Source organism: Equus caballus, chromosome 15 (genome assembly GCF_041296265.1).
Source record: "Equus caballus isolate H_3958 breed thoroughbred chromosome 15, TB-T2T, whole genome shotgun sequence".
Classification (NCBI taxonomy): Eukaryota; Metazoa; Chordata; class Mammalia; order Perissodactyla; family Equidae; genus Equus; species Equus caballus.
In genome coordinates, this window is record NC_091698.1 from 53,054,373 (window position 1) to 53,179,673 (window position 125,301).

The 125,301-nt window shown below is 43.5% G+C and overlaps 3 long non-coding RNA genes across 4 annotated transcripts; 1 reads left to right on the forward strand and 2 right to left on the reverse strand.

The window, feature by feature from the left end:
• Positions 1 to 14,845: 14,845 nt before the first annotated feature.
• Positions 14,846 to 84,125, reverse strand: LOC138917676 (uncharacterized). 2 transcript variants are annotated; one of them, XR_011426021.1, is made up of 4 exons: positions 83,882 to 84,029; positions 75,383 to 75,584; positions 56,603 to 56,693; positions 14,846 to 17,847 (listed from the first exon to the last, which is right to left on the reverse strand). It is a non-coding gene; the product is annotated as an uncharacterized lncRNA (long non-coding RNA). The 2 variants fall into 2 exon arrangements; XR_011426020.1 differs by lacking the exon at positions 75,383 to 75,584 and having other exon boundaries at positions 83,882 to 84,125.
• On the forward strand, positions 15,166 to 18,736 carry LOC138917677 (uncharacterized). Its single transcript, XR_011426022.1, has 2 exons — positions 15,166 to 15,348; positions 15,896 to 18,736. It is a non-coding gene; the product is annotated as an uncharacterized lncRNA (long non-coding RNA).
• Positions 41,945 to 46,101, reverse strand: LOC138917678 (uncharacterized). Its single transcript, XR_011426023.1, has 3 exons — positions 45,971 to 46,101; positions 42,174 to 42,238; positions 41,945 to 42,077 (listed from the first exon to the last, which is right to left on the reverse strand). It is a non-coding gene; the product is annotated as an uncharacterized lncRNA (long non-coding RNA).
• Positions 84,126 to 125,301: the final 41,176 nt, after the last annotated feature.

Sequence of the window (125,301 nt, forward strand, 5' to 3'; positions counted from 1 at the left end):
AGTTCTTTAGAAATTTGGGTATGTTGGGGAACAGAGGCGGGGCTCTAGCTGGGTGATACGAGAAAGGGGAATTTTTCATGTTTATTTCTATGCAAGAGAGAATGATTCAGGAGAAAGGGAAAGTTATCAGGGCAGCAGAAAGGAGAAAGAGGGGATACCCCAAGGAGTGAAGTCCTTGGGAAGATGGGGGGATCGTCCCACAGGAGGGAGGAACTGGCATTCGGTCAGACCAAAGATGTCTAACAGTTCATGTGCGAAGGAAGGAAGTTGCAGTTTATTCAACTTGGCTGTGGGAGGAAATATTTCTTGGTTCTTTCCCCCCGGGTGCTTTGTGTTCATGGGGTGGGCCTGGGAGAAATCACCTATATGGCAAGATTCCTGGCAGTAGAACAGAAGTGGTTCAGAATCCCCTGCCATGAGCAAATCAGAATTTCAAAAGACGTATTTAGAAGTACTGCGTTCTCTCAGAAACGTGAGGGGGAAGCGTGGGCTGTCTACCACAAACTGGGCCACGCTTATTCAAATACAGAAATCTGAGCTCTCTTTAATCCATAAGATGAAAACAAATATTTCCAGACAGCAGCAAGACTACAAAGCAACACTCCATCAGGGTGGCCTCAAAATCATAGAGTTTTAGAGAGAGTACAGCAAGTGTCGCAAACAGTCAAGAAAGCCAAGGCAACACCCCTCCGCTCTTTGTCTAAGTTTATGAAATAATGATCTAGTCTTTACCCCACTCACTAGCGGAAGGACCCCCAGTAACCCTTGAGAAAGCAAGGGCCGATTATTTGTGAAAAGGTCCTTGGACTTTTTTGTTCAAGGAATTGGACAAAATTCCTTGGATTATTTGTGTAAAGTGTCCCTTGGACGCGGCACCTGAGAGTTACCGTATTTTATCTCTGGAAATGGACTATCAGTGGTGAAATCAGTCTGCCGGGGAAAAGATATTTGAGTTTTTAAAAGCTTATATTTCTTCTCAAAAATTGAGCAAGAGATTTGCAAGGAGACAAAAAAATACACAGAGAAATACATCATTTTACTCGATTCTTGAGGGCTCATCGTGAACTCGGAGGAAATGTGCGTTGCACAAAAGAAGGAAGAGAGGGGCCTCCCTGGGTCTCAGGAAAGCAGGGGAAGCGCTTGGGATCTTGCTTCATCTAGTAACCTCCCTTCAGAAGCAACCGGCAGCTTCCCTTTCCCTCACGTGGCTTTTCTTCAGCGTTTAATCCGTGTCGTAATTTCACAGGCTATTTTTCCAGAGCTCTCTCGACATTTCCTGTTCTGTGAACACGGGCTACCACCCTCTGCCCCTCCTGCCCAGCAGAGGATTCTTACTCTTAAATTTGCCCCCACAGCAATCATCACTTTCCTGAACACATTAATTAGCACTTGTTGAACTGAGGGAAAAAATGTGTCTGCTCTAGGCTAGGTAAGCAATGACATGCTGCCCTGGGGTGGAACCGCAAGCTCTGTTGGGTTTTCTTTACCTTATAGTCTCCGTGTCCTCCTAAATTCACATAGACAGAGGACCCAGAGAAAGCAGTGGGGCCCAGTCTGCTCTCCTTGTCCACTTTGCTCAGGACATACTGTGGCACCTAGGAGTTCACACACCACTCGAGTTTTGAACAAAGCTTCCAGGGCCCAGTAAAGGGTAGGAATGAGCGGAGAAGTCTGGGAGGGGCCCCTCGGCTGAAAACCAGAAGAAGTTGAGAGTTTGCCAGCAAGCCCTACAGGGTGACTCAATGGGAAACAACTTCACAGAGAAGGTGATGAGTAGGGATGTGGCCAAGAGAGGCGTGAGGAGAAGACGCCTTTGACACAGTATAAAGTAAATGTGGTATGGTGGTTCCGTCAGCATTTCCCCCAGTTTGTGTCAAGATCTCTCCCAGCCCAGCTCCTGCTTACTGTCCAGCGCTGAGCCCTGTGGGACCCTGGCTCCTAAGGAGGCTCCTCTGTCCTACTCTCCCGGTGATCTCCTCAACCATAACCAAGAGAGAAAAGAAACTGATTGTCTTTAGAGCAACTGATACCTTGAGGGCACATGGTGACCACAAAAACAAAGAGTCGTGTTTGTGGTTTGGAACGTCACTCCGATTGTGGGGACGCGTGTAATCCTGAGTACGCAGAAGTTTGCTTGTGGTTGAATGTGGGACACATTACAAACTCCGTCATGTGTTTCTAGGAAACACTGATACCCTTTCCTTTGAGGATTATTATTAGATCAAAGATGTCACAGGACGAAAACCTCAACCATGCTGATGGCCTCAGACCCAGTCCCCATTGCCTTGGCTCTGGGATAGCCCATAGCACCGACACTAGACACTATGTCAGTCCACAAGAGAGGCCCCGATGCCCCTGCCTGTGGGCTCTGGTGGCACCTGAGCATGACACTGGCTCCAAGTTGCCAGTGTCAACTACATGCAAAATATGACAACTCTGCTCAGCACTCTGCACCAGCTAGAGGGTCTCATCCAGAAAGAGTTGAGTGGGTCCCAATCTAACCCATAAAACCCACTTTAATACTATTTTTAAAGAAGCCCCAATTGCCAAGAAAAGTTATTGCCTATTTGTATGTGGGGATGGGAAGAGTGTGGAACAAAGGTGGGAGACAGGCTTCTCAATGTTCACATTTTTATATCTTTTTGAATTTTGAACCATGTGAGCATATTACACACATTTTTTTTAAAGTAAAAATTAAAAAACAAGAAACTTTATCTCAGAAAGTTTCTTCTAGCCAAGAATTTCTAAACCGTATTTCTTAAAGTTACCTGGTGTACAGAATTTGCAACCATGGGTTCTGTATCAGGGATGTGCTATGTGCCCTGGGCCTTTGACTCAGGGTGACCCCTCCCCAAAACCCAGGGACTCCCACATATCAAGCAAGAAGGAAAACTGTGGATCCCCATAAGCATTTTTTTAATAATTATTTTTTTCCAGAACATTAAAGTCATTGAAAAAAGTATTGAAAGCTTGCTAAGTAGGTGTATTAAAACTCACATTATTTAAAGTTTAAATGTTTGATTTATACACAAATAGAATTTACTATCATTTTAGCTCTTCTTAAGTTAATTAAAAATTATTTAAGATTGTCACTTGGTCAAGAGAAATTGTCAAACATGGCATTGTCAATTAAAAATGAGATAAGCAAAGAAGTAGACTTGGAAAATATGGTTGATGAATTTGCTTCCACTAAAGCCAGGTGCACACATTTTTCCTTTTGTCTCAGCTTCCCATATGGCTCGGCCCAGCACTGATCTTTATTTAAAATTTCGATATGCTGTTCATTATGGATTTTTTGCATTAATTTTGACTTTTTAAAAATATGGCATTAAAATATAATTTTTCTTGATTGCTGAATTTTTTTGTGTTCCCTTAAATGTTGCACTGCAGCTAAGCACCTCACTATAGTCCTGGCCCTGTTAACCGCAGTAGCCCAAAGCTGACCTTTGCCCTACAGATTGCTTCCTGGATCACTGTGGTCAGACTTGTATCTTCATTCAAATCCTACCTAAACTTCAACAGTCCTCTCAGCGCAGTGACTGAGGAGCCACTTTCCCTCGGGAAACTCGTTTCTGCATTGCATCCTCCTTACTCAAAGCCGTAAACCCTGGAAGCAGCTCCTGTCATTCTCTATTTTTCGTGTGTAAAGCTCTTCAGAGAATACCAGCAGTTGTCCCTCAGCCTTTGGCTAGATGGAGTGTACAAATGTAATTCTCTTAATCTCTTGCAAGGCCCTACTCATTCATAAAATGCACTCGGCCTGGTCCAGCGTGCTGGTGGAGCCACATCCTGATGGAGCAGGTAACGGGAAGAAAGAGGGACACCAACAATGCAAGAACAGCTGACACCCAACTCCTTCCAAGCCCCTCGGACTGTCCCCCTTCCTCCTCCAGATGCTTCTGTGGGAGAAGGGGCATCACAGTAACTCCTTCCCATTTCCCCAGCTGATGCTCTCCCCACCGCCAGGTGCTCACAGCTGGGAAAGAGGAGCGGGCAGTCATCTCCTTTGTAAAGAGCCGCAGAAGGAATAGAACTTCCCACACACTGACTCCTGAGACTTTCAGTGCCCTGGACTCCAGCACACAGTTCCAACCCCTTTGCTGACTTAGCAGGTTGGGGAGAGGAAGTGACTTTGATCTAGCAATTTAAGCTCTCCTTGCCTCGGTTTTCCCATAAGGAGAACATTGACTCCCTCGTGCAGGCAGGGGACAGACTCAGTGACCTCTCACAGTCTCCTCCAACCACAGGATTCCACTGGGCTATTATTAGAATCGTCTGGACAGAGCTGCCCTGTGACACGAGGCTTCTGGGCATGCAGAACCAAATGAAAATGTTTACGAGTGCTCTGGCGCACCAAACCATCTCTGACTGTCTTTCTGTCAACTTTACTAGGGCTGTTTCTCTGAGCATTTCCTTCCGGTTAATGTTTATGCTTATTTTCCTCAGTCTGTTCATTTCTTTAGCTTTTCTCTCATGTTTTCCATCTTAACTAGGTTCCACTTACAAGAAGGCAGGGAAGTCTCATTCCTGCGGGCACCCACCCCCATGCCCGGGAGGGGGAGTGAGCAGGGGAGAGCGCGGACTTCGCCATCAGGCAGATCTGGTTGGATCTTAGCTCTGTTCTTTGCTAGCTGAATGGGCAACTGGACAAATTGCCTAACCGGTCTTTGGGCCCCAGATTCCGCTTCACAGAATATTGTGAAGATTATACGCGTGTGTTTAACATCGAGCAAAGAGTAAAAAGATATTAGCTGTGGAGTGCATAAATGAGCTTTTGGGTGATAAAAAAAATAGCCACCCAAGAAATGAGTGTGTTCCTGTTGCACATATTCAAATAACACAGAAGTATATAGAATAGAAAATGGAAGAGCCGTTTCACTGACTGCCCCAGCGCCCTCCCCTCCTCAGCGTTAATAAGAGTTCTTTCTTGGTCTCTCTTCATTTTTGGGGAAGGAGTTAACTATCTGATATGTGAGTATATTCTTATTGGAAAGATCCAAACGTTCAGAAGCATACCACCTCCCCAAATTGGAAGAAGTTCCTCGTCATCACCTTTTTCACTCTTACTCCTGCCTCTGGAGGTGACCACTCTTGATAGAAATTCTTCTCATCTCTATTCTATTAATTTGCATATATAATATATATACACACACATACATACACATATGCATTTATACATATTTTTTAAAATGCCTCTTTTAAAACATATTTTTATATTGCAGAATTAAACTATATTTGTTATTCTGAAACTGTTTTTCTCACTTACCATATGTTTTAGACATCTTTCCAGGCCAGTGCACATAAAGCCATCAAATTATTTTTAATGGCAATATAGTATTCCATAATAGTGTATGTATTCCAACTTACTTATTTCCTATTGGTAGACATTTAGGGTCTTTTAAATTTTTCACTATCATATAAATAAATACTTTTAACCTCTGCAGGCCGAAGACCAAGAAACGGCTTTGCCATCATACATGTTGGCAGCTGTCCCCAGTGCAGCCTGGAGACCATCACCCTGCTGTGCTGTCAGGGAAGCACTTTTGTGGGTCTGAGCGAGGACCCATGTGAGCCCTGAGGTCACTCAGATCCTTGCACCACCACACCGAAAGCCATGCTGCTGGCTGTCATCAAAGTCCAGTTCCTTGAAGGCCACATGAAAGGGCTGGAACCCAGACAATCAAAGTGCTCTACAACCAGAAAATAGAAAGAGGGAAGATGCCTCAAGGAGGGTGGCCTCCAACTGGGTTTGCTTCCTTGAGAGACTGGCCCAGGAACTGTAAGTCATAGACAATTTGTACTTCTCAAGTATTCGAAGATTTTAAATGTGACGAAATGTAGATTTTAAGTGTGAGTCCAGGTGCACACACTACAAATCCCAAAAAGGAACATCGCTTGAGTGAAATGCTGACATTGACAGCAGATGGTAGAGCTGTGTGATCAGCCTGTGTCTGCACACTGTGGGTCCTCCAGAAAGATGTGCTGAATGAATGGAGCTAGAAGTGGAGGACGATGAGACAGTGAGAAGGCCTGAGTAGAACAAAGATGGTCTGGCCGAGGGCATTATGGGTTCAGACAGGCTCTGACAGATCAGCATTTTCCCTCACATCAACTCCCTCCCCTGGAGAGCCCTGGGATCAGGCTCTGACATGAGGGCAGGAGTTGTCCTCAGAGTGACGTAGGCATTCTCCACACGCAAGGAGATGGCAAGAGCTGCTGGACACAGGAGAGGTAGCCCAGGCGACCACAGTCATGTGGAAATGTCACGTGCTGTAAACATATCAAGAAAGCCATAAGGATGCCCCAGGAAGTTCCAGGAAACCAGAAGGAAGATGATACACTTGAAAGGTGTAACTGAAGAGACTTTAAGGAAGGGATTACTTCTAGAGGTGGGCAGAGTTAAAAGAACCACAAAGGAGGAGGCACCTGGGAGTAGCAAGGGTGGGAAGCCATTATCACCTGTAAGCCTAAAGGAGGTGAGGGGAGAAAATGGTTTTACTGGAGCCCAATCAGAGCCTCAGAAGAAGGGCAGCCTCATGAGAACTATGGCCACAGAGCACCCCAGCCACTACCCCGACCTCAGTCAATCAGGAGGAGGGCGGGGAATAAATATCCAGATCGTCCCCTCCTCCCATCCTCTGATCCCCTGCAGACTGCAGTGAATCCCAATGGCCACACGCACTGGAAACAGAAGAGGTCACAAAAGGGTGGAGGATGGACCTGGGGCTGGGTGGTGCGGGAGGCAAACAAAAAAGATTCAACATGCCCACTAACATGGGGTTTCAGAGGAAGGAATGAATAGGAGCAGCCGGAGCTCAGGTGGGATCTGGCTGAGTTATCCCAAGTGAGTCCCTGAATCTCCTGGCTACACTGCCAGCTCCATGATGCCCACTGGTTTGCACGGACTGGCCTTGGGAAAGGAGCCAAACAAATCTCCAGGATACAAGCCCTCAAACTGTTTGCAGGGATGGTAGACCACTTCCAATTCCATCTAGAATGTGAGAAAGTTCAGGTCACCCAAGAAAGCCCTGCATTAATGTCCCTGGCACTTTCCTACCAGGGGGTGAGGGTGAGTTTGTGAAGTACCAAGGAATGAGGAACACAGTTGCAAAGAAACTAAAACCTCTGAACACAAGCTTGGCCTTGACCTTTTGAGGTCATTACTCGGACCACTGCAAATGTCAGAGAAGGAGTATTTTGGGCACTGGGGATAGAAGGAGGCCTTGCTTCTCCTCGGGAACAAAGGTTTGCCAAGCAGAAAGATGGAGCACACCACCAACTCCAGGAAGACATATTTTTCTCAGGGGAATGGCGAGCAAAATTTGTCTATAATCCATAGCAGAGAATGGAATGATTAAGTATCCTAAAAATTTGTTATTGGCCAGTAGACCAGTGGATCTTGACCCATGTTCTGTGATGTCCATTCATAGGTTTGTCACCAAATTTTGATTCATGTGTACAATTTATTTGTGCTAAAACTCAGGATGCACATTACTAGAGTGCTATTTGGTAAATAAAACATTTTTTCAAGGAAATTTTCTAATCTCATGTCGAGTTGAGTGCAATTCATTGTAAGTAAGAGGTATAAGGTATGATATAACAGCAACCTAGAATCAAACAAAATTTGTGGATTTACTAAAATGTGGGAGAACAACCCAGGCTAGAATAACATAGTGGTTCAAGGCTCAGGCTCTGGAGTCGGGCTCCCTGCGTTCAAATCCTGGCTCTTCCTAGTTATGGGATCAGAGGTAAATTTCCTCATGTTCAAAATAGGGGTAATACTACCCACCCCATAGATTGTCAGGAAGACTGTAATATTTTTAACGTGCTTAGAACTTTGCTGGCACAGAAACATTAGCATTATCCCTAGATTGTACTATTCACTCAGGAAATATATACTGAGTATCTACTGTGTTTCAGGCATTGTCTAGGCACCGGGGGATAAGTGGTATGAAAAAAAGACACCACTTCCCTCATAGACAAGGGGAGAAAACATTAGCTAATAATTACACAAACAGATACAAAATTGAAATTGCCATGAGTGGCAGTACTTGCAGCCAACAAGAGCTGGTAATGACTGCTGGGGGGTTGGCCTTCTTGAGGAAGTGACCTTACGTGCTATCTGATGCATTCGCCTGGCAAAGTTTCACTGGGTAAAGATGGGAGGACTAAGACCAAACATGTTTCTTATTATAAAGTACAATATCACAGGCAGGTAAAGGCTAGGGGCAGAGACATCCTTGACAGGGTTTTAGATTCTGTGGAAAAGGTGGCAGATGGCCTGGACAAAGATTGTAGTGGAAACAGAATAAATGGGACACAGCATTTTCCCTTCTTGGAAGGACCTCTGAAAGGAGAAGGCCTATGTACCCCACTGCCTGGCATGGGCCACATCCCTAGAAATGTAGGTAAGACCAGGGCGAACCCATCAACAACATCTTCTCAGCACCCCTGGGTTCCGAGCAGGCATCAGAGGAAATGCAAAGAGAAGTGTGTGTTCTTCTTTGGATTAAGTCTGTTTTCCCTCTTGGAGCATTCCCCAGGAGCAGGTGTGCTCTTCATGGTGCTGTGGGCAGCAGGTGTGAGGCTGCTGATGCCGTGTTGGACGGCCCCACCTCCTCCAGCCCTGAGTGGCTGTGAGATAAAAGCCTCTAAACCAAGAGTGGAGCCTGTATCACAGCTGATTCATTTCGTGTGCTTCCAGGTCCCAGCTAAACCTACGCAGAACGGGGTGTGGCAGACAGGAGACAGCTTTCAGGTTAGAGGTAAACAGGGCCAGAATCAATGAGGAAATTGATAACGGGGGCGGGGGGCTGGGTATAGCAATTCCACCCCATCCCGTCGCCAGATGAAGATCCGCTCTGAGAGGGAGACATGGGGCGTCATATAACTGCATGTAAACCAGTTAGCAGAGTGTCTGGCATTTAATAGATGCTACTTATTATTTTCTCCTATGCATATAACTGAATAATTTCACCTCATTTAAGATCTTCGGTAAATGCTTTTGGTGTTAATGTTTGGGGGACACATCTTACCTAGTGGCTGGTTCTTTCTTGGCCCTGAAGCCCACAGCGATGCTGGGGTCTCTTTGCCTTAGAAAAACGTCAGTCAGAGGCCCCTGAATACCATCATTCTCTCACACACGGTCTGGCCTGTGCCTTGGGGTAATCATTTCCTTTCTCTCTCCTCTCTCCTGGGCTCTCAGGGCTGAGGGAACTCGGAGAACCGTCGGACTATGAACAACCAGCCCAAGGGGGCATTGCCACTTCCTGGAGGGGGCTCCTGCCAGGGCTCCCCCAGCTCTTTGCAAGCCCCCCCCCACCCCCCCGCAATGCTCACCCAGGAAAACCATCCCACCCTGGGGCTACACTAGCCTCAGGTGGAAAAAAATTTCAAGAGTCTAAGGTTAGCAGATGAAATAATAATAAGAATCTACCATATACTGAATGTTACTGTGCCTCAGTTCAGTTCAAACACCACATCTTACAGGAGCCCTCTGAGGTGGGTACTGTTATAAGCCCCACTTCACTAATAAAGAAACTGAGGCTCAAAGAGGTTAAGTACCTGGTAAGTGACTAGAGTGGGAATCTGACATAAGCAGTCAGACTCCAGAGCTCATGCTGTCAACATCTTTATCCTGCCTTCCCAAGAGACCACTGAGGCCCTTTGGTTCTTCCCAGCTCTCCGCCTTTTCCTGCTCCTAAGCAGCTGAGTGCACCTTGGTAGCTGGGGACTGCAGGGTATCAAACAGGAGATTGCATACCTCTCACCTCCTACCGTGCCTGGTGCTTAGTAGGCACTCAACACACGCAAGACTCTCCCACCCCCTTTGCTTCTCAGCACCAGGGCTTCACTCTGGGGGACAGTTAAGATGCCACCTTTCACCCATGTCTTCTTTGACTGAACTTGTGGCTGTTGATTGGAGGTGGGTAAAGAAGTACCCACCTATCCATTCATCTAGCAATACTGATAGAGCACGTACCCCCTGCCAGGCTCAGTGCCAGGCTGGAAGTAAAGACACGAACCAGACCCCTCTCTTCTTGGAGCTGACAATCTGATCAGGGGTGTGAGACAAGCAAATGGCTCATTTCCACAGAGGATGATGAAGGTCGGTACCTGGGTTGGGCAGGGTGGTGCACAGGAGGAGCAGAGTGGTCCAAGAAGGCTTCCTAGAGACAGTGCCTGAGCTGTACTCTGGTGGAAAAGTGAGAAAGAGCAGGACATTCCAGGTAGAGAGAGCAGCATATGGAAACACGCAGTGATGAAATAAACTAGAATAAACAGGAAGCTATGAAAAAAAAGAAGAACAATGAACGGCTCGACCACTGCTTCTCAACAAGGGTGATTTTGTCCCCCAGGGGACATTTGTTAACATCTGGAAACATTTTTTTTTGCTTACCACAACTGTACATGTGTGTGTGCCCACTACTGGCATCTAAGGGGTGGAGGCCAGGGATGTTGCTAAATATCTTACAATGCACGGGACAGCCCTCCACAATGAAGAATTGTATCTGGCCCGAGATGTCAGCAGTGCCAGGGTTGAGAAACCCTGGACTAGATCAAGAAATATAAAAACATACTGCAGTACTTTGATAATCGAAAACTTCGTAGTACTAGCACATGAATAGATGGAGACTAATGGAACAGCTTAGGAAGAATATAAATACATTTAGTATATGATAAAGGCAGCATACCAGATCTAGTGACTATTCCATAAGTGGTGTTGAGATTCCTGAGTAGCCAGCCAGAAAAAAATTAAGCTGGAGCCATACTTCACACCAGATACCAGAATAAACTCCAAATGGATTAAACATTTAAATGTAAACAATAAAACCACAAAAGCACCAAGAAAAAACATGAGAGAATTCTTTTATAAATCCTAGAGTGGGAAAATTCTTCCTAACTATGACTCAAAACCCACAAGCTATAAAATAACAATAGATAAATTCACCTAATAAAGTGAAAAAAAAAAAACCTGTTTAAAGATTGTGCATGCCAAGCAAACAAGCAAACCTGTATAAGCAAAGTCAAGACCAAACGAAAACCTGGAAAGAATATATACATCTCAGCAGACTAAGGGCTAATCTCCTTGAATTATAAAGATATACACACAAATCTCTAAAGAAACGATCAATAAAAATATGAGCAAAGGATATGAAAAGACAACTCACAGGAACAAAAGAAATACAAATGGCTGCTAAACACATGAAAAGGTGTTCAACCTCCCCCATGATAAGAAAAATACAAGTGAAAGTGCGTAGATGGCTTTTGGGGCCAACTCAGTGGCATAGTGGTTAAGTTCACGCACTCTGCTTCAGCAGCCCAGGGGTTGCAGGTTCAAATCCCAGATACGGACCTACACACTGCTCATCAAGCCATGCTGTGGCAGCATCCCATATATAAAATGGAGGAAGATTGGCACAGATATTAACTCAAGGCCAATCTTCCTCACCAAGAAAAAAAAAGTGCTGAGATGGCTTTTCTTTTTTTAACCTATTAGACTGGCAAAAACCCAAGTTTGAAAAATGCCTGGTTGGCTGTGAGGACACAGACATTCCCATACATCGCTGGTGGGTATGTCAACTAGTACAGCCCCTATAATGGCAATTTAGCAATACTGATGCAAATAAACACATGGATCTGCTGACCCAGCAATTCCACTTCTCAGAGCCTACCCCACAGAGAGGTACATTTGCATGCAGAGGAAGCGGCATATGCATTCAGTTATAAATTACAGCAAAAGATTAGAAACCATTTAAATGCTCATTAATAGAGAACTGGTTAAATAAATTAGGGGTCAGCAATCTCTGCCTCTTTTTGTAAGGCTTGCAGCTAAGAATAGTTTTAACATGTTTAAGTGGTTAAAAAAAATCAAAAGAAGAATCCTATTTCACGACACATGAACACTATATAAAATTCTAACGTCAGCGTCCGTGAGTAAGGTTGCATTGGAACACGGCCACGCTCCTCTGTCAACACAGGGTCCAGGGCTTACGCCCTATACGTGAGAGTCGAGTAGTTTCCACAGACACCGGATGGCCCACAAAACCTAAAATATTTACCACCTGGGCCCTTACAGAAAGTTTGCTGGATTAGAGTATGTCCACGCAATTGAATACCACTGAGCTACAAAAAGCTCTTCATGAACTGCTGCGGAAGGGTTTCTAGTGTATTATTATCAAATTTTTTTTTTTTTAAAGATTTTATTATTTTCTTTTTCTCCCCAAAGCCCCCTGGTACATAGTTGTATATTCTTCGTTGTGGGTTCTTCTAGTTGTGGCATGTGGGACGCTGCCTCAGCGTGGTCTGATGAGCAGTGCCATGTCCGCGCCCAGGATTCGAACCAGCGAAACACTGGGCCGCCTGCAGTGGAGCGCGCGAACTCAACCACTCGGCCACGGGGCCAGCCCCTATTACCAAATTTTTAAAAAGCACATGTAGAAAGCACGAATGGCATGTTATCATTTGAGTAAAAAAGGGAGGATATAGTTGTGAAAAAAGAAAAAGAAAGTGTGAATTGTGTGAGATCATTTGCGTCAAAAAAGGGAGAAACACGCATAAAAATTATCCAGAAGGAAATACAAGAAATTAGTAAACAGTGGTCGAGGGAGTAGGATATTGTGTGTGTGTGTGTGTGTGTGTGTGTGTATAAACGTGTTATCTACTCAAAAAAGTAAATTAAAAATCATTTTAGGCACCGGCCCCATGGCCAAGTGGTTAGGTTCGCGCACTCCATTTCGGCGGCCCAGGGTTTCGCTGGTTCGGATCCTGGGCATGGACATGGCACTGCTCATCAAGCCATGCTGAGGCGGCATCCCACATGCCACAACTAGAAGGACCCACAACTAAAAATATGCAACTATGTAGTGGGGGGCTTTGGAGAGAAGAAGAAGAAGAGAAGAAGATTGGTAACAGATGTTAGCTCAGGTGCCAATCTTTAAAAAGAAAAAATCATTAAAAAAAAATTGTGCTGGGTTAGAACGTGGATTTCAGCTGCTGCAAGGCACTGGGCCTCGCTGGAACAGTGCTGTGAGCGGGGCTTGAGGAGTGACAAGCTTAGGGAAGCCCGTGGGGCCTGATCAGAAAAGGCCTGTCTGAGGGGCCAGGGAGTTCGCACAGCCACCTATCAACAAGATCAACCTGTGCTTTAAAAAATGAAATTCTGAAAAGCAGGAAAGAGTGGATGGAAGAGGCCTGGGCGGGTAGGGAGAGAAGGGGTGGACCGGAGGGTGGGGATCACTAGCTGCCTCTAGGGGAGGACCTGGAGGCTGAGGACCAGGGATGGAATGGGGGCTTAACTTTTTACTCTAAATCTTCCTGTTGGATTTTTGCATGTGCATTCATTTCCTATAAAAATAGCTTTGTTTATTTTTGAAAGAAAAGCCCTTTAGGCCAGGTATGAGAGGGCCTGCACTGCGGGGCCGTGGCAGTGGTGGTGGCTGGGGAGGAAGAGGGAAAGTCAGGAGCAGAGCTGCCAGGACTCACTGGAAGTGTGGGGATGGGCCTGGAACTGCACCCACACCTCTGAGGACCTGGGGAGCAGAGCCTTGTGCGGAGGGGGGCTGGAGGGTGGAAAGTTTGCCTGCTCCCAGGTGACTTTTCTGACTTCCTAGGCCACCACATAAGTATCCTGTAGTAAGTAAACCATCATCCAGGCACTCTGGGCCTTTGATTCCACTTTGACCCCAGCAGGCCATCTACAGCCTGGCTACCACGGCAAGCCCCCTCTTATGCAGATGATAAGGTCCAGCCAAGGCTACCCGGAATACCAACCTAGTCCCTTCCTCCTCCCTCCTCCCAGCCTTACCAACCCCTTCCCTTCTCATTGCTCCAAAGGAAGCTCTGCCCAACCAAGCTTGGGAACTGGGTTTCTAGACCCCTGCTAGGACTTCTCTGAGTCATTAATCTTCTTTTTATTTATATATGTCAGACTTGCCCCAATGACACTGCACCATAAGTTCTTTGGAGGCAAAGACTTCCAGGTCATTGTGACCTCACAGAAGCATACCATTTCTTTCCTACATTGTAGGTGCCCACGAATGTGCTGAGTGGCTGATTGACACTCCCCCGTTGCCTTCTTAGCAGCACTGCCAACACAGCTGCCCTCTACTCTGCACAGGCCAACCTCCTACCGTGGAAACGCAGGGAGTCAAGCCTCTGCTCAGACCTTCGCCTCCCTTCAGTGCTCCTGCACATTCAGCCCTTCTTTGCCCAGATAGTATTAGCCAAACAGAAGCCCAGTAGCCAAAAGCTGTCTTTAAGCAAGTGTTTTCTTTGGCCTCTTGCACATCAAAGGGAACATAACAGTGACATGATAATAAGCAACAATGATCCTCATTGTTTCAAAGAGACAACATCAGTGCCAGCAGTGCCAGTGAGACCCTGGAGTGTCCGTTGCTTTCTGTGCGAATGGAAAATGCAGGTCAGCTACCTCTTCAGGTATAAAGAGTGCTCATGACGCTTAGAAAACTGGAAATCACTTTATAACTGCCATTGACTGTTATTGTCCCTAAGAGCTTCGAGATCACCACAACACGGCTCCCAATGTGCTCTTGATATATATGAGGGGGTACTCATGGTGCAATGAAATTAAACAGGTATTTAACGGCAACCCCGACCCAGATCCCTGGACAGAAAATAAACCCACTACTCAGCTCCTCAGGGGCACAGAGGATGGGTCTCACCCTGGGATTTGGAGGGCCAGGAATGAAATGGCCTGGGGTCAGGGTCGAAGTCCCCTCAGCTCTGCCCCGGAGGGAAGGGCAGATGCTGGGCAGGTCTCACGAAGGAGCCTCATGGATCTGCCTCTTTTTTTTTTTTCTCCACTTCCTCCTAAGGGAGAAAGTTCTTTTCCTTCCCGCCACTCTGGGCCGAGCGGAAGTTGAAAAGGGCTCCTTGTTCCTAAAGTTTTATATAGCTCAGTAAATGACTGCTGGGTCTCAGCCTCAGGTCTGGAACTGCCTTCGCAGCCACACCTGGACAGTGGCCCATTTAGCAGAAAAGCCAGGGGCGATCTCCTGGGGGAGCTTTGTGCTTGTATTATAAACTGAAATAGCCCCCCAGGTCTCTGGGAAGGAGAGGACCTCGCTGCAGAAACATTTTTCCGGAAAGAGCAGCCGCGTTCAGTTGCCTGAATAACGTGGGGTCCAGCGCCACCTAGTGCCCGCTGTGGTGCTTGGTGTGCGTCCTGAGCTCTGGATGGGGCGTTTCGGAAAGTGGCTGTAACCAGGACAGGGGCTACCATTCTCTGCGTGCAGGGCTGTCCTCATGCCCACGACAAGGGTCTGTGATTTTGGTGGGAGAAGCTGAGGAGCTACAATCCTAATGCGTCACAGATGGAAGTGTTGGGTAAGGAGATGGGGGTGTCTTTCTCTTGAAAAGACGCTGGGGTGACTCACAAGTAATATTTAGAGGCTTAGTCTCAGAAGATTGGCTTGGGTTTGTCTGCTTGAATATTTTTGCTCACACTAAGAAAAAAAAAAACCACTGGTGCTATTTTATGACTTTTTTGCTTTTCAAACTAGTTTCTCGGTGCTCCCCCCCGAGCCTTCATATGGGCTATTTACAAAAAGTCTTTGCAAGCTGTCTCAGCACCAAACCCACTCCTGCTCCTTGCTCTTGTCTTGAGAGACAAGCAGTCTGCTTTCCTCAGCCTCCCACTTCCTGACTGCCTCCAGCCCTCTGCGAATCAAAGCCACCATTTGCTACTTGCTTTCCATTATTCATTTAAACCTCAGAACAGCCCAGCGAGTGGATATTAGTATTCTGATCTTATACATGAGAAAACTGATCCTTGGGGTGGTTTAGTGACTTACCCAAGACCTTTTAGCTAATAAGCAGAGGTGGGATTTGAACCCAAGTTATTGAGCTACAAAACTTTTGTTCATTTCACCAGAGGATTCCTGCACCATGAGGGGGTAACCAGCTATTGCAGAGGCAGCTACAGTATCCAGGAGGTTCTGGAGGAGATGAACACCCTTCTAGCTCAGAGGACACTTCCTGCTCTGGACCAGTGTCTGTGACCCCAAGGCTTGACTGGACCCTTGCAGTAAACACCCTCCTTCCTCACAGCCTCTGCCCGGGGCCCCACCCCAGCACAAATGCTTCCGCAGCCTACACTCCTCCACACTTGGAAACCACCCCAGAGGAATAATGAGAGCAAGGAGCAGGGATTTGGCAAATGTTCAGAATGCCAGGAGAATCATGGATTTGTCTCTGACTCCATGGGCCTTGGCCTCACCCAGTGGAAAACTGGGAAAATTCCCTACTGGCTCCTCCCCACCTCCCCCAACAACCATGCTTCACCAAACAGACGCACCTCCAGAGGAAGGTTAAGTAAGGTCACTCTCTGGATTCCTCTGAAATAAAATTGTTGCTTAAAAATACAGATTCAAAAATAAAGTTTAAATGGGGTAACACACTGCAGTAAGATCCGATCCTGACTTCCACAAATGGGGTAGATGTTCAGGCTGCTGGGGGCTCGTGGGAGGTGGTTCCGGGTAATGCAAGGAGCACAGGATTAAGAGACCTGGACTTAAATCCTCAGTCTGTCACCCCCCAGCTGAGTGACTTTGGGCAAGTCGCTTAATCTCTCTGAGCCTCATTTTCCTCATTTGTAGAATGAAGGCAATTCTTTTCTTACCTATAAGGTTATAGATGAACAAGTGCTTTGTAAAGCCCTGCAGGGCGGGAGGTGCCATGTGAAGGGAGAGCTGGCGCTAGCAGGATTTAGGTTGGAGATTTTTATTACTTTGCCCTTTCCCTACCCACACCCAAAAAGAAGACTGTCTCCTTCTACAAAATGGATCTTAACACAGACACACACACACACAGAATCTCGCAGTCCCTGTGGGCTTATCACTTTTTTAGAGCTAATTGATCTTGGAAAACAGCTTTTCCCATAAAGATCCAGTGGCCAGGGACTGCTGACACCCACTCTTTAGAGGAGGCAGGAAAAGCAGAAGCAGACAGATAGATAGTGGCATCTGTTATTTGCAAGGGGAAGGCCCCGAAATGCTATTTCCTCTGTTGCGGGCTGATAAAGATGGACGTTTGTGGCCAGCACAGGAGCAGAGTCCTCCACAGCAGCCCAGCAGAGCTAATGCATTCAAAGGGAGAGGAATAACAGCCTGATGAGGACTGTTAGGGAGAGGAGTGGTGTGGCATCCTCTCTCCCTGGTGGTGAAGCCAGTTTGAAAACCTCTTGATTTCTCCTCAGGCTCCATTTCTAATTTAAGGTGTCCCCACCCAGCTTGGCAAACTCTGTGCCTCTCCAGGAGAGAGGAAATAGCTTCCTAAGATGGGCGCAGGAAGAACAAAGGCCTCATTAGGATCAATCACTTATTCTGAGCCTACATTCCCAAGAATCTCTATCGATGATCTCGGGTACAAATGAAGTGGTAATTAAGGATATAATGCAAATGATGTTCAGCTTAGTAACTCCCCTTGTAATTGAAATTTACTAAATTAAGTCTGAGATTTTTGAAACTAGGTCTTTAAAAAAATATATCCCCGATTATAATCACCCCCTCTCCTCCTTCCCACCCACCCCTCCTTAATGTAATTAGTTTAAAATAAGATCTGTGGTATGGATGACAGTGTGCTGCCTACGGATATGTTGAAGTAGCGCTTGCTCTCTGAAATGTTGGTCTCCTATAAACAATCCTGGGAAGCGATTGAGGAGAGGGGGCTGGTATTGGCCGGTCTGCTGTTGCATTGTCAACCACAGGATAAGGAAACTGGACACAGGGCTGGTGGCACTGGCGATGCTGGACAGGGAGAGAATTCTCAGCTTCTCTCTTCCGTTCCTTCCCTCCGCACCTTCAGATCTGGTGCGAGCTGAGGACCCTGCAGAGGAAGGAGTGAATGGTTGCTCTATTAGGGTGGGAGAGGAATTGGAATCTTTCTGCGGTCCTGACCTGGTGCCAACATGGGAGGCAGAGGGGTGAGGGGAGATCGGAAACCCATCTCTATTTTCTTAGAGGCCAGGGAGCTTAAGCTCAAACTGAAATAGCCCTGGGACTCCTCTGAGTCCTGTCCTCTGCCACCTGATGTGACCATCATTGGCCTTAACATTTCTCTTGACCTGCCCCAGTGGAGAGCCAAGCACACCAGTCTCAGCCTGCCCAGTGGAAGCCCAGAGGAGCCCTGTGGCTGGAGGTGAGGACCCAGGAGGTGCTCCAGCCTCCCCATCCTCATCCCCAGTTTGGCCCTCATCCAAACCAGAAAGAAGGCTGAAAGTTGTCCTGAGGACCTCTGACATTCCAGAAGAGCAACATTGGCCTGTTTCATTTACGTCTGATGAAAAGACCTGTCTGTCTTTGAAATCACGCTGCAATTTCCTCGAGCAACTGGCAGAATGGCTGTGTGAGATCAAGAGAGAACCTCCTAGGGCTGGCCTCCTCATTCTCTGCCCCTCGCTCGCCCCACCCTCCCGGCCCACAGCTTCTGGAAACTGTTAAGTAAACACAGAAACAGCTGGAGCTAGTTGACCCTCACACAGCAGTCAGAGTCTGCGAGGTGCATCCTAGAACTCCGCAAAACAGCAGCTCTCTGGTGGGTAGCACGGACCTAAAAGAAAATGTTTTCTCCCACTGACCCCCACCCTTTTATTTTTTTATTGAGATATAATTAACATATAACAGCATATTCATTTTAGGTGTACAACATAATCATTCAATATTTGTATATATTGTGAAATGATCACCACAATAAATCTAGTCAACGTGCATCACCACACGTAGTTAGAAATTTTTTTCTTGTGATGAGAACTTTTAAGATCTACTCTTTTGTCAACTTTCAAATATACAGCACGGTATTGTTGACTAGAGTCACCGTGCTGTACATTACGCCCCCAGGGCTTATTTATCTTGTAACTGGAAGTTTATGCCTTTAGACCCGCACCCCTCCCCATTTTGTGTGTGTGCACCTGTTTTCCCTCCATCCGTTCACATCACTGGTGTTTGAGACTTTAGGAAATCCCCAGCTGAACAGCTTCTGATGTCAGAGACAAGAAGCAGAGCTGTTTCTGGAGAGCATAATAGGTGTCTGTTCCATTAGAAAAGCAGATTTAAAGAAAAGACAGACAATAGCAATCTTGTCTCCAGATAAGCCCGTACTTAAAACGCTGCCCTGATCTACTGTGGGTGTATTACTGTTGGATTCCAGTGCCCAGCGTGGGGCCTGGCATGTGGTAGGTGCTTAATAAATATTAGTTGGATGAATAAATAACTCTTGTCCAAAAACTTTGAGGAGCTTCTCAATGGTATGGGGAAAAGGCCCTAATTCTAGAATCTGCTATTTAGGATCCTGCAGTCAGATGCCAGCCTACCCTGCCTGCCTGATCCCCTCGCATGCTCTCTGCGTGCTGACGCCACCAGGCTAGTCATCAGAGTCACCTGGAGGACTCGTTAAAACACAGCCAGCTGGGTCACACCCTGAGAGTTTCTGAGTCAATAGATCTGGGGTGGGGTGGAGAATTTGCCTTTCTAACAAGTTCCTGGATGCAACTGATGCTGCTGGTCAGGGACCACGCTGTGCCCATACCACTCCATGCCCACAAACGCCACCCCTCGCCCTGCATCCCACCAGTTGGTGAAGGTCAAGTCCAAATGCTACCTTGTCAACTAAACTGAACATGCCAGCAAAAACTGCACCTCGACCCTCCCTCACCTCCTCACCACTGCAGCTCCCTGCCTGCCGAGACACTTCTTATTGTATCTGTTCAGCTGTGTCCTTGCAGGTCTAAAGCTCCTGCTTACCTTGACCCACAGCTGCCTGACCTTGCACTCCACTCACCCCCTGAGGCGGGTGGAAACCCCACTCTCCCAGCCTTTCCAGCCTCTCAGTAGAGAGCACCTCCCCGTGGACACGGAACTCTTTCTTCTACTTGGAATTCCCCCAGCATACCATTTTCTCACCTCTCTCTCTCTCTGTAGGAGCTCCTTGAAGGCAAGAGGCAGGTCTTGTGCCTTTCAACACACCCACAAGACCTTATCTGGTAAGCCCTTGTAACTAGAGTGAGCTAAAGACATTCTCCTTGCCTGGTCAGATTCCATTCCTTCCCCTGAGACCTTAATAGAGAGCTTAATAAGGTACCTGATGCTGCACTAGGCCCCGGGGGGTCCAAAGATGAATATACCATGGAAACTGCCCTGGGATCAATGCCTATTTTCTAGTTTATATTCACTGCTCATAATGCCCACTCTGCTGTCCTTCCAGCCACTGGCCTGGGTCGTGACTGACCTACACAGACAGCTAGACGTCCTTCCTCATCTAAACAAGTGAGAGGTTCCTATCACAAAAACACAGTTCCAAGTTCTCGCTTGGCTTGTTGTCTTTGAGACTCAGGAGGGAAATGTGACTTTCGGTGGTAAGCCGCATAATATAACTCCTCCAGGACACATGAGAGGCGCATGAAAGGAGATGTTTTGCAGCCTGTTTAAATGTCAGTGACTAAGACCCAGGGAATGCACTGAGAACATTCTCACTTCTCAGTTGTGGGCACCTGAAAGCGTGTTGCCCTACCCCATCCTCCTGTCATGTGGGCTTACAGTTTCCTGCCCTTGCATCCTGAGGATCTTAAGTTATGGAAACCCAACTCAAACTGCTTAAGCAAAAAGGAAACTTTTTGCTCACCTTTGCGACTTGGCCCACGGCAGCTCATGGAATTGAATAAGGAGCTCCAGGAACCTGGATTTATGGGCCAAAGAGTCACCATTGCCTGATGGTACCCTGTTCCCCTGGGAGCCAGGTGAAGGCAAAGTTTGAGCCTAATGCTCAGACATCTGGGAGACAGAGATTAAGAAGTCAGGTAAAAAGTGGAAATAAAGCCACCCTAGCTTTGGCAGTTACACCCCAGGGAGGAACGAAACCCCCCACCTACGAATGGTATAACAGGGTGGTTATGGGTTCAAATAGCTCGTTGCTTTCCTGGCCATGTACCTCAGGTAGGTTACTTGACTTCTTTAGGGCTCAGTTTCCTCACTCTTACAGAGCGGGGAATGATAGGGATAATTTTTTATAATATGTGTAGAGAGTTTAGTCCCGTGCCTGGCACGTAGCAAACGTTAGCTGATGTATAGCCAAAGATGGCGGGAATGGTCAACACTGGTTCCAGCGGTGACAAGAGCATGCGCAAGTGGGAGGGGAACTGGTAACCGTTGCCTGGAAGGAGGGACACTCAGGGAAGGAGGGCGGAAAGCACCCCCTCCTTGGTGAACTGGGAGCGGGCATTTGGAACCAAGCATCAGTGCGTTTAGGAAGCCCTCACTTCTCCAAGGTAACTGAGAGAAAAAAGGTCCAGAATACCAAATAATAAAATCTGAGTGCCTTTCTTACACTGAAAACTACTGTTTGGTTGCAGGGAAAGAATATCAGGTATTTGTGTTATGCTTTCAAATTCATTCTCTCCTTAGATTCTCAAAAGAACCCCAAGAAGAAAATGATCACGCCCATTTTACAGCTGGTGAAATTGAGACTCATGAGGTGAAGCCATTTGAGTAAGGTCACACTGTTAGGAGTGATAGAATTCAGTTAACACCCAGGGCTCGGTACAGGGTTCAACACCACCTTTCCAAGCAAGTCTTTGTGGAGAAAGTGGAAAAAAATGCAGATGCACATCCGAGTCAACTGGAGAAGCTGTAAAACTTCTGCTTCCTGGGCCCTCCTGAGACCTGCTACATGAGACTCGATCTGTGTGGGAGCCCAGAAAGCTCCCGAAGGGGAGCTGATGCAGTTGGGCTGGCGGGGTGGACTGGTATCTGGAAGCCAGGAGCAGAAACAGTAATGCTCTGTCTGTGGCTACAAGAGGGTTTGGAGGTACATGCCAGCCCCGGGTGAGCCTCAGTCTGCTCTTGCCAGGACAACTGCAATAGCCCACCAGCTCGGGTTACACCCATCAACAATGCTGCTACTCCTCCTCCCCTGCCCAATCCACCCTCCAACTCAACCAGCATGAGCACGTCTCCACATGCTCACAAACACTGCTTAAACCCTCCTGAGCTTTCCCAGACCCTTAGCCTGGCTGACAAGCCCTGCCTGATCCCACTTCATTATGTGCCATTCTCTGTTCCTCAGCCCCACAAGCCTTCCTTCAGTCCCTAGAATGCAGAGATTTCCACCTACCACAGGGCTTTTGCACATGCTGCTCTTGCCATCTGCAATGCCCATGCTTCCCCATCCCACTGCCCCACCCCTTCCTCTAGTTAACGCCATCTCCTTCTTATCTCAGCATTATTTCCTTGGGGATGTCTGCCCAGTCTAGGGCAGAGTCCTTTGTTATATGTCTTCTCAGAACCAGGTTCCTTTCCTGACTGTAATGGTGCATTAAAGGCTGTGGTTATTTTATTTAGGTCTATCTCCTCTCACCACCAGCAGTGGGCTTCTGGAGAGCAGGGACCATGTCTGCCCTGCTAATCAGTGTCTTCTCAGTGCTTGGCACTCAATGATCATGTATAGAATGATGTTGCATGATAAGTGTAATGGGACGTGGAGCCTACTGGCTCCACCTCCTGATTCTCAGGAGGCAGGATGTTTAAAAAAGGCTGATTTGATGAAAGTGTTTTGACGTTAATGCCCCTGTCAAAGTGCAAAGTCACTAGGTTTTATTGCCAAGTAACTGCACAGCTGACGCTCCTGACTTTGTCCTCCTCAAATCCCCACCCTGACCGTGAGGGACTCCCACAGTCTTCTTGATCTCTGTTCTGTTTGAATGTTGATGAGGTGAATTATTTTTATAATCAGAAAAGGCCATAAAGAGAATTCTTAAAGTCTGCCAAAACTGGGTAAGACTCTAAAGCTACATTGGTTCTGTCCCTAAAAATCATAAATTAGAAGGAAGTGTAATGTATCTAATGTGTGTTGGAAGTATGTAAAGAAGCACTAGAACTGTAATTGAAGTTTTTCTGGGCATTCTGAAGTTAAGAAAAAGAGATAATGTTATGGTTCACATGTCCTCATTACCTCTGACACCATAATGTTTTGTTAACTTTAAGGGATGAGCAGAGAATTTGAGAGGTGGACCATTAAGATGCAAGTGAATTCTCAGAGAAGGGGCACCGCTTGCTGTCTGCTGGATGGCCCCTCCTGGGATAAGTACTCCAGGAGCCTGGGTCTACGTGCCAGCTGGTGCCCGCCCTCCTCCCCCACAGCATCGGTCCGTGATTCCAGCCTCACCCCCATCACCACCCTGTGGAAGGGAAGGCCAGCGATGTGTGAGATGATTCGGTTTTGCACAGCATTTGTTACTTTTCTTCTTGTTTTAATTATTTTATTGGGGTCTTATTGGTTTACAACGTTGTGTAAATTTCAGGTGTACATCACTGTGTTTCAGTTTCTCTATAGATTGCATTGTGTTCATCACCAACAATCCAGTTTTTATCTGTCACCATACATATGTGTCTCTTTACGCCTTTCACCCTCTCCCCACCCTCTTCCCCTCTGGTAACCACTAATCGGTTCTCTGTATCTATGTGTTTGTTTATCTTCCACATATGAGTGAAATCATATGGTATTTGTCTTTCTCTGTCTGACTTATTTTGCTTAGCATAATAGCCTCAAGGTCCATTTATTTTGTTGCAAATGGCACAATTTTGTCTGTTTTATGGCTGAGTAGTAATGTATCGTAGATATATTATCTATATCACATCTTCTTTATCCATTCATCTGTTGATGGGCTCTTGGGTTGCTTCCACGTCTTGGCTATTGTGAATAATGCTGTGATGAACATAGGGGTGCATATATCTTTTTTTTTTTTGCTTCTTCTCTCCTAAGCCCCCCAGTACACAGTTATATATTCTAGTTGTGAGTGCCTCTGGTTTTGCTATATGGGACGCTGCCTCAACATGGCCTGATGAGCGGTGTCATGTCCGCACCCAGGATCCGAACCGGCGAAACCCTGGGCCGCTGATGCGGAGCAGGTGACCCCAACCACTGGGCAACAGGACTGGCCCCTATCTTTTTCAATTATTGATTTCATGTTCTTTGGATAAATACCCAGTAGTAGAATAGCTGGGTCATATGGTATTTCTATTTTTTAATTTTTTCAGAAATCTCCATACTGTTTTCCGTGGTGACTGTACCAGTTTGCATTCTCACCAGCAGTGTATGAGGGTTCCCTTTCCTCTACATCCATTACCTCTACATCCTCTCCAACACTTGTTATTTTTTGTCTTGGTAATCTCATTAAGTGTTATCTCATTGTAGTTTTGTTTTGTTTTTTTTTCTTTTTAAAGATTGGCACCTAATATCTGTCACCAATCTTTCTTTTTCTTCTTCTCCCCAAAGTCCCCAGTACATAGTTATATATTCTGGTTGTAGGTCCTTCTAGTTGTGCTATGTGGGACGCTGCCTCAGCATAGCTTGATGAGCAGTGCCATGTCCGTGCCCAGGATCCGAACCAGTGAAACCCTGGGCCGCCGAAGTGGAGCATGTGAACTTAACCACTACCACCTGGCCACAGGTCTGGCCCCTCTGATTGTAGCTTTGATTTGCGTTTCCCTAATACTTACTGATGAACATCTTTTGATGTGCCTGTTGGCCATCTGTATATCTTCTTTGGAAAAAAGGCTAGTCAAATTCTCTGCTCATTTTTTTTTGGTGAGGAAGACTGTCCCTGAGTTAACATCTGTGCCAACCTTCCTCTATTTTATTTGTGGGACAATGCCACAGCATGGCTTGATGAGCAGTGTGTAGGTCTGTGCCCAGGACCCAAATCTGTGAACCCTGGGCCAGCGAAGCAGAGTGCATGAACTTAACCACTACACCACCAGGCCAGCCCCTCTGCCCATTTTTTGATCCGGTTGTTCATTTTTTTGTTGTTGAGTTGTATGAGTTCTGTATATATTTTGGAAATTAACCCTTTATCAGATATATGATTTGCAAATATTTTCTCCCAGTTGGTGGATTGTCTTTTCATTTTGTTGATGGCTTCCTTTGCCTTGCAAAGCTTTTTAGTCTAATGTCGTCCCATTTGTTTACTTTTTCTTTTGTTTCCCTTGCCTGAATAGACATGGTATTTGAAAAGATACTGCTAAGACCGATGTTAAAGAGTATACTGCCTATATTTTCTTCTAGGTGTTTTATGGTTTCAGGTCTTACATTCAAGCCTTTAATCCATTTTGAGTTAATTTTGGTGTATGGTATACGATAATGGTCTCCTTTCATTCTTTTGCACATAACTGTCCAGTTTTCCCAACACCACTTATTGAAGAGACTTCCCTTTCTCTACTGTATGTTCTTGACTCATTTGTTGAAGGTTAGCAGTCCATAGATGTGTGGTTTTATTTCTAGGCTTTCAATTCTGTTCCATTGATCTGTGTGTCTGTTTTTCCTGCCAGTACCATGCTGTTTTGATTTCTATAGCTTTATAGTGTATTTTGAAGTCAGGGAGTGTGATACCTCCAGCTTTGGTTTTTTTCTCAGGATTGCTTTGGCTATTTGAGGCCTTTTGTTGTTCCATATAAATTTTAGGATTCTTTGTTCTATTTCCTTGAAGAATGTCATTGGGATTCTGACTGGGATTGCATTGAATCTGTAGATTGCTTTAGGTAATATGGACATTTTGACTATGTTTATTTTTCCAATCCGTGAGCATGAAATACCTTTCCGTTTCTTTATATCTTTAATTTCTTTCAATGATGTCTTATAGTTTTCAGTGTATAGATCTTTCACCTCCTTGGTTAAATTTATTCCTCGATATTTTATTCTTTTTGTTGTGACTGTAAATGGGATTGTATTCTTGATTTCTCTTTCTGCTAGTTCATTGTTAGTGTACAGAAATGCGACTGATTTTTGTATGTTGATTTTGTATCCTGCAACTTTACTGTATTCATTGATTATTTCTAATAGTTTTTTGGTGGATTCTTTAGGGTTTTCTATATATAGAATCATGTCATCTGCAAACAGGCACAGTTTTACGTCTTCCTTTCCTATTTGGATCCCTTTTATTTCTTTTCCTTGCCTAATAGTCTGGCTAAAACTTCCAGTACTATATCCAACATCCATTTATGATTAAAAAAAAAAAACCTCTCAATAAAACGGGTATAGAAGGAAAGCACCTCAACATAATAAAGGCCATATATGAAAAATACACAGCCAACATTGTACTCAACAGTGAAAAACTGAAAGCTGTTCCTCTGAGAACAGGAACGAGACAAGGATGACCACTCTCACCACTCTTATTCAGCATTGGTCCCTTTTTAAAACCCGAGGAGTTAGTAAGTATTTTTCTTTGGCCACGTCAAAGAATTCGCACATGAATTGAGTGCATTGCAATTTCACTTCCCTGAGACCGTGCCTCCCCTGTCCTTGCCATGACCCAAGATTCTGGCTTCTCACTGGTGAGAATCGCTTTGATTGCTTGGTTGTTAGAAAGAAATATCAGACAGCTGTCGGAGAATCCATGCCTTTGGTTGGGTCTGGAGGCCATGGCAGAGGGCTGCACTGACAGGAGCAGAGCAGATAATGATGGCAAAACAGTCAGGAGATCCAGCCCCATCTCGGTCAGGCGATTTTCTTCTCCTTTAGCGTCAGTGAATCTGACCACATTCAAGTGGTTTTTCTTTCTTTACCTCTGGTAGGCCTGATCCAGTGGGATGCCACCTCCTAACCTGTAATCGAGTTTGGAGTGTTGGAGTGGGAGTGGAGGATGGAAGGAAGAAGTTTTAAGCAAAACAAATTTTTGAAGAGTCAGACAAAACAGTACTTCCTGGATTCAGTGATTGAGTGGACTGGGAGCCTGGCAGGCAGATAAAAGGAAATGTGGCGGGCTGGTATACCCTCTGGTTCTTCTCTGCAAAGCCACTTATAGAAATCTGTAAGAGTTTATGCAAGCACCTAACCAGCCCTTATTCTGAATTGTGTGTATCTGCCACTTGGTGACCATTTTATTGGATGGGTGGGTGGATGGGTGGATGGATGGATGAAAGCTTTACTCGTAGTATTCATCCACTGTGACAGACACTGCCGGTGCCCTGCCCATATCATTTCTGTTTTCACTTCAACACACCAAAGCCTGCTTATTTAACATGCCTGTCACTCTGTTTCTGTGAGCCTTTATCTGGCCAGGGGAGCACATTAGGCCTGGGAGTCAAAAGAGGAGAGTTAATGTCCTGGAAGTAGCCCTCAGTGCATGGTGGATGGGGACTTGGTGGGTACCTAGCCCAGCTTCAGTGCATCTCAGTTGGGGTGACTGAGGTGTATCTACACAATAGGCTTAACCTCAGTTGCCCTCAGTGGTGACTGTTTGATAACACACCCTTTATTGCCTTTCTTTTCTTCTCTTCCTCCTTCTCCATTCCTCTTCCAAAATTTCCTGGGATCACTTTCCAAATGAAGTACTCATCCTTAAATCCTTGTTTTAGAAAATGCTTCCATGGAACGCAAACTAAAACATCCATCTCACTGACTGCTCTGTGTATGTGACTCAATAGTCCCCACGTGTCACTCTTAACCCTCTGTCTGCTTCCTAAAAACAAGAATAATCCAGTTGGAAGAAAAGCAACATTTAACCTACACCTGATCAGGATTGTATTAAACTCTGTCAAAGTGCAAAATCACTAAGTTTTATTGCCAAGTAAGGTGCATGCCACCACTCCGCACCCTCATGCATGTTGGTAACCCCCACCCGGACCAGGAGGGACTCCTACAGTCTTCCATATCTCTGTTTGGTTTGAATTTTTATGTAGTGTATTATTATTTAACCCACACCTAATTGGAATTGTATTAAACTCATTCTTGATTAATTCTCTCTGGAAAAATCTCATCTTATTAAGTATTTAACAGAAGTTCAGTTTCATTACTGGAGCTGATTGGATTCTGTTATTTAATGTATGAAAGGAGGATGAATGTCAGACCTACAAACCCATTTTCCTGGTCAACTTTCTTTGACAATGCAGTTTTCCTAACTCTAAGGAAGTCACATTTGTTAAAAGAACCGTACTTTTAGCTTTTCTCTGATTATTAAGTGTCTCTGTTCTCTACAGATCCTCAGAATATCTGCAATAGTTTCTAGCAACACTTTATAAAGAAGTGTTTCTCTGCCCTAAGTGTGCATTAGATTGCCTGGAGAGCTTTTATTTCAAGGGACCCCTGGATCTCCCTCCAGACCAGTCAAATGGTGGCGATCAGGCAGAAGTAGTTTTAAAGTTCTCCAGGTGATTCTAATGTGCAGCCAGGGGTGAGAACCATTTATTTAAGGGGACAGAGCTATGAAGACCAGCTGCCCCAGTAGTTGCAGTTCTGGGTAAAGCAAGAAGAGCTAAAAGTGTCATTGACAGCAGTCGCAGGTGACACAGCACACATCATAATGCAGTCACTGCATTTTTGGCCTCCTCCGCGCTTCACTGCACTCCTCACTCATGCTTCGCTGCCTGCACTTGAGCCAAGAGGCCTCGGGAAGCCCCTCATCAACCCACACTTAATGAGAAAACATCTACCACGCAATAACCTTTTGTTCCCATAACATAGCAAAGAACTCTCCTCCCCAAGGAGCTTTCAAGTCAGGAATTTTATTTTCTCGTTTGAAAGTTTGGGCAGTTGGGCCTCATGCATTTTCATTTCTCATGCATTTTCATTTTCCTATCTTCTAATCTGGCTAATTTTGCTCTTGGCTGAACCTTCTGGTATTTTCTCAGCCTTGGTGGATGTGACTGCCTTTGTCCCTGGGGTGTAATCCTGGTGAAGGAGTTCCTCATGTTCCCAGAAACAAAGAAATCAAAATGGAACCTTCATGCTGTGACATCAAGTTTATGACTGGCCTCTCTCTTAAGCCTGGCCTTTAACGAGCTTAGGGCCTCAGAGGACTTCTTTCAGCCTGATAATATTCTCTCATAAAACTTTAAGAAACCACAGTGACCATTTGGGACTCCAAGCCAAATGGTAACATAATTTAATTAAATAGATGCATGGACTTTCTAAGATGTTTGTGTATTTTGGTGTATACATGCATTTTTCTGAGGACACAGTCTTAAATTCTCAGATGGATATGTAATTCCACAAAGTTTAAGAATTAGCAGCTTCATGCTTTCTCCCTTCCCTCTGAGTCCAAATATGGATGTTTGACTTGAGGGAATAACGCTGAAACTCTTACACACTCTTGGTCTCCTCCCTCACTTTATTCTCTTCTCTTACCACCCCCACCTTTCACCATCCAGGGGTTCTGGAACGTCACAACATGTAAATTCCTGGTCGAGAGAGAGAGAGAAAGATCTCAGGCCACAGGGCACCCAGAAGCCAAGGATCAAGGAGACCAAGAGATCCAGCTCTCAGGGTCCAATGGTTCTTCAGAATAAGGATCTGGCATGGGTTCTCAGGTGGCCCGTGAGGTCCACAGCAAACACTGTCCAAGACTAAGGTATTGCAGGCTGAGGGCTGGGTTAGTTAGAGAGAATGACCTTCTTTTCTTCTGCAAGCATAACTGATTATTTTCTTCCCATGCATTCTTAAAAAGGAATGAGAAGGTGGTCATCTGTCACTGTCAGCCTTCCCACTGCATCGAAGCAGACACCTAACGAGCTGAGGGAGAGAGAACTGGAATCCCCAGCCTGGCATATGCTCCCTCCCTCACCTTGGGAAGGCCAAGTCTCCTCAGTTCCTCTTCTGTGATGGGGGGATTACTGATGTCTCCCCCTCGGGGAGGTAACACGGGATTCTGTAACTGAGTTCCATAAAGGGGAGGGGGACTGGGACTGTGCATGGGGGTGGGGTAGGGGCCACAGGGAGAGGGAGCTAATATTTGGTGACTGCCTGGGATGTGCCAGGCATGTGTTAGATCCTTTACCCATGCCTGATGAACAACTGCAGGGCACTCTCAAAGGAGGGGCAACTACAGTGCAGAGTCACACAGTAGGGCTGGAAAAAGTCCCCAGCCCCAAGGGACTTACTCTTGGAAGGGGCAGAATAAATCTTTATATTGCCTGTGACAATGACTGTTGAGTGTGCCCCAGTATTCACTTTTCCTTCTACAGCAGCACTGGCCAGTAGAACTTTCTGTGATGATGAAAATTTTCTCTATCTGCACCGTCCAATACAATTGCCATGAGCCACATATGGCTACTGAGCACCTGAAATGTGGCTAAGCCATCTGAAGAACTGAATTTGAAATTCTATTTAATTTTAATTCATTTAAATGTAACCAGCCACACGTGGCTACTGACTGTTGCTATTGAACTGTGTAGCCCCAATTTTTAGCTGGGCACATGGTCACCCTGAAATAAAGACTATGTTTCACAGCTTCTCTTGCAGGCATGTGATTAAGTTTTGGCCAATAGATGTGAGGGACGGGACGTAGGCCGCTTCCAGGTTATGGCCTAAAGGGAAGAGGCATGCCCTCCCTGTCGCCTTCTATGCCTTCTTGCTGGCTTGGGCAGGAATGCAGCCATGCACCATCTGGAACCAGGTGATGAAGCCAACACCTTAGGGATAGCAGAGGAATAAGATAAAAGGAACCTGCATCCCTGAGGTTGACTTCAGGTAGTATTTCCCTAATTCCAGCTCAGACATCTATGTGTGACAGAAACTAAAATTCCATTTCTTTTAAGCCACTGTTCATTTGGATCTCTGGCATTGAACCATACCTACAACCCATCGTAACCAATATACTGCCCTCCTCTCTCTTACAGAGACTGTGGGGAACAAATGTCCTGTTTATGATTTTAATCATGATATTTCAGAGCTTCTGTCAGGTCTTTATGCAGCTTAAAGGCAGACCCCCAGAGTAAGGGGCCTCTACTTAGCAAAGCACCTTGGTGAGCTGGTAGATCTACAAAGGTAGACCTGAGTTTAGTGGGGAATGAGGGATGGAGAGCCGGATGCTGTTCGTAAGAAAGAAAGTGGAATCTGGAGGAGGACTGGCCCCTAGAGAGGTAAGAGGGTCCTGGAGAGGGGAGAAGAAGGGACCTGAGAAAATGGCATCAAGATGGGCCTACCAGATGATACGGCCAGCAGGAAATTTGCCAAGGCCATGATAAATGATGGGCTTTCACAACAATGACGTCTGTTGTTCCTGTGCTATGCTGTGCTGTAATCCCTTCATTGCTCCGAACACTGCTGCACACCATAGCCCCGTGCTGGTGGTGCTTTGGAGAAAATGAAGGAATTAGGGCAGCATCCAGCATGGGACAAAGCAGTGTGCAAAACACAGCAGACCTAGGAGGCAAGACACAAGGTTAGCTCCAGAGTGCAGTGGGAGCAAGAAATCTGAGCAAGAGGTAACTAAGAGATGAATAAGCTCCTAGAGAGCCCCTGAGACATTGTGGGGAGGGACATGCTGTCTTCCATCAGATGTGGGATGAGGGATCCTGCCATTCTGCTTGAAGTTAGAGAAAAGAGTCACCCCAGAAGGCTTATAGGCTGTGATATCCAGGCAGCTGACACTTGGCTTTGCAGTTCCCCATGGCTCCATCTCTCCTCCTGGCCAGCTCCCAAAGACCTGACAGCCAAGCTGGGAAGAGAAACAAATGTTTCCTTCGTGCTTTCCCTGCATTGGCCTGGATTAAAGGAGATCTGCTCCTCTTAAATCTAGAGTACACAATCTAGGAGGAGTGAGAAAATCTGAATTGGTCAGAGGCCAAGTTGGAATGGTGAACCTGGTAGTTGGAGACAGAGGAAGCAGGAGCTTGGGAATTCTGGGTTTGAGATGGGCCAGAGCCCCATATCTCAACTGGCTCCTGAGGCAGAGCATGCAACACTCGCAGAAAGGTGTTTGCTGTTGTTACTGCTAATAGTAACACTGTGCTCAACATCCAAATATACTCTGTTTACACTTGCTCATGTGATGGAATTTTAGGAGCTACACCTGGGGCAACAGAAAGGTGACAGGCGTTTCTATGGTAACTCTACTAAATATGGTCCTATCACATCTTTAATCAGTTAAGGCATAGGCTGAAGGTTGGATGCATTGGGAAAAGAACACATGGGAATAATAATCATTGATGTTTATTGAGTGCCTTCTATGTGCTAGTACTGTGCTAAGCACTCAATATTCTATATATTCTTCACAACAATTCAACGTTGCAACGTTTTTGCATTGTAACAGGTAAGCAAACTGAAGCTAAAGAAGATCAATAATTGGCCTGAAGTCACACAAGTAAGTGGTCTGGCGGGGATTTGAACCCAGGCCAACTGCCATCAGAGTCCGCACACATCACCACTACCACTTTCCGCCTCTTGGCTCTGTGGGTGTTGTACTTGGGCCTTGGGTGCACACAACCCTTCAGAACCATCCAGGGCCCTCCCATGAGCACAAAATCTAGTGCAGAGGACTATAACCTCAGATACGGCGAATATCCTGGGGTGAAACTACACAGCTATTAAAGTGTAGCCTAGAAGTTTTTGTTTTTGTTGGTTACACGTGACTCTTATCAACTTAGTTCCTAGTCACATCATACAAACCATAAAAGCGGAATGTTTCCAAAGCATTTCGGTTGTTTGGCATTTCTAGCAGTTTGGATTCCAGGCAAACGAGAATTTATTGGAAGTCGAACAATAAATGGTCATTTTTCAATTCCAACTTTAACTTTATACTGAAAGTGTAGCTCACTCATTTTGTCATTCATTGTCTGCCAAAATAACAACACACATTCTCTAAATCTTGCATTTAGTGGGAAAACTATTTCATTTAAATATGCATGTATAGTAATTCTATTGAGTATAAACCTTGATGAGGCTCATTTTAAAACATAGCAGGCTATCTGATTGAAGATTGTACATGCAGTAGATTTCTCTACGTCCTCTCTTAAGTTAATAAACACTTAGGGACCTGCTTAACTGCCAGCTTAACTCTTTTATTGCAAACCCTACCCAAGTAAAATATCTAATGATTCTGGAAGGACACAATTTCTGCCATTTTGAGGTAGCATCTCTTATATTAGAATTAAGAATTTGAGGTTTATTTGATACTGACTTTGCATGATCAAAAATACTTTCTGTATTATGACATTCATTCTTAAAGGAGGAGAGCCAGGATGGTCATCTGGTTATATAAAAATCTGTATTTTAAGTACAGAATGCGCTTTCAGTTCTGTATTTTAGTGGATAATGAACCCATATTACCTGCATTGGTAGAACGCAAGAAGAGGGTTTTTAAATTTTCCATTACGTTAGCAGTTACATCAAGTGTTGTAAAGGAGAAGATGGAATTGCACAGCTTGTAAAAAGTACTGAATTTGGTTTTCCTTTTGTCAGGTTTATAGAGTGATTTGAGGGTTTAACCTTGTCCTAAAAGGGCTCACAAAGGAGAAGCATGTAAGTTGCATTGAAAAGGGCCTCAAAAGAGCTTCTCCCTGCAGCATTCAGAACTTGTGTGGCGTCATCAGCTTGTCTCAGTGTCGCTGGTGAAATCTGGATTCTCAGATAAAACAGGAGCCCGAGAGATGACATTTACAAATGTGGGTCTAGCCAGTTTGGAGCAAGACTTCACACATTCACACTGCAGTCCTCACTGCTGGCAGAGACCAAACCGTGCCCGTTTTTAGCACCAAGAGCTGGCGCTTGGCTGTGACCGCCGTGGCTGGAGCCCGCAGAGGAAGACATCAGGGGTTGTACAGTTTGCTCCTAATAACCATGTTCTCTTGACATTGTGAATTTTCACACAAACTTACCCAGAAGGCATAACAAAATGCTCTTTACTTCAGCCAACCACTCCTGGGAGTGAAAAACACAGAGTGATCGTTGGAAAGATCAGAGTTTCCTTTTCCAGAGTTTTTGGAAGGGACTCCAAGTTTCTTCCCACCCAGGGAAAAACTACTATAACACTTAGGGGGAAAGAGTAAAATTTGTTTGTTTTAAATGTGAGTCATGACAAACCTAGGGATTAGAAACTTAGAAAGAGGGAAATTTACCTGAGCAAGGAGAGTAGCCAAAAAACTCAGAGCAATATTGGGGAAAAATATCTTGGTGCTCCAAGACTTTGCAGATTTGGGGGTGTGTGGTGCTGCTGAGCGATGCCCCACACCCAGCTTCCCCCCACCACTGGGCTACACGATGCCACAAACGCTCCCATCAGTGTCCTTCTAGGTGAAGGCACGGCTCCACAAAGCAGAATAAAATGTTACCCAGAAAAAGGGGTACGTTAACCCAACACTACTGATTTTCAAACTTTCAGAGACCCTCAGGAAGAGACTAAGGATGGGTAAGTTTGGAATGTGGGAACTGGATGGAGAAGGGAAAGAGGATCAAGAAATGAGTTCAGAGTACGAGATGAGGCAGGGCTGAGCATGAACAGGCCCTGGTAGCCACGGGAGCTGGGGCCCTAGTTTTGGGAAAAGGAGGTGGAACAGAAGCACAAGAATCCCTGACCGCATAGCCATTAAGTTCTCATCCACAATGACATGGGCACACATATTTTTTTAACCGATTTTTCATAAACTGTTAGGCAACACTTGTCTTCATCAGTCACAAAGCCTGCAAACCTAGCTGCACCACGCAGTGGCATGACTCTCTTCGTCATGTCTACACAGCTCTGGTTTCAGTGGCTCTGCCAATCACAGCCCTTTCTGGATTGTTTGGTTTCCAAGTGCTCTGGACACAGGAGCAGCGTGGGTGCCTGAAATCCACGAGGCAGAGACCTCATCACAACCACCAGCCCTAACCTGCTCTCAAGAACTTTTTCACCAGACAGAGCTGCCCATGAAGGCTATATAAGCAGGTAGCATTTTCTCCCTCCGGCCCTACTCTGCCACCTCCTGCCCTCTAAGAGGGGCGGGAGGTGAGAGGAAAAAGGTCAGCAAGCCTGAATTATCCTTAACCTGGACAATAAGCCCTGGAATCATCAAGAACCATTGGGGTTCCCCCAGATATTTGTTCAGCATCCTCCCCTAGTGCTCTGCTTTGCAGACCCATCACTCAAGACACCTTGAGTCATGGATAATTTACCAGCTCTTTTACCAGTTGCATTACTTCACAGTGCTAGAAGCTTCCAGTTGGCCTATAGCCCTCCAAAGCTAAAAACAAGCCTATTTTCTACCCTGTTTAACTTTCAGGATCTAGCCAGCACGTTAATATACCTGAACCCCAAAGGGCATCCTTAAAATAGGGGAGCTCCAGATAGTAGGACACCTGGACCTGTTTCTCATCTAAATTAAAAATGTCCGAGTCTATTTTTTCCCCTCTTTCTGGGAAGTTGACCTAAACAAGTAAGGATGTGCTATAAATGACTTTCAAGACTCAACTTGTAGATTCTAATTATAATTAAGACAAATAATAATATTACTCTGTATTTTCTCTGCGCCTTTCTTCCAAAGTGCTCCAAGCGCTCTCAGCTGCGTGAGGGCAGGTATTACACGTTCCTTTCAGTCTGCTTGCAGCTTCTAATTACCTCTCTTTTGATTCTGGTTCTAAAGTCATCTTCCTTCCCAGAGCCTGGGGTACAAGGGTACCTCACCTGGGCCCACTTTCCTGGGTATCTGGCCTACCCTCCACCCGTGTCATCTGATGGAGGAGCATTTCACCTTGGGGGCCCTGGTGGCTGGGCTTGACCCTTAGGTATTTTCAGAGGAGCTTCCGGCTCTGCCCTGTCCTTTCCCACCAAGGGCCAAAAGCTGGGAGCCTCTCCACCAGCACCCTCACTCTCCAGACTTCCTGGTGCCAGGGAGTGAGCCAGGCTTCCTGCCTCTGCCCAGGGAAGGGCCCCTCCTCTGAACGCACTCAGCTCCCAAGCCTGCCCCTGGTGGACTCTCCGCCCTGCCCTCGTCCCAGCTCCAGGACAGGGACAGGCTTGGGCTTGCTTATGTCCCCACGTTGTGCCAAGGAGACTGGGGGCAGGTATCACATGGCAGCTTTGTTTCGTCTTCCAGGAGCCCTTTAAACTTGCACCGTGGGCTCTTCCTCCAGCCCTGGAAGGAAACCCAGGCAGACCCTCTGTCTTTTTTAGTCCCTCTTAGCTAAAAAAGAGTCCCATGGTCATTGAAGTCACAAAATACAGTCTCAGTCCAGAAATTAAAATGTAATAATATCCTATGTAACAATGTTTTGTGTAATAATAAAATCTCTGAACTGGATTTGAAGTTGAGGCCTCTCCTGGCTCCCAGCTCAGGCCAATCATAGGAGGGAGGGCAGCTGTGATTGGCTTTCTCTTCTTCCCCACTTCTCCTCCCTTAAACTGCTGACTGACAGCCCCTCCTCCCCAACACCCCCTGCCCCCCACTCCCACACACACACACCCACACCCACGCCCACACACACACAGCTGGAGGAGAAGGGAGAACTGGAGAAGGGAGCAGGAAAGTTCCAGGGTGGGCCTTCTCAGGGGCGGCTGGTCTCACACTTCAGTCTTCTTCGGAGACCCCCCTCAGCATCCCTGGGTTCTCTCACCTGTGGGCCCAGGACAAAGGTTAAAGTGTCTAGATGCCAGTGGCTGCTTGTTCTTCCTTGGTCACTGGAAATTCAGTGACATCTCACAGCTGAGGTCCCTTTACCCCACAGCTAACTCATTGGGGCAGCATCCAAGTCCCCACACTTGTTCTCTCAACATACATAGTTCACTTCCTGCATCCTTGGTTCTACACCCACTAACCCAGCCCTCTCTCCTCGCTCCACCATCAAGGCCATTAGCCAGTCCATTTAGGTTTTCCAGGCTGGTCCAATCCACTGCCTCCCAAACTGAAGGTGACACACATTAAGTTCTCCTTAAGCCCCTCTATTGTGAAGGGAAGGAGATTTATCCTCCTTTGCAAGGATGTTGGGGTCCCTCAGCATACCATCAGCTTTCTCCAAAAATCCTTACTGCAAATCTTGCCTCTCGACTCTATTTTTAATTTGGATGTTGAGAGGGGGTTAAGAATAATCAAACTGATTTTTTTCTACCTCTCTGGAACTCACTATTGAACATTCTTGCCTCTTTGGATTTAAGCCAAATCTGGTAGGAGAGGAAAGCACAAGCAGAAATCCTACCTGGCCTCACTTTGGGACTTTGACATCCCATGCTCCCAAGATGCCTGACTGTTAGAGCACAGATTGCCCCCTATTTCCAAGTTGGGGCTTTTATGAACCCACAGTGTTAAATCTCTGAAGGAAAACGAAGTCAGGGTTTGTGTGGGTTTCCCTGTGAAAATCAGCATAGCCAGAACTTCCTGGCCTCCACCAACATTTGCTTAGGCTTTCCAACAAGGGCAAGAGAGCCATGGTATTTGAGTTCACATTATGAATGCATCTTCTGGTGCCTGGTACCCACCAAATCCAATCCACTTTTCTAATTAAGACAGCTCTGGTACATCTTGGACTACCTACTCCTTCTATTAGTATCATCCAGATGTCTAAAAGAATAGTTTGGAGAAGCATCTATATATTTTGAAAAATGATGATCAAAGACACTGTCCAGTATATTCTCTAATGTCCCTTCCTTATAAATGTAACTGTATGATAAAACACCTACTAAAGTTCAGTACCACAAAATACTTCTATCCATATTCCAATTTGTATGCTTCCTTTCATTTGCCAATGAGAACTAAACAACTTGATATATTTCTTATTTTGCTTTGCCTACCAGGAAGCTCAGCACTAAATCGAATGTTCCACTGTAGTAACTAATTCATCCCAGAAAGCTGGTGTGTCTATCTCATTCCACTTTTATTTGGCTTCCATTATTTCTTTCTCACTTTAAAATTTTTGTTATATTTTTAGATATATTGAACATTGTAAACCACCTCATTCTTTTTTTTAGTCATAGGATATAAATCCTAAATAAATATGAACAAAATTCACATTTATTAATTCCTTCGAACATATTCATTGATCACCCCCTACATGCCTGGCATTTTGCTAGGCACTGAGAGAAACAATGGCGACCAAGCAGAACTTCCGTCCCCTCATAGAGCTCACAGGGCACCAGATTTGCATGTAGCAGGAGGAGGACTAAAATCTCAGGGCACAGGGCAGGAGCCTGAGAAGGAAAGTCAGGGGACAGTGGAGTTGTAGAATCCAAGGGAAATGAGTGTTTCCAAAGAGAGGATAATTCCTGCTAAAAGGAGACCAAGCAAGACAAGAACTGAGATGTGCCCACTCAGTAACAAGAAGGTCAGTAGCTACTCTGCTCAGAGCAACTTCGCTGGAATATTGGATGGGGGATAAAGAAGTAGGGACAGCACATGCAGACAACTCCTTCAAGAAGTTTGGCTGTGGCAGAGAGAGATAGGGTGGCTGCTGGAGGAAGATGTGATGGCTGTGTTGAGAGTGGACTCAGCCTCATCTGGGAAGACCATTTTGGTAACTTCAAAGGATTATTTGAATTTCTATTGAGTAATAAGTCTTCTTATGCTTTGGATCAATACTAATTTCCCAGAAAACGGGGTCCCAGAAGACCCAGACTTTCAGGTCAAGGAGACAAGGAAGGGTGCAAGTACATGAACCTCTCGCTGGTTGGCTGTCGTCTCTTCTCTTAAATATCACTGTGGCTGTGGCTGCTATCTTCCCTGAGCACCAGGATCCCAGGAGCACCTTAGGACTCTATTCTTGACTACGACGTCTGGCATGCTTGGCTGCCAGTCCACGGCTGGCCTCCATCCCAGCTTGACTTAAGAACACCACAGCTTTCCAAAATCTGCGTGATCAATTCTTCCACACAGCAGAGGAAGGGGGATGCCAACAAGCCTGTGAGCAGGGGAAATACATGCACATTCCACTTTTTCAGCCCTGGGTTCAAGTCTCACCTGGCTCTCTGTTGGTTGCTTTCCTTATTTACCCTGCGCTTGCTTGATTCACCTTAAGGATGGCTCTAATGACATGACAGCAATCTGCATCGTGGTTTTAATGTTGTGAGCCTAAGAAAGGAGGCAAATATCTTCGAGGCAGACAGAGGGCCCACGTGAAACTTTTCCAAATTTACTTTCTTGGTTGGGAAATAAAAGTGGTAAGTTTCTCCAAAATCACAGTGTCTCAGAGTACAATGACATGTTATTCCATCTCCCCTTCCTTCTCTATCATGCACTTAACTTGTATGTCACATAAACATTCAATCAATTCTCTCCTATTTTATAATGAAATCTTTACAATTACTTGCATTTCTTTATTTGGCTTGGTAGTCAGGAGGCTCCTGTTTGGGTTTTATTTTCAGATACAGCAAACTTCTTGAATTTTTCAGCTGGCATATTCATTTATTCACTTTCTTTGACTCTGTTTTTTAAAATTTTACTCATATTTTATCTGCTTCCTGCATATGAAATTTTTGGAAGCCACTTCATATCTTCTTTGAAAATGAGGTAGAGAATAAATAAAATTCAAAAAAAAATTATGCATCCCTCTGTTTTATGAGTTCATTCTGCTTTCAGCTTACTCTCATTTCTGGTATAGGAGGGATCCTTAACTTGTTTTCAAAGATAAACTTGCTATTTCACTGAAGACCTCAGGTAAGAGGTATGTGTGTGTGTGTGTGTGTCTGTGTAACAAGACATGTTGTAGCACAGTGGTTGAGACTGTGAGCTTTGACGACAGACTGCCTTGGTTCAAATCCCAAATCCACCACTTACCAGCTGGGTGACTTTAAGCAAGTTCCTTAATTCTGAGCACTTCCGTTTTAATTATGAGAGTAATAATATTTACCTCATCATGTGACAGTGAGGATGAAAGGCTCACAATGAAACGAAATAAAATACATTAATACATGTGAAGTGCTTACAACAGACGTGCAATTGATGTTCATGGTTATTGCTGGTGTGGGGCCGGCAGGGAGGTGATGCTGAAAATCAAGTCTCTCTCTAGGGGTGGAGAGGAGGTGGCACCACTGGCTGCCCTCTCTTCTCTTGGGACGTTAGCCAAACTGCAGAGAAGAACGAGAGGGCTGGGCGGTGGTGACTGGCTCTGCTCAGTGGGCCTCAGTTTCCCTGTGGAGACCCTTGCTCTGCACAGTCTCATCCCAATTTCCCTGCTTTACTGGTTGGACCGAAACACTCCAGAGGGAGCTGTGTCTATTCCTCAGTCTCTCAAACTTTTAATTCCGATGGCTTTGTTTTTTCATTCTTAGACTATCAATTTGGTTCTTTGTTATTATTAGTCAGTCAGGGAGTCAGTTTAATTTTTATAAAATTATATGTGCTCATTGTGAAAAGAGACAAATGGTCCTATAAGGGAATCCTCTGTTCTCCTCCCCAGAGAAGTCACTTTCTGCTCTTTTAACTGATTATTTGGGATTTATGGCTCTATCTCTAAAGAACGTATTCGTATTGTTGTTTTTGTCTGTTTATTAGTCTGTTTTGGTGGTTGGCAGTATATTGCAACCCCACTATGGAAAAGAAGTGTTTAGCTCTCATTCACTGCCCTGCCCCACCAGTCCCCCGTCCTCCCCTGTATTTCATCCTTCTAGGAGTTCTAGTCTAACCTGATTAGATCAGCATTCAGTGTTTAGACTGTCATGTTCACATGAACACCTTGGATTGCTGGGCCATGTAATGTGCTAAGAATACTTTCCTTTCCTGTAACAGTTTTTGTTTTCCATGGAATCTATAATTGTTTTCCTCAATTTCTTAGTTTTCTATGAACGTATCACTCATTTAATCCCAACCTTCTAACAGTTGTTTAAACCTCCTTGCAGCCTGTCGAGATACATCAGGTATCCCATCAACCTGGTCTTTTTCGTATTAATTCAGAGAGATTCTTCACGCATTCAAAATACAAGTCCTTTGCTAGTTACGTTTGCTTCAAATATCTTCTCTCATTTTGTATTTTGTTTTTCACTCTTTTAGTGACATGTCATGATGAACAAAAGTTTTGCATTTTTATGTATTCAAATTATGAATATTTTCTCTTTATTTTTGCACATTTTGCTATTTATTTATGAAATTTTTCCTTACTCAATGGTCATAAGAACTTTCTACATTTTTAATAAAACGTTGAAGTTTGGTGTTTTAACACTTAAATATTTAATCTACTTAGAGTTGATTTCTCTGTATGATATGAGGTAGGAACTCAATTTTTAATTTTTTTTTTTTTAATTTTCTTTTTGATCTGGTTGACCAGTTGTCCCAGGTCCATTTTTGATTACCATATTCCTTTCTTTACTGCTCTGTTATGAAGCAAGTTTTTTTCATACCGTGAGTTGATTTCCAGGCTCTCTGCCATCCACTGGAACGGTCTCTTCATCTCTCTCCCCGTCAGTTCTCCCCTCCCCTCTGTCTAATTGCTGGGGTTTCACAGTAAGTTCTTGGTATCTGGTGGGGCAGGTCCCCATCCTCCTCCTTCTGCTTCTCCCTCTTCAGGATTCTCTCTCCTCTTTCTGGCCCTTTGCCCTTCCATAGACATTTTATGAGCAGCTGGGATTTTTCTGCAGAATATCCACAAAATTTTCCCACTGAAATTTTGATTGAGACTACAGATAAACTTGGGGAAAATTGATCTTCATGCTGTTGGGTCTTCTTATCCTCAAACATGATTTATTTTTTACTTAGGGGCCTTTTTAACTATCTCTCAATGAACTCGTATTTTTATATCAAGGTTGAGACAAGTTTTTAATATTAGTATCACAGCTTGGGTCTCACGTTCTGTAGACAACATGAGTTTAGATCTCACCACGTGCACAGTACAGCTCCTATTCACCTCTGACGTTGAGTTCTCGCTTTGCTTCTGCAACTTGGCAATTTTCCTTTCTTGACTTCATGCTTAGTTATATATTAAAAACATTTTGATTATATTTTATCCAGAAGTTCTTAAGTGTTCGGAGTGAGTGAAAGGCTTCTACTTGTGTGTTTATCATCTTTAACCAATGTCCTCCCTAACTCTCATAGAACGTCTATCCCATTTTCACAAATGTGCCAGAGCTTTGGAAAGACTGTGCTAGAGAAGGCGTTATGGCTTTTATCGTTGACCATGTCTGTCCGGGTTCGTTCCCATCCTTCTTCTCCTTTCGGGTTTCCATACTCATTTGGATTGTTAACAAGGGCACATCTACTCCTTCAACACTCTGATGACTCTTAAGAAGCGTTTAATAATAGTAGAAATAAACCTATTAAGAGCTGAATGCTGAGTTTGTGTACATTTTATTAGCCATTTCCTTCATGGATGGAAACATTCAGAAACATCTGTAGTGAGAGCCAATAGTAGAACTTTTCTGGATTGTAGATCCCAGGTCTTCATCCCCTCCTCTCTTTTCCCTTCTTGAAGTAAACAAAAATGCCCATTAGGCCCAGAGGCCATCAGACAAATGCCTATCATGCTGACCTTGCTTGAATCCTTTTAGAAAAACTGCATACCGTTAGAAATAATTGTAGAGCTGTGATCCCAGCCAGCAACTACAACGTCGGTTTTCAGCAAGCTCCTGCTGAGTAAGAAAACAGAAGTTTTAACCACATTGGTGAGAAGGTCAGATGTTTTACATATAGACCACAGAGTTGTGTTGCTGGCTGCCTTCTGCAGAAAAATCCCAGGCAAACATATTTTCTTTCTGAAAAGGATAAACTCATACAGATCCACTCTCTCTCCCCAGTACACAGGGCAGTCAAGTGAAATAACTCATCAGTGAGTTAGGAAAGTCTTCTAACAACAAGGGTAAGTGGAGAATATTTCACAGAGAACAGCAGTGAAGTTAAGCACTGTGCTGTCTTGAAGGGATCACGAAACCAATATACTAAAACAAAGATTTAGAAGACAGAGCCCTGTTTCTCAATGGACCTGAGCTAATTTCTGCTTATGGACTTAGATCTTTATTTGGTGTCAGATTGAATGAGATTCTGAGAGTGTTCGTGACTCTCAAAATAAACATATGACAAAAGAATCCTAAGTTCCTGTGGTAAGATGACTTAGCTTGTTCAAAAATAATAATGATAACGGAGTAAAAAGGTGTATTAAAAGGGAAATGGCACCATTGGAGGGAGATTACTTGGTGTCCGGAGGAGTAGAGGCTGAAGAAGCCCTGTCTGGTCCCCTCCTCCCTTCCAGGAAAAGAAGACAGTCCCTGATCCCGAGAAGAGAAGGATGCTTTGGGCTCCAGGAGTCTCAGGGGCTCTCAAGTAGTAGAGACCCTGCTTCTTTGCAGTCACCCAGAAAGATGCCTCAGTCTCTGAGAGAAATAGCTGGTGGTGAACAGGAGCACTGAGGAGGCGGGGGACCTGAGTGCTAGGAACTGGGGCTTCCATCTGCTGCCAACACTGGGACCTGACAGGAATGGACACAACAGCACAGCGCCTGCGAGTGCCTGGGCAATGAGCACATCAGCGAGTGGCCAGCGTGGGCTGAAAGCCAGAGAGCCTCCTGGAAAGTTCTGCTCTGTGGAAGCCTCCTCAGACCTTCTCATGACTTGAGGGGAGTATTCCAGCTCCAATAATGAATAAGATGTAGAAAGTAGAGGCTCAGGGTAAGATGTAATTTGACTTAAAAAGTAATTGGATAATTTTTGTACCCAAATGTGTTTACAAAAATACAGCTGCCATAAAAGCCACTTTTTTTTTCCCCCTTAGCACTTATATGCTAGGCATGGAGCTAAGTATTTACATACTTAATTCTTCCAAAAATAATTTCAATGTATGTATTACTATCACTTTAGACGTACCTTTGGGGGAGAGCAGTGTCTGATACCCCATATCCTAAAAAGCCAAATATTTAAGCTGTTGAAAATAAGGCAGTGTGTGCAGTTTGTTATGTAAGTAACATAACATATGTAACATAAGTCATGTTTCTAATTGTTCATTGAGTGTGCAAAAATTGCAAGCTTTCCATTAAGATAAAACATAAAAGTGAGGAAAAACAACGACTACTCTCCTAGGAGAGGCTGAGAGAGAGCCAGCAGATTCTGGGTTTTGGAATGACTGACGGGCTCAAAAGAGTGTCTAGAACCATGGACAGAGGGCTGATCAGGCAGGGGCTGCCCCTGCAACAAAATAAAACACTTCAGTCATGCAACTCCTAGGATTATCCCCATTTTACAGATGAAGGAAATGAGTTGCAGAGAGATTAAGCAGCTGTCTAAGGTCACACTGCTGATAATGAAAGAGACAGGAAGTGAACTCAAGTTCATCTGATTTCAAAGTCCGTGGAATGTTATGGTTGAAAGCAATCCTTCCCCTCCCCTACTTCCCCATGATGTTTGGACAACTTTTCTTAAGATCTGACCACCTTCTTTAAGATTATTCATTCTGTGTCAGGAAAAAGAACTTCATCTTGGCCCCCTGCGATGACATTCCAGATTTGAAGCACGAGAAACAATCTTAGAAACTGTGCTGATAAGCCTAGAGTTCTCATTCTTTCTTTCTGTGGTCCCTTTTAAGCCTAGTGCACTGGAAGGAAGGTGGTGTTGGAGGCACACAGAGCTGCAATGTCTTCAGCTTACTGCTCGCAAAATGCAGTTTCAGAGCCGCTTACCGCCCGCCCCCCCCCCCCCCCCGAAACCAGCCAGACGTCCTCCCACCCACCCACCATGTGCTGGCCGTGTGCAGTTAAGCTGCCTGTCCCTAGCACCTCTGCGGGGTGGCAACAGCTCCGTCCTATCAGCAGTCAGCTGCAGAAACCCCACCGCTCATTAGCACCCCTGCATCTCGAGCTAGAAATAGCCCTGGAGTTTCCATGTACCATGAAGAGCAGAATAGGGGTGGATGTGGGTAATTTTTTTTTTAAAAGCTATTTGGTGCTAAATTGTTTTTCTGTTAGGCTGTGTACATGAGTTCTTTCCAGTGTCGGTAGAGCCTATCCATATTCGGGGAAAGGAAGCTTTATACTGCCAGCCAGTACAGAGAGCTGGGCAGGCAGGCTAGCAGCCCCATCGTCTGCCATCCCATCCCCCTTCAGCTTCAGGGAAGCTAGGGGGCTCTTTTCCTCCTGCTGACAGCTTTGGTCTCAAATGTCCTCTTACAAATCTCACCTGCTATTACTAGTAGACAGCCCTTATCACTCTGAGAACTGAATGTGCTGGAGGTGGGTAAAGGGGTGTGGGTAGGTGGGGGGCAACCAGTGGTTCACAGAGTGAGGCCATCAGGGTGGACACCACTCCACCTCACTGCTTTCTGATGGAATGCTAAATGCAGTTTCCTTCTGCACCCTCCTCATTTCTTTGTCAGTCTTCCTAAGAGCCTGAGGACTCCTTAGAGCCATCTCTGCTCCATAGGACACCTTTGACACAGTCTCTTACCAGGGTTCATTGCCAGGGAGAAGAGCCTGGCTAGATTTCAGCTCCTGCCTAAGCCCTTGGCTGGGTGCCCTTGTGCAGGGCACAACCTGCACAGCTATACAAGGAATCCCTTGTCCTCTCTGCCCACCTCATCCTGCCAGTGTAGAGATGGTCATTCCTCACATCCACTTCTGCATTCCACAATCAATTTCCTCAGATGAATAATGAATCAGCTGCATTTTATGCACTCTCTCTCCTGAGCAGTTTTAATTGGAGAGCTACCAGGAAAGGAAGGGTCCCTAGACATGGAGGATCTACATTACAGGGCGGGTTCTTGGTTACCAGGTTCTGTTAGCTCAGGCACTTGTCACAGAGCCTGCAATTTTCAAACACTGTGGAACATTAATCACCTAGTTTTCAAAATGTATTATTGCCTGATTCTCCTATAAAGATCTCCTTTTCTGCGGTAGGATATAATAAGGGTTAAATAAAAACAGGAGAAAGACAATTCTAAGTTTTGAATAGACTGAAAGCCCTCTATTCATCAGTTGTTCACCAAATACGTGTTAAGTGCCCACGGAGTGCCAGAACCCTGCCAGGTGCAAGGATACAAGAGTGAACAAAAAAATTCCTGCCCTTTTAAAATTGACATAGTGGGGAAGAGAGAGATTAAACAAAGAATTCCACAACTACATATAATTACAAGCTGCAAAAGCTCTATAAGTGAACAGTCCTCGCTGCCCTGGAGGAAAGAGAGTACATCTTTTTTGTCTTGGTATCTCCAATGTCTATTACTTAGTAGGTGCTAAATAAGTATTTGTAGAATCAATGGGTGGATGGATGACTGCATGAAAGAAAGAATGATTGCATAGCATAAGAATCATCTAAAGGCACATTATTAATAAGAGGCTGTGAGAAGTGAGAGTCATTATTCCTGGGTAATTTTCTCACCTTGGTTATGAAACTTTCATTGTGACCTCAGATTATCAAATCGCTCTGCAAGAGAGTAAATTGGAGTGGTACACAGAACCCCAGGCATGCAGCATCTCCTCACCACGACTTGTTTGCTGCTTTCTGAAATTCGTGGACTAAATGTACATTTCTGAAAATCAAGTAATTTAAATAGTCCTTCCGTAAGGAGGGGCAAAACTTGCTGCAGGCACTGTGTGATTTCTACCACATTTAGTCTTCACAGACTTCTTTAGATTTTCCTCTTATGACTTATGACTTATGTCATAAGAGGAAAATGACTTATGTCATTGAGGTCATCTCTGAAGCTTTGATTTCCTACTTGTCTTTGTTGAAGACTCTTTGGTCATAAGACATGAAATACACTTAGAGGAACTAAAAACAATTGGAATTGTAAGGAAAGAGGGAGATCTCATAGGAGTCAGTTTAGAAAGTAGAGGTAGTGTTTCTCTCTCTCTGAAACCATGATGCCTCTCATCTCCTCTTTGCTCTGCTTGTCTTCTCCATTTTCTCTGCAGGCTGACTGTCTCTGCAAGCCTTTTGTTAGGATTACGTTGAATCCTTAGATCAAGTTTGAAAGAACTGACATTGACAATATTGGGTCTTCCTATCCATGAACATGGAATACCTCTCCATTTATTTAGTTCTTCTTTGATTTTGTTCATCAGAGTTTTGTATATAGATCTTGTACATATTTTGTTAGATTTATGCTTAAGTATTTCTTTTTTTAGGGGTCCCAGTGTAAATGGTATTATGTTTTTAATCTCAAATTCTACTTGTTCATTGTTGGTATATAGGAAAACAATCAAGTTTTGTATATTAATCTTGTATCCTGCAACTTTGCTGTAATTGCTTGTTAGTTCCAAGAGCTTTTGGTTGATTCTTTTGGATTTTCTACATAGATGGTCATGTCGTCTGTGAACAAAGACAGTTTTATATCTTCCTTCCCAATCCGTATACCTTTTACTTCCTTTTCTTGCCTTATTGCATTTTCAAGGACTTCCAGTACGATGTTGAAAGGGAGTAGTGAGAGGAGACATCCTTGCCTTGTTCTGACCTTGGAAGGAAAGCTTCAAGTTTCTCACCATTAAGCATGATGTTAGCTGTAGGTTTTTTGTAGATAGTCTTTATCAAGTTGAGGAAATCACAGCTTTTTTTTGGACACATCACTTTTTTCTGCCTTTAACTACAGTTATTCTTGTTAGCATCTTCCCTCCCTTGGCTTAGGCTGTTCTCATTGGGTCTAACGCAAAGGCTGATTCCCATCTATTCTTGGTGCTCAAGGACACACCTACCTTCTTTGGGAACACAACCCATAAGTCAAAAGCTCTGGTGTTGCTGAATCATGGAGTCTTTGGGGACAGCCCCTTCTTCTCTGTGGTTAGTCACCTCCTCCTAGAACACTTTATTGTGAATGAGGGTCCAAAGGAAAGGTCTGTTGTTGTTGTTGTTCCCTAGTAGCTGGAGGAGATGGGGCTGGCCTCCAAAAGCTAAGGTGGAAGGAAACATTCCAACTGCTAAGGATGTGGGGGGCAACTGAACAGTATAGAGGAGTCCCTCCCAGACCTCCAACCCCTGTGGACAGTATATGGATTAGAAGATGCACAACGTGAATCTAAAATAAAGGACTGTTTTGAACATTCTTCTGGATGTAGAGCCTGTGCCTGGTCAGCTAAAATAAACCATAGTACCCATCACTTTCCATAACAGTCACTAGATTTGCCCCATTTTTGTAGAAAAGAGGCAAAAGGCCCCAGGAAAACAGGTAGGAAGAAGGAAGAAAAAAATTCTATTTCACTACACACACAACCAGGGCAAACAACCTGCTCTGTTGTGCAAAGTGCAGCCCATCAGAGCCAATTACCAAGCAGCTACCATGCCAGGGTGGATGGCTGCTGTGTGCTGAACCTTGACCAGGGAGTGGGGGCCATATAAGTTATAGAATGCCTAAAGCCATCTCACACCCACCTCTCCTTCTGCTACAGCCACCCAGGCTTTTAGTTCCCTCCCACAGCCCAGCCTTTGCACATGACATCCCTTCCTCCCCCATTTTCCTCTCCTCTTCACTTAGATGACTCCCACTGCTCTCTTAGATCTTAGCTTAAATATCGCTCCTCAGGCAAGTCTTCCCTCTGATGGACATCATGGCACTGTGCCCTCTCCTCCCCAGCACACAACACTGTAGTGATTTCGCATTTGTTTGATCACTGTTTCTCACACCAGAATGTTAAGTTCCCCAGGTGCAGGGACTATGTCTGTTTTGGTTCATTTGGCAGCCCCCGGCCAGCACAGTGCCTGGCACCTCTGAGGCCCACAGTAAATATTTGCAGAAGGTCTACATACTTGACCTGGAGGTTGGGAGGCTAAGCAGGTGGCCGGTATTCGGGGGTGGGGGAGAACTCAAACTGAAGGGAGTGTTAGAGTCAACATTCAAGTCAGGTATTGGAGAACGTGGAGCAAGGTCAGAACCCAGGGAAGAGGGGCCAACATTTAGTAAAACATGGAGGGGCCCCAAGGCAGCTCCGGGTAGGCAAAGAACAAATGCAAGGGGTTAAACAGTGACAGTGATGGAAGTGGGGAATATGAGGCTGAGCAGGCAAGTGTGAGGGGTCAGCAACCAGAGTCTGCTGCCCAGGGCAGGTTTCTACATGCATGGGTGGGCAAGCCACATTTAATGGGCAAAGGTTAAAGAACAGGTAGAATGTGATTAAGAGACAGTCTGGAGCAGTGGTTTGTAATCCTGACTGTACATTTGAATCACTGGGGGTATTTTTTTTTAATATAAACGTCCCAAGTCCCATATCCAGAAATTCTGACTTTTGTTTTTACCCTAAGGGGGAAAAGAATCTATTGAAGGTTTTAAGGAGGGATGTGTGTGTGTGTGTGTGTATTTGTGTGTGTGTGTGTGTATTTGTGTGTGTGGTGATGCTAATTTTTTTTTTTTTTTTTTAGAAGTGAACATTGATTTTTTTTTGATGCTAATTTGGATAACAGATTGGGGATAACAGTTAGGAGGGTATTAGGCATGTAACTCAAGAATTGGTATTTTGCAAAAGCATCCTATGTATTTAAAATATGCAGTAGGGATGGGAGCTGCTGTTCTAAAACAATAGTCTTTAACCTTGGCTGCACATTACATTCATCTGGGAAGCTTTAAAAGCTATTGATGCCTGGACCTCGCTCCCAGGAGTTCTGGTTTAATTGGTTGAGAGTTGCCTGTGCATGGGGATTTTTCGAGACTTCTCCAGATGTTTCTAATATGCAGCCAGGGCTGAGAACCACTGCTTTAGAGACTTGCCACTCTAGGTGGGTCTGAGGATCAGCAGTATAGACATCATCTGGGAACTTGTCAGAAATGCAGACTCTCATCCCAGACCTGTTGAATCAGAATCTACATTTTAGGGAGATTCCCTGGATGATTCTTGTATACATTAAAGTTTGAGAAGCACTGGTCTAGAGCAGCGATTCTCAAAATGTGTTCCCAGCAGCATCACTTGAGAACTTGTCAGAAATGCAAATTCAAGGGCCACGAATGAGAAACTCTGAGGGATGGGTTTCAGGATTCTGTTTTAGCAGCCCATCTGGGTGATTCTGGTGCATGCTGAGGTTTCAGAACCGTAATCCTAGAGGGATAAAGCAATAATTTCAGATTGAGAATCTAGTAGGGGATCTGGCCAGCTGAGTATTTCAGAGGTTTGGGGGTTAAATCACTTCCCTAACCTCTGTGTGTAACTTTGGATTCCAATCCAAAAGACTGAGATGAATAACAGTTTCTCCTCTGTGAGACCCACCTTCCTCCCCTCTTGGGATGCATCCAGTCTGGGCAGTGGCCTGACATTTTTCTCACGGTCTCTCTGATCTCCCACTCAGGATCTCAGCCAGGGGCTACAGTGACTCCTGCCCAAACCCGACTTCCTGATGAGTTTCATATGAAATGAAGAGAAGACGGGGCAGAGGGAGTGGGGGTAACAGCACAGCTGTGGAGACTCAAAGGCACAACCCAAGAAGAACTAAGGAAGAAAACACTATCTGTTCACAGCAGGTGGGTCTTCTCTTTGTGGCTCAAAAGCACAGAGCGAGACCTGGGGAAATGAGGGAGGCCATGCAGTTGAATTAAGGAAGGAGCACTCTCCCCACAGATGCATTTCTCTGGCTGCTCCCCTCTGTGTAACAATGTGCAGCCACTGGTGTGACCTGCCCCAACATATCCAACTCTTTTCTCCTCCATCTTGTGACTTAGCCCGGCTTTGGGCAGACAGCAAGCTGAGGCAAGAGTGTAGATTTTGGCAATGGAAAGAGGGGCTAACATCTCACATGAACAAGACTGAGGGTGGGCTTTCCCTCTGCCCTCTGTTTTTATAGATTTGCAAGCAGTGTTCAGAAGGATCTGTGAATGTGTTTCAGGGACAGGCTAGGGGGCTGAGGCTCCACTCGGGTGTTTTATATGGTACAGGAAGAAGTTTTGTATTCTTCTCATCCCCCTCCCCTGGTAGGAATGGCGAGTCCTTTGGTGAGGCAGAGTAAAGACATAGTTCCTTAGTTAGCATAATGATGGTGTCATATTAACGGGGGTCATAAGTTTCTGTGATGGGATAATTGAGATATTATTTTGAGGTTTGTTTTTGCATTATCTTTTCCTCCCTCATCCCAAGGGTAGCTGGGCCCTTCGAGGTTTTTTCTGCCAGAAAAATTGTCCAACACCTGGAAATAGGCAAGAGAGAGTAGTACTAAGTGTTATTTTAGTGGAGTGCTGGACTTGACTTTCTATGTACTAAGGCTATTTTACAACTCTATAGGGGCGAGGCTAATTTATAGATTTTTGTTGGGTAGAAATGCAAATAATTTCTGTCTAGCAGAACAGATAACCCCAAAGTTATGATTTATGGCCCTGTTGGACATTAACCAATTTTCCATCTATCTTAGCGATCTACTAAGTTGTGCATATGTATGAGATCCTCAAATGCTCCTTGGACCAGTTTTAATGTCTTACCAGTTCCCTCATAAATTGGAGTGGAATACAATCTTTGACATGTCTTCATTTTGTATTAACATGAGAGTCAGACTTTTTAACTTTTGGAAAATTTGACAGTCCTTCAAAAGTGGTTTCTATTACAAACAACCTAGCTGGCTTTTGTTTTTCAAAAGCTTGAACTTCTTGACGTGTTTATACTAACTGGGGAGGAAAAGAAGGCAGAAACATGAAGACAGAGTTGGGGAGATTCCCCAAGGCTGGGAAGGTGACAGGCCCACACGTCCTAAAGGTTACGTTGACTCCTGGTCTGCTGTCTTACAGAGTGCTGGGAGAGTAGCAGGATTTCCAGAGGGAAACGCTGAACAGGGCACCAAAAGGCTGGCTCCTAAGCATGGCATGGCATTCCCAGCCTCCACAAGGATCCAAGTAGAGAGCAGCAGCTCTGACTAAATCACTGGATAGAAGGGGACACGTGAGTTTAGACAATGGCCACTTGAAAAGGGACCAGTGTGAGCAAAAGACCTAAGGGTATTTTGAGATCTTCACACCATCCTGGAGGTATTAGGATCTCCAGTAATGACTGCACTTAAATTTTGCACCAGCTCAGTGGGCTGGAGACTTAAGATCAGATGTAAATAAGGAAAATTTAATGTGGCATTTCTCAGGTACCCTGGGTAGTGGAATAAGATTCCTGCCTGCTACGTTAGCAGGAGAAAACTTTGTCTTACTGATGTTCAGATGTTCTGCTTGGAGGCGTCTGAAAGACCCAAGCACCCTCCCACAAAGGAGAGAACAGAGCAGCTAGTAGGGAGGTGTCCCTGGTTCACAGGGGCACCCGATCAGCCTGTTCAAATCCATCACCAATGCTTGAAAAACAGCTCTCACCTCCCTGGGGGACAGCAACTTGTTTGCCGAAAAGTAGGATCAACTCAACCTGTGATCAAAGCAATCACTGCAGGGTGATTTGAGCGAATGCTGGGTAGGATCCTCTGGCCAAAAACACCAACCTGACCACCTGACCTTCCTCACTCACAGCTTCTTTCTTTCAAACCTTCAGATTTGCAGATTTCAATACACATATCCCTGGGAAACGATGAACCCAGCTGTTTCTATTTAGGGTTCCTCAGGTGTGTTCAATGAAAATACCTAGGTCAGAATCACCTGGGGAACTTGATAGAAATGTGTATTCCTGCACCCTGCCCCAGACCTATTGGATGAGATCCTCTGGGAATGAGAAAGGGGGAAGGGCATCTGTATGTTTAACAAGTGTCCCAGGTGAGCCTGATAGCCTCTGAGTTCTCAGAACCTCTGGGGCGGGGCCTGGGAAGGGCAACAATTTGACAACAGTATGTGGGGCAGGGGTCACTCTCCTGGGGGGTCAAACCACAAGGGAATGGCCTCTCATGACTATGTGACTCCCATAGGGTATGAAGGGCTTGTGTGTATGAGCTTATATGTATTTTTCAGGGGAGTGAGATCTTAACCCCCACCGGGGTTTGCTATTCAGAGCACCGTCAGAGCAACAGCAGCCTCAGCATCACGCTGGAGCTTTTAGAAATGCTGACTCTCAGGCCCCGCCCTGGATCTGTGGACTCGGAATTTGCATTTTAACACAATCCCCTAGTCATTCTCTTGCACATGAAGGCTGGAAAAGCACTGGTCTAGGGGAGGTTGGGCGAGGACACTGGATGGTTATTTTTGTGTCTTGTAGCAGATGCCCTCTCCGGGACTCTTGATCATGCTTAGATCCAGGAGCCCCAGTCTGCTCCTCTGCATGGTTCTGTGGCTCAGCCAGCCGGGGACTGCCCCTTTGCTTCAGGCTCCCCACCACTAAGGTGAGGTCATCACGGGGGCTTCAGAGGCCCCTCAGCTGCAGCATTCCCTGGCTCTCCTCCCCTGGTAGCTGGGAGTTGTGCCCATCTGTTCCTGTGGAAGGCGGCTGCAGGGGGAGTCACCCTGGAGGGGCACAACTGAGAGGCGGTAAGAGAATTGAGTTAAATTGCACCCCCACCCTTTGGCTGCAGACTATGTAGGCGAGAGAAACAAAGGGGAAGTGGAGGCGGCGTCTCTCAGCCCTTTCCCTGAAGGCTCCCACTGAGTTTGCTCCTTCTGAAGTCGGTCCTGGCTGCCCTCCCGATGCTCAGCGCTCACCCACACCGGCCTTCCTCTTCAACAACGCCTGCCAGAAGACTCATTACTCTGCTTCTAATATGTGACTGGCCAGGGGCCAGGATCTGGCTACCAACTGACTGATTAACCGCTTAGCCAGAGCGACGGCTTCCCCGTCCACAAGCAGCAGCTAGCAGCTCCTCTCTGCCCCGTGGGTTGCAAAGGAGCCTCCTGGCCCGTCTTGATCTGGGCATGGCTAGGGGCTGCTCTGGCTGTGGGCTTCAAAGTCTTCTTGGCTCCATTCTCTGAGTGTCACCACTTTCCTACTTGTTCTTTCCCTTCCTCTTCTTTCTCTATTCATCTTCAATTCCTTCTATTGTTATTTCTCCCCATCCCACCCGTCAATCCATTGTTCACATCTATACATAGACACACTTCATATCACACAGCTCTAAAATATCCTCTTTAACCCCGTGTTCTCTTCTAGCTATTGCTCTAGTTTTCTCTCTCTCATCAATAAAACTTCTTGGAACAATTGTCTTCACATATTATTTTCCATTCCTATCTTCCATTTGTTTTTTTACGTACTACAACTTGCCTTCTATCCACACTGCTCCACCCAAACTGCCCTTAGAAAGGACCCCATGCCCGCCATGTTGTTAATCCAATACTCATTTCAGTCTTTATGTACTTGACTTCTCAGCAGAATTTGATAGAGACACCTTCTCGGTCCTGAAACGGTCTCATCGCTTGTCTCCTGTGGCATCCCAGACTTTCTTTTCTCCCTAGCTCCTTCTTGGCTGCTTTTGTCAGCTTCCCCTCTTCTATTTGACCCATAAATGTGGCAATTTATCTGCACTCAGCTCTGACCCTCTTTTCGTTTCTCCCTGCCTTCTCTTCCTAAAATTTAGAGCCCAAATGATATCATTATAGAGAAATGAAGTTGCTTTTTCAAGAAAATCTCTGTAGGGACTGAGATTCATCCCTAAAGAAAAAGCAAACATAAATCTTAATTTCAAACTGTGATAACTGCTTTGAAGGAAAAATTTAAATAGAGAGTCTAATGGAGAGCCTAATTCACACTGATTTTTACTGGGGGAGGGGAAGGGTAGGCCTCTCTTAGGAAGTGACATTTAAGCTGAGACCTGAAGGATGACGAGGAGTTGGGCAGGTGCAGGGTCGAGAGGAGAAGCAAAAGTAAACAAAACAGAACAAAACAAAAAGCAGCAAAGCCTAAGGCTGATGACATCCACATGTCCCCTCCAACCCAGATCTCTGTGCTCTGGACTGTTTATCCCTTCTGGACGTTTCCATTTGGCTGTCTCTCAGGTATCTCAAACTTATTATATCCACAGCAGAAGTTTGGATTTCTCTACATGTACTTGTTTTCTCCCCACACTTGCCCCCTTCAGTAAATGGCTTCATTTTCCACTCAGTGCTCAAACAGAAACCCAAGAGTTCTTATTGACTCCTTCCTTTCCCTCACTCCCTAATCCACTCCAATGGAAAAATCTGTTAACGCGACCACTAAAATACATCGAGAATCCATCCACTCATTCTACTGCCACAAATCTAGTTTGAGCCGCCATCTTCTCTCGCCTGGAAGACAATAGCCTCTCAACTGCTCTCCTAGCCTCCGCGCAGGCCACCCCCACCATCCATTCTCTATGCAGCAACCAACATGATCTTTAAAAAATGAGAGCTGCTTAAAATCCTTCAACAGCTTCCCAGGTCACTTAAAACACAAATTCTCTGACATGTTCTATACAGCCCCGAGTGATCTGACTCTTGCCCATCTTTCCAACCTAACCTTGGGCTACCTTCCCCTCACTCACTGCGTTCCACCCTCATGACCATCTTTCAGTTCCCTGAAGCCATCCACCCTTGTATGCTGCTTGTCACAATTCAGGTGACTAAAACTTTTTTATTCTCTAAACCATTGAGTTTCAATACTACAGAGTGGTGGAAACGTATCTCAGCCAACTTAGAGTTTCCTTCCTTCTCTTGTGTTGTCTGACTTCCTAGACATTTAAGTTGTACCAGGTCATTGGGTTGGTGAAGACCCATTGGTCTTGAGTCACCTGTCCACTAGGGTATCCACTGAGACATCCTTTGTTCACCTAATTGTAGGCCATGGAGACATGTAGGTCACCCCTGAGAGGAGTTCCTAGTGTCTTTGCCCCTTCGTGAGTGGTAGAGGCTTTCCTTATGGCTTTCATGTCTCATTTGGAAGCTAGAACTCTGCCTGGCTGTGTAAGAACTGTTTCTCAAGACTCACTGCATGGCCATTCCCCAGCTAGGGTCTCCCACCGGATCTTCAGGACTGACAACATCTCTGGCCTCTTCATGTCCCTTCCACCTCTCCTTCTACAGGCCTGGGGTATCTTTTTCTAGTCCAGAGAAGACACTGCTCTCCTGAAACCCCACATCTCCGAAATATTTTGGCTTTAAATGGAGTCCTCTTCAGTCCCCTGAGGGCTTTTGTACTTTTGGAAACCAAAACCAGAAAGACTCATTTCTTTCTGTTACATCCACCTTAATGCAATGGGCACTGAGTACCAAGCAGCCTGGCTTGAGAGATGGGCAAAGGGGGGAAATAACAGGAAAATAAAACATTAGTAAAACTTCAGGAATGTTATCCCACCCGTTTCTCCAATGCCCACCTCTCCCACTGTATTAATTAGGGTTCTCCAGAGATACAGCACCAATAGGAAAGAGATTTTAAGGAGTTGGCTCATGCAATTGTGGGGGCTAGCAAGTCCAAAATATGCATGGCAGCCTGAAGACCCAGGAAAGAGTTGATGGTGTAATCTTGAGTCTAAGGACAGGATTCCTTCCTTCTCAGGGGATCTCAGTCTCTCTTAAGACCTACAGCTGATTGGATGAGCAGGGAGAGGGAGGGATTGGCATTTGCTTTGCGGGGCCCTGAAGCACATGCTTATTCTGCTTTGTGGGTGATCCTACAGTGCCTTTCCTCCAGGTGGTGTGGAGGTAACGGAAAACCCATTGGCCCCCAGCCCACCTGACTGTGGCAGCCATTGTAGCTGGAATCCCCAGGAGGCCAGTCAGTCAGTTGCCGTGTCCTGACCATGCTCCTGAACAGTTCAGATACCCAGTTTCAGAGGGATACAGTCTGCATCTTCTAGCTATGTCCTTGGAGCTACAGCTGTATATGTGTAGCTCACATCCTAAGATCCCTTCTATGTAAAGTGGAGTATTACTTGTACAGCAGTCAATATATAGTCAAGAGATTAATGGGTCGATCAAGTGGGAACTGGAGACGAGCACTTTAACAATCTCTGGAAGCAAAAATGGGAATTGAAGAAGTAGTTAATAAGAGCAAAATCAATAGCAACTGGGATCCATTTACAATCACATGACTCTCTTCAAGGTCCACTTGGCTTTGAGCACTTTACCTTAAACCCTAAGAGGCAACGCTAATTCTCTTTATGTTACAGGTCATGTAACCAAATAACAAGAATCAGGCAATTCTGGTTTCAGATTTCACTCAGAGTTTCCCCTACTCTGCTTACCTGATAGTGAAAAGTACAGACAGGACTAGTTGAACACCGTGTTGTCTGGAACACAAGCCAGTATGGTAGGAATGGAAAAGTCGTAAGTATCCTGTGTTTGTAAGGAAACAGAAGGTCAGGTCAGATGATTAGCAGCTTTGTTACTCCTCCTCCGAGGACCTGAGTTGAACCATTTTTTTAAACTAATTTTGCATTTCTGAATGTTCCAGGGATTGGAAAGAATTGAACTAGACAGATTTTAAACATTCACAGTTGACGGATCATCATGGTTTCATCTTTGACCATTTAGGGGCAGCAGGCACATTTGTGCTCTGTCCCCTAAAAACTAAGCAAGTCATTTTTCCCCTGCCACTTCCCCCCTAAGAATTCTAAAGACTAAATCTAGGTTCCAAGAAATAGTATAGATCTGATACTGAGAACTGATATTTATTTTCTGAGTATAGGTACATACTGAACGATTGAATTGTCCAATTTTTAAGGTGAATGTCTTGTACAATCAAAAGAACATTTGAATCATCAGTAGTACATTCTAGTTTATAAGAACAACAATAAAAAATAACAAAAGACATAAAATAGCTGCCAATTTATTGGCTAAGATGATTATAAAAATAGTCTAGAAAATAAAATATGACCAAAACTATATGATTTATATAATGGCAATCTTTTTACATGTTTAAGTGATGAGGCAATGGCTGATAAATTAATTAGATCGTTAATATAGAATGGGGATTTTAATTTGTTTCCCTAATTTTTCAGCAAGCAGATTAATTCCTATTTGTTGTCTTTATAGTCACAAATGGAGAGTGTATGATGATGTATCGCAGCACCTATCGTCTGGCTCTGCTGTTAATAATGAGTATGATTAATTCTTTAAAATCATTCTTTTTGGAAGTTCTAGTGTTGGAAAGAATGGTTTTCTGTCTCAAACCCACTCAACAAGGGTTCATAAGGAAAGTTAGAGGACTGTGGGGCAATATTTGTAATAACACACACTAGCTTGGTGGTGACATCCACAAGGGTCCCCATAATCTGTAGGCAATAAAAGAAATATAGAACTGGGCAATAGTCTACTATCAGAGCATATCTTAAAATAGTTTATTTTGGACATAAATGGCTTTCCCTACCTTCCTGCATCAACACATGAAAAATTTGAGCAAAAAACTTTTTTTATGCCAAGTTGAGTTTTTAAAAAACATCCATTAAATTCCTAATTGTTAGAATAGTACTGGCCCCAATTAAAATGTAAGATCCATAGTTTTCAGTTTTCGTCCACTTAGGGAAAAAATGGATAATGAAAACCAATCTCAAAGGAAAAAAGAAAAACAATAAGAAATCCCCATCAAAATGGAGCCAAGTCATCTGGGATTGGGTTGGGCTCCTTTTGGGTGGGCAGCTTTCCCAAATGCTGTCTTTCCATCGCCTTTTGCACTCCACACTCTGGTAGGGGCTGGAAAGCAAGGGAAAGTGGGGATTCCACCCACAAGTGAACCACTGGAAGAATCTGTAGCACCAAGTGTAGAAAAAGGAAATACATTCACACTGAGAAAACTACAAGGTGAGCTACTACTGCTGATCTTCTACCAACACAGCTGAAGTCTTATTACCGAAGGTCTTTCTGTTTCTTTCTTTTTTTCTTTCTTTTTTTTGTGAGGAAGATTGGCCCTGAGCTAACATCTGTTGCCAATCTTCCTTGTTTTGCTTGAGGAAGACTGGCTCTGAGCTAACATCTCTGCCAATCCTCCTCTCTTTTGTATGTGGGACGCCACCACAGCGTGGCTTGATGAGTGGTATGTAGGTCCACACCCAGGATCTGAACCCACAAATCCCGGGGCGCCAATGTGGAGCACATGATCTTCACCACCACACCACCAGGCTGGCCCCCAAAGCTCTTTCTTAAAAAAAAAAATTACGAAATAATGAGGTACAAGGAACACCAACCAGATGCCAAATTCATTTAGCCAGTAAATCTAAGATTGGTAAAAAGCCTGCTGTTCTCTTCTGTATTTTCCCTGCCTTAATAGATGAGTCACTCAAATTCACACTGGGCCCAACCACAGAGGAGGCAATCAGTGGCTAAAAGTGACTAAGCACTTTAGGAAATTAGTACTCTGGTTTCTCAAATGGTGGGTCTGATTATATTTTCACATCTTGGGACCCGCCTCACTGTGGCACTGCCCCATCCGAAATCTCCCCCAGAGCTGGTGAGGGACAGACACGAGAGCCTCCCCGGCTTGAGAAGGACTTTGAGAGCCTAATTGTCTATGGAGATGAATGGTTACAGTCACTGGGCCCTCGAAACTGGAATGTAGCTTATGAAGCAGAGCATTATTATTCCCAAACCCGCATTCTGCAGAGGAAGTGGAACTTCTCCAACTGGTTGGTGAGCCTCTCAGTTGTTTACCTTGGGGCTGCATTTCCAAGGATAGCTTATTTCCTAGGCCTCACCAGCCACAGGAAAAGAAATCGAGGATCCAAGTTACAAAGGGGTGTTTGATTTGGGACACCACCTGGTGTCCCAGGATGTCAACATTTACCAGAGCTCAGAGAGGCTGCTTGGTCTGAGCTTTCTGGCCCTCTGAAAGCACAGGCCTGCTAGGTTCAGACGAACCAGAGACCAGTCGCAACCAGGCCAGTTGGGAAGGGTCCAGGGGTGATCCTCAAACCCTTTTTGGGACCCTGAGCCCAACCCTTTCCACTCAGGGCAAATTCTCCATCTCATAAAGGAGTTTGAGGGAAGTCTTTTCTTTTTTCTTCTCCTTTACACCAGAGTCCTATCCCGAAGTCCAGGACGTGGAGAAATGTCTTCCTTCTCCTTCAGATCCTTTTTGGAGCAAAATCCTGGCAGTCCCTTGGGTGTCCCAGGTCCCTGAACCCGGTAGGCAGTTTGGTTCTGGCTGCTGCCCTCACTGTAAACAGATATTTAGGTACCCTTTGTGTGACAATACTGGCAGTTAAATACAGTCGTCTTATTCAAATAGGAAATTTACATTTTTTGCATTCTTTAGCCAGAGCTAAAGAGGATGCTACAGAAGCAACAGTGCAGGTTAGGAATTTGTGGAATGTGAACGTTCTTCATACTTTTCCCACTGCTGGAAACTGAGTTGTTATGGATAACAGAATGTTACCTTCTCCGTCTTCTCCATCCTCAGGTGTGACAAGGCCCACCTTCCAGAGCCTGCCCTGGAAGGTAGTTCACTCTTCACCTGGTGACAGCTCTGAAAGGACTAGGGCGTGGCATGGTGCTTACAGGATCAGCCTCTGGCATTAGAACAGACCCACTTTCAAATCTCCAGGCCACTCAGCCATTTAAAGGATAGGGCTTGAGGAGGACTGATCAAGGGGAAAAAAGGAGAACCAGGAAGGCCTGGTGTCCAGAGAGGTAAGAAAAGAGATAGGGTCTGTTGCAAAGTGAACAGGTAAGACAGGTAAGTAGACAGGGTCGGGAAGGAATGGACTGTTTCCAGGAGCTTGGCTGCGAGGGAGAGGGACAGTGGCAGGCAGGCTGGGGAGAGAGTTTGTTATTTTAAGAAGGAAAGATATGACCATGTTTCTGGCCTGCAAGGGAAGGTCCAGAATTGGGGAGAAGAAGAAAAAAGGAGAGAGCAAAAGCCCAAGAGAGATTGGATCCAGAGCCCCAGGGCTGTCTCTGGGTGGGAGAGAAAATAGAGGAGAGGGCTGGAAGGTGAGGGCAGCTGCAGGGGAGCCTGAAGTTCTGAGGGGCGTCATTGAGGGAGTTCATGAAATAGAAGCTTTAGGGACTGAGTGTCTGTGTCCCCCAAAAATTCACATGTTGAAGCCCTAGTCCCCCATGTAATGACAGCTGGAGGTGAGCCTCTGGGAGGTAATTAGGTTTAGGTGAATTTATGGGGGTGGAGCCTCCATGATGAGATTCATGTCATTACAAGAAGAAGAGACCAGAGCTTTTTCTCATTCTGCCACATGAGAATACAGCAAGAAGGCAGCCCTCTGCAAACGAGAAAGACGGCACTCGTGAGACAATGAGTATGGAAGCACCTTGATCATGGACTTCCCAGCCTCCAGAACTGTGAAAAATAAATGTCTGTTGTTTAAACCACCCATAAGTCCATGGTATTTTGTTAAATCAGCCCAAACTGACCGAAACAGAAGCCTTGGTCATCTCCTGAGAGAAGGGTGGCCATGGTTGGGGAGGGGCCAGGGGTACAGTGGTTTAAGGTTTAAGATGGTAGCTGGAAGAAATGGGAGGAAATGATGCTGATCGGGCCTGTGAAAGGGGGCCTGTGCTGAGAACCCAGCTGAAGTTGGAGGACACGGGTTGTCAAATCCAAAACACAAGAGTGTGAATTCCAGTGCCTCCCTCATGAGCCCTCACACAGGAAGAAAGAAGGAAAATGGTTGGGGTGATCCATAGAAATGGGTTTGTGGGACTGACACAGCAAAAGGAAGGGGACAGAGAGGTTGAGGTTGCCGGCAAGAGAGTGACGGAAGAGATATATCCTAGGATCCAGCCATGATGTCAGTGATGGGTTAGGAGAAAAGAGTGGAGGTGGACTGGGAGAAAGCGAGTGATGGAGCTGGAAGAATAAGGGATGGGTAGATAGACAGATAGAGGTAGAATAGGTCTGAGTTGCTAAAGTGGAGTAGGGTTGAAGTTTTTTATAAGATGTTGTCAAATAATGCTGCTAGAAGGTTAATCTTTTTCTGGAAGAAAGTAGAGGTACTCATACCACTTAGAAGGCTAATGTAATGGTCCAGATCAGGATGCATGCTGCGGTCTCCCTCCTGTATCCATGGCAATCACCGTTAATGGACAACCACATTCTTTCCTGATAAACTCACAATGCTTTTCAACATAGGGCTCCAGTAGTCACTACCAATTAATTGGAATTGGCCCGTGAGATGGAAATTGCTTTCCCTTCTAGTCCAGATAAAATGTAGTATGCTTGGGCTAGGTTTTTAGCAGCAGGAATGAAGTGACAGCAACATGTAGGAGACCCTTCTTTAAGGAGAAGAGGACATCTCACAGCCCAGCCTCATTGGTTCACAGACCCTGAGAGAGCCAAGAATGGCTGTAGAGATGACCCCAGAACTCAGAATTGCTCTGGGGACACCCATAAGGCCAGTTTGTACTGGAGCCCTAGAGCTCACCTGCACGGTCCCTGGTTGTCCCCGTTGGAAATGCCAGGTTGGTTAGCCTTGGCTGGCTTCCAGAGGTGGAGAACGGGCAAGCCACAGATCTCGTGAGTAAACGATCCTCCACATCAGGATAGATGGATGTTTCTGGCCCTGGCTTAGTAGGAGCTTTATGCATGACGCAATTAATTGCCTTTAGCCACTCAGGGTCATAACATCCTAAAAGCTAGCCCCAGCTTGAGGCTACAGGAAAACAGAAGCAGCTTTGGGCTCATCTCTGAGAAACACCTTTCACTTTATCTAATCCTTTTTTCCTTTGGATGAGCCATTTCAGCTGGCAGGAAGCCTCATTTCCTTCCTCTTTGCTGGAACTCCTTGATTTTAGGCCTTTGTTTTCTTCAGCTGTTGCAAAAATGATCTCTGATTGCACAATATGGGTAATACAATGACGCTGACTGGGATATTGAATCCCATTAAGCCTGGCAGTGGTAATAGATCAGATATTCTAGTAAAGCGTCAGCGAGGGGCCGCCCCATGGCTGAGTGGTTAGGTTCATGTGGTCTGCCTTGGCAGCCCGGGGTTCGTCAGTTGGGATCCTGGGCAGAGACCTACACACCACTTGTCAGGCCATGTTGTGGCAGCATCCCACACAGAGGAACTAGAATGACTTATAACTAGAATATACAACTATGTATTGGGGCCTTGGGGAGAAAAAGAGAAAAAAAAAAGAAGAAGATTGGCAACAGATTTTAGCTCAGGGCCAATCTTCCTCACCAAAAAAAAAGCGTACCTTTAAAAAAAAAATCAGCAATATTAACCCCTGACTCATCACTGCAACTTCCTTTAGACTGTTATTAATATTAAAAAGAATAAGTCATCTATATGCCATCCTGGTCTCCACCTGTTTGGGACTTTTTTTGTGGTTACATAATGAAATGGCTTCAATGTGAAGCCCTCTGGGACCGGTTTCTGCTGTTTATCTCTTTGTGTTTGTTTCCTGTAGGCACTTACCAGAAGAACCAAGAACTGGAGATAGAGAAAAACCTCTGTGAGTCCAATGACCCAAAAGGGACTAGTTTTAACCAAAACATACAGATCTATGAAACCAAAGGCGTATTGAAAGAGTTAACAAAGGAAAGCACAACACTTGAGATTGTGTGTGTGTATATGTGTTTGTGTGTGTGAAATGTGCAACACCAGGGCAGAAGGAGAGAGGGTGAGAGAGCAAAATGGCCTTGCATGGGCAGGTGGAGGTATGACTTGAAATACCTGTGACCAGACGTGCATCTGGCAGGTTCGAAGCCTGAGAGTGACACATGCCACTCGTTACCCATCGCCCTGGCATTGCTTCAAGGCTGAGCGGTGTTAGCATCCAGCCTCCCACAGTTTTTTCCTGTCCTCTCCTAACCTAATTAGTAAAAGATGAAGTTCTGAGTACATGGCAGAATCTTTTCAGATACAGTCTCTTTTGGCTAGGACCAAAAATATACCAGCGTCCCTGTCCTTTCAGATAGCAGTAGGAATCCAGCCGGTAATTGATTTAAAAACAGGTCAACATTCAAGATACATGCAAAAGTTCCTAAAGCTGTAGGCCACATTCCACATGGGGCTTTAATGGCTACCAGCAAGGTTCCTGTCCTGCTCCCTCCCAGCTTAGCCAAAGGGTCTTTCCTTAGCTCATAGGCATTAATTGAGCACCTATTGATGAATAGGAAGGATATTCGGAATAAGGCAAGCTGACCTCAGTAAGTGTACAGACCTTAGTTTACAGACTGGTTAGGAAGGCAACATAAAGACACTTTGGACAGTAGGCGCCTGCTATATGTATGGACCGAATGTTTGTGTTCCCCCAAAATTCGTGTGTTGAACCCTAATCCTCAATGTGATGGTATTTAGAGGTGAGGCCTTTGGGAGGTGATTAGCTCTTGAGGGTGGAGCCCTCACGAATGGGACTAGCACCCTTATAACAGAGACCCCAGAGAGCTCCCTTGCCCTTTATGCCGTGTGAGGACACAGTGAGAAGACAGCTGTCTAGGAAGCGGGCTCTCACCAGACACTAGTTCACACCTCTGTCTTTGACTTCCCAGCCTCCAGAACTGTGAGAAATAAATTTCTGTTGTTTATAAGCCACCCAGTCTACGGTATTCTGTTACAGCAGCCTGAATGGACTAAGATTGCACCTCTGTGAATCTCTCCATAAGCACCAAAAAGCATGCCAGATGTGCTAGAAGGAAATCTGTGAGGTCCAGAGGAAGAAGAAAGATTTTTCTGAGGAGATGAGCTATGAACTGATTCTAAAAGCAAAGCAATGAATTGTTTTAGGTTTTAAAATAGCTTTGGAATTTTAATTATAGAACTAATAACTGTTCATTTTAGAAAATGCCAGTTAGAAAATAAAAATTTAACCTCCCAACTATCCTACCACCAAGAAGTAACCGCTGGGCATCACCCTGCACCCCAGGCCCCATCTTCCCCACCCCTCTCCTCCCTCTCTACCCGTCTGGTCTGACCTGCCTCATACCTATGAAGAGTTCTCATTAGATTTCATTTCACAAAATGTTGCTACTGCTAAAGCAAGGTTAAAAACCACTGCTAAACACCTGGCCCAGGTAAATCTCCCTGAATCCTGCTTTCCTAGAATTACTCTCCTGCTGGTCAGCCTCCAATGACAACCTCCTTAGCTTGGCCATTTGGGTACTTCTGCTTCTGACCACAATCCATCTTTGCACCCAGTTTCCCATGACCCCCACTACAAAACCCTGTTTCTAGAGTACGATGTGCACGCTCCTACTCCCAATCTTTTGTTCATATCTTTTCACCACATTGTAGACCCAGCTTCTCAAATATCTCCGTTCAAACTCTGTAACCTGAGTTTCTTCAGCTTTATTGGCCTGTGAATAGGAGCAATAGCAGCTCCTTACATCGCTCCATCCGAGTGAGGCAAGACCTCTGGAGCGCCTCAAAGTCACGCCCAGAAATTTCACCCTAGGCAGTGTTTGATGTGTACTCACGACACACCACAAACATGTGGCCCCACCATGTTCTTCCTTTCCTGCTCTGGCCATCCTTACGCCCCATGTTCATGCTTCCAATTGAGACCGACACTCCTGCCATGCCCTCCATGAATACCATAATGTCTTTTCTCCTGATCACCCCAAAGCACCACCCTCAAGCTGCCCGCACTGCGGCCCCTGGAGTTCCCAAGGCACAGATGCTAGACCAGCCTCCATCCCCTGGACTCCGGGGGACACTATTCACAGCCTTGTGACTCAGATCCTTCCTGAAAGCAGCTCCTTGGGCATCTTCCCTCTTTCCACAGGCTCAGACCAGAGTCCTTCCCAGTCTCCTGTCCCTGACCCCCGCAGAGTCAGCCTTGACAATTTATTCATGCAAGTGGACATCTGAGAGCTATTTGCCCAGCCGGCTTATCAGATGTACTTGGAAATATTTTAGCCTTGCTAGCATAAAAAACTTAGGTTCAAACCAGGAATCCGACCACGTTCCCTTTAAGACCCCAGACTCGGTGCCAACCTTCATAAAATCTTCTCTATCTCAGGCTAAATAAACTCACAGTCTTCTGTAGCAGTCATGGTCGTATTAATTTGGTAGTTAATCGTATATTTCTTTGTGACAACTCTTCTGTTCTTTCCTCAAATTGGTGCTAAAGTTTTTATGGTGCTAGAAAAAATACATTTTAAAGGAATATCTTTCTAGTTCTGAGGATATTGAGCAAAGAAAGATAGTTCTCTTCCCCATCAGTCCTTGTGAACACAGGCATAGCTTGAATAATCAAAAAGTATCAGCATTTCCTATTTATGTCTTGCCTCGTCATTGGTGTAAGGACCATGATCTTCGTGGCTTTGTATTTGTAACCATGTCTGGTATTCAGTAGGCACTCAAATGCCAACTGGTTCTCTCATTTTAGGGAGGTTTAGGGTCATTATTTTTACCTTAAGATCGCAGAGGTCGGGGAAAAAAGGCCAAGGTAAACCGGGACAGAAGAAATTATACAAAACAAAAATTTCCAGAAAGAATAACCATGGCAGAAAATTTACCTTAGCATTTTGGTGAGAGGATAAAAGATTCCTAATTTCCCATTTTGTGGGCATTGCTTTAAATGCACACATTGAGTATCTCATTCACTCATTCCACAAGCACGTGGTGAGCCCCCACTGTGTATCAGGCTTCTAACAAGACAAACATCTCTGCCCTCCAGAAACTTCCAGTTTGGTGTAGAGAGGCAGAGACTAAACTCGATCATTTCAGACTATGCTAAGTACCATGAAGGAAATAAACAGAATGGGGAGTAAGGGTGCAGCTCCTTTGGATTAAGCAGTCAAGGAAGCCTTTCTGAGAAGGTGATATTTGGGCTAAAATGGATGGCTGACAAGACATTAGTCACACACAGAATCAGGAAAAGAATTTTCCTAGGGCTTCGACATGCAGTCCCACAGGCTGAGCACTGCACCTGAACTTCGTTCACATGGATAGTAAGAGTGTCCTCCTAGAATTGTGTAGTGCAAGACAGAGGGTCCTCAACTCACGATGTTTTGACTTACAGCTTTTTGACTTTATGATGGTGTGAAAGCAATATGCAGTTAGTAGAAACCATACTTTGAATTCTGAATTTTGATCTTTTCCTGGGCTAGTGATATGCAGTACTACATGTACTCTCTCGTGATGCTGGGCAGTGGCCGCGAGCCGCAGCTCCCAGTCAGCCACGATGATCGTTAAGAGTAACAACTAATACACTTACGACCATTCTTTACACATAAAGCTATTCTGTTTTTTACTTTCAGTACACTATTCAATGAATTACTTAGATATTCAGTACTTTATTATGAAATAGGCTTTGTGTTAGATGATTTTGCCCAACTGTAGGCTAATATAAGTGTTCTGAGTGTGCTTAAGGTAGGCTAGGCTAAGCTATGGTCGTCAAAACATTAGTTGTATTAAATGCATTTTTGACTTGCAAAATTTTCAACAATGGATTTATCCGGATGTAACTCCATCGTACGTTGAGGAAGATCTGTAGTTCACGGTGTTCCAGGCATGTGTAAGTCAGTCTACTTGTATGATTAATTTATTTTGCTCAAGTAGATTTGCACATCTATCGACATGCACTTAGTCCATCTGGATACAATGGCAATCATATTAACCGTGTGGTGATTCAGACAGGTCATGAAAATGACCCTCAGGAAATTGCAGGCTGGAGTTGATTATTCAGCTTATGACTATATGTTCTCCACTTCTGGAGACACAGGTGATGAACCTAGAAATTGACATACTTTTTAAGTGGGAAAAGCTTGAGATTATTTTCTGAACCAATCCATTGCCTACTCCTATAGTCATAAGGCCAGGAAAAGGAAATATGAGTAATTACTCTCCAGATTATAGCTGGTTTTCATGATGAGAAATCCTCCCTCTTCAGGAATGATCAAATGTGGGGTTTCAAAAATAGCCTTTATAATTACAGACTATACTATTAAAGGCATGCCACTCGATTAACCATTTCACTCCATGGCATGGTGATATCCCATAATGACATGTTAATGGATTCCATGCTTAATAAAAAACAAAAGGGACTATTAGACTGCTAGTGAAATAAACACTCTAACTCTTTGCTGGCCGCAGATCCCTTGTTAAACTAGCCTCAAAAGCAAAGGCATAGAGAATCTTTAAAATACCAAACTGGTTTAAAGGATTTTACAGAGGGTGTTCAAAGGTAGCTTTCCCATCAGTTTAGAATTGAGGCAATGGAGGCTTAAGTAGAGATCATGTGTTGACCTCAGATCATTCCAGAAGTGAGACATCCAGAAACTGACCCCATGTTCCCTCAATCTCTCAGCTGATTCTACTTCCTCTCTGATATGTGCTCTTTAGTGTCTGAATCTGTCCAAGTCAGTTCTGAAAAGGAAGTTCCAGTCACTCCTCCCCACAAATGCTGGCGGGTAGAACCCAACAGTCATTCAAGGGGCAGGGGAGCTGGCGAGAACATAGGGCAGGATAGGGCAGAAGTAGTGCTCCTGGGGAGGTGCTGAGAATAGAAAGTCATGCCCAACCAGGGAAAGGAAAAATGCAGGCCAGTTTTGGCAGGTGGGATTATTCAAGGGCTCCCAATTGTGGGAAGCAGGATGGAGGTGTCCACTGACCAGCACCAGGTAGAGCAGAGTTATTCTGGGATACCCGATTCAAAACAGGTTGAAAGATGCATCAGGGCTCAAGACCTACACAATGAGGGTTGAAGGACTGTAGGTTCCACCTAGAGAGTGTTTGCAAACTTTGCTCTGCATATGGATCACCTGGAATCTGGGTGAAAATGCAGATTCTGATTCAGTAGGTCTGGGCTTCTGCATTTCTAATGAGCTCTCAAGTGATGCCAATGCTGCTGGTTCATGCACCACACCTCAAATAGCAACCAGCTACAGAGAGGTACAGGGCAAGTTCCCTCCCCCTTTCTTCCCTAACCATCATGGGCCCAAGAAAATGGGGAAGCCTGGTACTCTGGAAACTAGACAATTACGCCACTGCTGCGCAATAACACTGCTGACAGGATGCAGCAGCCCATCTGCTGGGAGCAGTCAGAGCCATCTCATTAATTCCAGGGCAGGGGCTGAGCAACCAGCTGCTGGAAGAGGCTCAGAGCAGAAAGAGCCTGAATCAATAGGGATAAGAAAATTATCCAATTAAAAACAAAGATACATCATATTTGGTGAATCAAAGCGAGAGGCTTAAATCTCCATCCCTTTTTAGCAGTTCAATAAAAGGCTCTCTCGTCTCTGACTGTGGTCAGTGCTTTGACTGAGTGAGGTCCCTCTGCAGAGTGGAAGGTGGAATATATCGAACAAACACTGACGCAGGCCAGAGGAAGGGGTTGATGGGTTACTGCTCTCTCACACTAGCCTTCTAGAAAAATGCAAAGGGAAGATTCCCTCCAGGGCTACTTTCCTGGGCTCTAAATTGGGTGCTGTGATGGTTAGTTTAATGTGTCAACTTGGCTAGACTATAGCACCCATTGGTTCAATTAAACACTAGTCTAGGTGTTGCTGTGAAGGCGTTTTGTAGATGTGGTTTACAGCTCCAATCAGTTAACTCTAAGTAAAGGAGATTATTCTTGATAATCTGGGCGGGCCTCATCCAATCACTTGACAGGCTGTAAGAGCAAACCTGAGGTTTCTCTGAAGAAGTAGAAATTCCGCTTGTTAAATGTAGCTTCAGCTCCTGCCACAGCTTCCAGTCTGCCACCGCCCTACAGATTTCAGGCTTGCCAGTCTCCACAATCATGTAAGCCAAGTCCTTGAAATAAATCTTGATATATGTACAGTTGATCCTCATTATTCACAGATTCCACATTTGTGAATTTGCCTGCTTGCTAAAATTTATTTGTAACCCCCAAGTCAATACTTGAGGAGCTTCTGCCATCATTCATGGGCACATGCAGAGGGGTGAAAAATTTGAGTCACCTAACGTGTACATTTCCAGCTGAAGTTTAATGAGGCGACTCCCTGCCTTCTTGTTCAGCTCTCAAACTGTAAACAAATAGACCTTTTCACGGTCTACTTAGTGCCACAATTTTCATATTTTTGTGCTTTTCGTTGGTGATTATGCTGTTTAAAGTGGCCCCTAAGCATAGTGCTCAAGTGCTGTCTAGTGTTCCTAACACCAGAAGGCTGTGACGTGGCTTACAAGAATATACTCATGTTAGATAACCTTCATTCAGGCATGAGTTAAAGTGCTGTTGGCCGTCAGTTCAATGATAATGAATCAGCAATGTGAATAAGGTCTTTAAACAGAAACACACATAAAACAAGATTGTATCTTGATCCATTGATGAAAATGTGACCAGAGGCTCACAGGAACCTAACCCTGAATTTCCCCTAGGAGCCATTGCTCAGTATTTGCTAATTCAGTGTTTGTGGCAACTGTATAGAACATAACCCCCATGAATAGCAAGAACCAACTCTGTTTGTGTGTGTGTGTGTGTGTGTGTGTGTGTGTGTGTGTGTGTGTGTATGCATGTGTGTACCTCACTGGATCTGCTTCTGGAGGCACCCTGGCTGTTGCAGGTGCAGTACAACGCTTTCTTCTAGAGCTGGCTATACACAGCACAGATGATGAGAGTCTTCTGTCCTTTCTGCATTCTGATCCCTGACAATATTCTGCAGAAGGAGGGAAGAGGTCCACGTACAAACCATCTAGTGAATGTTAACACAGTCATGCACTGCATAACGACATTTCAGTCAAAGGCGGACCGCATATGCGATGGTGGTCCCATGAGATTATAATGGAGCTGAAAAATTCCTGTCACCTAGTCATGGTGTAGCCATCATAAAATCATAGCACAACGCATTACTCACATGTTTGTGGGGATGCTGGTGTAAATAAACCTACTGCGCTGCCAGTCGTATAAAAGTACAGCACATACCATTATGTACAGTACATCATACTTGATAATGATGATAAACAACTATGTTACTCATTTATGTATTTACTATACTTTTATTATTATTTTAGAGTGCACTCTTTCTACTTAGTAAAAAAAATTTACTGTAAAGCAGTATGCCATGTTACATCAGCAGCAGCCTCATACATCTCGTGTTTACTGTGTCTCTTGATTGCATCATTTTCTCTTGTGCTTGATTTAACCTCATGCTGTTTTGTTCATCCTGGCCCCTAAGTGTACAAAATCCAATGCTAATGTTGCCAGTAAGAGGCCAGGTCGAGTGAATGACCTGGAAACAAAATTAAAAGTGATTAAGGACTATGAAGGTGGAAAATCAGTGATGATTATTGCTCGCCAGTCAGGCATGTCCCATTCCACCATAGCTATGATCTTGAAGAATAAGAACAAAGTGATGGAAACTGTTAAAGGATGTGTTTAATTGAAGGCGATGAGACTAACAAAAATTCGAAAAAGTCCTATATCAGACATGGAGAAGCTTCTAATGACCTGGATTGAAGACTAGACCCAGAAGTGTATCTCTCACAGAAAATCAAAAAGTTTATTTATGATGTTGAAAGAAAAGTCTAGACCCGACTACAATGCTGAATTTACTGCTAGCTCTGGGTGGTTTCAAGAATTCAAGAATTGTTATCCATTTCACAACATGAAAGTGAATGATAAGTCTGTGAGTGCTGATGTGAAGGCAGCTGAAGAATTTTTGGAAATTCTAGATAAGCTCATTGTGGAGGAAAATTACTTACCAGAGCAAATATTCAACATGGGTGAAATCTCCCTAATCTGAAAATGGATGCCTGAAAGGACTTCCATCCATAAGGAGGCCAAGTCAATGCCAGGTTTCAAGGCTTTTAAGGACAGGATAACAGTCTTGCTTGGGGGCAGTGTTGTAGGCTGCAAATCTGGCACAGTGAGAAACTTAGGGCCTTCAATCATATCAATAAGCACACACTGCCAGTGTGCTACAGGAGCAATAAGAAGTCATGAATGACACAGATTCTCTTCCAAGATGCCCTCCTAAATTGCCATGCCAGCAAAATGGAGAAATACTGTTTAGAGAATAACATACCTTTCAAGATTTTGCTTCTTGTTGATAATGCTCCCAGACATCACCTTTCATTAGTGATCTTCATCCCAATATCAAAGGTGTGTTTCTCCCTTCAAACACCACCTCTTTAATCCAACCAATGGATCAAGGAGTTATAGCAGCTTTTGAGGCCTACCACCTGCGGAGGACCTTTGCCCAAACTATTGCTGCAACTGAGGAAGATACTGAGAAGACACTGATGCAGTTCTGGAAAGAATACATCTATGACTGCATCAAGAACCTTGCATGTGCTTGGAGTGATGTCACCAAGGAGTGTATGAACGGCGTCTGGAAGAAGATGCTCAAGAGGTTTGTCAGTGGCTTCACAGGATTTGCCAAAGATGAGGAGGTTGCAAAAATCAACGAGGCTGTGGTTGAGACGGCGGACAGCTTTACCCCGGGTGTGATGAGGATGCTACTGAGGAGCTCCTACAAGTCGTTCCTGAGCAAGTGACTAACGAGGAGTTGTTGGAACTGGAACAGGATGCACAGCTGGAGAAGAGGCAAGAGAAAAAGAAACTGCAGGAGAAGAAAAAGAAGAACCTCCAAGAAAATTCACAGTGAAGGGGTTAGCAGAAGCTTTTGCAGATGTCAACAAGCTCCTTAAAAAGTTTGAAAACACGGACCCCAACCCCAAAAGGTTTTCATTAATAGAGAGGAATTTCATAGTGCACTGCCTGCTTACAAGCAAATCTATGGTAAAAAAAAAAAAAAAAAAAAAAAAAGAAACAAACCAAGCAAACCACCACAGACATATTTCTGAAAAGAGTCACACCTCCTCAAGAAGAGCCCCAGGCAGGTCCTTCAGGAAGTATTCCAGAAGAAGGCATCATAATCATAGGCGATGACAGCTCCAGGCGTGTAATTATCACTGAAGACTTTCCAGTGGGACAAGATGTGGAGGTGGAAGACCGTGATATTAATGATCCTGACCCTGTGTAGGCCTAGGCTGACGTGTGTATTTATGTCTTAGTTTTTAACAAAAAAGCTTAAATAGTTAAAAAAAAAAATTTAAGTAGAAAAAAGCTTAAAGAATAAGGATAGAAATAAAGAAAATGTTTGTACAGCTGTACAGTGCATGTTTTAAGCTGTTATTACAAAAGAGTCAAAAAGTTAAAAAAGATTAGAAAGTTTATAAAGTAAAAAAGATACAGTAAGCTAATGTTAATTTATTATTGAAGAAAGAAATATTTTTTAATAAATTTAGTGTGGGCCAAGTGTATGGTGTTTATGAAGTCTGCAGTAGGGTACGGTACTGTCCCAGGCCTGCACATTCACTCACCACTCACTCACTGACTCACCCAGAGCAACTTCCAGTCCTGCAAGCTCCATTCGTGGCAGGTACTCTACACACATGTACCATTTTTAATCTTTTATACCGTATTCTTCTGTAGCTTTTCTATATTTAGATACATTTAGATATACAAATATTTACCATTGTGTTACAGTTGCCTACAGTAGTCAGTACAATAACGTGCTGTGCACGTTGTAGCCTTGGAGCAGTAGGCTATATCATAGGGCCTAGGTGTGAAGTAGGCTGTACCATCTAGGTTTGTGTAAGTACATTCTCTGATGTTCACACAACGACGAAATCGCCTAACAAAGCGTTTCTCAGAATGTATCCCTGTCGTTAAGCAACACATAACTGGAGTCCCTTTTTAAAAGCAAAGTTTTTCTCTTACTAATTCATACTTAGGGACACAAAATAAACACAGACCCTATAATCTGAATGTTACTCCGTCTCCCTGATACAGAGAGAAGTAGGCTAGACTAGGTAATAGCTGGAAAGCATTTCAGCATTTTTAATGTAATTTGTCTGATGAGCCCCAAAATTACTTTTCCAATGTAAACCAATCAAGTATATTCCAATTTGAGTGTCTTTACCAAAAATAAACTTCTTTATGAATGTATAAAAAGATAATTAGACTGTCTCCAAGGCATTGGGCTTATTCCCAAAGGTGGAAAGAAGCCAGCATGTCTCACAGTAAAATGCAGGCACCAAGGCAAGGACTCCACTGCCCTAGAGGCCAGTTTTATCCTTCTCAGAGGCTGTGGTTGTGAGTCTAGTTGCCTGGTCCACAGCTGCAGACTCCATTCCTAATTCTAAATTTGTCATCTTCCATCTTGCACTGTCTGTCACAGGAGGGACTGACAAAGAGGAGCAATGTCTTAGATCAAATCCCGCCATGCTCCTGGCCAAGCTCACGCCCTGTGTAGGGTGCGTCAGCAACGCCAGCTCTGTGGGTATCCTGCACTTCCCCCTACGTGCCCACTGACACCTGAATGAGCCTTGAAAAGACTTACAAATAATTCTTTTTTTACGTCAAGAAGGTGTCACAGCTAAGATTAAGCAACATGCATCAGCCATCATTGATCCTGAAATAAAATGCTGTCTGGACAAAAAAGGAAAAAGCTTCTTTCATGCACAGCTTCCAGGAAATCAGAAAACCATTTAGTTCTCAGACCAGCCACAATGTAACTCAAGCGTCAAAAAGCATTCAACGTAAACAGAGGAAGGAGAGTGTAATACATTTGAAATCTATTTGTATTCAAAGGGTTTCCTTTTTAATGTTTAGCAACTTCCTTGACATGAACAAGATTCTAAGCCGTTAAATGGTAGACTGGGAGCTGCCTTGTTCTGTGGCTATTAAATTCTTATACTAAATAAGAATGATATACGAAATAAAATTAAAATGAGTGAAAAAAAGGGGTACCCTCCTCCACTAAATAAGTTGTAGAAATATATGTAGTAAACAAATTGATTGAGTCAACAAACTCAGAAAAAAAAAATGTCTAAATGTCTAAACAGGACTAAGTCCTATGAAGTTTGGCTTACAACGTCCACCTCTCCCCGTGGCTCTTTGTCCCACATCTTCACACGCTGCTCGTCACCTCCCCTTCCCCCACACCAGGGGTCAAGTGTTCCCTTCTCCTGCTCTCAGCTGGTCATTCCCTTTGAAAGATTCAATTAAGTCAGGGATTGGAAGCTGTATCCCACAGGCCAAATGCAGCCCACCTCCTGTTTTGTAAATGAAATTTTATAGAAACCTAGCCATGCTCATTCCTTATGTACCATCTATGGCTGCCTTCATCCTACAATGGCAGAGTTGAGTAGTTGCAACAGAGACCTTATGGCCCACAAAATCTAAAATATTTACTATCTGATCCTTTACAGAAAAAGTCTGCTGACCCCTGACTGAAGTCTTTCACACTAAGGTATAATAGTTTTAATATGTTACTCTTCTAGGAATTACTTGGATTTTAATAGGAAGTAACCTCTTAATCTAAAGGAATTAATGGCTAATAATAGTATTTCAGTCATCAGCAATGGGATGCTCAGGAGATATTTGGGGATGGAAGGATTTTTTTAAATTCAATTACTACCTATTCCACCCACCCATCAACCCAGTTGTGGGTCCACATATCGAGGATCTTAATAGGAGGATGCAATGGTATGGAGAAAGACTTGAAAGAGAGGTTCTTCTGAAAGCAGTTTGGGAGTGCTGCCGATGGCATTGTGGAGTGGGAGACACATAACCCAAGAGATTATAATTTGTCTCAGTCTGCCTCAAATGTTTATTCTTATCATCCGTAAACTAACAAAAACATTTTGAGGTCCATTTAAAGAGAGTCAGATTTCTGACATCAGTTGTCCCCTAGTCTTTTGACTTTTACTTTTCACGAGTATCCAACTTCACAAAAATAAATCTTGTTTATGGCACAGAGAAGATTTTCTCTCTGAAGTTCCCATGAGCAGTGTTATTTATCTGTAAGGAAGTTTCCTACAATAAAACAGCAACAGAGAGCTCATGGTGCAGCCTTGCTTCCAGAACACGGGGGCATAATTCTCACGGGTGTTATAAAGCAGACTCAGCAAGCCTTTGAAGTGGCCACCCTACAAAATGGAAACAAGAACATCTGGTTTCCCCGATGTGAATCAGAGGCTAAACGTGCATGGGGAGCAATGATCACTCCTAACATTTCAATTTGTTCAGGATACTACATCTCAAAATGGTCTCCAGAATTCTCTTGTTTAATTCTCAGGACAATCCCTTGACGTGAAAATTGTCAACCTCTTTTTACAGGTAAGGAAATGAAGGATCTGGAGGGTTAAATGACTCACCCTAGATCAAACAACTATTGGAGGTGGAGTAGGATGGAAAATTCAAGTCTTCAGAGTCCTCTCAGAGTCGAAGGTTTATTGTCAGAGCCCACGCTGGAGGGAACCTGGGCCTTCCTCAAGAGCAGTTAGACAAGCACATTCACGGAACTCTTGAAGGTCAAGGTTTTGCCACTGATCAGATACCAGAGTGGTAGGCAGCAACCTAAAGAGGAATAGACTCTGTTCAGATGTACCCATGAGCTATCCATGTTGACCAGGAAGCCACTGCACACGGCTCCTTGACCCGCCTGGGATGGTGGTCACATGCTACTGGCACTTTAAGAGGACTTTGTGCAAACTAGAAAAATGCAGACCAATTACACAAAGATGTTCCTTCCTTCAGCTGACCCAGCCCTGGGCCAGGGCTCAGCTCAGTAAGCTGAGCAGGTCAGATCCACCCCCCGCTCAAGCCCTCCACCCAGAGAAGGCACCGCTATATAGCTACAGCAGGTACAACCAATCCTATGCCCAAGCAGTTCAGAGACCTCCCTTCACCAGGAGGGGACATTTCTCAAAAGAAAGAAAAACTTATTGAGAAGAACTGAATCCATAAGGGACAATAAACATTACACAGTTTACCAAGAAGGTAATAGGCACAGCCTAAACTCAGTAAGGTTTAGGTAGCGATGATAGTCTTTCTGAGCTGGAGCACCGCATCTGTTCATGGTCTACGTCATCTCCCTTTTGCCTGGTTCTCCCTCCTAGCTAAGCCCCTCTCTATATGCCACTCAAGCCCATTTCCCCCACTAATTCAGATTCTGCCACATTTAACAGGAACATGCTTAAATCAGAGGGAACAGACAGCTAGCAGAAGGGTGGAATTATTCTTTTTGAGTGAGTGGGTGGCCATCCCATTCAGCATGTCTCTCTCTCAGTCCATGACAGGAGATCCTGCTGGGATGGGACACCTCCTCCAAGCCTACACATTTCCAAGAGGCCAACTGCCATCAGAGCATGCTGAGTCTCTTCCCATTCCTCCTCTAAATGTTCTGGGAGGCCACACCATGCCCTGGCCACTGGGCAAAGTCCAGCTGAGCTCATTAATCATATTACAGTCACCTTTCCTGCTCAGAGATCAAAGGTGGCAAAAGCTCGCAATCCTCTTTTGAGTTGTGTTTTCTTAGGATCTGAAGGAAGAGTGGATCCAAGAGCACAACGACAGCTCCAGCCAACCTTGGGAGAGACCATTAAGGTCAACTCAAGGTGCAGCTACCAAGAAAGCAGGAGGAGAGTGAGCTGGGAGCACAGCTAATCCCAGCCACTCCTTCATGTCCCACAACCAAGAAGCATCGAGAGCAAGACTGTAAGGCAGGGGTAGAAATGGGCCCGCAGACTAAAATGTTCAATTTACACTAAACACATTCAATTTAAAGCTGCCCTCTCTTGCATTTACACAGCATGCCAAAGGGGGTGCTGAAATCATTTCCAGTCTTGTTCTGATAGTCACTACCACCACAGTCCACATAAAAATTGTTGAGCAAGTTGTTTCAACAACTTCTTATCACCTTTTCTACACCCTTCCCTTTAAAACTCCATATTCAGATTTGGATTTTAATCATTTTCTTATAGAGTTTGGGGTTCAGTTACCATTTTCATAACAGATATGGTGCTTGTAGCGTCCCTGGGTCCCTTACCAACAACTTTTGTCAAATAATGAGGTGTCTAGAGAACTTTGACATTCTACCACGTTTTCAGGAGTATATCCTACCCCAGGTTAGCCTATACCTTTGTGATATTTACCTGCATCAGTTCAGCCAAAATTCTAAGGATAAAATATAGCCAAAGTATATTTTCTGATGGCATGAGAGTCTGTTAAAACAATTTACAAGAGGGTTATTGTTTTTGAAAATGATTACCAAAAACAACCTTCTGATATTATCTATAAACAGAGTCAAGTCACCACTGGAAGAGTAAGTTCCACTCCCTTCCCTATGGTAAATGATGTCAGCTGTCATAATAATTGTACTGAGACTATAGGATGGATGAGTCAGTAATGTCAAATAATCCAGCAGCATACTATGAATTGAAGACTATATTAGAAAACAACCATTCCTAGAAAATTACTGACTGGCATAGAGTCAAAATGCATAATAGACAATTTTGGCAAGTTTGCTGCTTTATAAACAACCAAAGATAAACTGGAATTTATTGAGTGCTGTTACACATCACAAAATCCTAGGTAGGAAAAATAGACCAGCATGTGGTTCTGGAAAATACTGACACTAAGAGGGTTTCTTAGTTCAGGCTGCTATCACAAAGTACATAGACTGGGATGCTTATAAACAACAGGGATTTGTTTCTCACAGTTCTGAAGGCTGGAAGTCAGAGATCGGGGTGCTAGCATGGCCAGGTCCTAGTGAGGGTCCTCTTCTGGGTTGCAGCTGTCAACTTTCGCACGTATCCTTCCATGGTGGTGAGCAGAGAGAGGAAGCAAGCTTTCTCGTGACTCATAAAGACACTAATCCCATTCGTGAGTGCTCCATCCACATGACCTCGTCTAACCCTAATTACCTCCCGAAGGCCCCACCTCCTAATACATCACACTGGTGGGGGAGGGGTAGAGTTTCCAAATATGAATTATGGGAGGACATAAGCATTCAGTCCACAAGAGGAGGACATGCGGGAATATTAAAATACAGTAAGGAGGGTCTGATCTCTTCACCGTTAGCACACTGCTGGACAAAGAATGGGTACTCATAAAATGGCTGCTAAGGTAAACCAAGTTATTCTTTTCTGTCAGTGGTGTGGTTATACATCTACAAATTGAGGAATTTTTATGATTTAGAGGCAGATCATATTTTGCTGGCAATTTCCTTCAAAATATGCTAATAAGTATTCTTAGCCCATAGGCTCCTTCCAGAAGAATAGGTTTATACCACCAAAAGCCACCAATGGTACAAAATCACTTAATTTTACTATCACCAAGAAGAGGCTCTTAATTTCCCACAGCAGAAATACTAAGGAAAAAATTCTTTCAAGGCACTTTTCGGTATAGGGAGAATTTCAAGAAATAGTCAATCAGGGTAAAGGCAGGGGCAAGCCATGCCCCAGGACTGACCCTAGACTCACTTCCTGGAATTCACACAGTTCACAGACTTTCTCTCCTGCATAGACACCTGCAGGACAGCCACTTGCATGTGAGGCCTGCCAGGTTCCAGGAAAGGCTCGTGGCTCTGCCCCCATGGCCAGGAGTCCAATGCTGACAGGTCAGTGTACAAAAGCTGTGAGCAAACAACCAGGGCTCTGCTTTTGCTTTCAAGCTGCCTGGGGAAAATGCTGACGTCTCGCAACCTCTCTTCCTGTCTCTGTCTTCCTGTTGATCTGTGTGTGCTTTGATAACCTCCTCACTTATGACTCATTTCACTTCATCCCAAAAGAAGAATGGAAAGAAATGACGAATTCAGACTACCTGTTAGTACCCATTCAGGTGAACCCCTCTTGATTAAGGCGGCCCAGAATGACAACCCCAGATTAAAAAGATGATGAATAAATGATGAGGTGATTATTCACACTACAAAACAGTTTTAGAACAAAGAAGGATAAAGCTGGAAAGCAGTGTTAGAGATCTTTTGTTGCACTCGCCCTCTAAATTATAGAGGAGAAAACTGAGCTCACAGAGGGAAATGACCTTCTCATTCCTAACTCATACTTTTTAGAAAGGAAAGTTTTGGTTGCTTTTTTTTTAAAGATTGGCACCTGAGCTAACATCCGTTGCCAATCTTTTCTTCTCCTTCTCCTTCTCCTTCTCCTTCTCCTTCTCCTTCTCCTTCTCCTTCTCCTTCTCCTTCTCCTTCTCCTTCTCCTTCTCCTTCTCCTTCTCCTTCTCCTTCTCCTTCTCCTTCTCCTTCTCCTTCTCCTTCTCCTTCTCCTTCTCCTTCTCCTTCTCCTTCTCCTTCTCCTTCTCCTTCTCCTTCTCCTTCTCCTTCTCCTTCTCCTTCTCCTTCTCCTTCTCCTTCTCCTTCTCCTTCTCCTTCTCCTTCTCCTTCTCCTTCTCCTTCTCCTTCTCCTTCTCCTTCTCCTTCTCCTTCTCCTTCTCCTTCTCCTTCTCCTTCTCCTTCTCCTTCTCCTTCTCCTTCTCCTTCTCCTTCTCCTTCTCCTTCTCCTTCTCCTTCTCCTTCTCCTTCTCCTTCTCCTTCTCCTTCTCCTTCTCCTTCTCCTTCTCCTTCTCCTTCTCCTTCTCCTTCTCCTTCTCCTTCTCCTTCTCCTTCTCCTTCTCCTTCTCCTTCTCCTTCTCCTTCTCCTTCTCCTTCTCCTTCTCCTTCTCCTTCTCCTTCTCCTTCTCCTTCTCCTTCTCCTTCTCCTTCTCCTTCTCCTTCTCCTTCTCCTTCTCCTTCTCCTTCTCCTTCTCCTTCTCCTTCTCCTTCTTTTCCCCAAAGCCCCCCAGCAAACAGTTGTATATTCTAGTTGTAGGTCCTTCTGGTTGTGCTATGCGGGATGCCTCCTCAACATGGCCTGATGAGCAGTGTCATGTCTGTGCCCAGGATCCGTACCCCAGAAATCCTGGGCTGCTGAAGCAGAGTGTGCAAGCCTAACCACTCAGCCACAAGGCCGGCCCCCAGAAAGGAAAGTTTGGCCACGGGAATTTTCATTTTTTAGAGCAATCAAAATATGATTTTATTTAAAAATACAGTCATGCATTGCTTAAGAACAGGGAAATGTTCTGAAAAATGCACTGTTAGGTGATGTCATCATTGTGAGAACATCATAGACTGTACGTACACAAACCTAGAAGGTGTAGCCTACTACACACCCAGCCTATATGGTACTAATCTCATGGGACCACCATCATATATGTGGTCTGTCATTGAGTGAAACCACATTATGCAGCGCAGGACTGTATTTAACTTATACACACATTCCTGGGAAAATGCTATATTGAAGGACAATGGCTCATGAAATGGAGTATGAATTTATGTGGTACTACAGATATAGAGTATGTAGTTCTAAACCCTAGAATAATGGATCCTATTCCATATCCAAATCAGTTTTAGTGCTTCCTATTAACAACTTGTGTTTGGAATACATGCATATTACGAACAGAACCGCCCAGATGGTCAATTAATAAACAATCTTGGATTCTATGTTGACATAAATATATTTTTAAAACTTGACAGGATACAAATTATTAACAAAGTCAAGGTTACCTCATTTGCTCTTGAAAACCTTTGTGGTCACTCTCTCAGCTGCCTTCTTAATACTCTCCAGCATCATTTCCACAACTTGCCCCTGTGATTTTTCAGGTAGCAGCTGTGTGAGCAACTAGTCCTGTGCACGTGAACACACACGTGCACGTGCGCACACATGTACGCACACACATGCACACACACATGATGCTCCCAAGAACAAAAGCTGGCACAGAACATTAACTCAATTCAATAGAAAATGCCTTCTTTCTTTCTTTTTTTAAAATCTTGGTGCAGGCACCCTTGTTAGGGACATACTGTCAGTCTGGGCTTTTGTCCTAGCTGGCTCCTGATTTTTTAATGTATGCTGAAAATGCCACTCCTCCAAACACACTCGGTGGAGGCCACTTTGGATTGCTGCCACCTGCCCTCACTGTATTAAGAAGCATGGATCCATTACTATTATGGAGCCTGAAGTGGAGCCAAGAAGAAACCTCAAAGGGCCCTCTCCCCAGACATATGTGAGTAGAATAGAAATGAGATACAAATGATAGCACGAAGCCTCCGGTGCTCTGCAGGGGAAGCAAGGGGCTGTGTTGTAGGCCAGGAAGAAGTTCTGGTTCTCGGGAGAGAAATGAAATTAAAGCATGTTATCCTTTGCATATGAAGTTTCTTCAGACCCATCATCAACAGAGTGGGGTTTTTTCTGTTTATTTCCCCAATGTGGGAATTGGAATTCCTTAAAGCAAAGGCAGAGATTCAAGGCTGGCCAGGGCTGAGTTGAGAGAAGTGTCCATGATTTTCTAAGTACCCAGGATCCACATCCTGCTAATCATATAACAGAGGAAGCAATTGAGTATACTCATTTATACTAAAGTGTTAGAGACTTGATCTGTTACTTCTCCCAGAGGTGTCTGCACTCAAGAGGTAGTTGCTTTCCAGAACAAACAATATTTAACCTAAAGGAAAATACAGAATTAATGGTAAAATTTCAGTCACCAGAGCTATTATATCACCCTACCCAGGAAACCATCTATTAATACAAGGGTGGATCTAAATATATCTGTCTGATGACGTGACAGGAAAAAAGGGGAGTGTCATACATAGCAAACCTAGAAAAGTAAGTCATGACTTCTGCTATTTTTTCCTCCTCCTCCCCTTACCAATCATTCTAGCCCTCATAATTGTTCCTGCAACTTCGTGCTTCCAATTCCATTGCCCCTGTGTCTAAACCAGTTCTGAAGATTCAGCAAAGCATGTCACGTGTTTTATTGGGAAAGATAAACTCAGTGCTGAGTTCAGTGCAAAATGAAATTAGAGGTCAAAAACAATGCCACAAAGGGGCCCGCCCGTGGTGTAGTGGTTAAGTTTGTGTGCTCCGCTTCAGTGGCTTGGGGTTTGCAGGTTCGGATCCCTGGTGTGGACCTAGCACTGCTTGTCAAGTCACACCGTGGCAGCATCCCACATAAAATAGAAGAAGACTGACACAGATGTTAGCTGAGCAACAATCTTCCTCAAACAAAAAGAGGAAGATTGGCAACAGATGTTAGCTCAAGGCCAATCTTCCTCACCAAAAAAAAAAGCCCCATAAAAAACAACAAATGCCACAGAATAGAATAAAATGGCAAAAATTCAGGTGGAAATCTTAGGTCACGCAAGACCTAGTGCAAATAGCACACAAAGCCGCAGGAAGCACTAATGTTTTAATGGGAAAGGACACTTAAGCTAATGATGCTTGATTGTTTTTTGCTTTTATTATGAGAGCAAGAAGAGAAAAAAATCCATTTGGTTGTGTCAGGGTCAGAGAAGTTACCATATATTTGCTGACCAACCACATCTCAGTGTCTCTCTGTCATTGCTTCAAACTCGTGCATTATCACCTTTTCCTGCACTCTCCCGCTCCAGCAAGACACGATCAAGTGACTGTACTTCAGTGTGGAACCAGGAGTGGGAGGAGCGGTCCGCCCCAGGGGCAGGCCGTCCAGCAGTGCAGGCCTGGAGACGACTTGAAAAACAATAATAAAACCAACTAAAAAGCCAGTCTGCTTTCTATTATCACCATGGCAAGCAATTCTAAACAATGTCAGTAATAAATCAACCCCAAAAAAGTCTTTTGTTGGTCTAGGTTCGAAGATATTGCTGCAATTGCTATTGAGTTTTAATGGTATAAGTGTAAGTTTCAATTGAGTACATTTTTTACTGCTTCTCCTTTAGTAAACATATGCTACATGGAAGTTGATTCTGTGAATAAACTCCGTGCTTTTATTTTGAGAGTAAGTGCATAACTAAGCTTGCTTTGGGCACAAGTCTCCAACCTCTCTTGTACGATATAGTCAACAATTGATTGTTTAAACAATTGATTCAAAATAAACAATGATAGCACAGTGATTGTTAAGACAAACAGAACTTGAGTTACTTCAATTATGTCATTCTGCGTGACCACTTTGAGTTCTTTATTGTGTTTAAATTTTCTGGGGTTTATTGTGAAACGGGATTTTTATGCATCTCTGCCAAATGAATCCTTATGTCTAAGATTTTTCCTACTTATTTAATCTATTGCTTCATGTGAAAGAAGCCTTTCAAAGGTAAAATTAATAGAAAGTGTTCTTGGATCAAAGATAGATCAATACTTCATGAATATAGGAAGAAAAACAAGTTTGACAAAGTCATTGACAAATTTGCAGAAGTTAATCGCAAAAACAGAAACTGTAAGATTGCTGTTCATTACTGTGAAAGACCAACACGTAGGTCTAAGTTTTCATCTCTTCCTTCAAAAACTACCTTAATGAAATTAAAAGTATTAGTCCATAACTCTTCCTTTTTTGGATTATAATATTTATTTTTAATTTCTCTAATTGATATGATACAAAGTGTCATGAAAGTACATTTCTTTTCTGGCTATTATTACTCTTGGTTTCATTGTGTGATTATTACTAAAAATGATTTTGTCATCTAGGAAAGAGGTGTTAGAAATGATCCACTCCGGGTTTCGAATATTAGCCTTAGCACCCTAATATGTTACCTGTTCTGTTTGGGAGCTCCCTGACTCTCTCCCTCCCATACAGCCTCATCCCCCACCTCCCACTCCCTCTTATCCCACCACCCCACCCATCACTGCTAATAGGACCTATTAGTCAAGTGTTAGAGAAAGATAGATATGATGCACTTGAAATAATTCATCCCTCCTCCCAGGTTCTTCTTCTGTCTTTCTCCCACTTTCTCTTGTAGAAAAAGGAGTTAAGTTACAAAATTAGAAGGGCTAAAACTCATTCCTCCACTCTCTCTTGCCATTTGTCAAGAGTAAAGATGAGCAGAGGCTTGACCCTCCAGGACCTACCTTGCCACCTGTGTGAGGCTGGGGAGGAGGTGGGAGAGAGGAGGATTCAGCAAGCACAAGCCCTACTGGACTCTTGGACTCCTGTGTCAAGCCATCTCCAGCCGGGAGCACTCAGTGGCTTTCCTTTCTGGAGGGAGTCTGATGATCTAAGTCCTAGTGCCCTCCCAATACCACAAGAACACTTAGTCCTAAGATGCAGCATGAATCAGCACTGCCTGGAACCCACATCCCTTCCGCCCTCCACACTCAGGCCCCAGCATCACCCTTAGTCCCACAGAGAGACGGGAGTTTACATGCAAGTCCCCACACACACACCCCTCCCCATCTGGGCAGCCTGATGCCCCTAACTCTGAATAATCAATAATCAACTTCAGTTCTAGGAAGGTTCCTAAGTCTTTCAACAGTGATTCATTATGTTATTAAGTGTTACATTTCCTTCATGTTGGTGACGGGGAAAAGTTATGATATTTATTTTTCGTTTTTACTTATGGAATATAACGAATTCCACTGATGACCTATTTCTGAAATCCACCAATCAAAAGAACTTAGAGAGTTCACCATAGTAACAGCTCAGTGTTGGTTGCTCAACTGAGAACCACACAGCACAGGAGGCCTGGGCCAATCGTGGGGCAGAGTAATGCTACCATCTCATAGCAACCAAGAGATCTGCATGGCAACATCAGTTGCTATATAAAAGAAAAATTAGAAACAATATTGTGCTAGGGAGAAATAAAGGTATTAACTGTTAAGTCATAGTTGAGTCACAGTTGTGAGGACCTATCCTAAAATATCCACCCAAACAGTTCAGAGGATACCTGTCAGATCCAGTAGTCCATGTGCCAGGAACCCTTCACCCACGGCCAACTGGGACCACCTGAGAGCGAAAGAGAGGCGACCATCCACAAAACAGGCTGCTTCCGAAGAGGAAGGGAAAGAGTCCTTGAATACTAGGAACTATGAGGCCGATTTGGAAAGTAAATTACACATAAATCATCACATTTAATCCCATGAGGGAGGCAAGGCACATATTATCGTTATCACTGAATTTTCCATCTCCCCCTGACCCCAAATCTGTTCCTCCCCCAGCTTTCTCATCTCCGTTAATGCAACACAATTCTTTCAGTTGCTCAGACCAAAAACCTCAGAGGCTTCCTTGACTAATTTCTTTCTCTCATACTCCGTCCGATCCACCAGCAAACACGTTCTTTCTGCTTTCAAGATACATCCAGAATCCTACCACCTCCACAGCCACACCCTAGTCCAGACCAACCACCATCTCTCACCTGGAGGCAATAGCTTCCTAATCTGTGTCTCTCCTTCCTGCCCTTGCCCACCTACAGTCTATTCTCAACACAGCAGCCAAAGCGACCCTTCCAAAACCCAAGTCCTTGGCTCACAACCTTTCGGTGACTTCCCATCCTCTCTCACAGTAAAAACCCAAGTCCTCACCATGGCCTACAAGACTGCACACAACTTAACTCCTTCTTATTCCCCTCTGACCCCATCTGCTGCTATTGTCTGCTTTCCTCACCTGCTCCAGCCACTCTGGCTCCTCTCTATTCTTCTAGTACATCAGGTTCCCTCCTACCTCAGGGCCTTTGCACTAGCTATTTCCTCTGTTTGGAACATCCTCCCCTCAGATACCCTCAGGGCTCACTTTCTTCAAGTGTTTGCTAAAATGTCACCTGATCAGTGAATCTTTCTCTAACATATTTTAAAACTGGATTCTTTGTACCCACTCCCTTTAGCCACAGCCCCTAACCCACTTCTGTGGCATATGGGCTACCTAGAACAATGCCGGGCACTTACAAAGTATTCAATAAATATCTGATTATGAATAAAGGAAGCACTATTTTACAGATAAAGTACTTGGGCTCAAGAAGCTAAATGATTTACTCAGACACTCACAGCCAGAACATATTAGAGCCCAGAACTGAACACAGATTTGCCAATGACTCCCCAAGCTGTGTTCTGTCCACTCTACCATATTTGCGTTTCCTTTTCCAGATCTACTATCCCTTCTAATAAGTGCTGGGAACTCACCAATTCCCTGGGAAAGGAAGAGGGACCACGGACTAATGGGGCATCTGTGGATGTGGCCACAGCAGGGGTGGAGAGTGGGGGTGAGCTGGCCCAGAGCCTGAGTGATGCCCGAGGGACGCTCCTAGGTGAGTCAGGAAGTGTGGCTGAGACCATGTCAGCTAGACTCTGCTGATGACGCCCCACTCGTGGTGACCTTGCCCACCCCTTCCAGGCTCCTTTTCTTGGGCATAGAACGTTCAGCAGTCCTTTCCTTTTGTTCACTCAGGTCAAAAACAAGGATTTAAGTGAAATTTTTAGTCTGCAAAGTGTTTCATCAATTCTTGCTAGTTTGCTCTCAAAGACTCTCAGAGCTGTATGAAGTGTACATTGCATGACTAGTCGAAAAAAATTTTTAATCCAGTCACCAAATATGTTTTTTGTCTACACAATAGTTTTGCATTTTGGTTTTTGGGTTTTTTTTTTTTTTAAACAGAAGCCACCTAGACTTATGGTATTATATCAAATAGTGTTTTTCAATTAAAACTGTACTGAAAATTGGTAGTGGTAGCCCATATTTTCTACCCTGATTCTGAGAGTGAATGGTAAGGGGTGGAGGAGGAGATGGGTGGGGAGCGGGGAGAGACCACCCAGAAGCAGAGCAGGGAGAGGAATAAACTCAGGCAGGAGCCTCTTGCTTCCATGGCCTGTATCAGTGATTAGGAAATGCTGGTGTAGACACAGACACCATCAACAACCTTCTTGGGTACTTGCTGAAGAAAAAAACAGTCATCACCCTTCTACCAAGAAACTAGAAACATCAAAGACAAAATCAAGAATAATAGTAGCTACCCCTTTATCGAGCATCAGCAGTGTGGCAGGCATTTTGCTCACTACTTTCATACAGTTTGACATTGAAGGCTCTCAACAGCCCTGGGTAGGAGGAATTACCTCCTCATTTCACAGAGTAAACTCGGAGAAATTAAATGACTTGCCCAAGGTCATGCAGCTAGAAAGTGAGGGAGCTGACCCATTCTCCTCCAAAGTCTTTGTTCTTAACTGTTACATAACAGCTCCTCTCTTCAATAAGATTAATTTATGTGATATAAATAAACATGGAAGAAACAGAAAACCTGGAGGTGACATAAGGAAATATTAAGGAAAAAACCCTCACTGAAATTATCTGCCCATTCCAAGGAGCTATGCTCTCCCAAGGAGAGCCAGGCAGGTGTGCCAAGGCTCTGCAAAGGCTGGGCCCACAGTCCTGCTTCTCATCTCTAAGGCAACACCATTATCCCCCCATTTCATGCCACAAAATTAGCTCAATATTAACAGGAAAGGAAATGCCATTGCCTTGCTCATAAAGGTTCATGTTGCTAAAGGTTGTGGGAACACACATTTTTCTATAATTGCTTCCCTGTTGACGTAAAACACACAAGTAGAATGTTTCATTACACTGAGAACCCAGGATGCTCAGCCTTTCCACCCAGCAGTGGGGACAAGGGTGGGTACCAAAAGCAAATGGAATTTGGGGACCTGGAATATTCCACTGAATCTTCTGACCTGGCTGGGAAGAAAGAGCAGGTTTGTGTTACAGTAACTACCCCTTCTCAGCTGCGTCTCATTCCTTCCAGTATTTTGCCTCAGAAGCAAATCTAAACCTAAACAGGAAGAAATGAAAGACCTGTTACGGATTCTTGAATTTTTTAAAAAATCTAGCCTAACTTTACAGATGAATATGAAGCCAACATGCTGTAGGATCTGGCATTCTGGTTTAGTCTGGGGCAGTTTCCACGCACACTAAACGTTCTGGCTATTTAGCCTGAGGAGCAGATATTTCTCAGTATTCAAAAGTGATAGTAGCTGCATTACCTAATATCAGGACCACCTTTTAGTTCATTTCTGTATTTTTCAAGCAGCAACAGTTCTCACCTTTACGGTGAAGCTGCCCATAACCATCCTAGACCTGAATGCCCTCAGCATTTATTATTTGGACTGAGCAATAGGCGCTGGTATATCTGCAAATATTGCAGAAGGCAGTGTGACCTGGTGGAAAGGACCCTGGAAACAGACAGACAGGAGCTCAAACTTCAGCTCTGAGATTGGCTAATTGTGAGCTTTTTGGCAAATTACCCTGTCCTCCTTTCAGCTCTGTTATCTGTAAAATGGATACAGCGATACTTAACTTACAGGAGGTTTTTGGTGTATAGTGCCTAGAACATAGCAAATGTTCAATTATGATTTCAAAAGTAAAACACATAAACGAATGAACCAAGTGATGGCCAAAATGGGAATGTAGCCTTCGAACTGGATCTCAATCCTTGCCAAACTGTCCTAACTAAACACATATGCATTGATTCCTCAGGAGAGAACTGAAGTCAATCAACCCCATCTTCAAAAAGGAGACACCTCATCTTCCCAAGTTTTAAGACAAGTCTGCTACATTTCCCTCAAAATTGAATGTTGGTTTTCTTCTCAATGTACTCAAGGATGGAACCTCTCAATCTAATGATATTAAAATTAGACTTAGGCTCAAGGTTTCTCTTCTGATTGTTGCAACACTGCCTCATCTCACCAAAACCATGGTTAAGGACCGTGTCATCTTTGTCTCAGTATCCACGGGTCTTTTGTTAGCCTCTGAGTCCATAAAAACTATCTGTATAATCATGGTGTAGATTTCAGGCTATAAATCCTGTTTAAACGCACTTGCCCAAACCTAGAGTGGGTTGGAATAGTCTTTTGACAGAGGAAATCCCAATTTTAAATGATATAAAAACAGGGCTGTACGTTAGCCCCGCCCCCTTCTTCAGATGTTAGTGTAAATTATTTGGCACAGCGATCAGGTGAGTTTAGATGCATGCCCTCCAGCCACTGGGAATAGAGAGACAAGTGTCTTCCCTGGTGCTCATGTGAATTTATCACTAGAAACTTGGGACAGCTTTATGAAGCAGTTGGACCTGTTGTCTGACTATTGTGGGAAAGCGTAGCTGAGCATAAACTGTGGAAATGGGGGTTGGGGTTGCAACATTGTGGATCTGCAGGCCCAGCTCATGAGTTTGGCTACCAGACTGGATAGAAGGAGCCCTGTTTATTTGCTAGAGGATCCAGTGAGCCCTGAGGAAAAAGAAAACTTTGGAACTAAGAGGGGTTGTGAATGGGGTCAAAGACCCAGATGCCTGAATTCTGCCCTGGGGGCCCAGGTTGACTGTTGGTGTGGCAGGATGCTTTTAAATAATACACAAGATAACACTACCCAAATATCTTCTGAGCCAACGCTAGGGCTCTTGTCTCATGGTCCCCAGAGAGAAGTCTATTAGAGAATAGAAGAGATAAGGCTGTCCATTCAGGACTCTAATGAAAGAATCCTTAGAAAGAAAGCTCACCCTCAGCCAGAGCAGCAGATTAAGTCTGCAGACTCCAGAGCAGGAGTGGCCCCCGTGACAACTGCAGAAACTTTTATTGGCTTGAAGAAGAATCTGCAAGACATACTGCCCTTAGATGCAGACAAAAGAGAAAATGCTTTGGAGGGTCCCATATGTCACAAACACAAAGAAGAAAACATGATAAAGAACACATGGACAGCTTTGTCACTCAGGCTCCGGGTTGCAGCTGTGGCACACTGAGACTTTAACCCTAAACATCTGCTCTCCTGACTTACTCTGTTCAGGCTCCCAGGAAACATTTCCCTGCATCTCTTGCCTCGCATCCAAATGCCATCACGGACTGTGGGTTTTGCTGCTGCAGACTTTAGAGACGGACCTTGCTTCAGATTTGAGCAGCTAAAGCACCTAGGTAAGAGAGGAGGACAGTTAACTTGCCCAGTCTTTGCTCTCAGCATCAATGGGATAGATTATTGCATAACAAAGTACTGTTTTGCAGTATCACTGAAAGACAATTTTCTTGCTTTTTTTTTTACCATTCCAATCTGTGATTCAAATAATGGCACACATTTTATAATTTGTTATCTTGATTTAAAACACTTAAATAACTTCATTGATACTTTTGTCTCAGGCCCCACAAATGTTAGGGGACTGTCTGAGTCACCCAGGACCCTGCCACAGGAAGGAACAGGATGGCAGCACTGGTGGCAGTGATTCTGCTGCGTGGGGATTCATTACCTTTGCCTCTATTACCCAGTGCTTGTATGTTCTCTCCCACATGGTGTGGCCTGAAAAAGCCAGGGCTACCAAACACTGAAACCAAAGTCATCAGATTTGTCAAACAGTCTCTAATATTGACTATTCGGCTTGTCCAACAGATCAACTAAGGGAGCACATTTGATAGCTGACTTGTTTGAGTTGGGGGAACATTTTCATATAGAACTTCCACTCTCCTCCCTTCTTGGGGGAATGATGGACAGAGAATCTCCAACTTCTCTCCCCACCTACTTGCCATTGCTATCCAAGGGAGGAATGGCTGATCCAGTTGGTCAGAGCTTGACATTTACTGAGCCATGCTCTTATGATTGGTGTGGTGATTGGGTCCCATAGAAGGAGAAACAGCCTCTGGTCTATCTAGTTCAGATTCTTCTTGCCCACCTCTGTGCTTCATATCTCCATACAGTAAGAAAACCAGGAAGGGTCTCTCACAAGGGCTGGACAACCGTTGTCCTTCCCTCCCCGTTTAGCCCTAGCTGGGTGAGAGAGAGGACTTTTGATCCACTCAGTTGACTGGGTCAGTAGTTGAAATCTGTACCACACATCCAGTCGTGTGTCCATAGGCATGCATGACTTTATGAGTCCTGAGGCAGAGATGCAGGGTCAGAGACAGGAGACTATAGGTCCAAGTCATACTCTCCAACATAATTTGCCAGAATCCCTATTTTTTGAAGGTGTATTAGACAGGTAGGCTAAGAGGCTGTAACAGAAGACCCACTAACTCAGAGAGACTGTAGAAGATCACCTCTCTCATGTTTCAATCTGAGGTGACTGGCTCTGGGTTGGCAGACAACTCTGCTCCATACAGTCATTTGGGGCCCCAGGCTGACAGCACTTCAGCCATCTTCAACATGCAGCTTCCAAGGCTGCTCTCTTCCTATCATCCAGAAGGGAGAAGAACTCAGTCCAAGGCCAGAGATTCCTCTCAAGCAAATGAAATAAAACTTGTCTATATCAGCTCCTCCCACATTCCACTGATGAGGGTTTAGTCAAAAAACCTCATCTACTCTAAATGAGGCTGAGAAATGGGAGCACGGATTTTGGTGGACAGCTAACATTCTCCATCACAGAGGAGTTATTGAGCCTTGCAAGCAATGTACAGGTTGTAGTTTTACTCAAAGGTGGACATTCTATAGGCACATACTAAAATGTTTGTTTATAGTCTGTATAGTTAACCGCCAATAGTCACCCATAAATGTTCAAGCCCAGATCATCTCTTTACGCATTGGTATAGAACTCTCAATACAGGTCTTCTTATAGGCCTCATGCAGTTTATCTTAGGATGGAAGAGGAATGATCTGCCACTTTAAGATTACTAAGTTAATATATCTTTGTTAGTTTTATCACCCATCTCTAAAGCTAATCAACAATGAGTTTATGACCTAGCCCTGGTAAAAAGTAAGTTGTGGATCTTCTGGTTAAGAGACACAAGCTGAAGGATTTATTAGTCTCATTCAATTAGGGTCTCCAAGCAATAATCCTAACTTTCTATTTCTATTTCTAACTTCCTTAGGTAAGATCATTAGAAAATTATATACCTGGGGCACATAATTTTAATTCCCTCCCCCCCCAAAAAAATTGATGTTTTTTTTTAAGTTATGCACTTGACATTTTGAGGGCATTTCTTTTCTTTCATTAAACAATAGTTGAACACATCGTCCTTTAAGTTACACATAATTTCTTATATGAACTCTCATGTAGTAAATTCCTTTTGAAATCCTGAGCTGGAAAACTTTTTATCTTCAGATGAATGTAATGCAACTTTTTTTTTTCTTACAAGAACCATACGATCTACCCACTTTCCTCTTTGCCAGTTTCTAAGAAGATTGGCACAAATTTAATGATCAACTATAACAGCTAGCTCAGTTCTGGTGCTTGAAATCTACATCCCAGCTTGATTTATGTTTTAGTGAACTTTTTTACTTTGGAATAATTTTAGACTTACAGAAAAGTTGTAAATTAGTACAAATAGTACCCATATACCCTTCATCCGGTTTACCCTAACATTAACATCTTACTTAACCTTGGTGTATTTGTCAAAGCTAAGAAATTAAGATTCGTGCATTATTATTAACTAAACCACAGACATTGTTTGGATATCACCAGTTTTTCCACTAATGTGCCTTTTCTGCTCCAGGATACCACATTGCATTTAGTCCAGCTTGTTTTAATTGAAATATGGTATCCTGGTTGAAAATCATTCCTAAGAAATTTAATGACTAGTAACTGGAAAAATATTTATTTATTTAAAATTTGCAAAAGATTTTCTTTCACAAAAAAGGTGAAGACACTAATTTATCCTTAGGGCAAACCATTCCCTTGTGTGGGGAAAAAAATACCCTGAATGAGATGTTTAGTTACACAAATATAAAGCAAGTACCCACACTTCATGTCTGTTGAAGGCCATGAAACAATCTTAAGTAACTTTAAATAAGATGTTAGCTGTAGGTTTTCAACATAAACTAAGTGTTCTACTATGCAATGTAGTTGGGTCAAAGCTACATATAAGCTGGCTTTGTGCTTCTGGGGCAACGGTTATGAATAGAAGATGGAGGTTTCCTTAAAATGAGGAAATATTCCCACTGTCAGGCATCCTGGGAAAAGACAGTTCTTGGGACAGCAAATGGAGCCTTGGAAGAAAGCCTTAGATCTAGTTGGGTATGGGAATTCTTCCTTCTCTCCCAGCCTTGGATTTCATGTAGTGAAGACATGCTCAAGGATTTCTCAGTAGTGGAAATGAGTTGGTCGAGCACATCCAGCCCACAGAGGCTAGATTTGGGCCTCATGGGTCCTAAAAGCAGCCTGATAAAGCAGGAATGATTGAGATATCTGCTAGGTTGTAGGTCCCCTGTGCTAAGCTTTCGATCAAGTCTTACCCAAAATTGCAGCCTAGTCTCAGCTGTGCTATGGGGAATTAAGGAAAGAGCCTGTGCCAGGCTTGGGATGGAGTGACAAAGAGGAAAACAGCAACCTCTGTCCCAGTCCCGCAGGCGGATCCTGACCGGCGCATGGCAGCTCAGCAACATGGCTAGAGAAGAATCTGTTGGTTCTGTTTCTAAAACACACAATAGCTCTCGCTCCCAGGACCTCTAAGAAATACCTGGGGGTACTTGATGGGGGTTAACTTCCCGTAGAACCAGGCAGAGGGTCAAAGTCACCATAAAGTGGGTATTAAATGGGACTTAATTTTGTGGTCCCAGACTACTAAGGTCTGTCTGTATACTAGTGTTTCTGTTCTGGTTTACTTTAATTGCTTAAGTTCATTTATTCATTCATTCATATTTATGGAGTACCTCCTCTGTGCCAGGTACTGTTTTAGACACTGGGGGTGAAAGAGTAAAAAAAAAGACAAATCTGACTTCATGAAAAGTCCCCGCCTGCGTGAGGGAAAATACATTGCAAAGTACACTGTGTGCCTTCTAAATCCTAATTAGGAGTAGAAAGAATATCGATATTTTTATTTTTAAAGCTATGATTTAATTTAAATATGGTTTGGGGATGTGGTAAGGAAATCTGACTTGGTCCTCAAAAATTAGGAGTTAGCAGATGTGGATCATCAGGAAGGTTTGGGTTCATCTCCACCCTGAAGTAAGTTTCCGAAGAGACAAAGGGTCCTATTAAGACTTTTGGCTCTTCTGAACCCCAATCCCAGTGGTTACCATTGATATTTCCTCTTGGCTCACCGCCAAAATCTAAATACTATCTTGGCCATTCACATCTGAAAAAACAGAACAACAAAGTCCTTAGAAACAGCCTTTAGATATTTCTTTTGAAAAGAGCACTAGAATAGAGCTTCTAAATCTTCTAATTGTCATTGCTGACGTTGTCTGTTGTCGTCTGTTGTAAAAATACAATAGTGAATAGGGAAGAACAGGAAGATTCCAAATTGTCAAACATCAGAAAGATACTACAAATCATCTCTCTTAAAAAATATGGCTGTCAGAGCCCGTGATCTTGATTGCGAAGACATCTGTGACTAAATAATGCTGGTTATGGAAATTGCTGAAAAGTTATAAATAAAATGTTAAATAATACAGAACAAGTAATTCCCCAGGTGTTGTTTCTATTCTCAAGTAAGGATTGACATGAACCAAGTGACAGCATACAGCTTTCCTGTGGGTGTAAATCTCCAGAGATATTGTTCACTCACATTTGCTATGTCCTTTTACTCTTTCAATCTCAATAACATTATCATTTCTTGCTTTGTTATTTCTTCACTCCAATCCACATCAGTAGCCTGTTCTTATAAAATATTCAGCATCTGTTGGGCATTTGTTTGCGATATTAGGTTGCCTGATGTTATATAGGAAGAGGGAGGGTAGTAATGCTTAAATATGGGGAAATAATGTTTCTTTCAATCTTTCACATTTGCGAAGGGGTTCCATCACATCCTTTGACTCTGAACTTACACTGAACTTTCTGTTCCAGAAAGTCTAGTTTGATGGACTCAAGCCTGCTGCAAAATTTAATATAACTGAAACTTGATAAGCAGGTCCAGTCCAGTCAAGTGCACCTACAAAATGATCTACCATATCTATAATTCCTGGTGAACTTGCATCTATTTATATATTTAAACAGGCTTCAAAGGAAGGAAGTCAGATCATCTATACACACTATGAAGAAGCAGAATCTTTTTTCCCCAGTAAAATAATAGTGATCAAATGCTGTTCCATTCTCAATTAATCCCACTTAATACCAAAAGAATATATATACAGTGTGAAAGATTAAGAATGTTGAGAATTGTATGAACACAGAACTCTGAATTTAATTTGATTTTTTTCAAGCCGAATTTGAGATAACATTGTTAAAATTTCCAGGGCACTTTAGATTTCAGAGCTAGGTGTTCAAATGTGAGATTTGTAGTTGAAACCTGGCTGACTAGCTTCCCACAATACATCCTACACATCCTTGGAGCTATCGGAAAGTTCATTGTGATCCACTGGAGTCCATTCTGGAGGATTTATACTTACACCTCACTTGACTGCCAATGACTGGGTAAGAGTGTATCTTTTCTAAATTAGGAAAACCTACAGGAATCCAGGTCAAGTGTTGACTCAAGGCCCTTTGCACATGCTGTTCCCTCTGCTTGGAATGCTGTTTCCTTCCCATCCATTCCACTTCAACTTCCAATCTAATGTCAATGCGCCCTTAGGGTCTTAGCTTCCCTGACACCTCAGAAGAGGTGGAGTGCCCCAATACAGGCTCCCATGGTGCTTTCTATCTCCACTTTGTGGCACTATCCCCTTTTTTTCTTTAGATTGATGTCTGCTACCCCAATAAAAATAAAGAAGCTGTAGAAGAACAGAATCATAGATGTTTTATTCACCACTGGCTAGCCACGTTCAAGGTAGTTATTCAATAAGGATATGGATGTGTAAATCAACAATTGTGAGTGGAAATAACAGCTACCATTTATGTGTTTGTTTACTACATGGCAGGCTCTATGCTGAATGTTTTACATGTGAAAATGAATGAATGAATGGCCATCAAAATGAGCGCTAAGAACATTAAGATCATCTAAACAAATAGTAGATCTCATTTTAAACAAGTTACGGATGAAGCCTTTTTGGGGAAAGTTTCAAAGCATTACATGATCACCTAACTTGCAAACCAGGGGGAAACTCAAGCATTATGAGTGAACTTCTAAGAGCAACGCTTGGAAAAGATGATCCAGGATAAAACAATAAGGTGCTAACGGTAAGCCAGGGAAAAGAGGAGATAGGAAGCCCAGGGTAAACGTACATTTTACTCAGATTCTCAAAGACATGTGTGACCCCAAAAGGATTAAAAACAAATGCTGTGTACACTATTTTGTGAACTGCATTTTTCACTCAGTACATCTTGATCATCTTACTATGTCATTAAATGCTCTTCTGTAACATCTTTTCCAGCAGCTACAAAAATTCTATTGTTTGCATGTGCCCTTATTTATTTAAATATTTCCCTAAGGTTGGGCAACCTAAATGTTATGTTACTTCCAATTTTTTGCTATTACCAACTCGTAGCTAAATCTTCATATGTGTTCTTAATTATTTGCTTAAAATAAATTTAACATGCTGAAAGGATCAAACTATAGGGAGGAACATTTCCAATTGCATTTGAGAAAAACACGGATTCACGCATGTTTTACCCAGGCCTGCGATCATATCCTGCCTTTAATTCACCGAGCACAAAGCTAATAACTACAAAAATTTAACAACATTTAACAGCATTTTTATTTACTTGGCTGGAGTTGTTTTACCATTTCTTTATCTTGCCTCAATCAAAGCATAAAAATGTCGGCAATATTAAATTGAAAGAAATTGTAAAGGGGCAGGATCTTGGTCCTACGGTGCACTCCTGACAGCGAATATTTAAAATACTCATCATGGTATTTTTTCTAATTCTGGGGAGTTTTAAAATGTATGCAAGTGAGTGATAATCTTATAAAGCAAACATGGACTTCTGCTATGTTTCCAAGAAAAATCTCTAGTTTTCTAGATTAGTAAGAATTTTTAAAGGTCATAACTGAATACTGTTGATTTCTTACCTCCTAAAAGGTAAACCAGGCCATTTGATGGCTTGTCTGGTCCAATGAGAAAAGAGCTTCTAAAACTAGTATGAAGCCAGACCTACTGTGACATAATAGAATCACTGAGTCTATAAATAATAGGACTCAGGATCTATGGGAAAATCAGCTTGGCTGACATTCCTAGGGGAGTGAAAGCTCCCCCAAAGTTAATGCTAGAAATAAAAGGTGAAGAGCCACAATGTCTCCATCTGAAGGAGATGTTATTATACAGGATGCTTTTCAGCAGTGGCCATTCTTAAAGTGCAACTGCATCTGAGATAATGAAATGCTATAGGATACAGTAAAAAAAAAAAATGTACAGCTAATGAACCTTATTGAACTACTTCATCTAGGACTGCTATTTGTGATGCCGGGCCTTCTGTCATGTCAGTCACTACCTTAAACAGCTTTTATTTTAAAAGTGATCCTAATCTCATAAAACACTAATAGATCCCCAATCTGTCATACCCTCCCCGCTGGCTCTAATCTTTCAAACCTACATGTTGTCAGATGAATAAATTTAATGGATAAGACGAAGCCCTTAAGATGTATTTGGATCCCTTATTATAGAGATCTGGTAATTAATGGATCTTGGAAGAAAAAGCCCAATAGACAAGAACTTGTCTCAAAAGTTTTATCCCATTTTTGTATTTCTAATAAAATTTGGTTCCCAGAAATGATACCAGAAGAAGTAGAGAAGTGCCTTTAACGGTACTCGTGGTTTGTTTTGGGGTTTTTTTCTTTTCTTTATTTTTTTTTTTGCAAGTTCAGGTGTTTAACTGCTGTCTTTTTTCCAGAATGGTAGTTTTCCTCCCTTTAGTCCACTGCTTCAAGTCATTGGATTTCATGTTTTGAACAACACCTAGCACAAGCCAAATGCTAGCCAAGTGCTTTATGAAATGGACACTGCTCAAACTTGAGGAACGAAGCATTAAGACCCACACTGCCCTTTTCCCAGAGAGCTAGTGAATCCTCCACCGATTCTTTTCAGCAGTTTCGCTCCCGGCCCACAGGGCTGCTCATTCTTGGCACACACTATTTATGCACCTTCGACCGGGGTACAGAGTCTTTGAAGATCTTCTCCTCGTACCCCTAAGATAATTAAGCATCTGAAACATTTGCTACATTAATTAATGCCATCTAAATAGTAGAGAGTAAATCATCCAAGGCTTCCAGCCAAATGAAGACTCTTCCCTCTGGTAGGTCACCAAAAAGAATAGAAGAAAATGCACACACCTATCATGTAAAAATGTAAATGTAAAAATACCCATCAGCTCCAGAACTGCTCACAACAGAATCTCAGAAAGCTGCCTTGCTACTAAAAAGTCCCAAAGGAAAAACATAAGAAAACAGGTTCAGTAGAATAGGGTAAAGTTTCAACCTTTGGGGAGCTGGCTCCAGACGGGTTAAACTTGCTTGTGGATTTGTTCACAGCATGCTGTTATCTCATGGGTTGGCACAGAAGCCAAGGAAGATCTGACCTGGGAATCTCAGGAATGCTGTATAATCAGGCTCATGGATGCACTTGGCAGAGAGGCCCAAACACATGAGAGTTCTATGGTCACTGTTAGGATTTCACTGTGGGAAGACCCAACGTTAAGTCAGGTGCCATGTTTGAAAACAAAAATAAAAAGTATGCTCCTCTGAGCTAAGAGTGTAGACTGTATGGACCATGCCACACTCCAGCCTAGAGAAACATGACCAGTTTAGTAGAGCAAGAAGGGGTCATTTTCCAAACTGGTTGAATTCTAATAGAATTTCCAGAAGGACAGGAAGGAACTATGCTATGTTTCTCTGCAAACAAAGTAGCGTAGGCCAGGGTGATAAAGCACTCAGGAGTGAGTCTTGGCACACAGAGAAATTAAAGAAACTCATAGGTGGAGAAAAAGGCATTCTTAGAGGTGGGGTGGAATCTCACAGATGTACAAAATGAAGGAAATGTTAGAATAGTACATCCACAGGTCAGGAACACCATGCCTCCACCTGCTATGCACACTGCAGGCACTCAATAAATGTTTATTGACCTGAGTTAATATGCTTCATATTTCTAAAGTGTAGTCCAGGGCCCTCAGGGAAGAAGATCATTAGCTAGTCCACGCAAGCCCTCAGGGAAGAAGGTCATTCTTAATGTACCACCATTTTACACTTAGAGAACCAGAGACATGAAATGGTTAAGTGACATCTTCAGGTCACCCTATGAGTTAGAGGCAGAGCCAAGACAAGAGCTCAGATGCACAAACACCCACCAGCCACCATTGAACTGGCCAGCCACTGACAAGGGCAGTTGCTGAGGAGGCAGGCACGCCAAGATAAATGGAATCTGAAGTCTAGACTCAGAGACGTTTCAGTTCCCTCAACAGATGAAGAAACTTGAAATTGAGTTAATAAACTCTCCCAAGGGCTGGCTCAGGAAACTGGAGCTTCCAAGTTCAAGTGAGAATTTATGGAGGAAGAACTTTAAGACGGCACGAGGAAGACTAACTGAGAAGTGGCAAGTCTCACAGAAAGGGCATGAGCTCTGGAGACAGACAGTCCTGGCTTTGAATCCAACTCTGTCACCCATCAACTGTAACCTGAAGCAATTTTCCAACCTCTCTGAGACTCAATTTCCTCATCTATAGAAGAAAAATTGTAATGGCCATCTTGCAGAGTTGATGTGGAAACTGAAGATGTTATATAAGCCCCTAACATGAAAACTAGTCCTTAATAGGCATTCAGACAAACCAACAAACAAAATGCTAGTTACAGCAGTTTCCACTAAGAACAGCACAGCATCACATATTTAGAAGACGTGTGAAGGTTTCCACCAACCTGATGAAAGGAAATCTAAAATAATTAACAAACACATGGACAGGGCATTCAATCTGCAGATCACAAGGATAATTTTTTCAGTATGAGAAAAATGCTGTCCAGCAGCTCAGGAGTAGAAGTCACCCTGGAGTGGTGCCCTTGACACAGGGCAGGCTGCCTTCATTGTTTGCTCTCTCTCAATTATGGCTTTTAGTATATGATGTTCAACAAATACACCACATTCTGCATGGTGGTATATCCATATACCATATAGACTTCACTTTTACTACAGACTTCCAAGATGGAGGGCAGAGGTAAATATGCACTTAAAATTGCCCAGAGACTTAAGAAAGACTTAAATTACTTAATGCTGCATCCAATGGCAGGATTTGTGACAGAAGTGGCTACTGAAAATGCATTTGGGTCTTCTCACCTTCCAACCAAAAACTCCATTGAACCAGCATGGTGAACTGCATTTGGAATTTTATTTGACAATACAATGGTTGATACTGTCTATATCTCCATATCAAAGGGAAACCATACCTTTTTCATATGGAACTGATTTATAAGAAAATTGCACTTCTGAGGGAGAGATATTTCAGAGATCTGGACCTGGGAGCCTCTGAGACTGTAGATGTTAAATAGTACCGGTGTTGAAAGAACCTCAGTGGTCTGCTGATAGCCTTGAAATACATACCAATTACACCTCTTCTGACCCATGATGGCAGTCCAGGTGCCATTTAAAGACCTGTGGCAGTATGGTGACCATTTAGAATAATTTAAGAATCACCTCCAAAAAGCAATCACAAGAAGAAACAAAACAAAACAAAACAGAAGATAGTGAAGACAACTGATTCCTATAGCAAGTTAAAAATCCTTGCCACATTCTCACTCCTTTAGGTTGATATAAGTCAGAAGACTTCGGATTGAGGACAGCCATGAATCTAAAAGCCAGGGTCGGCTTTTAAATTAAATTTACCAATTTACAGCTTCCTTTAACGTGATCAAAGCTAAACTTTTGCAGGGAAGTTTTCTCGATAATTAAGGCAAGCAATGTCCTTCAAAGACATTTTCATGTCTATGCAATAGCTTCGATTACACACTACTCTGTTTTCTTCAAAATTAAATTTCACATTTGTAAATTTTGATCAACAAACTAGTCCAGATTTTGTGCTCAATCCTGAATGGCGTAGGGGGACATTGTGAAGTCAGGGAGATTTGTAAGAGCTCTGCTTTCTCTGCCTTTCCCTAAATGTTGGGGTTTCACCAAGTTCTATCTTTCCATCTTCCACCCTCTTCTTACCTTACTTTACAGACTATCCCTGAGTGATCTTGGCCACTTCTTCCTACGTGCTGATGACTCCCAATTCTCTACCTACCCCTAGCTGAGGCCTCTCTCTTGAGCTTCAGACTCATATCCAAATGCCTCCTGAATATCTCTGCCTGGAAAGCCCATGCACATTATGGAGCTCTTCTTCTCTACCAAGTGTACTCCTCATCCTCCTTTCTCATTTTCCTTACTAGTACCAAAATCCATTCAATCTCTCAGGCCAGAAACCTGAGCATAGTGCTATATAAGGGCATGGAGGCGTCCCAAGTGGCATAATGTAATTATAGAGAGACCAAATGAGAAAAAGCATGGCATATATATTATTAGTCAGGATAAGATAGGCTCTCCTGAGATAATAAATAAACCCCAAAATCTCAGTGGATTTTTTTTCCCATTAAAAAAAGAGTCTGATGCCAGTTGGTCAACTCTCCTGCAACAGAAACTCAGGATCTAGTCTGCTTCCACCTTGTTTTAGACTTCTGCACTTCCTGGCTTATTGACAAGAAAGAATGAGCATGAAGAACTCAGACCCTTCTTAGCTTCCTTGAGCCAAAAATATCATATCCCTTCTGCTCACTTTTCTGTTGTCAAGAATTTGGTCAATGTCCCAACCTAACTGCAAGAAAAACTGGAAAATATCTTCTCATCTGCCCAGGAAGATGAAATGAGGTAGTGAACACAGAGCATTGTCTCCACCACAACATGTTTAGGAAACTGTAAGAATACTGGCACACCTTGGGGCAGGCCTCGTGGCCCAGTGGTTAAGTTCATGTGCTCTGCTTCGGTGGCCCAGGGTTTCGCTGGTTCAGATCCTGGGCATGGACATGTCACCGCTCTTCAGGACGTGCTGAGGCGGCATCCCACATGCCACACAACTGGAAGGACCCACAACTAAAAATATACAACTATGTACCGGGGGGCTTTGGGGAGAAAAAGGAAAACAAATCTTAAAAAAAAGAATACTGGCACACCTAGAAATCAGTGGGGATGGTGGGGAGTAATATGTGTCGTGGGGAAAGGGTGGGTAGATGGTGCCAGGAAAGTAGGTAAAACCAAAGCCAATGTAACTACCTAAAAGGACCTGGTCGTGTCAAGAGCCTGAGTGCCATGCTGAAGATAATGGGATTTTAAAGATGGGAATAGTGCAAAGACAGGGAGATGTGGTCAGTGGTGAATCCTAGAGCTCAAACTTCTCAACCTAAGGCCTCCCAAGTACAGGGCCAGCTCCTGCTCACAGGGCCAGCCTGAGATTCCCAGTGCGTTAAGAACCAGTGGAATACAGACTAGGGTCTGGGACTCAGCCTGAAAACCAAAAAAAATCTCGTTGTGGTTCTGTGATCAGTATGTCTGGACATTGTGGGATCCTTCCTCAAATGGCATGGTTCCCATGTTTCCCCACTGGCACTCCCTTCTCAGCTACATCCCAGCTCCCGCCCGCTGCAGGCTCACCTCCCTGTTCTCTCTGGATTAAGCCTGACTTTCTTCTGGATTTTGGTGGATGTGGTTTCTTGCCCACTTTGCTTCTGATGGGGCTCCAGCTTCAGCAGTACGTACCCCAGCTGACTTCCACACTGTTTTACACTCCGCTGTCTTCTGCCAGTCTTGCCCAGTCAAAAAGTAAAATAACAACAATAACTAACATTGTTGTCATTAGTGCCATTGAGTGGATTTCGACTTCTTGCGACCCTGTGTACAGCAGAGTGGATCCCTGCCGGGTCTTTTAGCACCATCCTCTCTCCTCCAGCGCTCTATCAGACAATGCTCTGCTGCTATTCATAGGGTTTTCATGGACAATTTTTTTCAGAAGTGAGTGGCCATGTCTTCTTCTTAGTCTGTCTCAGTCTAGAAGCTTGACTGAAACCTGTCCACCATGACTGACCCTGCGGTGTTTGAAATACTAGCGGCATAGCTTTCAGCATCACAGTAACACACAGCCACCACTCAAGGAGGAAGTATGACAACTGACAGATGGGTGGTGTGGTTCCCTGACCCAGAAACAAACCCAGCCCGCAGTGGTGAGAGCCTCGAATCTTTACCACTAGACCACCAAACTAACATTTACTGTGTAATATATGTCTAGCACTGTTCAAGCATTTTATATATATATATGATCATATATATATATGTATAATACATGTGACCACCATATATTAATATATATATATGTGGTTAATATTATATATAATATACATCTATAGATAGATCATTTCATTGTCAGACTAATGCCATGAAGTAGGTGATTTTATTACCTCCATTATGCAGATGAAGAAACTAAAGCAAGAGGTTAACTTGCCACATTCACACAGATTGCAAGTGGTCAAACCAGAATTTCAATTCAGGATTTCTGGCATTTAACCGCTATGCTATACTACTAAACAAAGCATGATGGAGAGGAGGGAAGAGAGAAAGATGGCTCGATGAGCTTAAAAAAAAAATGTGAGGAGCAGTTGTGATTAGCCCCGAGAAGGCAGAAGAAAGAGTTTCCATTGGAGAGAACTGCAAGGAGGAGGTGCCACCAGAGGATAAAAAGCCTTCAATTATTCACACAAGGCGTATTTGTTTTCTTAAAAAGGGACAAGCTCCTGGAGAGCATAACCCCTGAATTTTTATCAATGGAATTTCACATGTCCCGGCAGGTGGGCGGCGGGGAGATTTGAGCCCCTCGAATTACAGCTCCTAGGCCCTGCCTCAGAAAAGTCCCCTCGTCTCGGCAAAGCCCCTCCCACACAAGCACAATGTGCGGTCTCGAGCCCACTCGAGGCTGGACGACTCGGCAGCCGAGCACACAAAATGAGAACTGTTTCCCCTGCGTGCAGCTGGCCCGCCCTTTCAACTGGTCCCAGCTGCGCGGAGCCGCGCACGCAGCGGGGCCACGCCCCCAGATGAATATTCATGACCGCCTTGTGCTCAGACCCCCGATGTTAAGGCCTCTAAAGGGATTAGGAGGACCGTAGAGGTTTACTGATAGGGAGTCAGAAGGAAAGAGGGAGCCGGGCTTTGTCAAGGCTTGCTTTTGAGGACTACAAAGAGGAGGGAGCACATGGAAATTGAAGTCCGTGGTTGCTAATCTAGACGAGGTCAGATTTATAAAGGGAACTCGCTTCTCCTTGTAGTTTATCAACCCTTTCAACATCCTTCCACGCCAACAACGTGCAATTACTGGTGTTTCACAGACAGGCTCTCTTTCTAGCAGTCGGGAGCGTGGAAACAACCGAGAGTAAGTTTTTGCTGGGTATTAAGTGCTTCATAACTTTTATCAAGGTAAATCTCTGCGTTAACAACATATCCCTCTCACACAGGGTCCAGTGCAGGTATGTGAATTTGCGCGTTCTTATGATATAATCTATGACTTTTGTCTGGGCGTCAGTCTATGTCATAGGCCAGAAAATTTTAAATAAACTTTGACATACATAAACTCTTAGCTCTAGTTGGGACATAATCATAAACCGTACCTATTACTACTCATATCTGGCAATATATTATGTTTATTAATGGAGAAATTTCCCAGCACAGATCATCTGAAGGAGTAGATAGTACCCAAATACATTTCATTGACTTATAATACAAGGTGGGCTTTTGGGGAAGTACATTCACTGTCTTTTATTGTTGTTGTTAGGGCCATAAGAGTTTACTTTAGAATTCACCTAACAGAAATTACTGGAAACCTTATTGAGTGCATCTATTCCATTAATCCCCCCATTAAGAGAGAGGCTCTGTTTCGTACCTACAAATTGGAAGTGGAAGAAATAACGTTATTGGGAGGAAGTCAAAGAATAAGAGGAGAGAATATAGTGTGAAAGCACTTAGCTACTTTAAATGAAAGTAGACTCCTCCCCCATCCCACTTCCGTCCCAGAGAACTGAACACGTGGGCAGATGTAAGGGTGAACGCTGTGAGCACCCATGAGAACTTATGGGAAGTAGGACAGGGACTAGACAAAGGGCACAAACAAATGTCCCTGTAATTGTGGATTCTGGAAATTATAGACTGATAAACTTGCCATTAATTCCCAGCAAAGTTCTAGATTGTATATTTAAGCAGACAGCTAATAAGCACTTAAAAAAGATGACCACTAGGAACCAATGAGAGTTCCCCGGGGACCGTTCAGGCCAAAGTTGATTTCTTCTTGATTTGTTTGTTTGTTTGTTTGTTTATTTAATTTATTTATGGTGAGGAAGATTGCCCTGAGCTAACATGTGTTACCAATCTTCCTTTTTGCTTGAGGAAGGTTGTTGCTGAGCTAACATCTGTGCCAGTCTTCCTCCATTTTGTATGTGGCACACAGCCACAGTCCACACACGGCATCTGAACCTGCAAACGCTGGACTGCCAAAGCAGAGCACACGGACTTAACCACTATACCACAGGGCCAGTCCTTATTTATTTTTTTAATGAAATGCTTGACTATCACATCAGAATGCCAAAATCAAAGAACATCTTGACAACAGGACAGCCTATTTATCTCTCCCCTCTGCCTTTTTTTTTTCTGTGATGGATTCAGGATTCAAAATTATCAAATTGAGCATTCAGCAGTCAAAAGAGAAAGTCTCTAGAGCCAGAAAGAACTGAGTTTGGTTTTAGGCTCTGCAACGTACTAACCTTGTGACATTGGCATCTCTGAGTTTCAGTTTTCACAATTGCAAAATGGGAATAGAATATCTACCTTATAGATACAAAAGAAAATACAAATAAAGTATGCAGCACAGGTACTCAAGAAAGGGCAGTTATTAAGATACAATTTAAGAGGTAAAAATTCAAATACAAGCTCAAGAAAGGGAAGAACTAAACTGAGTAATTCATGTAAAGAAGAATTTTTTTTATGTACTGAAAGTTCAGTGTGAAATAATCAGGTAACATGTTTCAGGTGCAAACTGAAGCTTCTTAATCTAAGTATGTGTAAGCCAATAAGAAGGAGTTCCAGTTAATTCCAGTTGGTCAGATCCTATCTAAAATTCTCTGTCCTTGAAAGGTAGCAAGGAAAAATTAAATAGCATCCAGGAAGATGGGAGACAATATCTGAAAAATAGTTGGAGAAATGGTAGTGTTTAAGAACTATAATGTAGAATAGGGTATAAACTTGGTCTGTACAGCTCCAACAGTGGAATTGGGACAAATGATGAGAAGTTGCACCGAGATAGATTTTGGACTCAACATGTAAGCTGTTCAGCAATGCAGTGAGCATTCTTGAAAAAAGCAAGCTCACCATTACTGTAAGTATTCCTGCAGTCAGTAGAGGCCAGCTATCAAAGATAGTCTAGAAGAAATTATTGCACTGGAGAAGAGAGTGGTCTGGTCTTAGATTAGAGTTTGTAATACACCATATATATGCCACCACCCCCAGCCGTGGCAGGCATGACTAATCAATGGTAGCTCTTTTTCCTGCTGAGTTAAACTCAGCCTTGAAATCTTTCTCAGTGCAGTGCTCCAAGACATCACCACTAATTCATCTAAGTTGATAGCCCACCCAACCCAGATGATCCCTTAGAGTCTGTAAGATCCAATAACTTAGAAGTTTCCCCTATAGCATAACTATAAAATACGTCTGTAAGTTAACTAGAAGGGGAGCCACAGTTAAGTGCAAAAATATTTCCAGATATCTGTGTGTATTTGTGTTTGTATATGTACGTTTGGGTGTACATATATATGGGATAGTACATAGATGGTTTGGTTCTACCCAAAAACAAGAATCACATGAAGGAAATAACTCGTTATCCACAAGAGCACTTAACTAGTGAATCCCTATTGGGACATGCCACTAGGTAATGACATTGCTTTATGAATACCCACCCATTTCTTCTACACAAAATTCACATCTTTTCTTATCCTATCTTGCCCCTTATAAAATTTCAAACTCAATTTGTGAGTTGTCACTTTTGAGACATCACTAGCAAGGTAGTAAAAAAGAGAGAATTTGAGGGTTTGGCAGAGATAGGGCTGGGGTACTTAAGAAACCCTCAAGAAAAGGGGGGACTTTGTTATTAGGCAGAAGTAGCTAAAAAGAAGTCAATAATAAACTAAATTACAATATCCAGGGATATAGCAAACTTGGAGTCCAAGCTAATGAATGGACAGCAGGAGCCTGGTGGGAGAGGTAGTAATTGAAGACAGGTGGGTGGTAGCTCATATTTTGGCTCCCCAGACAGCAATTAAGAGGGACAAAGAACCCAGTCTAACTCCCAAGGACAAAGGTGCAAAGACAATTTGTTGGAGAAAAGATAATCTTTGCAATAAATAGTGCTGGAGTAATTGGATATCTTATGCAAGAAATAAAATACCTTGATCCCTATCTCTCACCATACACAAAAATTAACTCAAAATGAATCATAGACCTAAATAGAAAGCTTAAAACTACAAAACTTCTTCAAGTTTTCTTTTTTAAAAAGATTAAGCTATTTATATTTTAAAAGTGAGGCAGTTTAAAGAAACATATAAGTAAATAACAGCATATATAGTTACGCAAAATCGACATATATAGCTGCGCAGAAATCGCTGCGGTGGTGCTCCACCCCTGCCCTTTGCCACGCTGCCTCCAAGGACTAGGGAGAGTGTCATAGCCCCATCCAGGCAGGATGGGGTTTAATATAGAACTCTAGTCTCAGGAGGAAATTCAGTATGCAAACCAGGAAACTCTACAGGAACCCCATCCAGTGTGGACGTGGGAAATTCCATTAGAAGACGGTGAGATGAAGCTGCTATCTGCAGCCCTGCACTTCCAACTCCCAGCCTCTCAAGTTTAGGAGACAGGAAATTCTAGATGCCACTAGTCAACACCCGTGTGGCTGCTTTTCAGCAGCCTGGCCTGACAGTGGTCTTAGCTGGGCAGGCCAGAGCCTGAAAAGTAAACGCTCAGGACCTGCAGCTAAGGGAGCTGAGTAAGGTCGGAGGAAAGTGCGTGCTGCTCATCTCATATCAAATTCTTGGGCATTGTGACACCAGTTACAACATCTCCTTTTATCAGGATCGAACTCCAATATGTCAAGAATTATAAAACAGGTATGTAACAAATATTATAAGGGACCCCCCTCCGCCAATTAATTGTCTAAGAAAGTAATATAGATTCCTTCCTTCTTTACCCATAAAAGTCTTATAAAGGCAATACATTGTAAAGCTTAGAAGCATTAGCTATGGTGTCAAGTTGCCCAGCTTTGTGTCCTATAAGCTGTGTAAGCTTGGCATAAACTCTCTAATCCTAAATTTCCTCATCTGTAAAATGGCAATGACCAAAAAAACCTCCCCAGAGATTAGATGATAATGCACGTGAAGGAGTTCATTTCTTGGTGCATTCAGCACATAGTAAACGCTCAGAGTTACCCAGCTGAGAGGGAACTTAAAGATCATCTAAAGCCTCTTATCTGCTGTACTAGTAGAGCAAGGCCCAGAGACGCCGTGACCTACTCGACAGCCCACAGCTAAATTAGAGGCAGACTTGCCTTTCAAAAATTGAAGTGCTGTCGTTTTTCCTCTCAGTTTCCTTTCCTCTCTTGGTGGTTGGGATTATTTTGCTGGTACCTCCTCTCCTTATGCCAGGCTTATAACAACTTGCACCATATTTTACTCTCGTTTGCCATGGCTGCACCATGACCCTACATTCTTTTAGCACTCCTACATTGTGAAAGCTGAACACCATCTGTCATCTGATCAGTCAGCAACAGTCCCTCAAGAGCTTAGTAAATGCCTTTTCTATGAAGCATCCTTCCCTTTTAAGCATAGTGCAATGTTATAATTTAACTTTCAAGATCAAGATCCACTCAGGAGAGAAGGGATGATAAGACAAGTCCATACATAAACGTTCTCCCCCTGGGCAGCATGACTATAAATATACCAGGATGCACCCTTCTTGAGCTAACATATTACCTAATGATCTTCTACTTCCAGGCTTTTAAGGGTCCTCCTCTCAGAAAGAAAAGATGGTGCGTTGGTTTCTACATCATCTCTTCATATAATGAGCATAAGCTATTATTCCAAAAAGATCATCTAGTTACACGAACTAATCCAGGTGGAAATCTCCTTTGCCCTCCTATTTTCTCAAAGTCTGTAGGGTAGAGTCATAAACTACAGTGGGTTTTATTAATAACAGCTCACCAGGCGTATAAGCTCTTTGGAAATTAGGTCACATCTTAGGGCTTTCTGCCAGATTCACACACAGGAATAGTAACATCATTGCCAGAAGTATCTTTGAACACAAAGAACAATGACAAATAATGTCGTTCTGTTGAGAAATGCTGAACGGCTGGATTCCTTATAGGGTCTCTTGGAGTAAAAGTTTCCTGACAAAAATAAAGAGGTTGAAGGGAATGCTTTCAATATCTGCCTTTCCAAAATAGATTATTTCTTTGTCCATTTTCTTATTATAACTTATATTCCCTGTGCCTAAAATGCCTGGCATGGGGTAGGGGATTAAAATGTACATATTAGAGGAGTGAACGATCTATTATCTTTCCCTTCGTCTAGTATCCCATCCCCATATTGCCTGAGAGAAACACATAAATAAGGACGAGCTTTACCAGTGAAGGGTTCAGACTCCCTTTGGGTTATGTTCCTGAGGTTTGTGGGACGTTTGGTCAGGGCTTCCTATTATCAAGTGGCCTTTGAGTGCTCAGCACACCACCTTTGTCACACCACCTGTCCTTCCTATCTTGGAGAGGGATGAGTTTTAAAGTCCTGCTCTAGGTAACACCTGGGAGCATGTTAGAACTGCAGAATCTCCGGCCTCACCCTGAAATCAGAATCTGCATTTTATTGGGGTCCCTGGGAGACTCCTGCACACATTCAAGTTTGAAAAGACTTAGTACAAAGCCTGCTTGAACGATGGATCTCCAAATGCCAACTGTCTGCTGGTCTCTGGAGATGCATGGCCTCAGATTGCATTTTGAGTAGACAATTGTTTCCAGAAAGGAAAAAAGACAAGGAGCCCACCAGACTTCCTGTGCTCGCGAATTGACAGCAATCATTAGATACAAGGCAGGGGACAGAGCATCTGCTTCAGGGGACCGAGGCTCACAGTCAGCACAGGCAGGCGAGCAACATTCACTTCTGTCCATCTCAGCAAGACTTTGAAAGTATCCAGGGCCTCTTGTTATTTTTCTTCTGTGTGTTTCCTAAAAACTGTTGCCAAAGCATTTCAAAACTTAAAATTACAACTGATTGCTTAGTTGTCTATTAAAAGAATAAAGCTCCTTGGAGGGCAAAAATTCCCATTCCAGAAGAAATCAATAGGAAACTTTAATCTGTCAGTGATAAATTATTGTATGTATTGATTCCCATAGCTTTTAGGGCTCTTAGCAGCAACAGGGGAAAGGCTAATCTTTCTGGAATGTGTGTGCACTTGGAGCATAGCCCCAGGGAGCAGGGAGCTTGCCCGTTAGTCAAGAGTGTGTTATAAACAAATTATAGGCAAAAATTCCTTTAACATGATAGAATTCTCCATTTTGGCTACTCTTTAGCATTTATAAGGCAGACAATACCAGGGATGGAACAAATGTTTAAGAGCCATCTGCTTTGCATGCAGAATTGACAAACCAATTCACATGCAGCGTGCTACTTTAATCTTTCTTTTAAAATCTTGCCAGCCGCGTTGTTCAATGAAAGCGTCTCCTTCAGTGCGAACTCAAAAAAACGTGCCATGCCACTATTCTGCTGGTTGTGTGTTGAGATGGACACATAACTGATAATGATGAGAGAAAATACTGGAAGCATCTATGACATATATCCTTTGTAGATCGAATTTCCCCTCCATGTATTTGTTCATGGAGTTCCCACTGCCCACATGCTTTCCCATTTTCACCGGTTAAAATCCTGCATATTCTTCATAGGGCTCCTCTATGTAACCTTCTCAGAGCTCACAAATTAGAGTTCTCCTTGCTTCCTCTGTGTTCTCACAGCACACTCTGTGATCTAGTACACCACGGAACTCTTTCTACCTTACATTATAGTTATTTGACATGCTTTATCTCAACTACTACACTGCATGCTTCTTTAGAATCTTATTAATCTTTGTGGCTTTCTTTCTAGCACAGTGCTTGGCACATTGTGTGTAGTCCCTCAGTAGTTATGGATTTGAACAAGTGGGGGTTTATTGAGTTCTCATTATCCAGTATCCCATAGCCCAGTGACAACAGAGCAATCGATATGGAAACGCAAATATTAGAGGAAAAGCAGTGGGACTCCATTAAGGTCTTAATTCTCTTCATCAACAAGTCAACAAATATTTAACTAGCACCTATTTTGTACTTGGAAAGAGGAAATTATAAAACAGGAGGAGGAGGTTACAATCAGGTTATGAAGATGAAATTTTCAGGGCAAGTACAAGGCAAAAGTATGAAGCAGGCAAAGTTTTACCTATCATCTTTTCTATACCATTCGTCCCTTCCCTCTGATTTTCTGCTGTCTTCAGTTTCTTGTCTCCTTTGCTATGTCCCTGCATTGCATCTAGTGTGTGGCTCTTTTCACTCTATATTGTAATTAAGTCAGGAAATTAAGTTTGAGCCTAGGCCATAGTTGGGCTTCAAGTACATCTCTTTCCCAGCAGTGACCCAAGGACCAGGCTTGAGTCCTTAGAGAAAGGAGCTGAGAGAGAATTTGAGAAAGACTGTGATCACCAAGGACTTTGGAAGGACTTTGGAAAAGAAGGACCTCTGCATCAGGACCCAGAAAACAAAATGTACCACCCAGTGAGGGGAGGAGCATTCTCCCCACTTCTGCAGGGGAGACAGGTAGGTTCCAGTGAAAGGTGGACTGAAGGATTAAGTGTGTTTGGATATTCATTCATTCAATGATCGCATATGTATTGAGCTGCTAGTAAGTGTCTGGCACTGTTCTAGGCCCAAAGAATGCATCACTGAAGAAAAGGGAGAAAGCTCCTGCCCTCTTGGAGCTTATTGCTGCTGTGTGATGACCAGGAGGAGCCATCTGCAGAAATTTATGTTCTTTTAAAATCTACCCCCAAAAATGGGGGGGAGTGGAGAATGGGGTGGTGGGGGGACAGGCTGAGCTTGAAAAGGAAGTGTGGTCTCAGTCACTCTCCTCACCATTTTCCTCCTGTCTTTGAGCTCTCCATTTACTTCCAGGGTTAAACTAGCCACTTCCTTTTGGGATCAGATCTGTCTGGAAAACAATAAGAATTCTCTACTCTGAGCTGTTCTGGAGACAGTGGCTGCCAGTCAGTCTGCCCTTTTAAATTGTTTTCTAGGATTTTTTTTGAAAACAATGGGAAAAGCTTTAAACTAGTATAACAAGTAGTATTGTTTTCCTCCACCATTAAATAAAAGTTTTGAAAGTCAAAAAACAAAAAACAAAAAAACCCCAGACACCTGGCATCCTTGAGGCTTAAAAGCAGAAGCTCACAACAGAAAACTGAAATGGAAAAACATAAGCAGTCAGTGTGGGAGCCCATGTGAAAAGCCTGGCAGGAGGTTGAGTTCCTACATATGTAAGTGGGGCAAAGCCTACAAAATCTGGGTTATTTCTCTTAGGAAGACCATATTTGTACTCATGGGCAAATTTGGGTACATTATAACTTACTATTTTCTCTCCCATTAAATTATGAATATATTGCTAATAGGGCCTTTATCTCACCAGCACCTAGAAGAGTAATAGATGCATATTAGGCATAGCTTGGTGGCTAATAATTATGTGAGAAAGGAAGGGGGAAAGGAAAATACTCAATGATTGCAAATCTTTAAGATGGATCTATTTTTGTGCAAATGACAGGAATCCATTTGGAGCCAAGCCTAGTGACAATGTGATAGATCTCCATCAATATCAGATATCAAAATAAAGTGAGGAGATTGGAGGAATTCCAAAGATACTTTGAGAAATGGCAGCTTTATGGGAATATAACTTCTGCTTGCAACTGCATTTAACAAAATGCACTGGATGTCTGAGCAGTGGCGTGGGTGCTAAAATCTTTCTGATGTTTTACAGTCGCACTTCATGTGTTAAGTGCTAGATCTTGTGTTATTGATCATAAGGGCTGAAGGAATTCAAAAAAGAGCTCATTATCAGGGAAAGTTTTCATCTACCCAATTTTTTAAAGTATTGATATTACAATCTTGGCACTGAAATATTGAACTAAAGAAATGGAGAAACAAAAAGAAGAAATAAGATAAAACTGATCAGCATCTTAACCAAAAAATGAGTAAACTGATTAAAGGAGTACCAAAATGAAAATCTGAAAAGAATGATTAGGGTGCATTTGTCTACAAATGACAGAAATACACTCTGGCTGGTTTAAGTAACAAAAAGGACTTGTTGGAGAGAGAATGACAGAGTCATATTCAGCCAATTCACTCCAATATAGCCACCCTACATATTTATGGTTGGTTGGTGTTCATGCTGTATCCTTTGTTAAATATTTTGACCATCAGCTCTAGACACTGGAATTCCTCATGGACTCCAAGGGCAAGATGCAATTGGCTGTCAGAAATGGACTAGAACCTGTGTATCATATATGGTAGTTTTGGCAAGTAATATAAAACTCTGACTCAGACTGGCTTATAACAGGGGTTGGCAAATGACAGCCTGTAGGTTGGCCGCCTTTTTGACTAGAACGCATTCACAGCCATTCACATATGTATTGTCCGGGGCTGCTTTAGAGCTACAACAGCAGAGTAGATTAGTTGCAATAAAGACCTTATAGCCTGCAAATCTTAAAACAGTTACCATTTGGCCCTTTAAGAAAAAGTTTGGTGACTCCTTATTTCTATAATAGGTCATTTATTATCTAATGTATTTGATTCAGTCCAGAGTAAGTTTTTAAAAATGCCATCAAAGGCTCAAGCTTTTTAGACTTCTTCTTGCTGCCATCTTCAGTATTGCCCTCCTCCCAGGATGGTCACCCTCGTGGTGGCAAGAGAACTGACAGTGGCAATCAGGACTACGTGCTTCCTTGTTCATGTCCAGCATGAGGAAGATTAACTTCCCGCCTAAACATAAAATATAAATTGTCGATCAGATCGAGCCAATTTAGGATGTGTGCCCATCACTGGATCGGTACAGTTGCTAAGGGATTGCCATGCGTATATTATCTTAGACCAATCTGCAATTCTCTCTAAGGGTGGGGTTGGGATCCAGAAAAACATCAGCATCGCTTAGAAAGGAGAAAGCAGAGAATGGATATTGAGTAAGCAAGCGACAGTGCCAAGACAACCAGGTATCGGAAGACTATGGGGAGCCTAGGAATCTTCTCTCTTCTGAATCTCTAAATCTCTGCTTCTTTCTTTGACTCTGATTCATTTTTCTTTCTCTTGCAGCCTGTTTTCTTCTACTTCTCCAAACACATAGTGGAAAATAAAGCTGTCAGTAGCTAAGATATTTACTATTATAGTCTTACAGCTCAAAGAAACAACTCTCTTTTTCTCCATCTTATTTTCAAGTCCCTGGGGAAAGATTTTGATTGGCCCAGCCTGAGTCAGGGGATCACCCTTCAGTCGAAACATGTTCTAAAGTTTGGAAACTCTCACTGTAACCATGTGGACAGTGGTAGGGACAAGGTCAGTTATAGAAAAGGATGTTGGGCAGATGAGCCATCAGGTGTGCTACAGTATGTTTATTTCTTCATGTCAGATTAAATTGTCCAATATTTTCCATTACAGGTGATTCTGTATATTAAGATTATTTTTTGTTCTGAGAAACACAGACCCAAAAGAACAGTCATTTAAACAAGATAGTTTATCTTTCTTTCGTATAAAGCTGCAAAGGTAGGCAAGCTGGTATGACATTTCTGCCCACTCATCTGCTGTGTTGTCCTTGTCTTCATGGTGCAAGATGGCAGCTAGAACTCCTGCTAGCATGTCTATAATTGTAGCAGCAGGATGGAGGAAGGGGCAAAGAAGGGGCAAGAGGTACACACCAACTGTCATTTAAGGAAAGTTCCAGAAGTTGCCATATAATACTTCCACCTAGTGCTTTGCAAGGGAAACTGGGAAATAGCCTTTTTATCTTTTTTCTGAACAGCTACATGCCCAGCTTAAAAATCAGGGGTTCTATTACCACGGAAGAAAGGAGAACACATATTAAGGGACAAATAGCACAGTGATCATAGTCTCTGGATAGTGATCATTCATTTTTAGACTACACAGGCTTTTAAGCTAAAAGGGTTTCTTTTTAACTCAGAAAGAAAAAAAATAGTCGTCATTAAGAAACATAAAGGAGAGTTTAATAATACAACTCATGCCTTGTGCTCCTATAATTGAAATTTAAATTCATTAAAGTAACAGAAAAATATACAAATCACAGCCATTGTTTGCTTATGCACGTATGGCCTTCAAATAAAGGCAACGCTGTGTTCCAGTGAAGAACTATCTCCCAGACTATGACAACCAGTTCATGTCATTTTAGACAAAATTCTGTGGAATTCTGTAGCTGTTGTGGTTTAAAGGGAGGCAGATTAGCGTTCCTTAAATTCAGACTCAGACTTAGAAACATGAAATGCCTGAAAAGCTATTATTTTAGCCTGGGAACCTTCTCCCACTGGCTAAGCTATCAAAATGAAAATGTCCAAAATGACCGGGTGTATTTGCTCAACTCAAAAAAGTGTTCCCAGTTCTGCTTGCTGCAATGATAGCTTGTAAAAGCTCCAGCAAAGGATTTGTAACTTGCCTTTCAAATTATGATTGATGGGCCTGCCCTTTTCATAGCCAGCTTCCTAAGGAAAGAAGATTCAAATAGTACTCTTCATGCTACCGTGGTCTGTCCTTAATGGTCACTGCACACGCCTGGCTCAATCCATTTAGATTTAGAAAAAATAACAAAGCTTAGGTCTCTTGCCTGTGAATGAATGGGGAGTAGAGAAGGAGATTTTTTAGCACCTGTAAAGTTCCAGCAAAACCAAGCCTTGCTGCAGAGGGTGTGCCATCGTCCAGGGCAACACCGTTCCTGCAGGCGGGGAGTACAAGAGCATGTACTCAAGTATTATTTAGTGACAAGAATAGAATATTATTCTAAGCAATAATGTGTTATTCAAATTCTACCAAAGTACACAGAGGCTGTAACATGGTAATTATTCTAAGAAAGAGTGTTTAATTTAGAAATTACCTAACCTTTTTGGTTTCTATTTTTGATGACATTTGTGATCTAAATTAGCAACAAACCTGTGTCTCTCAAGCTTTTATATCAAACTCCAAACTTGATGTCTAATTTTATTTTAGAATCAGCAACCCGTTTATTAGTGTTCAGTCTGTCCCAGAGATTTAAGGCCAGTCTAGGCCCAGGAAATCTTTAGATAAAGAGTGAAGAAGGTAAAAGGAATTAGTGCTGTTGTTTTCAAGCAAGGCAAAAGGGTAACCATGTCACCACGGGACTGCCGCATTCCCCCTGTGCTGCTCCTGGAGGTCTGGGCAGAAGAGGAAATCACAGAACAGCTAACGTTTGCCAAGTGTTGGGACTCTGGCCTCTCCGTGTGAACCAACAAAATAATCAATCCTATGTTGGTTGTACTTAATTAAGTTTTAGATCCTCTGCAAATCCACTTATTAATTCATTCTTTTGGCAATAATTTTTCAAGCACTTGTCTGTACCATGCCCTGTGCTACACCGTGGGTATGCACAGAATGATCAGACAGGGTTCCTATTTCAAAGGTTCCCACTACCATCCAGTGACAGTGATATTAGTTTCAGTTATAGGAATAACCAGTATGAATATAGGAAATTATCAACGGGAAATATGTGCAAATGATCATAACAGTTAGATGGAATTATGGGTAATTTTTTTAATTGTCCAAACTTCTTATAATGTTATCATATTCCTATAATTGTATTATATTCCTTTAATGCTTTTAATCAAAAACTACAACAGTAATTTCAAGCCCTAGTGTTAAAAATTGAGTGATGGATTTTGATCTATTCAAAGGTACTTTAAGTAATAGAACCACTATTATGAACAACAAACGGTTGCTTTTTTAAAACATAAATCAATTATTTAATCATAATGACAGATTCTATCATATGCATAACACAATTATTATAGGAAATCCACTTAAGGCTTTCCTGGAGTGAGGAAAAGGGCATGGGTGAAAACTAGAGAATAAAATAGCTTATACTAATTTAGGTCTTCCAATGAGAAGGACAGTGAGATGGATGACCCTTTTTTAGCCTCTATACCAGCTATGTTGTCATTCCTTAGGCACTCGTGATGCAGTGGTTAGGCTTACCAGAAAACACTCTGGAGCAGCCTCAGAAATTTTGTCATTAGTACATGTAGTCTACCTCATACTTCCAAGAAAAGAACTTCTTGAAATGTCTCAAAAAGGGAAGTATTGACATAAACATGTAACAGCTATAGTGGTCATCAGACCTGGACCAATGGTGTCAATGGTTTTACCCACAAACCAACTTGCTGTGAGAATCCCTCACACTTTCAACTGAGAAAACAGGTCACATGAATTCAAGGGTCCTAAGAGTGCTATGGATACTATGAGTACTGTCCAGGCAGGAGCTAGGAGTGTTATCCTTCAAAGACAGTACAGAATAAATATTGAGGAGTTGTTTGGACCATAAAGCCTGGTAAATTCTATCCTTCAGCTAAATGTATTTCTGATGCCTCCAGAGCAGAAATACTCAGGTTATTTGAGTGTTTATGGAGGCTTACCCAAAAAAAGAAGGGATGGAAGGATGAGATGCTTATCGAGTTCTTTAAAGCAACAGTTGAAGTGAACAAGTGGTTGTGGGTGCTTTTTTAGTATGTGAATTTAGAGAGTTGTATGCTCGTTTCCATCGTCAGGAAGTAAGAAATAAAAATTCTTTCTAAAATCACTGAATCAACACAGATTTGATCTATACAGACTTTTCTCATTTCTGTCATTCCTGTCTTTGAAGATTTGAACTTTCATTCATTCAAAGATATTTATTGATTTCCTACCATGTGGCAGACACTGATCTGGTGCCTAGAATATGTCAGTGAACAAAACAGACATCCCTGTTCTTATGGAGATTACATTCTAGGTGGAAAACGAAAAGAAACCATAAAGGCAATCCGAAAGTAATTTGAATAGACATTAGAAGAGATAAATGTTATGGAAAAAGGCAGTATTAGGCCAGGCTAAGAGGATCAGGAGTGCTGGGTGTAGAGAGGGAAGGCAAGTTCAGTTTAAATAGGTGGCAGGGTGGGTCCCACTGAGAAAGTGAGAACTGAGGGGACATGTGAAAACGCTGAGGGAGTGGGCTGTGTGACTCTCTGGGGAAAGCATTCCAGGCCAAGGGAACAAACATGCCTGCAGTGTTTGAGGAACAGCGAGAGACCAATATGGTTGGAGCGGAATGAGTGAAGGTGAAGTTAGCAGGAATTGAAGCCAGAGAGGAGATGGGGGAACAGGTCATCTGGGCTGTATAGGCCTTTTGTAAGGACTTGTATTTGCTCTGAGTGAAATAGGACACCACTGTGAGGTTTTGAGCAGAAGAGTAACATGATCTGACTTATGTTTTTGAAGCATCTCTCTGACTGAACTCTTGAGCCTAGACTGTAGTAGAGGCAAGGAGCAAGGGTAGACGCAGGGAGACTTGTTAGAAAGTGACTGCAATAATCCAAGAGAGAGGTTATGGTGGCTCAGACCAAGCTAGTAGCAGTGGAGGTGTGAAAAGTGGTTGGATTCCAGATATATTTTGAAAGAGGAACCAACAAGGTCTGGACATGAGAAAAGAGACAAAGAGAGAGGAGACAAGGATGACTGTAAAGTTTTTGGCCTGAGCTAATTAAGGATAGAGTTGCCATCAACCCAGGGGGTATACTCTCTGGGTGGAACAGACTTTAAAAAGAAGAAGGGGAGTTCAGGTTTAGACTTGTTCAGTTTACTATGTCAAGAGGTCAGGTGGATAAAGGTCTGGAGTTCAGGAGAGATTTCTGAGCTGGGGATACACATGTGGCAACTTATAGATGATATTTAAGGCCTTGAAACTGGGTGAGATCATCAAGGGAGTGAGTAAGGAAAAGAACAGGTCAAGGAGAAAGCCCTGAGGCCCTCTAAGACTATGAGGTCAGGGAGAAGAGGAGGGCCCAGCAAAGGAGACTGGGAAGGAAGGCCAATGAGGAGGAGGAAAACCAGGAAAGGGTGTGTCAAGGAAGCCAAGTGAAGAAACTGTTTCAGAGAAGAGGGAGTAATTAGCTGCGTCAAATGCTACTGACACACACCTAAGCTGTGGACTGAGAACTGACCTATGGACTTAGAAAAGTGTAGGTCATTTGTGTCTTCGGAAAGATCAGTTTCGATGGAGCGTTTGTGGCAGAAACACGTGTTTGGAGCAAGTTTTAAGAGGTGATAAGAGAGAAACTAGAGGCAGCAAATATAGATAACCCATTTGAAAATTTTTCCTTAAAAGAGAACACAGAAATGGAGCTGTAGCCCCCATTTTTCTTAAATGTTTTCTTTATATATTAAATGAAAAATTATAATTGCCAAATTATTGGGGGGGGTGGGGATAGTGTCTCAGAAGTCAGATCCAACTCCAGTGACTAATTTTGACTGTAATTTTGGTGTTTTAATAACTAAGGCTAACTTCAAACCCAAAAGGGTGTGGGTGTGGGTGTGTGTGGATGTGACTGTGGGTGTGTGGTAAAGCTTTTCTTTCTTTTCGAGAGGTGGGAACAGCAGGAATTTTTGCTATTCTGCAATTTATCACGTTCAAACTATTGTCACTGTCTAAGTTGTACCATGATTATCTAAGTCATTGCTAATATTCTGAAACTCATTTTTTTCCAAATCTTATTTACTTTAAAGAGTTTGGAAGACATCCAATGAAATTGAAGACATTCAATGAATATTGAATATTTCATCCACAGTCATAGTAAAGATCATATCTAAGTAAAAAGAGTATGTTTTATCTTATCTTTTCACTGACATGGATCATTCAAACTTACCTAGTTATATAAGTAGTTTCATTTTGTAGGAATAAATATTGAAATCATATTTAATACATTACAGAGAAGAATTTATAGCTGATGGCAATCATTAAAACTACTAATAACTACTAATTTTCAGAATTATAGTTATTGATAAGATTCAAATACTATGAGGTATGGGGCCGGCCCTATGGCATAGTTTGCACTCTCTGCTTAGGCAGCCCAGGGTTCATGGGTTCGGATCCCGGGCACAGACCTAGCACTGCTTATCAAGCCATGCTGTGGTGGCATCCCACACAACATAGAAGAAGATTGGCACAGATGTTAGCTTAGTGCCAATCTTCCTCAAACAAAAAGAAGAAGATTGGCAACAGCTGTTAGCTCAGGACCAATCTTCTTCACACACACACAAAAATACTATGTGGTAAACTCACTGTTGTGCTAACAACATTCCAGTTGTGTTACAGCAGAATGGTCAAGAGCACTGAGGCCAGCAATGACTGTGATAATCTGGAAGTGGCAGAGAAGAAGTGAGCTCACCCTCCTGGGTCCATCTGTGCACTGGAGAGGCATGCACAGCACAGGACTGCATCTAGGAGGCAGTGGCTCCGTGGTCAATGGTCTGGAAAGACAAAACATTGGGAGGACGCAGGGCCTTGTGCTCCTGTGCAGCACCAGCACTCTGGGGCAACGAGGCCTCCATGCAGCAGGAGCACCAGTGCACAGAGCACTGCCATGCAGCAGGAACACCTGTTGACCTGCAAGCTGGAGAAGTTCCAGGATGAGCCAGCCCAGTGTGCCTGCACTGCAGGAACAAAACCAAAGACTTGATGGATTCAGGGAGCAAGTGTGTGGATGAGCGCATAAACCACGTCATTTCCATGATCAAAAAGATAAAGGGGTTTCTCTCTCTCTCATTCGTTGGGAAATGAGAATCTGTACCTGTGGCCACCAGAGGTGGGAGCAGAAATCTACTTAAAAGATTAGGATGTTTTGTCTTTTAGGCAAAATTAAGAAATGAAGAAATCAAGAATTGCAGCATGTTTAAATAATATGTTACTTGCCACTGGACGCTTGGCTCCATTATACGTTTTAATCCATAAAAACAGAAATGGAAGCGGTTCCCTCTCACCGGCTGCCATGATGGCCTCCAAGGCTGTCTTCCTCTGCTCTTCTGCAGGAGAAGGGGGGGAAGAGCAGCGACACTCTGCCCTTGAAAGGAAAGGGGGTTTTGATTATAATATGGACCAGTGTCTGGAAGTGAACAGAAGTGGACATTGCAAGATGCATTCTTGGCTGTTTAATTAGGAAGAGTTGTAAAATACTGGATTGGGGAAGACCTATTTTTTCTCAAGCAAATGGAATGAAAGCCTAAACCAGGCATTGCTGACTTAGCCCCCTGAAACTGCAGAGCCCCTGAGAAGATGCCCTGGCAACAGTGAAGATAAGGGAGCAATGGCTCCCTCAGCGCAATGGAAGGGCAGCACCTCCTTTACCAAGTACCACTTTCTGTCAGGCAAGGTGCCTCTGGGCTGTGCTGTCTTCCTTCCTCAATATTTGCATCATGACTAGGTTCTTGTTCTCTTTCTACTTTTTCACTACTTCATTACTTAAAATGATAACATAGCTTGTATGTTTGCTACTTTAAGGCTTTGATATATTTTCCTAGTGGTTAAAAAAGAAATAAGGTTTTTCTCCCAGCTCCAACAATAAAGCTGCAACTAGGAATCAGACAGACCAGTATTTGAAGCCCAGCCCCTCATCTTACCAGATAGATGGCTTGGGGTCAATAATTAACCTACCAGGGCCTTGGCTTGGCTCAGTGGTAAAATAAATGGGAAATCCTTTTGCCTACTTTCATGGGTGAGGATCAAGTCAGTTAATGCAGGTAAATCACTTGGCAACAAGTAAACTCTCCACAGTTGGCGGTCATCAAAGTTCCCTATTTGGATGAAGAGGATTTGGTGAGCTCCAACAGAGGATTTGGTCTGCCCCTAGACAGACCCTGGAGAGGAGGAGCTGCAGCAAAGCGTGCAGTGGGCAAGAGGCATCAACGCAGCAGGCGCACCTCCTGTTCCTCGGGAACTCCCAGGTGCTGCCACGTCAGTCCCAGTGCTGCCCCCAACACCCCACCAGTGCTAATAGCTTCTCTGGTGAAACTGAAAATGCATGGAGAGCTGTGCAAATGTCAACTGTGGGTAATAATCTGTCCCTCTGAGAACTTCATACCACACACACACACACACACACACACGTGCACCCGCACACACTGATCTGGCTTCATAGAATCAAGAATCAAGGAGGTAGAACAATTCTAGAACATTATTTTCCCTGGGCTAGAGCAGGATGAGAGATATGCTGGGACCTGTCCTCAGGGGAATTATTTCTAAGAACTTCGATAAAATGTACAAAGCTAGGGTAGGAAGTAGCAAGGTGAAAGCAGTGGTTAGATAGAAGGGTTCCCTAAGAAAAAGGACTAATTAATTGGTGTAATTGGAGCTTCTTTCACATATTGATTCCTATGATCTCCCAGGTCAGCAGCTGTTTCCAGGTGATGCTAAAATGTTGAGCATACAGCAGAAGGGCCTGACAGGTGCATGGGAGGACTGTCAGTACTGCTCCCTAAAATATTTTCACCCCTGGTTTTTGGGGGCTGCTTCTTCTCAGGGTCCTTCCCGCTACTTTACTGGTAATAACACCTGAAAGACCTATGAAACAAATCCCAAATTTGGGACAAATTTATGGCTGAATGAATATAGCACGGGCTTTGGGATCCCACAGAATTGGAGCTCTACCTAATACCAGCCAGGAAAATTTCGCTAAGTTACCTCTCAGACCCTTGGTTTGCTCATCTTTTAAATGGGTCTTAATCAGGCCTACTTCTCTGGGTTACTGCTGGGATCAACTGAGATACATATCCAAAGCCCCTAGCACCTAGCGCCGTGCATAACACACAGAAAGCACTCAAGGAGTGGTAGAGCATTATCATTAAGTAAAAGGAGCAATGATTCCTTAATGGTTTCTTTTAACACAGGAGTTTCTATCCATCCCAGATACAGGAGAGCTATTCTGTTAAACCAGTGGTTTCTGTGATTTGGGATAACCCTATCACAGCCAAGGTTCCCGTGAAGTGTTTAGTGTAATCAATGTGAAGCCCTCAGCAAGGTCCCTGGGCCTGATCTTCAAATCCAATATCCCCATGGCAAAGAACCAGAGGAGGGAAGAAGAGCTCCACTGCATCAAATCCATCTTCCTCCCTTTTTTGCTAAAGCCTGTTTGCCCCCTTCTCGTGATACCTCTTCAGTTCCCAGAGAGCAGAGACTCTTGGGAAACAGGAAGTAGCAAAATGCCTGTGAGAAAATCCCCAGATGAAGATAAGCAATAAATCTCTCCAGGCAACAGTTTGGTCAGAAGAGGGAAATTCCCCACTAGCCCTCAAAAACAGTCCCTCAAGAAAGCTTAGAGAAGGTTAATTTGGGAAATCCCCTCAGAGGCAACAGAACAGAAATGGAAATCTGCTTCTTAAGAGAAATCTAAACTGAGTAAGCCAATTAGTGGCTTGCCTGGGGAGCCCTCTGTGTAAAGCCATCGCACTGCTCCTGCCCAGTCTCCTCCTTTCCATGCTGATCCTGAGGGTAACCCCCAAAGGGACCTGAGCCAGAGCTGCTTGACACCACTCTTTACAGGCTCCCAACCCAGGGAATTAATGCTGTAACTCCTAGCGGCTTGACGTGAGCTGCTGCTAAACCAGATTCACTTCCCATTAGGACCTCCTGTAAACCCTTCGGGCCCCCCTCCTCCCCTACCTTGGTAGACTCTCAAACCGCAGTTGTCATACTGTGAGTTTCCCTCACAGGCATGCTATAACAAACCCATTAGGTTTTACTGAGTTCTAATCTGAATGTGACCTTGGGGTCACATTTCTTAGCTGCTGCTAAGCTCCAAGAGGCGGGGAGGAATCCTTCCCACGGGGAAGAAAGAAGTCACATAAACTTTGTCCTACAAAGGGCTAGAATGGAATATTCGCTGATGAGTTGTAACAGAGAAAGTGTATGGACACTGTTGGGAAAAGGCCTGGGGGTAACTATTGCCTCTGTGTCTCCCTGCTCTCTAGATGCAGTTGAGGCCCAGGTCAACCAGCTCTCTGAGCATTGTTCCCATTCCCATAGGACTTCTGTTGGGTATTTTTTGATCTGTGATTTAAAATGACCATTTCAGGAAGATGACAAAAATGAGATTTTAGTAGACTAGAGAGAAAGTAGACACCATCATAACAGCTAAGATTTCCTTTTTACAAAATTTCCTTTCCAAAATAGATACCCAATTTTGGAAAAGAGGACTTTTTAAAGGAATCAGTACTCTGGGTTTAAAATCCTACAAAATATTATGCTCTAGTAGAGTGTATACCCTTTTACATAGTTGGGACCCACCATTGTATGATTCACAATTGCAGATTCCACTTTCAAATGTTTCTTGACTTCTGGAAAACAACCCTGCAAAAAATCACTTTTCTATTACCTTCAAACAAACATGGTTCTTATTTGATTCAATTCACGTGGCTTTTCAAAAATTGTAAAGATTCTCAGCTCCTTACTTTTCCCCATTGTAAGGGAGGAAGACATTTCCTCTTCCCAAATCGGGGTTCGTCTGGCCGGAGAACGAATTAAATTCACATGAGACAGAATAGCAAGAGAAAATTAAACAAAGCTTTATGAGGAACCATGGCCCGGGGCCTTTCTTCCTGAGGGCACCGAAGAAGTGGGGTGCACATAGTGGTTATATACCCCCAAACAGGGTGTTTCACATGTGATTGAAATGTCCCTCCCACAATAGTCACAAGATTGCCCTGTCAGCATAGTGCTTGATGGACACAGCAGGTAGTGGTCTGCTGTCTCAGAGGGCGTAGCCGGAGGCAAGTCTATCGTCTGGAGCTGGGCGGTCACAGGTGAGCGCAGGAATCAGTTCCTAGCCTAAGGAAAGATGCTTAATCCTTAATGAAATGCCAAAGTTGGGAGGGGGAGGGAAGTCAGTTACAGGAGGTTACCAGACTAGCACAATAAAATGCAGATTTAAGTCCTTGCCTTTGGTATTGATTAAGAGTTTTTGGAGAGAAGGTCATCTCCTTTCTTCTTCCCAGTACAGAAAGGGAGGCACCTTTTACAGATAGAGATTTACCTTACAAATGTAAATGTGTCCTAACAAAGGGCAAGTTCCATTCCTCCTTCCCTGTCCCAGTTTATCAAAAGCAATCAGCCTCAAATAATCCTGATGCCAAAGAGACGTATCTTGGGGTGGCCAATTCCAGGTCCCCACACCATGCTTTGAATGAACCAGAAAACTCCTTTTTGGGTCTGCGTGTTTCCAAGAAAATAGAATAGTCTTTAAATTCATTCTGTATACGCAAATAATAATTACAATAGTTACATTTAAATGACTATCCTACACTTGCATATTCTATGTAGATCATCAACATAGCCTCAAGAGGTATTATTCCGTTTTTCATTTGGGACCCTAGGAGGTATGCAATTCTCAGTTCCTAACAAGACCAAGGAATATTTCTGATTTCAGGGGAAATTTTCATCTGCTCTCAGCGCTACTGTAGTTATGAATGTGAAATCAATTAAATGATAATGCATGTCAGAAAAAAACAGCCCTTTAATGCAGGCACAGATGAAACAGATCCCAACATGGGTCTGAGAGTAATAAATAAACTAATAAAAAAGGAAAGCATGGAGCAACTTTGATG